The sequence below is a fragment of the Diabrotica virgifera genome, chromosome 6, assembly GCF_917563875.1.
Source record: "Diabrotica virgifera virgifera chromosome 6, PGI_DIABVI_V3a".
NCBI classification, from domain to species: domain Eukaryota; kingdom Metazoa; phylum Arthropoda; class Insecta; order Coleoptera; family Chrysomelidae; genus Diabrotica; species Diabrotica virgifera.
In genome coordinates, this window is record NC_065448.1 from 237332428 (window position 1) to 237454837 (window position 122410).

A 122410-nucleotide genomic window follows, 5' to 3' on the forward strand; every position below is an offset into this window, starting at 1 on the left:
ATTTGTCAACCCCTTCCATTTCCCCCATCCCTTATTTTTAAATAGGGAATAGGGGTCGTGTGCGACCTAATTTGAAAGGTTATTTAATTCTCTATTCAGCAATATTAACATTGACATAATTGTTTATACAGGGTGTCCAAGAAAAATTATTTTGAATTAAATTAATTGACACAAAAAGAAGGATGTATGCAATTTAGTTAACTCAAAATACATTCTACTTGTGAAAGAAAACAGAAAAATGTTTATTTGACAAATAAATATTGTTTTTCGCTTAAATTCAATATTCAACCTACCAAGAGGCAGATGGATGGCAGCTTGAACATTGAAATTAAGCGAAAAACAATGTTTATTTATCAAAAAACATTTTTTTCTGTTTTGTGACAGCGGTAGAATGTATTTTGAATTAAATAAATTACATACATTCTTCGTTTTGTGTCAATTAATTTAATTAAAATATTTTTTTCTTCGACACCCTGTATAAATAATTATATTAATGTTTATATTACTGAATAGAGAATTGAATAACCTTTTAAATTAGCTAGCACACGACCCCTATTCCCTATTTAAAAATAAGGGGTGGGGAAGTGGAAGGGAGGGGGTTGACAAATGTATGTACCGTAAAAATGTGTCCCCTTAGATCAAAAATCGACCTATTTCGTCATTTCCTTAAAATCCAATAAATACTGTCAAATATCGAGGTGGACTGTTTTCTTTGGCCCACTCTGTATATATACATAGATTAAAAGTGTTTGGCTTCGTAACATCGAAAGTGAACCCCCTAGTTTAATTGTCTCAATGACTACACCATCTTCTCCTGGAACTCTATTATTTTTGATATTTTTGGGGGCATGTTGAATTCCCTCCCGTGATACATCTGGTGTATACTTCATTCTGTACCTTTTGTATTGGTTATTCGATAAGTTTTGGAATAAGTTGACTTTAAAATAATATTTCAATTATGTTTTAATAAAAAACCTTCTTAAGAAGTTAAAAAAAACACATTGTATTAATTTAATTATATTCACGTAGATCTTAAGAAAATTACATATGAACTGGTCCTGCTTTCACTTGTTACCACCTTTTGTATTTGATACAGAACTGAATGCTTAGGAATGATGTTGTGTAAAGTGCTTATACGCCATGTCTTCCAAATGGGCTGCGGTCGCATCTCCAGTTTGCTGCACTAGATCATAGAATTTTCCACGCTTAAGTATAAGTCGATATGGATGATCACATTCCACTAAATATCCGTTGTCCATAAGTAATACTTTATCGGTCTGCATGATTGTTTGTAGCCGATGGGCTATGGTAATAAGGGTAAAGTTGGCAAACCTCATCTTGAGAGTGCGCTGAATTAGTTCATCGGTTCTAAAAAAAAATAGATAAACATATCATTTTTGAAAGTTTTTGGTCATCTAAATGTGGATTAGTATAAATATCGAGGCATCACACTATATAGCTACGGAAAGCTCGAAACAGAAGTGGAAGGTCAAGTGAATAGAGAAAACCGAGCCGCAGGTTACCCGAATGAAACAATATGGAGAAATAAATATGTCTGAAAAGAAATGAAAGGCAGAATTTATAAAATAGTCATCAGATCAATAATGACATACGTGATAGAAACACGACCTGACACAGAGAGAACAAAAAGATTGCTACAAACAGCAGATACTAAAAACCCTTCGAAAAATCGGTGGTAAGACACTATGGAACACAGTTAGAAGTACAAATATACGAAAAAGAACATTGTCATGTCACACAAAAAGAAGATGAATTATGGATTTTTAAGCAGCTTCTAATATCTCATTCACGGTGAATTTATAGCACCGACTTTCTCTCTCTCCCCCCCCTCTCTGTCTCTCTCTCTCTCTCTTACCTTTGATCTACGTTAGCTGTAGCTTCATCTAATATTGCTAGCTCATTTTTTCTTAGTATTGCTCTGGCCAAACATATTAGTTGTTTCTCTCCTGTACTAAAATTGTTTCCACCTGACGTCACCACTGAGTCCAAGGATGTTATGCAGTCCTTTAATTCTACCTTAAAAAAATTGATTATTTCAAATGGGAGTTCTTTGTCACTAGTTTGTGTAATTTTAAACAAAAGTTAAGTTTTGGGCAACGGTCATATTTAGCGTTTTTCTTGTAGTTAGACCTTATGTCAAAAAATGCTAAGTAAATTACATAAGAGTATCAGTCATTGTCTTATACGTTTAGTATCTTACAATACATCTAGTTCAGAATTTTTTTCTTGTCATTAGAAAACAACTAGATAACTTAGCAAGAGAAAAGAAAATTAAGAGAATATACCGATTTTATACCAATAACTCACAAAAAAAGAATGTGTGTGTACTTTGTACGCACGTAAGAAGTTATACTTCTATTCATGGACGTATAAACACATTCTGTGTTTATACGTCCATGCTTCTATTATATGATTTCTTAAAAATAAATATACTTTAAACAGTTTGTTTTAATTTTTTTTAAACACCAAACTAATTTTGTGCTTACCGCTTTCAAAAAAATAAAAAAAAGTATAGGATTGCTCCGGATTCGAACTCAAGACCTCTCGATCTCTGGCCGAATGCTATACGCTCTGAGCTTCGCTGGTGGCGCTCCTAGCGGATTACTAATTAAACTTTCACCGGTAATTTTTAAAGGACCAGGCAACACTCCTTATGGAAAAGTGGTCCCGGTCAAATTTGATGAAAGTTTGGTCAATGATACTTCTTGAAGTGTAGATTAAAAAAGTCCATGGCACCTGGGTCTGAATAACTACTATTCTCGAGTTACAGCCTTCTGAAGTTATTGGATTCGAGTGCTCGTTTACGTTAAGTGCACTAATTTACGTCAAGGTAACGAAAATATTTATTATTAGAAGAACAGAAACTCATGTTCTCCATACATACTTGCGTGTTGTATATGAATTCGTGGTCAAAAATAGTTGGATCGTATTTTAGTCTTCAGAAAACCTCCGAAAAGTCTTCAGAAAACTAAAGAAGTGCGGTATAAAAGGTGCTGCTAGATCGATATAAGCATTATCATGTTTTCATGAATGCTTCTCAGTTATGGAATACCAGCAAAACTACAGTTCCGCCTTATCTTTAGAAAACTACTGAACAGTGGCGGATCTAGGGGGGATGTGGGTAATTCCACTCGTAACATGTTCCAGAATAATTAAAGAAAAAATTGTTGAAACATAAAAAATACATTAGTTGACATGAAACTTGTGCCGCATATCAGATATAAGACAGGTAGGGAACATGGACTTGATTTCAATACAAAAAAAAACAAAGTAAATGGTAGTTTGTAAATGCTAAATATTAATTACAATTGTCTATGGAAAAATCGGGTTTAAATCATCTTCGACTATTCGTATGTTAACATTTTGCTGATTTCGGTTAGATGCATCATACGTCGTGTTAACTAACAACCTATCAGGATACTTAACATTGGGTTGATGTTTTGAAAAGCATAAAAACCATAACACACTGGTGATATGAGCACAAGTACCTACAGTTCTCGCACCAGATTGACAGGTACAGTAGTACCCGTTAATCGGTTCTTCTACAGGCTCATCTTCATCATTATCTTCATCAACCGTATAGGAAATGAATACTTTTTGTTTTGTAGCTTGCCGAAACCTAGAAAATATTCGAACTCTTATGAATCCCGGTTCATCCATATTCTCATCAATTTGAAACTCTTCCTCATTTTCTCTTATTATTTTATCTTGTATTTAAGATGGTGCCAGTTTAATTTGATATATCCCAATCGTAAGGTCTTTTAGGTAGTCTAAGTCGAAAACAGGAAAGTTAGCAAAATCATGATTATGAAGCCTTCTCCATTGACCATTTCTTCTATATGATTATACCTAAGTATGAATATTATAGTTGTTATAAAAATAACGCTACAAAATTATTCTCCATAATATTTTGTATTAAAAAGCTCATCATCATTGGCTGTAGAACCCCTGGTGGACCTCGGTCTCTTCGAGAATCAGCTTCCATTCCATTCTATCCTCCGCCTTGGTTTTCCAATTTCGTACTCTTAACACCCGTAACTCATCATATCTGGTCCTTAAATCGTACTCTGGGCCATGGGCGCCCATACCCATGGGCAGGGAGCCGTAACCCCCCTGGCTTTTCGGGTGCTTTGAATTATATATGGTTATTCAAAGTATACAAAATATAATGTGCAACATCTTCACGTTTGCCACCCCCCTAAAAATTTTTATATGGGCGCCCGTGCTCTGGGCTTACGTCTTTTCGTCACACTATCCGCTCTTTGGTTATAAATGTGTTTTGATGGCTCCATCTCGTCCATTTTCGTTAAATAAAGTTATTTCATTAAATCTGGAACATGTTACCGGTGGAATTACCCCTATCCCCCCTGGATCCGCTACTGTTCAGTAGTTTTCTAAAGATAAAATTTCTTACTTTGGATACTTTCACAATTATCGTGTAGATGGCGCTAAGATTTTTATATTAAATTATAATTACATATTACGGAACATTAAAAAAACTTAAATTCAGTATTTAAAACGTAAGTATATTTAAGGTAAAAATATATACCACAGCTTTGACCACCTAATATTTTTTATAATTAATGTTTTTAATTTTAATTTTAAATTAATCACTTTGACATTTATGTCAAATTTCCGGTAAACGTTTACAGACTTGCCACTACTTGCGCTCGAGAATTTGTAAATATCCCCTCTACGTACGAGCTCACAGCGTATACAAACACGCTACGAGGACTGTGTCTGTATCGGTTCGGGCGTACCTAATGACAATTCACGGTATCAAACAAGCAAGGTGAAGTATAATAAATATACAATGAAATATTTTAATAATACTCATCTTACTCCTGAGGAAGACAAATCCAAAGACACGAAAATTATAATAAATATATTTACTAAAAACACTAATATATTCTTTTCACACCTTTTCTTGCACTGATATATTTATACATAACTTGAAACGCCATACTGTCTGTGTGCGCATGCGCGCATTATTATGAAATTTTACTCTCAATCGCGCCTAAAGGAGTATAACTTCAAAAAATTGAGAACACTAGCTAAATAAAAAATCAAATCTCAATATCAATACGGAAAAGAGATTTGGGAAAGAATTTTCCAAGAAAAAGAAAGGAGACAAATTAGAAAAGTAGGATTTCAGAGCAGATTAAGAAAAATAATATGAAAAAAGAAATACCGTTTCAGTATGCTTAAATAATGCTCTTAATCCGGTATAGTATAAAAAAAAAAGTTTATATGCTAACTTTACCCAGTACCGGCGCTAGGTTATCAGATGCCCGCCTGCAAAACTAGCAGAGGCGTCCCCCCCTCCCACACATATATACTTATACAATCGCAGCCTCGGGGGATATGTGTGTTCTAATAGAACATTGGATATGTCTAAAAATCAAACTGGTCGCACTCCGTAATGGAATGATACCTATCTGACCCCCAAGCTATACCACCACCCCTCCCCATCGCAGCACATAACGAGTGAGGAGGCTTTGTACTGAACGTTAACTTGGATGCCCAGGATCATGGGACATCCTCTGTGTTACTTTATGTGGTTAAGCCACCTGATTTTAGGGATAGCTAGAACTTCTTTTCTCCCTATTAATGACTTGACTGGACTTGTGTCCTACAAATGTGTGTCCCACACTGTGTGTGTCTCGATGTCTGGACTGTGTGTGCTCGGTCACTCAACCGTCGAATTGGCAAAATAAATTTTGTTCTCCTCGACGGCTGAGCGCCCGAAAGGTGTGGCCATTGAGCTCACGTTTATCGGTACGTCATTTTGATGCTCAACTTCCGCGAGTATGGTCCATTTGACCTACCTGAAGGGTATTTAGTGTCTAAAAGGCGACTGTTTGCTGTTGTGATGTAAATGGTTTAAAAAATTATTCTCCTTGTTTTAACCATCATCATTGGGCAAAACAACATCACTTTTAACTTTTTTCAGAAACTGCCTAAGAGAACCAGATTGCTTTTTGCAATTTCTTCTTTTTCGGCTTGTGTTTTTATATTTTGCTCCCCAGATAACTTTTTTGGATTCCATTTTTATTTAGTCAACGAAAAAAAAATAATTTACTTATTTTAAATTATTTTTAAAAAGTAAAAATAATAATTTCTCAAAATTACGCCCCTGCAGTAATAATAGTATTGAATACTTAACACTGACACTTAACACTGATAATGTTCATTTTAGTGCGCAGTAAATTGACAAACTATTATGTATTTCTATTCACATAGAATACCTAATACTAAATTGAAAGAGCTTTGAACTAAATTTTATGCACACTGTTTATTTTAAATATTATGCTTATATGGGATTAATACTTAACTCGATAAATTATTAGTAGGTAATACATAATATGTACTTCAATTAGACGGGCCCCAAGAAAACTGTTTCAGAACCTTGTTTATTTTACTACAAATCAAACATTTTCTCTCGTAACTGCTGATCTGATACAAAATTTATAAACATTTGAATAAAATAAACAAAGCGTGAGTAATAAGTGTGGTATAGTTATTTGCAAGTTATTTGGTTTTTTGAAATATAATATCTTTGACGGCTGTGCTTTGACCAATAAAATATATTACTATTTACATGGTAGTCTATGGTTGTATATTTTTTGTATATTTACCTGTGTGATATGCAAAAATAACAGACACACATTAGTATTATAAGGAATTTAAATCACATTTAAAAAATTAATTTCTCTATTTTAGTATTTTTGACAACAGGAAAAAGCTCATTTTGGCGCCCCCCAAACAAGGGCGCCCGCCTGCAATGCATCCCTTGCAGGCCCGTTATCGCCGGCTCTGACTTTACCTTCTTTATACTTATATGTTTATTTATTTTATTTTTAACCTGTGTTTTACTGGGTCTGTTGTCATGAAAGAAATACCCGTCACACCGTTATCCAAGAACATTCAAAAGCCATCCCTAAGTTAATGACATATGGCAATGTCATTGTTACCTATTTTCCATACCAGTGAGAATTTTACTACATGTAATTTTGCCGTGAAAAAAAAAACAGAAAGAGTAGGGATAGCCTTAAAATATTTGCGCCTACGCTCTTAAATATCCTGTCATTAGAAACTTATTCTATATAGGGGAGTGCAATTAGAACGAAAACATGCATTGTTTCGGAATAATTCAAACAAGCTTATATTTTTTTAAAACTTTTTTTGTTAATTTATATACATGTTAAAGTAAAAAGTTCTACTCGAAGATTTGGCCGCTAATTGTTTATTAATTGTTTAAACAATAACAATTGTTTTGTATAAATAATTTTAAAAATATCATTGAATTCATCATTTTACTTTGATCAAATATGTTTCTATTTTGTTTCTGGTTATGCTGAATCCGAATATGGCATTATAATTTGAAAATTCTTATACAGGAGCTTTTATAGGGTATGTCTGTGTAGCTAGGAACCATATGGGAAACTTTTTTTATTGTCAATTTTAAGAAAAAAGTTATTTTTATAAAATACTTTGGATAGTCAAAAATCTAAAACTCAACCACCAGATATCAAATTTTATCAATTTTATACGAGTTATGTCAAAAATATGAATTTCTTTAAAGAGCAAAGTACCTTTTTATTCCAGAATATTAAAAAATGCTATTATGAAAAGTTGTTTGAAATTAAAAACTACGTTTTAATATACAATTACATTATTCTAATCGAAATAAAATTTTCGATTTTTTCTCAAATTACGGATAACCATCATCATTTTATTACAATTATTTATAGTACTATGTACTAATTTTATTATCAATTTTACGAAAAAAACTTATTCTTCATAAAATGCTCTACCTGGTCTAAAATATATGATACAATCGTCAGATATCAAATTTTTTCAATTTTATACGAGGTATGTAAAAAATATGAATTTTTCTTAAGTGCCTTTTTATTTACAATATTTGAATTAGAAGGACGTAGTTGAATACTGAAACATATTTTTTAATTCCAAACAACTTTTCTTTATAACAATTTTCGATATTGTGAAATATAAAGGTACTTTACTCTTGAGTGAAATTCATATTTTTTGACATACCTCGTATAAAATTAATAAAAATTTTTATTTGATGGTTGCATTTTACATTATATACGATGCAGAGTATTTTATAAAGAATAACTTTTTTTCGTAAGACTGATAATAAAAAAGTTATCAACAGGTTCCAAGTTACGCAGACATACTGTATAAGAGCTAAAAAAAAATTTTTTTTGTTGAACATTTATTATTATTGAAGCTTATTATTAATTGTATTTTAGATAAGTTTTACAGAAAAAAGTTTTGATCACTTTGCATAAACATTTTGTTAGCTGGTAATTTTCGGTTTTTGTATTACAATTTTGTTATCTTTCTTAATTTTCTCAAAAAGAAATAGCTTATTTAATTTCTAAAGAAAAATAGTTTAGTGCATTTTAAAGACTACATCCTAAGCTTTAAAAAGCACCTATAAAACTGTAATAGATCTGTTGAAAATTGAGTAATACTGTCTTAAAATGGTGTTAATTCTGTAAAACTATAAAGTTTTCAAAAATTACATTTTTTGAGACGTCGTATCATTTGAATTAAATTTTTGAGATTTTTTTTGAATGAAACATCGTTTAGTAAGATGATTGAAAGGTAAGTTGTGCAGAATTGAGGGTTTTATAAGAAAAATTGTATTAGTTACACATTTTTAAATCATTTTTAAACAAAATTCATGTAAGTCTCACTTTCAGCCCACACCGTACTTATGCCCATACATTTTGTTTCTTTTTATTATAACTCTAAGATAGCTTAATTATTCTTCTTTCATGTTCAATTTTGTAAAATTTCATTTGATCGATTAGTTAAAGAATTACATTAACATAACTCAACCGTGCACTTCGCCGTACGCTAGTTTACAGTGCGCCAATGTTTGTGAGAAGGATGACTTTAGCGTTATAAATAAAAAATTATAGAAGTTACAGATTTAATTTTAGAAAAAATTTTATATAAGGTTTTTTTTGTAAAATTTTCTGAATTTTTCATTGGCTAAGTCAGTTTTTTTCCAAAATTTATATTTTCGGAGGTATTTAAAAAACATCTATTTTCGCAGTTCATTTGTTTAATAAAAATTGAAGCACCCACTTCTCGAGTAGAACTTTTTGATATGTTGTTTATTAAACATTTCTTAATGAAATTACAAAAAGTTCTATCTTGTTTGATTTTTTCCGAAGTGAAAATCTATATGCACTCCCCTAATATACCTGTTTAATGACTGTCCATAAATTATCATCTGTGAACTCCCCAAACGGATCTAAATTATACCTCACAGTATTGGTAAATAAAACAGGATCCTGTGGTATTATTGATACCCGTTTTCTTAATATTTCCAATGGCATCGTCTTTGTATCCACTCCATTGATTTGTACTGAGCCACTAAATTCGGAAAGTCGAAGTAGAACGTTAATCAAAGAAGATTTGCCAGCTCCTGTCCTTCCAACAACTCCCACCTAAAACAGTAGATTTTTTTTTGTAAGTTACTAGCAAATACGAAGTATGTATATTGGATATAAATTTATTCTAAACTGTCTTTTCTTAAAAAAAATCACAAAATCGAAATACAAAATTTATGAGCATATTTAAAACGGAAAGAAATAACGAGAATCTCCTCATAAACGGAAGCAATGTCGAACTAGTAGACCAATATGTAGTCTTGGAACAATGATCAACTCCACAAATGATTACCCTCAGGAAATTAAAATTAGAATAGAAAAGTCTAGAGCTAATTTTAACAAAATGAAAAAGTGCTCTAAAGAAACTCTATAAACATTTTGGATATATCCCGTATGCACACCAATGGTGAATATAAAATTCTTAATTGTATGCCAAAAAATGCGAAATAACTTTAAAACTCTATAAACATTTTAGATATACCTATCCCGTATGCACGCCAATGGTGAATATAAAATTCTTAATTGTATGCCAAAAAATGCGAAATAACTTCCTCTTAAAATCCACCAAATTTCATTTGCATATCACAAACCGTTTCAGAGCAATAAATAAATCGTCAGTTTGTAAGAACAATTTCAACACCCCCTATCTCGGAAACGAAGCATTTGCGGGCATACGTTTATAAAACAAACTGTCATTATTTTATCATGCAGAATTACCCCTTAAAGTTTGCCGTACTTATTTAAAAGCACCCTGTATTGACGAAAAACAGGGGTAGTTATTAAAGTGCCTAACTTTTTTACTATCCAACATAGGCGAATGAATAAAAAAACAGAATGTTAAGAAAACCTGAGGCTACAGTTGGGTTTTAATTTCAGTATTTTATAAAAGCTAGAACATTCCACAGGGTGTTTCAAAGTTTGAGAAAAAAACACAGTTTGATTCGTACACTCTGTATATAATGACAATGTACCTGTCTAGCAACAATATTATTACAGCGATAAAGAATAAGGCTATAACGTATTAAAAAATTACTTAAATCGGACATCAGGTTTAGGAAATACAAGATATTAAAAATGACACATTTTTTGGGGTGCCCGTTTTTTGTGCCGGTGAGTGTATATACAATATTTTATTTTTATAACTAACACTTCACTGAACACAAACATAATTTATTGCTTACCTTCTCTCCTGAAGCTATACTAACATTTATGCCGTTTAAAACTAAAGATCCTTTGTTGTAAAACATCGACACATTTTTAAATACAACCTCAGCTCCGGAATAACCCGGTTGAAAGTTATATACACCATTTTTTTTGGTTTCAGAAAATTCTTCAGGTTCAATTTTACTAAATTCTATCATTCTTTCTATACTCATGAGATACTGTACGAAGTCCAAGGACTTTTGTGTAGCAAACTGAAGGGCACCCATTAGCTGAAATACTTGTAAAATGGCCAGACCTGCGACACCTGGAGTAATTTTGTGATCTGAAATTAAAAAGAATTTGAAATTGTATAAAATTTTCTATTTTTTTTTAATTCAAATATCAAAGTTAGAAAAAAGTAACCTTTTAAATTTGTTCAAATTAATTCTCGCACTAGTCTTTTGTGATTGTTCTGATTAGAAAGATAGAAAAAACAGCCACAATGAAAGTAAAACATTTAAAGGAGAGGTAAAACAACATAAAAAGGCATTCAATTTCACGGAAAAAAGAAAAATGAGCTGAATATGTTCAAAAACTCCTGAAAATCCAAATTTCACTAAAGAAACCGCTGAAAACCATGAACATGGTGGAAACAACGAAAAATGAGTATCACACGGATGAATTAAAAATACTCCCACCAAACCTAGAGGAAATTAGAAATGCTATTTCTAATAAGTATATAAAAACACTTAAAAATGATAAATCCCCTTTTTTGATCGGGAGAATATTGATGCCGAGTTCATTAAAAAACGCGGTCATCAACTTATAAGTAAAATCCATCAATTAATAGTAAAGGCCTGGCTAATCGCTAGGGAAAAATACACAAGAAAAAAGAATGGAATCATGTATGAACTATAGAGGAACTTCACGAATCAATTCTACGTTTAAAATATTGACTTCGGTATTACTAAAAAGATCTACCTACCGAAGAAATAGTTGGTGATTACAAATAATGTGCTTTCAGGCCTGGAAGATCGACTATTGATCAAATATTTTTTTCTTCTTTTTGGTCTTTGGAAACTGCGCCTATTTAGCCAGCAAAACTTCTTCAAATCAAATCCAATCGAACAATCAAGGGTAGGGAAGGGGAAAAAAACTTTTAGCACCCATGTCGTTCAGGGTGACTAATCACAGACTAATTAGGGATACGGGGTATTATTAATTTACACGATTAATTTTATGATCTAAAGTTTCAATTTACACGACTTAACATAATCTAGAAGAATCCTAAAGATTGACGGTTTGTTCAAAGCTAGTAAGATCACATCAGATTATACAGGGTGAGTCATGAGGAACTGTACTCCTACCTCGTATAGAGACCCCTATGGGGATTAACAAATAACCATTAAAAAGTGTCTGCTCCCATTGTTTAATAATATACAGGGCGAGTTTCGCATTTTGACAGAAATTTGTATTAGTCATAATTTTTGAACGGTCAGATCGATGTGTCTCTTATTTTGGTCTATCGTTACACTCTTACCACCTAATCAACTGATTTATTCAAACTAAAAAAAATCAGGTCCGGCTTTAAAAAATTAGTTTGTTTGGGTCTTAGAAAAAATTTCACCCTGTATACGCTTTTTGAAAACTCTAATATGAATTTTACAAATTAGACAAATAGGCAATTAAAATGGCATATTTATTTTTTCCCCACACGATTACTTAATTTTTTATTAAAAAATCAAATTTGTCAAAATCGAAGTTTTACCATAAAAAAAAATTAAACAACGTTTTTCTTAAAATTAAAAGTTTCACCATTTTTTTTTTCTATAACACGTCTAGATCTAAAACTCCCCACAACACTTCTCTTTGGACTCCATAGTTTACCATAGACGTGATCAAATAGATAAATTTTAAATTTTTTCACTTAATTTTTGTTATTAATCTTTGCAACTCACGAATCTGCACCTATTATTTTTAAAAATTCATAACTTTTACGAGAAGAAGACTGAAAGTCTACAACAATTTTCGTAGTCTTCACAATGGTAAGAGATATGTGCTGTAAAAATTTCAGAAAAAAAATATTAAAATTGGACAGAGTTGTAGCGAGTTAAACCGTGATTTTATTTTTTTTTTCATTTTTAGGTTAAAATTCCAATTTTGACAAATTTGATTTTTTAATAAAAAATTAAGTAATCGCGTGGGGAAAAAATAAATATGCCATTTTAATTGCCTATTTGTCTAATTTGTAAAATTCGTATTAGAGTTTTCAAAAAGCGTATACAGAGTGACATTTTTTCTAAGGCCCAAACGAACTAATTTTTTAAAGCCGTACCTGATTTTTTTCTAATTTGAATAAATCAGTTGATTGGGTGGTAACATAAATTAAATATTTGTTTAAAAAAATTAATTTTTTTAATAAAAGTTAATTTTTTTAAATCTATGGTTCACTTTACCAAACTTTTAATTGATAGTCAAATTTGATTTTTTTATAAAAAATTAAGTAATGGTGTGGGGAAAAATAAATATGCCATTTTAACTGCCTATTTGTCTAATTTGTAAAATTCATATTAGAGTTTTCAAAAAGCGTATACAGGGTGAAATTTTTTCTAAGACCCAAACGAACTAATTTTTTAAAGCTGGACCTGATTTTTTTTTAGTTTGAAAAAATCAGTTGATTAGGTGGTAATAACGATTGACCAAAATAAGAGACACATCGATCTGACCGTTCAAAAATTATGACGAATACAAATTTCTGTCAAAATGCGAAACTCGCCCTGTATATTATTAAACAATGGGAGCAGACACTTTTTATTGGTCATTTGTTATTCCCCATAGGAGCCTCTGTACAAGGTAGGAGTATGTACAGTTCCTCATGACTCACCCTGTATGGGGGATAAACGTTTTCTTGCAATAGCTGCATATTCAATTCAATTGATTTCTTTTTGTCACATATTTGTCACATGCAAAAATATATATGATCCAAGTCACTTATTGTATTGCAATTTTCGCACAAATCCGACTGTATTACATTGATTTTATATAGATGTGCAGGATAATAGGCATGCCCAAATTTTAGTCGAGAGATAGTAACAATAACGTGTCTTGAAAAATCTAAATTTTTATGCCAATAAACTGTCGGGATTTTTGACAAATATCAAATTGTTACTATCAGAGAGATGCTTAAAAAGTAACTATTGGAAGTATAATCAAGATGCACATTACTTAAACACCTAATGAAGTCAAAACTTCTCTCACGAGGTGCAAAAATCCAGACAAATAAGACTATACTACGACAAGCAGTCATGTATAGAAGCGAAACATGGATGCTAACAAAAATAGAAGTAAATAAATTGCTAGCGTGGGAACGTAAAATCCTTATTTAATTACTTACCATATTCGTTGAGAAGAATAAGTGCAAATATCACTCCAAATAAAAAGAATGCACAAACTGTATCCACAATTACAGAAAATGCAGCGCCACATAGAACATTTAAACGAAGAACACTTGTGTGGTTATTCTAAAACAAATAGGTTTTGATCTATAAATTTTTATACCTGTTAAAATACATATTTTAACCGGCTGGCATACAAAATAATGATTTTGGACGCTCCCTCGTACAACAACCCCAAGTTACTTAAGCCACAGACTCTACCAGCGTGAATAAGAACTATATTTTTGCGGGAAGTGTTCCTTCCTTTCGATAAGGGTTGCTTTCCTTCACTTCAGTCTACAATCTTGACAACACGTCTACTTCTCATCTACGCTTTTCCGCGTCGTCCACGTGGAAAATTTACCGGCTTTACTAAGCAAAAAAGACTATCGTATATGTAAACAGTGCGTGCGTGTGTGTTTTTAAATAGTTCCCGTATATTTCCTTTCATGCGCCTAGCAGCGGCTTTACAAAAATATGTGGCCAGATACAAGACCAAAGAACCAGAAGAAAATACAAACAGGGGCAAAGTATATTTATTCATCGAAAAGCATCGTCACTGATGTTCTATCCGGCTCGAAGGACCACACTAATTACTATGTTGAAAGTCTTCTTCTTAAAGTTCCATCTTCTATCGAAGGTTGGAAATCATCATGGCAATGCGGACCCTGTTGACTGCCGCTCTAAATAGCTCTACACTACTGCATTCGAACCATTCCCGTAAGTTTTTAAGCCAGGATGTTCTTCGTCTTCCCACATTTCGCTTTCCTCGGATTTTGCCTTGAATAATAAGTTGTAATAATGAGTATTTTTGCCCTCTCATCACATGTCCCAAGTACTCAAGTTTTCGTCTTTTGATAGTTAGTATTATTTCCGGTTGATTTCCTATCCTTCTAGTTACTTCCACGTTCGACATTCTTTGAATCCATGATATTCGTAGTATTCTTCTGTAACACCAAAATTCAAAGGGGCCAACTTATTCAAATGGACTTGTTTTAATGTCCACGCTTCCAAGCCATAAAGAAGAGTAGAGAACACGTAACATCGAAGCATCCTTAGGCGTAGTTCTAAACCTTATAACCCTTTTAAGTTTAATGAATTGTGCACGTGCTATTTCAATACGTGTCTTAATTTCTTTGGTTTGGTCTACATTTGATGTTATCCATGTTCCTAAGTATTTGCAGTTATCCACACTCTCAATTACAGTATATTCAATAGTTAATTGGATATTTGCGTATGCTGATTTAGCTATGATCATGCATTTAGTTTTCTTTAAATTTATCTTCAGTCCGTACTCATGACATTGTTGTTATCCGTAATTATTACTGTATCGTCTGCAAAACGTAAGTTGTTCAAAACTTCTCCATTGATAGACATACCTTCTATTGAATCTGAGAGCGCTTCTTGAAATACCGCTTCACTGTAGAAATTGAAAAGTAGTGGAGACAGCACGCAACCCTGACGGACTCCTCTTTGTATTTTGATGTCTTGGGTGTCCTGGATGTCAACTCTTACCTTGGCAGTTTGATTCCAATATATATTAGATATAATTTTCATACCACGACTGTCAATATTTTTGCTTTTTAATATATCTACAAGCTTTTTATGTTGAAGTTTATCAAATGCCTTTTCAAAGTCTACAAAACATAAGTACGAATGTCCATGCATCTCTAGGCCAGCACATTCAAGCCAAACAAAGCATCTCGTGTGCTCATACCATTCCTAAAGCCACATTGTGTGTCACTGATTTCCTATTCGAGAGTTTTAACAATTCTGCTGTGTAGTCTTTTCAAAAATGTTTTAATTGTGTGACTAATTAAAGATATTGTTCTGTGATCCGAGCAGGTTGTTGCACTTGGCTTTTTGGGAATTGCTACAAAGGTCGATTGCAGCCATTGTCTGGAGATTGTGGCAGTCTGATATATTAGATTAAAGAGTTCAACCATTACATCAATACCATCTTCATCAATAAGTTTTAATAATTCGATGGGCACATCATCTGGTCCAGTAGCTTTACCCTCTTTCGTGTTTTTAATGGCATAGATGACTTCTCTTAATATTGTTGGTCCGGTATCCTCTTTGATTTCTAATGACAGTTCTCCTCTTTCATCATTAAATAGTTGTTGGATGTAATTGGTCTAGTGACACAATCTCTCCTTTACATCAGTAATAATATCCCCTTTATATCATTTTTAAGGGTACTCGTTCTTGTGCTTTTTCTAGAACCTGTCATTTCTTTGATTTTTTTGTGTAAATTAAAGCTGTTATACTTTTTATCCAGGTCTTCTATTTCTTTGCATCTGTCGGAGAGCCACCTCTCTTTTGCCTCTCGAATTTTCTTTCTGATGTTTCTCTGAATTTCTTTGTATTTATTCGGTCTTTTGTTTTATGTTTACTTCGTTCTTCCATAAGTTCAAGAATTTCTGCTGTCATCCAAGGTTTTGTTGTTTCTCCAAGTGGTTTGAGGGGTTCTTTTCCAACTGACACTAAGGCATGTTGAATTTTTCCCCATTTTTGGTCAACAGTCAGAGTTTCAGCACTATCTTCTTTAACTTTCCTTAAGTTCTCGTTTGAAATGTTGAAATACCACACAATTAATTAGAGAGAATAATGAAATTAGTCTCGGACAAGTATTTCTTAGGCTTAACTGGTTCACTTAAAAAAAAAAGGATAGTTTGTAGACGCGCGCAATATGCAATAAGCGTAGTCTTTTTCTCCCGGTTAAAGTTTGTACACGTTGAATGATAAGTACTGGTAGAAAAAAAACTCACCCTGTTCTGTATTTTCTTCTGGGATCTTTGGTCTTCTACCTGGCCAGATATTCTTGTGAAGCTGCTACTAGGCGCATGAAAGAAAATATGCGGGAACTATTTAAAAACACACACAAGCACTGTTTACATATGGGTCAATTTCAAAAAAAGATGAAAACCTACAATTTTATGCCTGTAATTAGTTTTTTTTAATGTTTATGCTTATATTTATTTTTAAACTATGTATTTATCGTTAATCTAAATGTACAAACTACAATTTGCAAAATAAATATTATCATAAAATTTTAAGAAAAAATAAAGAGAAAAAAAAACATTACCATGTCCCGGTCGTGTGATAGATTTGTAGTAAACAGCTGATACAGCATGATTAAAAGTTTTATTTCAATAAACAATTAGTATAGCTCAATGCTTTTATACATAAAACAACCTTTTTTGATATTTAACATCATTCAAACTTTTGGTCTTCCCATTTTATATTTGGTTTTATATTGTAACCAAGAGATATGCTCATTACCGTGTCACCAACATTTTATTATGATCTGGCAATATCTAAAACTATTTGGTTAACCTTCACCGGGTGGAACTACTCCCCCACCAACACTTATGAACCCAGAAAAGGAAATTCTCCAGGCAGTTGCTAATTAGATGCGAAATAGGTGAGTCATTCGACTATTTGATGAAGTGTAACCAGTTTGACGACATTACCGTGACCTTCAGATATTTTTGTGCTGTTGCAAACGAAGTTTTGTAAATACCTTGATTATTTGGAGCTATTTTACTGCAAGGTAGGATTAATTTGACTTTTGTATTATTGTACAATACTTAAACAATATTTGATATTTTGCTCATTACCATGTCAGAAATGCTTGACATTACCATGCCTTTTAAATGACATGGTAATGTTGTTATGACACGGTAATGTTTAAGGTAGTCATTATAACGACTAAATCATCGTCGTGGATGGGAAGAGAGCTAACCCACATTTGCATAAAGATGAACTAACTACAGTGTCGCAATCAAAAAGAAAGATTTCATATTGCAGTGAAGAGATCTAAGTGAATATGTAACTTACTCACTTAGATTTCTTTACTACAATATGAAATATTTCTTTCTTATTGCGATACTGTAATTAGCTCATCTTTATTATGCAAATGTGGGTATAGACATTTTATTTATTTCAGATGACCAAGCAAACCGCCGAACAATCTAGGAAAGATATGTTGAGTAAGAAAAAAGAAAGAGAACGTGCAAGAAGACAGAAAATTAAGAACAATCCGGAAGAATATGAAAAGCAAAGACAGAAAGAAAAGGAGCGTTACCAGAAAAGGAAAAGCGAAGGCAAAATTAAACTTATTGGCGATTTAAGTGACAGAGATAAAAGAAAAAAACGAAAAACATGGATACATCATAATAGAATATACAGGAAAAAAAAGAAAGTTAACTGATATTGAGAACGAAGCTCTTTGTAATACTCCTACACCATCAGTGGTTGACATTTTTGAAGACCAAATTGTAGAGAATGCTTTGCCACAAACTGAAATTAATTTGAGAAGGAAAATATCCCGTCTAAAGATGAGGGTACACCGGGAAAGACTTCGACAAAAGCAAGAAATAGAAAGGCTTAAAAATGAGAATAGGAAGCTAAGATCCAGGGCATTGAAAGAAAAAATTGCAGCACAATATAGAAGTCCCAATGACAAAACGAATACGGAAGAATGTCCTTGCCAGATTTGACTCCCAATACAAAAATCAACGTTACTCTTGAAAAGGCTGGAGTTGTAGTTCCCAACAGTGTCAAAAAGGAGTTAGTTTTTGGAGAGTGTCTAAAGCAGCAGTTAAATGCAAATTTCAAGAGTATTAAAGGTCATCGTTCAAAACAAGTATTTGCTGAAGTAGTGGGAGGAGGCATTCTTAAAAAATATGGAGTAACATGTAAGCTTAATATGTCGCAATATCTAAGCACGTCATTGCCAAGCCGCAAAAAAAAGAGAACTGATGTAAAGATAAATTCTGTGAAAAGAGATGTTATACAATTTTTCGAAAATGATGATAACAGTCGTCTGTGTGCGGGAAAGAAAGAGTGTATTACATACAAAAAAGTTAAAAAGCAAAAACGCTATATGAATTACTCACTTAAGTCTTTGCATCAGAAATATTTAAAAGAAAAAGGATGTAAAATATCTTACACTACATTTTGCCGTCTTAGACCCTTTTGGGTAGTGGTACCAAGACTTGGCTCCCGGGACACTTGCTTATGCATAACGCATGAAAATTTTCGTTTGATCGTTTCCAGATTACACTTTGAAAAAATTATAAATTTGAAAACTCCCGAGGAAGTTATTAGTGCTGTTACGTGTACCCCCCATAATGAAGAATGTTTAAGTCGACAATGTAAAACTTGCAAGGAAATTCAAGTTCCAGTTAATGAATTTAATGCCAACAGCCAATGTCAATATCAGAAGTGGTGTACTAAAAAAGAATCCCGAGTTAGTAGTAAGACTGGTAAGACGATTATTGTGCAGATAACTTTGAAAGAAGATATTACAATATCTCACTACAATCTTGTCCAGGAGGTGTTCTTGCTTCTTCCAAAATACATGCTACACGTCAGAAATATCTACCATCAGCACAGAACATTATCAACAATCAAAAAGTCACTTAATGAGTCCGAATTGCTTCTTCATATTGACTTTTCGGAAAACTATTCATGCAAATACTCCTCCGAAGCACAGTCGGTTCATTTTGGCGCATCAAGGCAGCAAATTACATTGCATACAGGTGTTGCTTACAGCAAGGATCGGGTAAGCTCATTTTGCACTATATCTCCGAGTCTTAGGCATGATGCCAAAGCAATTGCTGCTCACTTGATTCCGATTTTAGAACGTTTTTCTACGCCTTTGATAAATACCATATATTTTCTTTCGGATAGCCCTAGTACACAATACCGCAACAGGACGATGTTTAATATCATTGGGTATTATTTGCCAACCAAATTTAGAAATATAAACAAGATTTCTTGGTCATACAGTGAGGCTGGGCATGGGAAAGGTGCCCCGGACGGAATTGGGGCAACTTTAAAACGTACAGCGGACCGATTGGTAGCGGAAAATACAGACATACCCTGTTACGAAAAATTTGTGAACGTAGTTAAGAAAAATGTATCTAACATACATATTAATACAGTGAGCGATTTGGATATACAAACCGTAGATAACGAAATGACCGAAAGTTTTGGCACGTTTAAAGGTACAATGCTAGTGCATAATGTAACATGGTGCACATTAAAGGAAGAACTACACTTTAACACATTGACTTGTTTATCTTGCGATATTGGCAAATCTTGTACCCATTACGACCTTGGACATATAAAATTACAAATTGATCCATTGGAGCATCAACATATTGAAGAAATTAATGAAGCAACCAATACTGAAATTACCGAGAGTTCCATACCAGACGATAAATTTTTAAGCGTCACTTATAAACCTGATCCTGATATTCCTGAAGAGGACAAAGATAATCAATCACACATTAAACCTAATGAATGGGTGGCTGTTCTGTTTAATGATTTCTGGTATCCGGGAGTAGTTTTATCTCTGAAGCGTAAGTGTTTGGAAATTCAATTTATGGACAGAAAAGATGGGGATTTTTTTTGGCCAAAAAAGCGTGACATCCAATTTATTCCATGTACTGAAATTTTGTGTAAACTGTCCAAGCCACCTGTGCAACGCTCTGCCCGACTATTTGTTGTTCCGGAGTCTAAAATTATAGACGAATTGGTTTAATTTTATTCTACATATTTAGTGTGTTTCATGTGCTTTTTATAATTCATTTAATTTTCGTTATTCGTTAATTATTTATAGTGCGTTTTATAATTTTTATTTTTAAGTATTTGATTGAATTATGATTTTTAGTTTTTTTTTGTATAAATAAACAGCACACTTGTGTTGATATGTTTGTAGTTTTTGTGACTTAGTGAAAAAAATACTGCTAATAATATTGAAAAACAAAAATCAGTTCTTAAAGGGCAAAGAATTGCACATTTCCAAATTTTATTATCTTTGGACATTACCATGACACCAATTTAACATTACCATGTCATCTGTACATTACCGTGTTTGACAAATCTCATTACCGTGTCATTTTTTAATTTTTTTTTGAAAAATATGAGGGGTACATAATTTTTTTTTAATAATTTTAATATAATTTGTATATTTGCACCAAAATAAATTATAAAAGTAATTTATTTGTAAACTTTCCAATATAATACTCAGTTTTCGTTATTTTTTGAGAATGACCCATATACGATAGTCTTTTTGGCTTAGTAAAGCCGGTAAATTTTCCACATGGACGACTCGGAAACCACAGATGAAAAGTAGACTTGTTGTCTCGTCAAGATTGGAGACGGAAGTGAAAGAAACCCTTATCGGAAGGAAGGAACACTTCCCGCAAAAAAATAGTTCTTATTCACGTCGGTAGGGTCTGTGGCTTAAGTAACTTGGCCTTGTTGTACGAGGGAGCGTCCGAAATTATTATTTTGGACGCCGGTTAAAATATGTACCTATTTTAACAATAGCTTTGATAAAAAAACTGAAAACACGTGGTTTTAATGTATTCTTAAAATATTTTCCAAAAATGTATCGGATCATACCAAACATGAACTGAACCCCCTGGGAGAGGTTACTTTTATTCGAGACATTTTTTCAATTTATTGACAGATGGCGCAAAAAACTATTTATTGTGATACGAAACCAAAATAAAAGAACATGTGCTTAATATTTTTAAAAAATCTATCAAATAACACCAAACACGAGCTGAATATCTCCGCTGTTTTTTAAATTTTCGACAAAAATCTTAGACAATAAAGTGTCGTAAATCAAAATTTTTGTAGGAAAATTGTTTTTAGTTGTTATTTTCTTTTAACAAATATTTTTCTTTTGTTCTCCCCTAAAATTTTAATATTTTGACTACGGTTTAGAACGGTATGTGCGATATCTAGAATAACACTAATCTATAATTTCTCTAGTATAAATCCATATTCAATTAGTATAACTGATCTACATCTGTATATAATTTGAAACTTAACCAACTATTAAAACTTCTAAATGCTGGTCCTTTAAAACTAATTTAGAAACACCAGACCCTTTCCCACAATTCAGATTCGAAATCCTGACCACTTAGTGCATAGACCCTTTATATCTAAACTATTTACGGATCCTCTTGAAGATACTTCCAATACAATTGTATGCTTAACTTGAAAGGATCATTTTGCGTCCCTTCAATGAAAGCGACGGAATATTAATGCAAATATTGAATATTATTTTGATGCAGACACGTAGGTATTAATCCTCAAAGATTTTTTAATGTGTTCACTTCTTTTTTAACTATAAAACACACACTAGAGAAACACACACTTGAAACCGAAAGATAAAAACTCCTTTATTGCAGGATAAATTAATAAAGGACAAATGCAGGACATGTCTAAAAGATTGGGAACCTATTTTAAGGAATCTTTTATTTTTATATACCTAGTCTGTATTAAGGCTACATCAAACTTTCTTCTTACAATATTCATCGTCATCCAGCCTTAAAAGTCCACTGCTGAACATAGGCCTCTTCCTCGTGTTTTCAACCCCCCGTCCCTCTTGCGCCGTTCATATTGTGACACAATTATGTCACCTTACTGTTTTCAGCTCCCGGACTAACAGGCGCCGAAAGTGTTTACCAGGAACCTTTTTTTTATACAATGATGTGGTCGATTGATTTATGAGGGACACTAATTTAAAGAAAGATCTTGACAGTTGTTTTATACCTTTTTCTAATAATTGTTCTTTTGTTATTGTACTAGAAAATTAGATTTTACGTGCTTTAAGTTATTATGTAAATACTCGTTTATTCTGGATCATTCTTTTACATTCGAGATGATTAAGCATTGTATAAATAAGAGGGATTTGGAAATGAGCGGTAAGTTGTGAATTTGAATACGTCGGTGTACGTGATATGTATTGAACGCGATATTTTTGAACTTGTAATTATGTAAATAAATTAATAGATTTGGTGTAATACATAAATTAGATATCGTAGTTTGTAAAATAAAAGATATAAATTCAGTGTTTTTCATTTGTTTAGAAGTAAGTTATTAAAAATAAATAAAGTCAACTAAAATCAAACTTAGTGTCTAAAACATAAATAATAAAATAGTAAAGTCAACCGCGTAAAGTCAGTTTTGTAACAATATCAAGTTTTTATTTAGCCTTTGTAACAATGGGCCTCTCAGCGGATTACCGGCAAGGTACCGAGTGCGCATCGATTCCAACACTCTACCACTAGACTCCCTCCACTACCGATGGATGCCAGGTGATGGGCTGTCGAAATGGTATTTAAGAAGAGAGCCGAGGAAAAGCAGTCAGTCTTGACGCGTTAAGCTCTAGTTTCCCAGGCTAACTAGTGTACTGAACTGGAAAGCCAATCTGGGCGAAGGAACTCCGTAGTGAAGAAGCGCTTCACTCATAATTTAACAAAATCCGTGTAACCGTGTGGTGAACGGTTGCTTTTATCTCCGGCCTGGAGTCGTAAGGGTATCTGTGTGTGTAGTCGTTGATTCTAGGTTGCCTGTATGGTTATACCGGACTGAGGTGTAACATTTGCTAGATTGTGTGCGTATAAAGTGGCTGTGAGTCCGTGCGTGATTGCGTGATTGAAATAGGAGAGTGAGAAAGAGGACCAAAGTAACAGATGTCATAGAAAACATTGTACAAGCCAAATGGAGATGAGCTAGACATGTAGCATGTTTAACAAGAGATTGAGGAATGATGATGATGATGATGATGATGATGATGATGATGATGATGATGATGATGATGATAATGAATAAGAAACATTGTGATAAAAGATGTGAAGTTAAACTTTAAGATCCTTTTGATACTTAACAAAGACTAAAACAAGAGGATCCCCTGGATACAACTCTCTTCAATATAGCCACGGTAACGAGATAGAAATCCTGGCAAGATTCAGGCACCTATTAAGAAGAATATACTGCTTTATTTAGAATTCATTTTCACTTCGCAGATCGTTCTCACAATACAAATTAACACTAAAATTAAAGCTTATATTAAAATGTATACAAAGAAAACATACCTACCAATAATATAATAAATTCTTTTTGTAGTTTTTCTTGATTTTTGGTTGCTCTTATTGTAGTTATTCCACTTAAAGTGTTGTTAATGTAAGTATATATTGGAGATTTGGCTAAAAAATCAATGGCATAAGTTATGTTACTTATATTGCTAATGGATCGAAAAAATTGATGGGTTGATTTTTACATCAAACACAAAAAATATAAGTAATAAGAATACAAAAGCAATAACGAGGATGCTCTAAATGGAAGGAATATTAAATGAATGGATACATATGCATATGTTGAAAAAATGTTTAACTCAGAATCCAAATCAGAAAATGCTAGTAGGGGAGTGCAATTAGAACGAAAACATGCATTGTTTCGGAAAAATTCAAACAAGCTTATATTTTTCTAAAACTTTTTTTGTTAGTTTATATAAATGTTAAAGTAAAAAGTTCTACTAGCAGATTTGGCCGCTAATTGTTTATTAATTGTTTAAACAATAACAATTGTTTTGTATAAATAATTTTAAAAATATCGATAAATTCATTATTTTACTTTGATCAAATATGTCTCTATTTTGTTTTTGATTATGCTGAATTCGAATATGGCATTGCAATTTGAAAATTCTTATACAGAAGCTCTTATACAGTGGTGTGTCTGCTTAGCTAGGAACCACATGGAAAACTTTTCGTTTATAAATTTGCAAAAGTCTGTGTGTTATTGCGTTGCCGCTCCTGCAATACTTAGAGCAGGTGTATCGATGGATTCTTATGTAGTTTTGCCTTCTGAATCCAAATCTGAAAACGGCATTTCGATATATCTAACCGTCTTCGAGATAATCGACCTCAAAGTCTAAAATGTGACGTCACAATCCGGTTATCTCCTACAGACGCACTAAACGTCAGCTCAAATGGTTGATTAGGAAGTAGGCTACTTTTTTTTTAAATCTCGATTTGCCAAGCATAGGTTATTTACAATTGAGTTTGACACTTCGTGAATGTCAAACTAAATTTTAAATTAAGTATTAATAAAACATCAATGACATTTGATAGTGAATTTAATTATTATATAAAATAAATAAGATGTTCAAAAATACAATTTGAGTATAAATATTTTAAAAGCAATAATTTATTAACAGTTTTAAAAAGGTTTATACCAGTATAAATATGGTCTCCCCTTTATGATAAATGGACTGTTCCATTTGCTATAAAATTAAAATATTATGTATACCTAGTCGTTCCCTAAACTCGACACAACTGGATAGTGATTGTAGAAGGTAATTTTTTTGTTTTTTGAGAATTTTGCCTAAATTGGCAAAATTACTAATTATTTAGTAATAATTATTAACTATTTAGAAATTATTTTTTTGTCGAATTGGCAAAATTATTGACTAAAATCACTAGCCAGTATTGTGTCTGTACATCCTTCTAATGGAAAAAAATATTTGAAGATTTTTCTGAAATTATGGATACCAAGAACATTTTTATTTATAACTCTTTTATTTTTAATTTGACAAATAAAAGTTATTCTTCATAAAAAGCTCTTCTTGTTCTAAGATTTCTGATGCAACCGTGTCCCAAAAGTAGGGGAACGGTCGAATACTTCGCGAACTAAACATCGGATGGAAAAACTGAAAAATACGTGTTCAATCATTTTCAAAAATCTATCCAATGACACCAAACACCAACTCCCACTACACCCCGTGGAGGTGGGGTGGAGGGTAACTTTAAAATCTTAAATGGAAGCCCCTAGTTTTTCTTGCAGATTTGCATTCGTTACGTAAAAGTAAGCAACTTTTATGCAAGACATTTTTTCGAACTGTGGATAGATGGCGCTATAATTGGGAAAAACGATTTATCCTGATACCATAGGTAAATTATAGAAAGGTCTAATATCTCGAGAAATACACTTCCAAAGAAGAAACCAAAAAACAGGTTTTTAATATTTTTTGAAAACCTATCGATAAACACTAAACATGACCCTCCAACCCACCCCCTGGAGGTGGGGTGGGGGGTAACTATAAAATCTTAAATAGCAACCCCCACTTTTTATTGCAGATTCGAATGCGTCATGAAAAACTAAGCAACATTTATTCGAAACATTTTTTAAAAATGCTGATAGATGGCGCTAATAAATCGTATTTTTCCAATTAAAGCGCCATCTATCAACAATTCTAAAAAATGTTTCGAATAAATGTTGCTTAGTTTTTCATGACAAATCCGAATCTGTAATAAAAAGTGGGGGTTGCTATTTAATATTTTAAAGTTACCCCCCACCCCACCTCCAGGGGGGTGGGTTGGAGGGTCATGTTTAGTGTTATTCGATAGATTTTCGAAAAGTATTAAAAAAATTTGTTTGGTTTCTCATTTGGAAGTGTATTTCTCGAGATATTAGACCGTTTCTATAATTTACCCATGGTATCAGGATAAATCGTTTTTCCCAATTATAGCGCCATCTATCCACAGTTTGAAAAAATGTCTTGAATAAAAGTTGCTTACTTTTACGTAACGAATCCAAATTTGTAAGAAAATCTAGGGGTTTCCATTTGAGATTTTAAAGTTACCCCCCACCCCACCTCCAGGGGGTGTAGTGGAGGTTGGTGTTTGGTGCCATTGTATAGATTTTTGAAAATGATTGAACACGTATTTTTCAGTTTTTCGATCCGATGTGCAGTTCGCGAAATATTCGACCGTTCCTCTACTTTTGGGATACCTTGTATAAAATTATATTAATTTTATACGTAGTCCGTTCTTTAACGGTAAAATATTGCAAATCCTCTAAATTTTAAAGAACCGCTTGTATTGACATGAAATTTGGCATACACATAGCTAACAAGTCAAAGAAAAAAAGTGATATTGTGCCGATATGTGCTTTTGCCCTGGGGATGGTTTTCACCCCCTCTTGGGGGTGAAAAAATATTCGTCCAAAGAAAGTCAGGAAATGGATAAACTGGCTAATTTTGAGTAACTTTTGTTCTATAGAGTTTTTTCACTAAGTCAATACTTTTCGAGTTATTTGACAGTGAATATGTTCATTTTTTCAACAAAATAACCACGATTTTAGACGGTTTCTCGCAAATAACTCAAATAGTATGTATTTTGTCGAAAAAACATTCTTAGCAAAAATATAGACTGTAAAAAATTTAAAAAAATGGTGTATATATCACGTCTCTACACCTAGTAGAAGCAGAGTTATAGCTAATGAAAAATAGGTTCATATTCGTCAAATTCCAAATGGAATACTTTAACGTGAAATAACCAAAAATTAAGCACATTTCGGGGAAAACTCATTACAACTTATTTAAAGTGTTTAAAAAAAGCTTCATTTTTGTTTTATAAAAAAAATTTCTAGCATCAAAATTAAACAAGTTACGCTCAAAATAAAGTTAGTCCCTTTTGGTTTTGGTAAAAAATCGAGAAAATCACCCCCTAATTAGTATCTTAAATGAACTTAATCGTTACGACTTCACAAGTTTCTTGACTCGTGTATATATTGTTTATATGATCTGTAAGTTTCATCGGTTCAAAGTCCTTATTATTGAAAGGGCTGTAGTTAAAAGGGGTTGAACGAGTCACTGATCACGAATATATGCAAATTTAGAAACACCAAATCTAAATCAATTTTTGTCCGCCAGAAAAACAAAAGAATACATGATATTCAGAAAAGTAAATCTGACTTTTTTTGTTTTTCGAGATTTTTGGTATCTCTAACAATTTTTAAGTTATTTTGAAAAAAAGCATATTTTTCAAAATTTAAATTTTTAAAAATTTTATTTTCAAACCAAATTTTTTCAAAAATAAGCACTTTGAATCGATCAAACTTACAGATCATATAAACACAACATAAGCAAAATAATTTGTGGAGCGGTAACGATTAATTTAATTTAAGTTGCTAATTAGGGGGTGGTCTTCCTGATTTCTTTTTTGCAAATACAAAAGAGACCAACTTTATTTTGAGCGTAACTTGCTTAAATTTAATGCTAGAAACTTTTTGTAAAAACAGAAATAAAGCTTTTTTTAAACACTTTAAAAAAGTTATTATTGGTTTTCCCCAAAAAGTGCTTAATTTTTTGGATATTTCACGTCGAAATATTCTATTTGAAATTTGGTGAATATGAATCTATTTTTCATTGGCTATAACTCTGGTTCTACGAGATCCAGAGACCTAGCGCGTACACCATTTTTTTACTTTTTTATAGGCTATATTTTTGCTAAGAACGGTTTTTTCGACAAAGTACTTACATTTTGAGTTATTTGCGAAAAACCGTCTAAAAATGTGGTTATTTTGTTGAAAAATGAACATATTCACTTGCAAATAACTCGAAAAGTGTTGACTTGGCGAAAAAGCTCTATAGAACAAAAGTTACTTAAAATTAGTTAGTTTACCCATTTCCGGACTTAGTTTGGACATATATTTTTTCACCCCCAACAGGGGGTGAAAGTCACCCCCAGGGCAAAAGCACACATCGGCACAATATCACTTTTTTCTTTGACATGTAAGCTATTATATGTATGCCAAATTTCATGTCAATCCAAGCGGTTCTTTAAAATTTAGAGCAAAAACCGTGAAAGAATGGACTAACGAGGTATATAAAAAAATATGAATTTCGATCAAGAGTAAACTACCTTTATAGTTCATAACATTTAAATTAGAATGATATAATTGCACATTAAAACATAATTATTAATTCTAAACTACTTTTCATAATAGAAATTTTCCATATTATGAATTAAAATACGTAAATATACAAAGTTTTCGTTATGACAATGCTCGCATTTTCAGCTTGTTTATGATCAATTTTACGGAAAAAAAGTTATTCTCAATAAAATGCTCTGGATAGTCAAAAATCTAAAACTCAACCATCCGATATCAAATTTTATCAATTTTATACGAGTTATGTCAAAAATATGAATTTCGTTAAAGAGTAAAGTACCTTTATATTCCAGAATATCAAAAAATGCTATAATGAAAAGTAGTTTGAAATTAGAAACTATGTATAAATCTATATATACAATTACATCATTCTAATCGAAAAAAAAAAATCAATTTTTTCTTAAATTACGGATACCTATCATCATTTTATTACAATTATGATAACTATTTTATTATCACTTTTACGAAAAAAAGTTATTCTTCATAAAATGCTCTCCCTGGTCTAAAATCTAAGATACAATCATCAGATATCAAACTTTTTTAATTTTATACGAGGTATGTAAAAAATATGAATTTTTCTTAAGTGCCTTTATTATTCACAATATTTTAATTAGAAGGATGTAATTGAACACTAAAACAATTTTTTTAATTCCAAACAACTTTTCTTAATAACAATTTTCGATATTGTGAAATGTAAAGGTACTTTACTCTTGAGCGAAATTCATATTTTTGACATACCTCGTATAACAATAATTAAATTTGATATTTGATGATTTTATCTTAGATTATATACGATGCAGAGCATTTTATAAAGAATAACTTTTTTTCGTAAAACTGATAATAAAAAAGTTATCAATAGGTTACAAGTTACGCAGACACACTGTATAAGAGCTAAAAAAATTTTTTGCTGAACATTTATTATTGTTGAAGCTTATTATTAAATGTATTTTAGGTAAGTTTTACAGAAAAAAGTTTTGATCACTTTGTATAAACATTTTTTTAGCTGGTAACTTTCGGTTTTTGTATTACATTTTTGTTATCTTTCTTAATTTTCTTAAAACGAAATAGTTTATTGCATTTATAAAGTAAAATAATTTAGTGCATTTTAAAGATTACATCCTAAGCTTTAAAAAATCACTTATAAAACTATAACAGATCTGTTCAAACTTGAGTAATATCGTCTTAAAGTGGTGGTAATTCTATAAAACTACGAAGATTTCAAAAATTACATTTTTTGAGACGTCATATCATTTAAATTAAATTTTTGAAATTTTTTTTGAATAAAACATCATTTAGTAAGATGCTTGAAAGGTAAGTTGTGCAAAATTGAGAGTTTTATAAGAAAAATTGTATTAGTTACACAGTTTTAAATCATTTTTAAACAAAATTCATGTAAGGCTCATTTTCCGCCCACACCGTACTTATGCCCATACATTTTATTTCTTTCTATTATAACAATGAGATAGGTTAATTATTCTTCTTTCATGTTCAATTTGTAAAATTTTATTTGATCAATTAGTTAAAGAATTACATTAAAATAATTCAACCGTGCACTTCGCCGTATGTTAGTTTACAGTGCGCCAATGTTTGTGAGAAGGGTGACTTTAGCGTTATAAATAAAAAAATATAGAAGATACAGATTTAATTTTAGAAAATTCTTTATATAAGGTTTTTTTGTAAAATTTTCTGAATTTTCAGTGGTCAAGTCAGTTTTTTTCTAAAATTTATATTTTCGGGGTTAGTTAAAAAAACATCTAATTTCGTAGTTCATTTTTGTTTAATAAAAAATGAAGCACCCACTTCTCGAGTAGAACTTTTTGATATGTTGCTTATTAAACATTTCTTAATGAAATTAGAAAAAGTTCTATATTGTTTGATTTTTTTCGAAGCGAAAATCTATATGCACTCTCCTATAGACAAAAATTTCAACAATATGAGAATAGTTCTCTGCAGAAGACATTTGAAATTATTGGAGCTAAAAGTTAGGTTGGCTAGGTGCTACGTTTTCTCGACTTTGTTTTATGGAATGGAAGCTTGGACTTTGAATGCGGCATCAATGAAAAAACTGTAATCATTCGAGTTGTGGATGTACAGACTAATTCTGCAAATATCGTGGACATAACACGTCTCGAACATTAGAGGTTCTGAGAGGGATAAATAAAGACATGCAAATCTTGAAACCAGTCAAAACAAGACAATTGGAGTATCTCGGACACATTACACTTGGAGAAAGATCCTAGGAAGAATAGGCATAGGGAGACGTAGAATATCATGCTGCGCAACTTGAGACAATAGTAAGGATGTACATCAAATGAACTTTTCAGAGCAGATGTCTCTAAAGTCCGAATAGCTATAATGATTGCCGACCTCCATCGTGGAGATGGCACTTGTAGAAGAAGAAATTTAATTTATTAATATATTATATTACATTCTATGGTTGCATAAAATGCTCTGTTTAGTAAATTGTCCGTTTTATATTATTTGTTAGTATTTTGAATGAAATTTTTGAAATGTTAGTAGTAACAGAAATGGACTTCTGGAGAAGAGCAACAGGCAAATGAAGAAGAGATCGGATAGCAAATGAGAGAATACGAGAAATGATTGGGAGTCACACATACAATAATTGATGACTATGACATAAAACAAAACAACTAATATGATAGGCCATACACAGAGTACAGATAGTACAGATAGTAGTAGTAGTATTTTGAACAATAAAAAAGTTAAAAACTATTAAACATTACTTGCTCACCTGTTATTTCCAAGTGTTTTAATTCACTTCCAATATATTGATACCATTTTAAAAGCTTGGCATAAATGAAAACAATCAAAACGAAAAAAGACATATAATAATCCGAAACTATTACTAGAATAATTGATCCTATACCCATAAAATATACCTAAAAATAATATTTTATTACTTATTTTATACAGTGAGGACGTTTGAGTTGGAATAAATTCATTATCTCGAGGATATGCGAATTTGGACAGAAATCCTGAGACAGGTCGATTTTTATTTTTAAATTATGACTTTTGGGCATATATATCATTCTAGTGACGTCATACATCTGTGCGTAATGACGTAATCGATGATTTTTTTTAAATACGAGTAGGGTTTGTGTGAGAGCTGATAGTTCATTTGAAAGATGATTTAATTCTCTATTTAGTAATATAAACGTTAATATAATTATTTATACAGGGTGACCAAAAAGTTCATTTTGAATTAAATTAATTGAGACAAAAAGAAGAATGTATGTAATTCATTTAATTCCAAAAACAGAAAGAAATGTTTATTTGACAAATAAATATTGTTTTCGCTTAAATTTAATGTTAAAGCTGTCACCCACCTGTCTCTTAGCAGTTTGATAATTGAATTTAAGCGGAAAGCAATGTTTATATGTGAAATAAACATTTTTACCTGTTTTCTGACAGCAGTCAAATGTATTTTGAATTAAATAAATTGCTTACATTCTTCTCTTTGTGTCAATTAATTTAAACAAAAAAATATTTTTTGACCACCCTGTATGAATAATTAGCTTATTGTTTATATTTCCAAATAGAGAATTGAAAAACCTTTCAAATAAGCTATCACACAATGCCTACTCTCATTTAAAAAAATCATCGATTACGCCATCACGCCCAGATGGATGACGTCACTAGTATGATATAGACGTCAAACAGTCATAATTTAAAACTTAAAATATATCCGTCTCAGGATTTCTCTCCAAATTTACCCATTCTCGAGATAATGAATTTATTCCAACTCAAACGTCCTCACTGTATATCATGGCTATATTATATGTAGAGTGTGTCACTTTGAAAAGGTGCCACCATCTATAATTTGGTTCCTATAAAAAATCTAAAAATATGCAAAAACACGTCAACTTTATTTATGAGGGGGACATTTTGTAGACCAGTTTTCAACTAACTTATGTCAACCCTCTAGCGGGGGCGGACACATCCCCCAAAATCTTTAATGGAAAGAGGGTTGAGTGATACCTCATTTTAAAAGTCGTTCAACTACCTTTTTAAAAATACCACTTACATTAATTATATTTCTTTTCAGTACATTTGTAAAAATCTTGGACTCAGTACTCCAAAAAATTTTTGGAGTTCTGAACTCGATACTCAATATCTTTACGGTTTTATTTGATTTTTACAAAAATACTCCAAAAATACTCAAAATAGTCCAATACTCCAAAAAATAATCAACTATTTTCAATGATAGTGGTAAAATAGCCACAATTTTACAAAAAAAAAAAAGATTTTATTAACGTTTCGACGCCTAAGTCATAAAGAAACGTTAATAAAATCATTTTTTGGGTAAAATTGTGACTTATTTCCCATTGAAAATAGTTGATTATAATAATGCCACAAGGAAATAGCTTCTGAACAACTCCCAAAAATATTCAATTTGGAGTTCAACACCCAAAAAATTTTAGATTTTTCAACTCGATATTTAATATCTGCACATTCTTACTTGATTTTTCCAAAAGTACAAAAAAGAAATATAATGTATGTGGTATTTTTGAAAAGGTTTTTGACCGACCTTTAAAGGAGGTATCACTCAACCCCCATTTCTGTTAAAGATTTTGGGGGTTGTGTTCACTCTCGCTAGAGGGTTGATTTACTCGTAATTTAGTTGAAAACTGGTCTACAAAATGTCCCTTCACAAATAAATTTGACGTGTTTTTGGATATTTTTAGATTTTTATAGGGACCAAATTATGGGTGGCACCTTTTCAAATTGACACACTGTATATTTATTGAGACGTGCACCGGAACAACGATTTGTTACATGTTGCCAATATGTAACATAAATCGTTGTTCCGGTGCACGCCTCAATTTTGTATATTAAAATGAGTAATGTAAAAATATATTAAAGTGGCGCACCCTGTATTCTGATTTTACAAATCATAACACCTTTTAGCATATTACCGAGTGATTTTCGATTCAGTATTGTGAAGGAGAATATTATTTTTACCGTATTAATATACAGTTACTATTTTGCCGGTTCTTCCTCACTTTGTTTAGTTTTGGTCCCTCAATTTGTGTAGTTACAAAATAAGATATCGCACCTCCGATCAAACAATGTCACAATTAATAAAAAAATTATCTGTCTCAAACAGTGTTACGTCTATGGTTCAAGTATTTGTCGTTAGATGACACTGATGACACTATGAAAAAAATAGCGTCATTGCACCGAACATAAACAGTGCCTCATATCCGCTTGCCAGATAGCAATAATGATATTATTTATTATGTACTGCTAAAACCACTTTTAATAAATAATATTTCGTGAATGTTTTGTTATTTTATCTGTATAGTGTCACAACTCGAATTTTTTTTAAATAATATTTTTAGTACACTTAATACGCTATTTTTTAGAGCTTCAAAAATCTCTGTAACTTGCTAAAAATAGTTAGGTATTATTCTACTTTTAATAGTTTTTGAACTAAACCCGGAAAAGTTCTAGAACAGATTTTGAACGTCGTTTTCTTGATACTTTGCTCTTTTGACTTATGACTGTTTGAGAGGAGGTGCGATATGAAAGATGTAAAAATAATTAAAAAACTCATACAGAAGTAAAAACTTCAGATTGTATTCTGGTATAAAATCGTTTATTAAAACTATCTAAAAAGTCATCTAAATGGATGGCAAAACGTTTTCTTTCTAATTCAGAACATACTCAGTGCCTAGAATAAAGTATTTGCACGTTAGATTAAAGCAAAAAGTTAAAATTGTGACTGTTAGAAAGAAAAAACATGTGGGAATACTTACATTCTGCAGAGTAGTTTGAAACTAGCACACTATTTAAAGTGGTAACCCCATAATATATGGTTTATATATTATATATTAATAGAATATGTTGACTACAAGTCGATGTTGTTAGATATAATAGAATACATGCCTAAAGGGCAACATGCTTCCCTGCTCGAAAATGCTAGGTACTTGCCAGTTCAATGGGCACAGATCAACTGAGAAAATAGGAAATGGACATTCAATATGACAAGAGTGACATGAGATGACAAGATAAAGCCAATTTTTGATTAAAGCACAAAAAGTGTAGTTTGATTTTGGATTTTTTAGTAAAATGTAAAGGTTTTTAATAAAAATCTGAAAATGCAATTTAAATTATTAAATATTATAATCTATTGTAAAGTCTCAATTAGCAACTCTCTATTCCAGAAAAACTTATGGATTTTATAGATTTAATGAAGGTATATTTCATGGTTCAAAGTGTGACGTAATCGAATGTGAACGTCACACTTTGAACTATGAAATATACCTACATTAAATCTATAAAGTCCATATCTGGAATAGAGAGTTGCTAATTGAGACTTTACAATAGATTATAATATTTAAATAATTTAAATTGCATCTTCAGATTTTTATTAACAATCTTAACATTTTACTAAAAAATCCAAAATCAAACTACACTTTTTAAGCTTTAACCAAAAATTGGCTTTATCTTGTCATGTCATGTCACTCTTGTCATATTGAATGTCCATTTCCTATTTTCTCAGTTAGTCTGTGCCCATTGAACTGGCAAGTACCTAGCATTTTCGAGCAGGGAAGCATGTTGCCCTTTAGGCATGTATTCTATTATATCTAACAACATCGACTTGTAGTCAACATATTCTATAAATATATAATATGTAAACCATATATTATGGGGTTACCACTTTAAATAGTGTGCTAGTTTCAAACTAATCTGCAGAATGTAAGTATTCCCACATGTTTTTTCTTTCTAACAGTCACAATTTTAACTTTTTGCTTTAATCTAACGTGGAAATACTTCATTCTAGGCACTGAAGATGTTCTGAATTAGAACGAAAACGTTTTGCAATCCATTTGGATGACTTTTTAGATAGTTTTAATAAACGATTTTATACCAGGATACAATTTGTTTTACAAGTTTTTACTTCTGTATGAGTTTTTTAAACTATGGTTTACAGCCAACTATTGGGATTTTCCCATTGATTTTATAAACATAATTAATTTAAAGCTTAAATACTATTTAAATAATTATAAAAAATACCTGAGAAATATCTTTAAGATTGTCTGCAAATCTCACATCGACTGCTGTAGTATCTGAAGAAAATCGATTCAAAATTCTCCCACTTGGATGAGTATAAAAGAAGCTCAAAGGAGCGCTGATAACTGCTTTGTACATGTTTTTGTACATATTTTTGGATGCCGTATTAAAAAACTTTGTTAATAAAATATTAGACAATATTAACATCAAGAATGCGCTCGATACGATGGAACAATATATAGTAAAATTAGTATTGAATTCTGTAGTCCACTGAATATCTCTCATATGATGAACATTGGAGTTTTCTGTTACATTTTTTGATTCAGCGTGTGTGGAATAAGATTGTTTTGTCCTAAAATATGTGTAAGCAAACTAATAATTTATTAAACAGATTAAAACAAAATAAAATTAGATAATAAATTTTATTAAAAAACAAAATTTATACGGAATTCAAGGTATTTCTTTGAATTGGTTCCAATCTTACATACTTGGATAATAGAAAATAACTGGTTTGAGCAAATGATACTGACTAGATACTGACTCAAAAACATTGTATATGGGATATCACAAGCTTCAGTATTGGGTTCTCTACTTCTCCTTATCTTTATAAATGACATCACTAATTTAAAAGTTAATGGTAAAATTTTATGATACCGGTATCACTTGGAGCAACTCTAATATTGCAACTCTTCATGCAACTATAACTTCTAATTTACTCTTTTTCTATCTTTCTATCTTCGAGCCTTTTTCCATCCATGTTTGGACACAGACCTCCCCTTCTCTTTTCCACTGGTTTCTATCCAGAGCTGTGGTCATCCATCTGGATCCGGCATACTTTTTGAGGTCGTCGTTCCATCTCATCTGAGACCTTGCCCTTCCTCTCTTATGTTCCCGCGGTTGCCGGTAGATTATTTGCTTGTTCCATCTTTCATCTGCTTTTTGGATGGTGTAACCTGCAAACTATGTGAGTTTTGCCACCTGTTCCTTAACGTCTTTCACTTTGGTTACTCCTCTGATTAAGACGTTTCTTTTGCGATTTTTAAGTTTTATATGCAGCATCTGTCTTTCCATCGATCTTTGCGCTTTTGCCACTTTATCGATATTCTCCTTTGTAAGTGTCCAAACTTACTCAAACTTACTTACAGGAAGAAACCAGGAAGTATACATTGGTTAAAAATTTACTCTCTTATAACGTGGATAAAACAGTACCATCATCATTTAGAGGAGATCTTCAATTTTTGCCTCTTGGAAACAGCCTGATCAGTACCGTCGATTCTGTAAAATTTGCTGGTATTTTTTAGACAGTAACCCTAGATGATCCCTTCATATCGATTTGTTAAGCAAAAAACTAGCGTTAGCTTGTTACGCAATAAGATCTGTTTCGAAGAAAGTTAATTTAGCATCTTCCAAAATAACATATTTTTCTTTGTTCGAGTCTCATCTTCGATATGGTCTCAATTTTTGGGGTTCTAGTCTCTCTCTTCAATCCTGACCCCCCGGAGGGAGTGTAGTGGTCGACGTGATGTCGTGTATTGTCCGTCTCCAAAGATATCTGTCTTTGGTCATTTCTTTTAACTCATGCATAGGTCTTTTGCATATTCCTGTAATCTGATCGATCCATCTTGTTGGGGATCTTCCTCGTGATCTTCGGCCTTTCACCTTTCCTTGTATAATGAGTCTTTCCATGTTTTCTGTGTTGGCTCTCATAACACGTCCAAAGTATTTTAATTGTTGGAGATGGACTTTACTGGAGAGCCGTTGGCTAACTTTTAGCTCTCTTAAAATCGAATTATTTGTTCTATGGTCGGTCCAAGGAATTCGTAGCATTCGTCTCCAACAGAACATTTCAGTGGCGTCTATCTTTCTTCTTTCCGAATTTCTCAGGGTCCAAGATTCACATCCGTAAGTCAGTATTGGGAATATTAAGCAGTTGATCAACCTCATCTTTAACGCTATTGAAATTTGACAATCCTTCCATATTGTGGTCATTTTTGCTGTGACGACTTTTGCTAGATCACATCTACGTTTTATTTCTTCCTGTAGTGACCCTGTGTTTGTGATTAATGATCCCAGATATAAGTATGAGCTCACAACCTCAAACCGATCAATTGTGGTTATATGTGGATGATTATGTGGTTATGTAGTCTATCCACTATCATGATCTTTGTCTTTGATATGTTTAATTGCAGACCAAATATTTGACTTTCGTTTTCAACCAGTCGTGTAAGATCAATCAGCTCTGCTTGACTATTTGCAAGAAGGGCTGTGTCATCTGCGAAACGTAGGTTGTTTATTTTATGACCATTAATTGAGATGCCTTTTTCCCATCCTTCAAGTGCTCTTCTCATAATATGCTCTCCATATATGTTGAATAATTGTGGAGAGAGTATACGTCCCTGTCTGACACCCCGTTCTGGATGAAATTCGTTTGAAAGTGTGTCAAGCACTTTAACTGATCCAGTAGTGTGTTCGTATAGTTCAGTTATAAGCGAAATAAGGTGTTGGGGTACGCCCACTTCTTTTAGAATTTGCCATAAGTGTCTCCACTTGACCCTGTCGAACGCCTTACGATAATCTATAAAGCATATGTACAGTGGGGTTCTAGTACAGAGCTGTCCAATCCGATGTTATTTTAAATTACAAAAATGAGTAATACGGTATCTGTTTCACCTTAGATGAACAACACATTGCAGAAGCTACTTCAAAGATCACGGACTTTAAACACTTCCCTATCCAAACCACAGAATAACTAACAGAATAACTAACCACACAGAAGCGAATCTGACTGTCGTTTCCATTGATTTTGTGGGGACCGAAATATTTGACGTTGTGCACCAATTACAGAATAGAACTTGATGTTCTAAGGAATAGACCATTCCAAATGATGTGATATTTTTGGCAAGTAGTTATTAATTAAATATGAAATATGAAATTTAACCATATAATATAAACAAACTATAAAATAAAACATATATAAATATAAAATTTAACTAAAAACAACTGTCACTGTCAGTCACAAAAGTGAGGTTACACCAGTTACGTGACGCATGAGCATGAAAATTGTGTTAACGTTTTCGGCCTGAGTTTCGCTTCTGCGTGGTTAGTTATTCTGTGTCCAAACTGACATATGCATCTACTGTATGGAAACACACGTGAAGTACCAATAAGAAGAACATAAAATCAGCCCACAACACATCTTTGAGGCAAGCTAAAGGAGATCCATTTAAGTGGCTGAACGTTTGCCATTCAGAGGCACTAAAAAAATCAAGGTACTAGATACTATGGAAGAGAAAGCAAAAGTGTTAAAATCGTTGAACATATTCTGTAAGAGATAGTAGAGTATAATGTCTTTCACCAAGGTTTGAGAGTACAGAAGACCAAAACAGCAATGTTATTAAACAACCAAAATATTAAAATTATGAACAAATTCTTACCAATATAACAACCAATAATCAGTCAATCCTAAGAGAAGTTGTGCACTGAATACAGTTAAAAATAGGGGAATAATGCAAGAACCAGACTTAATGTATTCAAACAGTGCTCTCCTTGGAGTTATTTTTGTTCTATTTTCATTACAAACATAGTTCAATTTCTGGTCTGATTCATCTTTAAGGTTCTAAAACAAAAAAGTGTTCTGCATAAGTCAAACTTATCTTTTATAACTAGGTTTAATATTTTAAAAGCCTCTATGAAAACTCTATTTCAAATATTTTTTATAGTTTCTCCGGTAGATGAAAGTTGTTCACCCACTTAAATTAATATTCCATGATATAATAGTAAAGTTTGATTTATAGTTTGACGTAGCGTAGACGTAGACGCAACGGGGACGTAAGAAACGGACAATTTATAAATCGACGTAGCGGAATTTTTGCGCATGAGTAGAAAGAGTAAACAATGACTTAATTCTAATTCAACAACATAGCCTATAAATTATACGAACAGTAAACAAACTTTGTGTTTATTTATTTATACTTATACTATTATTTATTATAATATTTATCTGTTTTGTGTGTTACATGAATTAGGAAATAAACGAAGGTATGCTCCTTGGTGCCGCATGCCGTGGGATTTCCAACTATTTTGTTTCATTTCCTGGTTTTTAAAATGTTTATTGTACTTACCTATCGTATAATATGTGTGGATATCCCCGAATTAGGCTAATAAACAACTCATATTTATCTGAAATATTGAAATGAATATTCAAGCATGCGAAATGCGATATTTACGTGCGGTATCCGGTGTGACCAGACGTGATCGTATAAGAAATGAAGACATACGTGAAAGGTGCGGTATTGGAAGGACCTTAGACAGACTTGAAACGAAACAGTTTTCGTGGTTTGGACATATGGCGAGAATGGGTGAAGGTAGAACTGTAAAAAGGGTATGGAAAGCGGCATCCGACAACAAACGAAGAAGAAGCAGGCCAGCAAAACGTGGAAAGGCTTGCGTAAAAAGGAATATTGGGTGGAGAGAAGCAGAAAGACTAGCTACTGACCGAAAGGCATGGAGACATCTGATTTCTCCACTTACCTCGACACCGTAAGGTACAAGAAGACGGCTTAAGTAAGTAAGTATTGAAATGACTCTATGATATACTTTTATTAAATTAATAACTTAACATCCATTGTATTAACAAATAATTAACAAAATTCGAATATGTTGATAAACAACTTTAACTTTACAAAATTGATGAGGGCGTGTCCACTTTGGATGACAGAACAAAATTCTTCCTTTTGATTAACCAGACGTAAGAAACGCACTGTAAAAGATGAAAGTTGGTGAACTCTTCCGTTCCGTTACGTTTCTCTTACGTTCCATCAGGCGCTTGCGTTCATTTATAAACACGAGTACACAAAATTCGGTGTTTATCTTTTCCAGTGCGTCTCCGTTGCGTCTACGTCTACGCTACGTCAAACTATAAATCCAACTTAACGCGACAGCCCGTAACGCAACAAATAGTAATGGCCAATTCGTAACGGCGACATATAGTATTTTTTAGCAAATTTAGCATTAGTGGATGTAGACAAAAATGAATTTTGCATGCTTTGTATAGTTTTCTACACTAGCCTGTAAAAAAATGGCCGCCCATTAGGGCTGCCAGTTGTTAAAAACGCGAGGTATCAGAGATAAAGTGAAAGAAAGCTAGCGCGTAACGCCACTGGTTTGACAAGATGACTACTTTTACAACTCGCATTCGCCATCAAACATTGTCAACCTTGACAAACCAGTGGCATTGCGCCTTAGCTTTCTCTCATTTTATCTCTAATATACCCTATTCCACGAACATACGCCTGTTTTGGATTACTTCGACAACGGATATTTTACTGTGCAAAATAAGAAGAACGAAAGTAAATTGCAAATTACATTGTTGTTTATTGGAATAATTATTAGCGCCATTTACTTTCGTACTTCTTATGTTGCACAGTAAAATATTCGTTGTCGAAGTAATCCAAAACAGGCGTATGTTCGTGGAATGGCCCATACTTCGCGTTTATCATTCATAAACTAACACAACCTAAATTAACGTGTATAGATAACTAATAAAATAACATTTATCAAAAGATACATACATTTTTTGATACATACCAATTTTGACGTCACAGTAGTTTCCTTTGTTTCATCGGCTTTATTTAATTTTTGTATCCATTCAAAAATTTCAGGTTTTTTAAATTTTATCTCTGACAAACTATCAAATGATTCTAAATTGCCCTAAACCAAAGTGAAATATCTATTAGATTTTAAAACAGTTTTTCTTTATTTTATAATGTTTGCGTAACGAACTTCAACGAGGCCATTAGAGAGCCACCATCGATGACTTTAACTTTGAGCGCGTTAAATAATTTAAGTATTTTGGAACAACAATAATTGAAGACATAACGGATGATAAGAAATAAACAATAGGATACAGGCAGGCAATAGATGTCTTTTTGCCCTCCAAAACCTTATAAAATCGAAACAACTAACAAGACCTACGAAGATCTTCTTCTTAAAGTTCCCTCTCCTATCGAAGGTTGGATATCATAATGGCTATGGTCACTTTGTTGGCTGCTGCTCTGAATAGTTGTAATGAACTATAGTTAAACCATTCTCTAAGGTTCCTCAGCCAGGAGATGCGTCTTCTTCCTATGCTTCTTCTTCCTTGGATCCTTCCTTGCATAATAATTCTCAGCAACTCATATTTTTCTCCTCTGGTAATGTGACCCAAATATTCCAGTTTTCTAGTTTTTATACTTTTCATACCTACGAAGATACAAGTCTATAAAACAATCATACGACCCGTTGTGATGTATCGCAGCGAAACGTGGACGATAACAAAGGCAAACGAAAAGAGACTACGTGTTTGGGAAAGAAAAATCCTAAGGAAGATGTTTGGGTCTTTGCAGGATAAAGCATTCGGACAATATAGGATAAGAACTAACAAAGAGCTCGAAGAAAGGCGAAGTTTTCAACCTAATATAAACGTTAATAATATTGAAAAATATTAAAAATATTAATAAAAGATTTTTAATTGAAAAATTATTGGTCCATTTGCCTGGTAACACCTCCATGGCTTCTAAAAATTGCAAGCCAGATGGATGCTGTAGTGAAGACAAGAGGGAATTCTAAAAAGTTGCAATTCACAACCCCGTCTACAGCTTGGTAAAGTTGCAACGGAAAAATGGATCTAGTTACTTTATAGGAGTAATACTAATAATATAAAAATGTATATTGTCCTTTTCATGAGCATTTTTCAGTGCGTAACAAATGATAGTAAAAAGGGTAAGTCACGTACACATTTATGACATTTATTCTAACATGACATTTTAGTTAAATCTGACAGTTGTCACATTTTACTTTCAATTTGGAATAAAAACAAATCAAATGTGTTTCTTGCATTTATAAAATGGTATTTTCTTTGATTTGTATAGTCTTATAAATTATACAGATTATATTTGTAATATTATTATCTAATTAAAAAAAAATTATTTTTTTTATTATGGTGCCATTTATCGACAACTAGAATAACTAGAATAAATGTTGTAAATGTCTGTAATCACGGACCTGCCTTTTTTTCTGTCACATACAATTTAATGCGTTAGAAAGAAATCGGAAAACTGTGACGCACTGAAAGATGATCATGAGAAGAAGAATATCATTTTTATTCAGTTGCAATGTGAAGACAAAACTGTCTGATTTTTCACTTAGAACAGGGAGCGCAAACCATCACTCTGAATCGACGACTTTCGACTCTTTTTGGAGTCATCTGCTGGAGTCTCAAGTTTTTGTTGGAATTTTGCCACGATGCATAAGCAGGAAGTGAGGTGCAAATTGTAGAGCTGCCGTGTCTTCTTTAATGCATCATTCGCTTGGTTTGCAAGTAACTAATAGAAACTATGAAGGCGTAACCAGGAATTTGGTGTCATTAGAGGTTTTATTTGTCCGGAAATAAAACTTGGAACTGAACTAAATTTAAATTTATTTCGTTTAAACTCTTTGTGAAAAATATAATCGAAATTCCGAAAATTAGAAACGAAATTAACTAGTTTTGATGGGAAAATAAGCCACAATTTTACTAAAAACTGATTTTATATTTAAAAATGAACAATTTGATAGATCGCAAATATGTCAACACGCATGGGATAATGAACATAGAGTTCAGTGGAGAGATTCAAGTATAGTCCTGAAAGAAACAGATAGTAAAAAGAGAAAAATGAAAGAAGCGGCTTTAATTATGCCAAATGAAACCAATTGTGTCACAAATTCCTTGGTAGAATGCAGTAGGATTTGGTTACCCATACTAAAAGAGGAAGTCAATAGAAAGAAAATTCCACGATTAGTAAGTCAATGACATATCGAGTTAATACATATTTTATATTTTGGTATTGTTTATATATCTATGTATTATTAATATTATTTATAATTTAAAATAATATGTACATATTAATATTAAGGTCAGAGTTTGGTATAGTTTTGAGAGTAAACTAAAGTGAGACTTAATACTTATGATGTCGGGATAGTACCACGAGGTTTTTTTCCTGGTTTTCCCTCGTGACTTACTATGGAATCTCTAGTGCGAGAATTTTACTGTCACTATTGCATGTGGTTGTCTTTTTAAAGACAGATCACATGCTATGATTTCTTTGTGACGGATATTCTTGAGTCTGGGGTTGATTTCATGTAATCGAATGAACTATATATCAGTAAAGTCTTCCCAGGAACGCAACTCATAAATATTGGCAATATCATTTTAAAGTCTTCTACTTTAAAATGTATACTATATGTCTGAATTGCCGATATAAATGAGCCAGATTAAATAAATTATTAGAAGAATTTTTTTTTACTAAGCAACAACATTTTTATTTAGTTCATTAATATTTTATGTATTTTGACAACGACACCCGATTTGGGCGTCGAAACGTTAATAAAATCATTTTTTTAGTAAAATTGTGGCTTATTTCCCATCAAAACTATATAATTGCAAAAAATGCCACAAGAAAATAGCTTCAGAACAACATTGGAAGGGAAATGGTAAAATTATCAAACAAACAGTAGAAATTAAATATTTTCGATGGGAAATAAGCCACAATTTTTCCAAAAACATGATTTTGTTAACGTTTCGACGCCCAAGTCGGGTGTCGTTGTCAAAATACAAAATAATACTAAATAAACAAAAATGTTGTTGCTTAGTAAAAAATTCTTCTAATAATTTATTTATTCTGACTCACTTATATCGGTAATTCAGGCATGTATTATACATTTTAAAGTAGAAGACTTTAAAATGATATTGCCAATATTGATGAGTTGCGTTCCTGGGACGACTTTACTAAAAGATAGTTCATTCGATTACATGAAATCAACCCCAACTCAAGAATATCCGCCACAAAAAATCATAGCATGTGATCTGTCTTTAAAAAGACAACCAAATGCAACGATGGCAGTAAAATTCTCGCGCTAGAGATTTCTTAGTAAATCACGAGGGAAAACCAGGAAAAAAACCTCGTGATACTATCCCGACATCGTAAGTATTTGGGCTTACATTTAGTTTACTCTCAAAACTAATACCAAATTCTGACTTTAATGTATATATGCTATTTTAAATTATAAATAATATTAATAATACATAGATATTATATAAATAATACTAAAATATAAAATATGTACTAACTCGATATGTTAATGACTTGCTAATCGTGGTATTTTCTTCCTATTGACTTCCTCTTTTAGTATGGGTAACCACATCCTACTGCATTCTACCGAGGAATTTGCGACATAATTGTTTTCATTTAACATAATTAGAATAATAATTTTTTCCCTGGTTTTCCCTCGTGATTTACTATGGAATCTCTAGAGCGAGAATTTTACTGCCATCGTTGCATTTGGTTGTCTTTTTAAAGACAGATCACATGCTATGATTTTTTGTGGCGGATATTCTTGAGTTGGGGTTGATTTCATGTAATCGAATGAACTATCTTTTAGTAAAATCGTCCCAGGAACGCAACTCATCAATATTGGCAATATCATTTTAAAGTCTTCTACTATGCCTGAATTGCCGATATAAATGAGTCAGATTAAATAAATTATTAGAAGAATTTTTTACTAGGCAACAACATTTTTGTTTATTTAGTCATGCCCCGCGCACTATAATAAAAAACATGTAATCGTATTTATTTTCCTTCCATTTTGTCAGAGGCGCTGATGCAAGCATTGTGATTGGTGGAACATGACTTTTGACAAATCCTGCGCTATCTGTGAATCTGTGTTCAGTGTTCGTGTTCGTTCGTTCGTTGTCGTTCAGTTATTTTATATGGTCGGTTATGTGATGTGTTTGTGTCACCATAAAAAGTTGAAATTTTTGTTATTTTGTAATCGAGTACCTTTTTAAAGGTAAGTTTTTCTGATTGTAAGGTAGAGATTTTCTGATTGTAGGTACTGTTTATCCAACAGTTTTAAAATACACACTTTATTTCGCGTTTTGTTGTTAGATCTAATGGCTCCGTTCAGCTGTTGTGTGCAGACGGTGGAAAAATTCAACAAGTAAACATTTATTTAATCCAAATTAAATACTCAAATTTCTATGTAAAATGTTACATTATTGTATAAATAAATAAGTAAGAAACAAAAGTTGTTTGTGTTTTACCTTTATTGTCCACTTGAATAAAATATTAAATATTGGAAGTACCGTATGGAGGCTATGTACCTAGCATGGAGGCTAGATTATGGTACCCTTCCTATCCAATCAACAACAAGAACGTTTAAAATTTCACACCTATCATGTCGAAGCTACAGACCACTTATGTGGAGGCCAGATTTGTAGTATCCTTCCAATTAACCAGGTGCTGACATACGTGACATATTTTTTGAAGGGTAAGATCGCATTCTACCCAATCACACAACACTTTTTTCTATGTATTTAGTATTATTTTGTATTTTGACAACGACACTCGACTTGGGCGTCGAAACGTTAATAAATTCATTTTTTTGGTAAAATTGTGGCTTATTTCCCATCGAAAATACTTAATTATAAAAATGCCACAAGGAAATAGCTTCAGAACAACATTAAACAGTAGAAAGTGACTTTCAAAATTAAAATATTTAGTCAGTACATATTTTCTTACACTTTTTATTTGATTTGAGCTGTGAGTATAATGTTGTGGAAGATATTACAAAAATGTAATGCGCTGGAAAGATCATTAAGCCAGATATGATGATAACAGGTGGACACGGAGAATCCTAGACTGCAGACCAAGGAGGACAACAAGAAGCATGGGAAAACCTCAAAAGAGATGCTTTGTTGACATAAGAGCAGTGGCAGGCAAACATTAGATTAGTATGGCGCAAAATAGAGAAAAATGGAAGCACTTGGACAATACCTACATTCAAGAAAGGAAGGAAAATGGTTGACGCAGAAGACGAATAAGAATTATTTACATATTTAACTTCAATGATAAATTAAAAAAAATTACCTTGTCTACAATAATAATTTGATCAGCTTCTTGTAAATACTGCAAGTGGTGTGTTACTAATAATCTAGTTTTGTCTCTTAAATAACTTTTTACACATTCATCGAAAATTCTTTTTCCTACTTCAGAATCCACAGCAGACAACGGGTCATCCAAAAGGTAAATATCAGCATCTCTATACACCGCTCTTGCTAGATTTATCCGAGCTTTTTGTCCCCCACTCAATAGAACACCTTGTTCACCTACACAAGACAGGTCCCCATTTCTTAGCTGGTCAAAATCAGGCAATAAACTACAAGCAGAGACTACTTGTTGGTACTTATTATAATCATAATCATTGCCAAAGAGAATGTTGTTTTTAAGTGAAGAGGTAAATAACCAAGATTCTTGTCCACTGTAAGACACTGAACCATTCATCTGTATGTTACCAGAAGATAGCTTAAGCTCTCCTAGAAGTAACTGCAATAGAGTGGATTTTCCAGAACCTACAGGTCCAATGATTACGGTAAGCGATCTTGATGGTATGTTTATGTTATTGGATGATATAACAAATGATGACTTTGTAGACCAAGATGCTTTGATTTGATCCAACTGAATACCAGACACATCTGCATTAATTTTGCTATCGATATCAACTTCATTCATAAGTAACAACTCTGAAATTCTAACAAACACATTAGTAATTTCAAACTGTAGTAGCATTGCTTGGGGCATAAATGCCAAGACTCCTTTTTTCAATATCACCAGAAATTGAATGCAAGAGAATATTATTTCGGGGAATAGGATTCCATTGACATACAACATTGTTAGGACTGAAATTGCACTGGCTAGTTTTAAAACAGCGAAGTGGTAATAGCCTATTTGAAACAATAAATATTTAGTTATATTTCTAAGTTCTTCTTTTCTATAATCGTTGATGATTTTGGTGAATGAGAGTTCCCATACATACATTTTGATAGCTTTGATTCCAGATATTATTTCTTTCATCATGTTTACCCTGCTATCTGCAATTTTTGATGCTTTAAGACGATAAACTGAAGAGATTTTACTTCCTAAAACTAAAGAAGATTTTTATATAATATTATGTAGTTTGTAAGTTTTTTATACTAAAATAAAATACTGACATCTAGATCTAATCAGACATGATATATTGGATTTATAACATTGTAGTAAAACCAAACTATATATTTATATACATTAGTGGTATGGTGACATAAATCCATGAAGATCAACAAAGCATCCGCGCCGGAGAACATACCAGCAGCAGCAGAACATCTAAAACACGGAACACCAAAACTAATAAGGTATCTTAACGTGCTATTCAAAAGATACTTAAATGGGAAAGAAATCCCGAAGAGTTGGAAATAATCATAGACTACTCCAACTCAAAAAAAGGTCCAAAAGATATTTGAGGAAACTATAGGTGTATCTCGGTCACTATTACATTTAGCAGTCTTTGGTAAAATCTTAAAAAAATGATTGAGCAAGAATGCAAGCCTCCTGAAACTAAACAGCAAGCTGGTTTTAGAGCTGGGAGATCTTTCGTAGACCACATATTTACCCCAACACAACTTTTTGAACAGAAAGTTGCAAGAAGCCAGGAAATACATCTTTTATTTGTGGATCTCACAAAAGCGTGTGACACGATTCCTGTGAGAATGGTGTGGCATTCTCTTGACCGATTATCGTTCAATAGCATGGTCATCGCCGGCTTCAAACAATTATACAAGAAAGCAAAATCAAAAACCAAACTAAGTAACACCTTATTAGAAGAATTTCCAGTAACAAAAGGATTACGAAATGGATGCTGCTTCTCTCCAATACTATTAAAGATGTATTTAAATGAAGCACTAAAACACTGGAGAAGTTCTTCTTCAGGGATGGGAATCCAACTTGAGGACGATAAAACACTGTATACTTTACATTTTGCGGATGACCAAGTCATAGTATCAGCAGACAAGGAAGATTTAGAATTCATGACGAGACGGTTATTTCAAACATACGAAGAGTGGGGCCTTTCTGTAAATAGAAACTAATAGTTAACGAATAGTAACAAACAGTAACGAACAGTAATAAAGTAGAAGATCCAATAGTTAACGAACATGAAACAATAAAGAACTTTGAGGAATATATATTTATATATTTGGGAACAACAATCAACAAGAGTGGGCGCACCGAAAACAAGATAGAGAAAAGCATCGTGAAAGGAAAAAGGGTGATTGGCTGCCTAAATCCGATGTTATTTTCGAAAAAACTATCTAATCAAAGAAAACATCTCAGCTTTAACTCCGTCTATAAAAGTATAATGCTCTATGGATGCGATACATGGCAACTTACTAAATCCCTGGAGACTTCTGGAGAAGATCGGCTAGAAAATCAAGGCTTGAAAGAATACAAAATAACCAAATCAGAAGTATAATGTCAAGTCAATCATCATAGACGAAATTCAAAGGAGACAACTGATCTGGTATGGTCATGTAGAAAGAATGAACGACGACAGACTGCCAAAACAAATTCTAAAATGGACGTCAAGGGAAAGAAGGAAGAGGGAAGGGCCGAAACACACCTGGCTAGGCGGCATTCAGAAGGCAATGACGGAAAGGAGTCTTCACCCTGGCGAATGGAATGACCGACGAAGCTAAAAACTGGGAACCGGAAGGCGAAGAACGCTATAAATAACCGGGATAATAATAAAAAATAACGTTAAAATATTCATTTGTCTACTTACCCATGATTGGTAACAGGATAGTAAAGAATAAGGCACCACTAAATGCCGCTGTACCCAGTAAATACCACATACTCGCATATAATGTTAGGATTTGTAGTGGTGTCAATATCAGATATCCCAAATATGTTGTGTACTGAACAATCCTATCTAAATCATCAGCTAAAATATTTATGATCTTTCCTACGGTTGCTTCTTCCATTGACTGAAGATGCAAAACCAAGAGCTGAAATTAATTATTGATGTATATTTTGCAAGAACTTGCAGATAAGCAAATTAAAAAAATAGGTAAAAAAAATTTTGATTTCTAAACGTAATAAATAATCAACTAAAATATTCGACTTTTGCGACTATGTGCTATCAAAGATCGTCGAAGTACTGATCAAACTATACAAATTGAGTTAGTAGAAGCTATGGAACATGACTAATAATTCAAACTATACGTAATCGTCTTCATGAATATAGGTTGAATGCAAGAAGGCCAGATAGAGTGCCTCCTTTGACCCCTGCACATCGTAAAGCATGACGCTTGTTTGCAGAAGAACACATGAATTGGACCATGGCACAATGGAGTAACGTGATGTTCGCTGACAAGTCCTTTAAAAAATCATGTCGATGGACATGTTGAAAGTCTGGAAAAGACCAGGCGAAAGCTTTTGGATTCCACAATTCAGAAAACCTAGCTTTTAGCTGAGATTCACTTATAGTTTGGGGTGGGATAACTTTAAATGGCATCCCTGACCTATAGTATGGTATAGTTAGACCCCAGGGGCGTAACAGAGGCCCTCGCAACATGAAGCTTGCGGGAGGCCCCAATATGTCAGGGGCCCCATCTTGTCGTCTATGTAAAAATCTGTTATTGTTATATTATCTTGCGCATACATACGCAACGTTTTTTAAGCATTGTAGTATTGAAAATAAAGTTGCCCATCAGATAGATACAATGTATCGTATGTATGTATTGTATGTATTAATAAAATTGTAGATACTATATTCGCTGATAGTACTGCACGAAGAAAGTTGTTCATCTCATACAATAATACGATGTAATAATGTAGTCGTTTATTAATTTTCTTTCTATTTTATTCTGTACCAATAAAGATGAAAAGTGTAAGTTGTCATAAACAGTGCATGAATACACTAATAGTAAATGATCGTTTTGGACTGTAATTATCGGCGTCACGACGTATTTGCTGGGTAATTTGGAATTGGCTTTTACTTATCCTCAACTTCAAAATTGGAGTGGTGCCGGTGGTTGCTTTAACTTGAGGGGTTAAAGTCACCCCTTCTCGGGGTGAAAATATACGTTTAAAATAAGTCAAAAAATGGATTTTTGTTCTATATAGAGCTTATTTATCTATGTCAATACTTTTAAAGTGACATGCGAGTGAAAATGTATTCTTTAACAATAAAACCACGTATTCAGTCGGTTTTTCGCAAATAACTCAAAAAATAAGTATTTTATCTATCGAATTAGATATTATCGAAAAATTACCGAAAAAATATTTTTAGCAAAAATGTAGCCTATAAAAAACAAAAAAAAATGGTGTACATTTGTATATTCATGATGTCTATCAACACAGTAAAATTAAAGTTATAACTCATGAAAAATTGTTCTTATTCGTTTAATTTCAAATCTAATATTTCAACGTAAAATAACCAAAAAATGAAGCACTTTTCGGGGAAAACTCATTGAAACTTTTTTTTTAATGTTTAAAAAAAAGCTTTCTTTTTATTTTTTATAGCGTTTTATAGCAAGCTTCTAACATCAAAATGGGAGATCTAACACATGTCATATTAGAATGTCATTTAAACATAAATAACATAAACGACCTTTATAAGGAATTAAAAGATTTAAAATGTTTTTTCCCAATAAACCTAAATACTTTAATATTTACAAATGATATGGAAATTCATCTCATTTATAAACATGTTAAATTATGTAAATACAAGTTGTAAACGTAATATGTAATAAATAGGCATAATTTGTTAATGTGGTTTGAAAAAATAAAAAAAAAATAAAAAAAATAATATTAAAAAAAACACAAAATAAAATAATAACAAAAAAAAAATAATAAACAAAAAAAAAGAAAATAAAAGGAACAAAAATAAAAAAGAATAAAAAAAAGAAGTAAAAAAAAGTGTTTCGCACAAATTAAAATATATATTAAAAAAAACAGTAAAATAATTAAAAAAAAAACAAAATAAAAAAGCTGCACAATGTACCAATGTATCTACAAAAATAAAATTGTAGAATGTACTTATGTTATAAGAAATTTATGACTATGAATCTGCAATCAATCAGAATCAAGTCTGGCTAATTGGCTCTGCCAAAGCCATTTTTCAAAAAAAAAAAAAAAACATCAAAACCAAGCGAGTTACGCTCAAAATAAAGTGAAAATCTCTCCCTAAGTTGGATCGGTTCGAAGTTCTTATTTTTGAAAAAAAATTATTTTTATAGTAAAAAAAAGGTTTTTATTTTACAAAATGCCTTTTTTTTCAAAATAATTTAAAAAGTATTAGCAAGGGCAGATCCAGAGAGCCCCCTTCGAGAATTTAAAATAATATAAATTTAAATATTTGCAGTTCAAATGTTTTTAGTTTCAAACCCATATCCCGCTTGCTACGAGAAATTTTTTTAGCTTTGTGCTGAACGGTAGTGTAAAGGTTGTGCTGAACGAGGTAAAGTGTGAGGTAACGTAAGCTATGCATGTATGTATCATAAAAAAAGTTCATGCCCTCCCCCCAAAATCGCTCTTGGATCCGCCTAAAGAAATGTAGGTTTTGATTTTATAAATATTTTGGATTTATTTTGTTTTTCTGTAAAACCAAAATTGGTTAAAATATGGCTGTTCAAAATTTGCATACACTCGCAATTAGTGACTCGTTAAAACCCATTCAAATTAAACTCATTCAAAAATAAGCACTTTGAATTGGTGAAACTTACAGGTCATATAAAAAAAGTTAAGTAGGTAATTTTTAAAGCGGTAATGCTTAGTTTCATTTGGGGTGCTAAATAGTAGGAGATATTCACAATTTTTTTTACCAAAAAATGCTTTAACTGTGTTTTGAGCGTAACTCGCTTAGTTTTGATGATAGAAATTTTTATAAAAAGTAAAAATACCTACAACTTTTTGTATACACTTTAAAAAAGTTTTAATGAGTTTTCTCCCAAAGATTGTTTAATTTTTTGGTTATTTCACGTTGAAATATTTGATTTGGAATTTGATGAATAAAAAAAAATTTTCATGAGCTACAAATTTGCATTTACTTGGTCGATAGACTTCATTTTTATATAAGCTACATTTTTGCTACTTACTTACGAATACTTACTTTTGAGTTATATGCGAAAAACCGCCTGAAAACGTCTTTTTTTTGTTGAACAATGTTGAACATTTTCATTCGTAAATAACTCGAAAAGTATTGACTGGACCACTTCGGTGGTGACATTGAAAATTACACGGTATCACCGTATTTCACGTTTATTTACTGGGCTATAACACATATAAGTTTTTGTTACACATGTCGCATTTAGTAATTTTTTAAAGTAAGCCCCATTTCCAATTCTGCAGGGGGGCCCCGACGGAATTTGTTACGCCACTGTTAGACCCAAACCCAGACATCCAAAGTGAAAGTTATCCTCCAACACCAAATTGTTCTATATGGTCCACATAATGTTCAGAAAAAAGTCACACCATTTTGAGCGTCGGGTCTGGGGGGCAGAGGGGGGAGAAATCAGCAAATTCGTAGTTTTTTACGTTTTTCGTCAATATTTCTAAAACTAAGCGGTTTAGCATGAACAACCCTCTACACAAAATTGTTCTACATTAAATTTGAAATAAAAAAGGCCCTATGCATAACCCTTCTAAAATGAACGGTTCCAAAGTTACGGAGGTAGTATAGTATAATTCGGAGGAGTATAATAAGTCCAAAAAAAGGCCTAACCCAGACATCCAAAGTAAAAGTTTTCCTTCAACACCAAATTGTTCTATATGGTCCACATATTGTTCAGTAAAAAGTTACACCATTTTGAGCGTCCGGTTTGAGGGGGAGATGGGGGAGAAGTCGGTAAATTAGTAGTCTTTTTACGTTTTTTCGTCAATATTTCTAAAACTATGCTTTAGCGTAAGGAATGTTCTATAGAAAAATGTTCTACATACAATTTAAAACAAAAAAGGGTCTATAGATAATTGTTATAAAATCAACGGTTCCAGAGTTACGGAGGGTGAAAATTGGAGGTTTTCGATACTTTTTCTATTTACCAATTTCTCCACCCTCTCCCCCCCAAACCCGACGCTCAAAATGATGTGACTTTTTCCTGAACATTATGTGGACCATATAGAACAATTTGGTGTTGAAGGAGAACTTTCACTTTGGATGTCTGGGTTATGCCATCTTTTGGATCAACTATACTATACTACTAGTAGTTATTCGGCGAGGGGCGATGATGGCAGAGAGGTACATTAACGAAGTTCTTGAATCACGTGTCCCGTTTGCTGAAAATACGGGTCCAGAATTTATCCTTCAGCAAGATAATGTGAGGCATCACGTGGCCAGAATAGTGCAAGATTATTTTTGAACTACCCACAATATTCAGGTTACGGATTAGCCAGTCAGGAGTCCAAATTTAAATCTCATTGAACACATTTAAGATACACTCAGGATAAAGTTGAAGGATCGTCAGCCACTAAGGAACCTATAACATGTCGAGAAAGTTCTCGTTGAAGAATGGGAACAACTAGATCAAGAAACTATTCGAAATGTGATTGAAAGCATACCTGGATGTTGTGCAGAAGTTTGGTGAATTAAAAGAGCCCACACACGCTATTAATTTTGATTGAAAGTACAAGCCGACAAGCCAGTGCTGGCGCGTGACCTTGAGCGAAAATACACAGCGACAAATGCAGAATACGAGAAGGTCAGCCGCCACCACTCGCTTGTCGCACTGTAATTCTTAGCAACGCTGTTATTAAAAAAAAAAAAAAAAATAAATTGAATTTTTCACATTTGTCACTTTCTATTATTTTTGAAGTTATACTTCTTTATGCGCGATTGGGAAAATTGTTGAGAGTGAATTTCTATAAAAACGAGAGTATGAAGTTAGCGCTTAGAACAAATTGAGGTTAGTTGCTAACACTTTTAATTTACGTACGTATCAGTGGAAATAACGTGTGCAAAAAATATATTGGTATTTTTAGTAAATATATTTATTATAGTTTTTGTGTATTTGGATTCGTCTTTGGAAATAGAATAATTAGTAGATGTTAACATAGAATGAAGAGAAGATTAAAAATCAATCTTAATTATAGGTCTGGATTCGCGTATGAAAAAAAAGTTGCTTAACAGCAAGCTGAAAATTTGTTAATAGCTTAAGGGTGTCTAGTTGGACAAACTTTAATATATGGGAACACTGGAACAGGGGAAGTTTTAATTGTGGAACAGGTTAAAAATTTGGAACGGTCAGACCACGAAAACGTCACATGTATTTTGTCCGACAGAACTTCCAATTGATTTGTTACCCTTTCATTAAACTCTCATGCAAAAATCAGACTGCTATTTATCACCTGTCATAATTCCTGTCATTTGACATATTCTACGTGTTCCACTCATTATAATTCCCATTTGGTGATAAATAGCAGCCTGATTTTTGCATGAGAGTTTAATGAATTTGAACATGAATTTGCTTTGTAACAAATCAATTGGAAGTTCTGTCGGACAAAATACATGTGACGTTTTCGTGGTCTGACCGTTCCAAATTTTTAACCTGTTTCACAATTAAAACTTCCCCTGTTCCAGTGTTCCTATATATCAAAGTTTGTCCGACTAGACACCCTTAAGCTATTAACAAATTTTCAGCTTGCTATTAATCAACTTTTTTTTCATACGCGGGATCCAGACCTATTATCATTTCTACAACCTGTCAAGTTGAGAAAGTTCACAAAATAACATATTTGGGAACTGTGATAACGGACCAACTAGATCCAGACATAGAAATAAAAAGTAGAAAAGCAATGACTAAAACTACTTTTATGAAAATGAAATAAATTCTTTGCAATAATCATCTCAGTTTAGAACTAAGACAAAGAATGGTTAAGTGCTATGTTTGGTCCGTACTTTTGTATAGTGCAGAAGTATGGACGCTAAAAGTATCGATCATGAACATAACTGAAGCATTGGAAATGTGGATTCATAGACGGATGCTGAAGATACCTTGGACAGCAAGAAAAACTAATGAAGAAGTACTAAGGAGGGCCAACAAAGATAGAGAACTGCTAAAGACTGTTAAACATCAAAAAATGCCTTAACTGGGACATATAGTGAGGGGAAGTCGATATAAAATATTACAACGGATCCTTAAAGGCAAAATAGAGGGCTGTAGAGGTGTAGGCAGAAAACAAGTTTCTTGGTTAAAAACATTCGTGAATGGACTCAGATATCAAATGCAGGACAACTATTCCATATTGCAGAAGATCGAGAAGCCTTCGCAATGGTGATCGCCAACGTCGGATAATTCTGATTAGTGTTGCCCAAATGCAAGACCAAGACGAGACTTAGATAGTCTTGGTCTTGGTCTTGCGCCAGTACACCTGGTCTTGGTCTTGGTATTGCGCTCCCGGTCTTGGTCTTGGTCTTGCAGCAAGAGTCTTGCAAGTCTCGCAGTTGCCTATTAGTCTATTGCATATCTTAGAACAACGTAACAGAGAGGTACATTTTAAGCTTGAATATCATAGCCATAGTAAAGACTAGCCAAAATATCATAGCCATAGTAAAGACTAGCCAAATTAATAAATATCTAAACAACTGACACCGGGTGGGGTTTGAACCCACCGTCGCTGTCCATGTTCTAACTAACTTAAGTTAAAACTACCTCTTAAAACCCACAAAATTTCATTTGCATATCTCAACCGATTTTAGAGCAATAAATAAATCGTCAGTTTGTAAGAAAAATTTCAACCCCTCCCTATTTGGTAAACAAAGCATTTATAAAGTAAGAAAAACAGTTTGATTGGTACACCCGGTATACACTGACAATAATTGACCTGTCTACCAACAATATATATTATTACTGCGATATTTATAAAGAATAGAATAAGACAAAATATTTAAAAAAATCACTTAAATTTAAATAACAACAGGCTTAGGAAATTTGAGACATTAAAAATGCCCCGTTTTTAAGGTGGTATGGTGCCATGGACGTATAAATAAAGATGGGTGGTGCGTTAATTTCTTGGAGAAATATAAGTGCTAAGGTGACATATTTTTAAAAAGTTTGGATACGATATTCGATATTACTGTAGGCGTCGCAACGCAGGAATGTTGTGTTATATGAATATGATTAGAAGACGACTATTCTCAAAACCAGGACAATTAATAATTTCAGAGCAAAGAAGTGGGCTGCTGAGCAAAGGCGTAGCTACCGCCGCGCCGTATCAATTATACGGGGCCCCGGCGCTGCATGTCGAAACAAAACTTCCATTTAAAAAATTGAACAAAATATTCTACAATTTCCCTAATAAAACGCTTTGAAACAGTGAATTGTTTGGATTTCGACCTTTTCGTGTAATGGATTCTTTATCTATAATATTTGCCGCCGTATTCCATAACAACAAAGTAGCTTTGTTTTTGGTTTCAAGTTACTTTTCATTGTTCATTCACTGTTGGCGGTGACACACTGTAAAATGGGCAAATTGCAATTTTTGTTATCGCTTAATCTTTGACGATTTGGAAAAGTGTGTATATTGTTTTGGGTATATTTTCGTGTACTTAATCTATTTATTGTTTAGCCCATTTTTTCATTGTCCAGTCACCCTTGGCTTATATAATATAACAAGAACAAGTGTTGTTGAAAAAACTGAATCTGTTTTCAAATCTATTTTTTGAGTTTGGTTTATTAGGTTTATTAGGTTCAATTTGTGCAGTCGATTCAGAAAGTTTAAATTTTAAATTCTGAAAATATTGTGAAGTGAAAAAAATGAGTGAAATAAAAAGAGAGTAGCTGAGTGGAGCGATGAAAAGAAAAATGAAACAAAAAAAGGAAGAAGTTCTGAAGAAGATACCCAAAATTTCTTCATTTTTCCATCAACCAGATTCTCAAAGTGATTTAGAATGGTAAGTAGATACTAGATCTCTATCTGCTAATGAAACAATAATTCTTATCTAATTGTCGTCTGTAACAGGGGTAGCCAAGGTCCTTGATATTCTTTGATAGAAATTTGAATTTTTTTAGAAGCCGTCATTAAATGCGTATTAAAAAGTTATGCAAAAAAGAGGTGTTGAAAAATTTTTTACAGAGTTTTTTTACTTCTTTTGATAATTCTTTAAATCGTAATGAATAAATGGTGACAGCACTTTTTAGTAATTCTTTCAGATGCTGGTTAGTTCGTACTGATGAGTATTTGAATTTCCGGAATTTTAAAGTGGAATAAAATTATTCACACATGTCTTCTTCTTCATGTGCCGTGCTCGATTATCGAGTGTTGGCTATCAAAATTGGCTATAGTAATTTTTTTGGCGGCAGCTCGGAAAATGGAAGCTGGAGTTTCTCAAACCACTCTCTTAGGTTTCTAAGCCATGACGCTTTTCTTCGACCTGGCCCTTTTCTTCCGTCTCCTTTGCCTTTTATTATTAAATGGAGTATATTATAACTCTCTGGGTGGCGCATTCTTCTCTAGGTGCCGTCTCCGCTTCGAAGGTTGGCAATTATCAAAGCGATTTTTACTTTTGAGAGTGCGGCTCTAAATAATTCGTTGTTACTACATCCAAACCATACCCTAAGATTCTTCAGTCATGAGTTAAATCAGCTATCAGCTTCCTATAAATCTTTTTCCTGGATTTTCCTTACATAATGAACTGGAGTATTAGATATTTATCTCCTCCCATTACATGTCCCATATATCTCAGTTTTCTTCTCTTAATTGTTAGAATTACTTCTCTTTCCTTATGCATACGTCTGTCTGATTACGTCTACGTTGGTTATTCTATTTATCCATGAGATCTTCAGCAGTCTTCGGTACATCCATATCTCGAATGTCTCTGGTCTTCTCACGTCAATTTTCTTCAGTGTCCACGCTTCCATCCCGTAGTATAATACGGATAGCACATAGCACCTCATAACATGGCCAAAAAAATATTCAAATTTGCGAGTTTTTACTGCTCTGATGACTTCACGTAATTTTTCCTCTCCGATGTATAACAACTTTACGAACTCTATCCACCCAACTTATTCGTAGGATCCTCCGATACGCCAAGGTTTCAAAGGCTTCCAGCTTTTTGAGAAGGGTATCCGTTAAAGTCTAACCTTCGACACCATACAAAAGAGTACACATTCACATAAGTACGGTGTTCCGTTGAACATTTTCTAGCACTACCTTATATCAGTTCTTGAAAAGGGTGAAAATCTTTTATACGGGGCCCCTGTGGGGCTAGCTACGCCACTGCTGCTTAGAAAGAATGTATAACTAAAAAATTTTAATTTTTGCATTATAATAATGACCTCTCAATACATGTCAAATGTGTCGAGTGTTGTTTTAATGGATATTTTGATTCGCTATGTATGTTTATGGTATTGTTCGTAATGCGCATAAGTCCAATTTTCAAAATTTTTGTTACAATTTTTTTTGTTTCTCATATAGTATCTAAGAATATAGCCGAACTTATATACTCCCTAAAACGACCCTCAGTTCTAACTGCAAGACGCAAGAGTCTCACAGGCTTAGTCTTGTTCTTGCTCAGTAAAGTTCTTGCACGGTAAGTCTTGGTCTTGGTCTTGCTAAAATTAGGCGGCCTTGGTCTTGCGAAAACGCAAGAACAAGACCAAGACTGCAAGACCAAGACCGATTTTGGGCAACACTAATTCTGATATGGTACTTAAGAAGAAGACAACCTGTCAAAATAATTCATTTTTGTATCAATTTTACGGCCATATCACACTGATTGCATCGGTTATCGCCCGATAACCATAGTCAACCAGTGTCGAGCGAGGTTAATCTTTGGATTGGGGATCGCTTGCAAACAGTTGGCTTTTCTTCTTCAACCTGTTCGTCCACTGCTGGACAAAGACCTCTTGCATTTGCTTCCATCGCATTCCTTGACTTACTTTTTTTAATTTTTGATATTATTTTAAAAGTTTCTAAAAAGAATTTGTAACCTACCTTGTTATATATTAAAGAAGACAAACCTGCCTTCATCCTAATTGCAATTTTTCGTAGCTGGTAGTGGAAAATATAATCTGAATAATAGTTAATTACGACAAGGACAACAACCATGCCTCCTAACATTATTCTTTCTCTAAATCGGTACTCTTCTGTAAAGGTTCGGTTCAAAATTGTTAATAATACACATGTAATTACCCTAAAATTTATACCAAGACGCCTAATTAGAAATACAATTAAGCTAGAAATATATTATATAAGAACAGAGAATAGCAAGGATTCAGAAAAGGCAGGTCGTCAACGGACGCAATATTTGTCATGAAACAAGTGAAAGAAAAGCTGATATAATATAACAAACCCGCATACATTTGCTTCGTAGCCGTAACAAAGGCACTTCACAGAGTCAGACTTAGCGATACATTACAGAAAATTAAGCAAAAAAGGATACCCGCAAACATTCGGGAAGTCATAAAACCGCATAAGATAAGCAATAACAACACGACAAAAACCAAAATAAACCACAGCACTACGGCCAACATAGCAACACCAGGGGGAATCAGGCAAGGGGACAGCCTCAGCCCATTTCTATCAGAATATGAAAATATAACTCTTTAGAAGGAGATTAGATGTTTCACCAACTCTCTACGATTTTTTTTCATAAAGTTATAGCCTTCGACATTTGACCTCTTGTGATAAACAATTTATAATATCTAAGCAACAAATTCGTTAATCTGGCTTTACAATTTTTTTTATGTTTGGAATTGAAAGATATTTATTTTAAAACTTTAAAAAATAAAAAAAATTATTTGTACAATAAATAATGCAATTGTAAAAAACGGCCATTTTGGACCTTTCGCAGGCTGTTTTGCAATAACCAATTAACCAAATTAAACCGTACCTCAATTTGTAGGTTTTTTAATTTACTACAACTTTCTATTCTCTAAAATCAATATCCTAAGCTACAAAATTAAAAATTAATAAAAATTGCAAATTTAACAAATGAAAATCGCAATTAAAAAAAAAGCGCACAATATTTTTGGTTACATTTTAGTAGAAGTTATTCCTGGCATCGTCCTTTACAACACCTGATAGGTTTCAAAAATTCCTGAATTATATCACGTTTTTTCACCCACAGCCTGGGGTAAAAATGAGATTTTTGCGCCATCTGATTAATATTTATGGTACGCATGCACAGCAAGACAAAAAAGTTCAAAAAAGTCAATAGATGTCGCTAGAACCACAAAAAAGAATTCTACCCAACTTCACGGCGTTGGGTGAATCACATGAAACTTGCCAAAGTCCATCATTGTCATTGAGGTTAGATGTACCTTGGCTGTCCTGCTGTGTTATATCTTCAAGAAACGTATTATAAGCTAACATATCTTCATGGAAATAGTGTAAACTTATTGAAGGTAAGTTCAATTTGATCATATTATTATAATTTTTGTGTTAACTACATTTAAGTAGCATTATTATCCTTAAAACCCCACATTTGTTTTTCTTGTGGGACTTAAGCATTTTCCACAGTTTATTTTTGGCGATTTTTATGGAATTACGCATATTTCTTCATGATTTTCGTTATTAAATGTGCCTAACTCCAAAATTGCTCCTTATTTCAAAAATTAAAGTTGCCTAACTCCATTTTTAAAGTAATAATATTTTAAAAATAGATCTATCTTTATGAGAAGGCTGACGGACACTATTCTAAGTAACTGTGTCAAATAAGATAAAGTTTTAAGTCAAAATCATTCTTTAAATAAGTTTTTTTCGTCTCCTGTAAAATTTGTTAATTTGGACTTAGGCACTTTTCATATGAGGCCGACGATATGTAGACAACTATTAAACGTGTAAATGCCTTCACATATCTGGGCACAGAAATCAATCAGAAGAATTCCGTAAGTAGCGAAATTCATGCACGTATTTCCAGCGAGAATCGTACATACTCTGCTAATAAAAGATTGATGACATCGAAATTATTAGACAAAAGAACCAAAATGACTTTTTCCTCTAAACGTGCCCTATCAAGTCCCCTTGACGTTGGCGATTAACATAGCGAAACTGTCTCTGTCTCGAGCTATTCTAAATAGTTGTTCTGCTTTTTGTATTCCTGATTCCTGTCCACTCCCTGATATTCTTCAACCAAGAGGCCTGCTTTCTACCAATTCCTCTGCGTCCTTCGATTTTACCCATCATAGTAAGTTGAAGAATATTATACCGGTCTCCCCTTACTACGTGTCCAAAATAGACCATCTTTCTATTTGATGTTATCAAGCAGCTCGCGGGTAGCATTTGCTCTCTTAAGGACTGCCACATTTGTCAGCATAGCCGTCCATGGTATTTTCAGTGTACGTCAATATACGGTCAATATACGGTGGATATTTTTAATGTCCATGCTTCGACACCATACAAGAGGACTGACCAAATGTAACATTTAATCATGCGCTTTCGAAGTTGAAGTTGCAAGTTATTATTACAGAAGAATGACCTCATTTTTAAAAATGTGCAAGCTATCTCGATTTTACATTTTATCTCTTTATCTGGATCTAGTTGTTCAGTAATATGGCAACCAAGATATTTAAAACTGGGTACTCTTTGAATTATATGACTATCAACATATAACTGTGAATCTTGATGGGCCAAACGGTTAAATACCATGTATTTTGTTTTTGAACAGTTTATGTTTAGGCCAAACTCTCTTCCCACTGTGTCAATGGCATTTAAAAGGTGTTGTAATACATTCATATCATCACTTAAAATAGCTGTGTCGTCTGCATATCTGATTGTATTTATCAGAATTCCATTAACTTTTACACGCCATTCCAAATTAGGCAGAGCGCTTCCTTAAATATTCTATCTGAATATAAATTGAACAAAAGTGGGGACAGCATACAAACCTGTCTGGCACCTCTTTGTATTTTGCATATTTCTGTTGATTTTCTATTTACGCAAGCTGTCGCTGTTTGACGCCAGTATAATTTTTCTATGATTCGTACACCTTGACTATCAACTCCGTTTTCATTTAATATTTTAATTAATTTGTGATGTTGTACTCGATCAAAGGCCTTCTCATAGTCAATAAATACAGCAAAGACGTCTTTCCTTTGATTTCGGCATTTCTGCAATAATACATTTAGTGCAAAGAGTGCGTCCCGGGTTCCCAGTCCATTTCTGAAGCCAAATTGTGTTTCATCTTGATCTTCTTCACATTTATCTCTGATTCTACTGTGGATGATACGTAGAAAGATTTTCAAAGTGTGGCTCATAAGGTTTATCATTCTATAATCGCTACAGTTTTTCGGACGTTGTTTTTTTGGTAGGGTTATGAATTAGGACTTTAACCAATTTTCAGGGATATCACCAGCCGAATAAACATCATTGAAAAGTTTGACCAGTATTCCAATGTTTTCATCATTTATGAGCTTTAACATTTCTGTAGGTATGTTGTCAGGACCAACAGCTTTCTTGTTTTTTGCCAATTTTATAGCATGTACCAAATGTTTTAAAACACATTATAGCCCAAGTGACTCTACAGAAAATTGATTACACCCGTAGTAACCTATGGTTGTGAAATGTGGGTAATGACGAAAAAAGATGAAGCCCAACTCAGGACATTCGAGAGAAAGATACTGAGATAAGTAAAAGTATATAGCCCGGCGCAAGAGAAAGACGGCACAGGGAGAATCAGGAGAAACGACGACGTTAATGAACTGAATGAAGGGTATGATATTGTAAGATTTGTGAAATGTCAAAGACTGTCATGGCTGGGACAAGAAGATACAAAAAACAACAGAAAAATGATTACAATGGAAGCCGGTAGGAAGGGGAAAAAAGAAAGGCCCAGAACGAGATTGATGGATGAAAAGGAGAAGGGCACAATAGAGATCTGAATGGAAGGACATAGCCAGACAGGCAAAGATCCATCCAGGGTTAAGCTACCAAAAGAAGAAGAAGAACTAAATACTTTTCCAAATACTTACCTCAAAATAACAAAGTTGACTCCCGTGAATGTGTAAATTATTGCTAACTGTTTCCGAAAAATTCCCATTACAACTTTCTTTAAATTCGGCTTTTCTTTGTTTTCTTTTGATCTTTTCACTTCTGCAGCCCATTTTTCCTCCAACTGCTTTAAAAGAATTTTGGCATCATCCTCAGCATTAACAGCAAAATAAGAAAGTTTCAATGTACCATTAAGGATTTTTCTAAAAAATGGAATAGTCCATCTAAAATAAAAAAAAAAAACATAAGAAAATTAATTTTACGTACTTAAAATTTTGAACTTGTTTATATATGTATATGTTTATATAGTTATTTTTGATATTTTTTAAGAATCAAAGCTTCTTACTGTATTTATTATCAATCCGGTTTCGAGGCTTCATATTGTTTCTTTGAGCAGTATTAGTTGTTACGATTGGTAGGTTTCTAACCCTGCCAATCTCCCTCCATATTTTATCCGGGCTTGGGACCGACTGTGGTAATCACAGAGTTACGCGATCTACCCCGCAATTACCCCAGGCAGTATTAGGAAGTTAGTGGGAAGACCACGAAAACTATGGAATGACAACTTACTGGAGGCTCATTGAAAAAGAGACGGAGTCATGTCAAGAGTTTTGTCATGACAAAAAGAAGAAGAAAAAGTGCTTCTTATCAAAATTGTCTATAAAATTAAAATAATATATCTTATTTGCTCTTATAATTAATACCGAAAATAAATTCCGATCATAACTTTGTTACATGACGATGCATTTTTAATTGTTGTTTTCATCATTTTTATTGTTTTCATCATTTTCTTCACTAAAATTTTGGATATTTAGTAATTCTTCAAAATATTCAGCCCATCTCTCTATTATTTTGTTTTCGGCAGCGAGCATTTCCTCATTTTTGTCTCTTACTGATTCCATAGAGTCAGGGGTCACCAATCAGATTTCCTGAGGGTCCGTTTCGAAAACCTATGACACTTCCGGGGTCCGGATTTAATGCTACCTGTGTCTGGTTGTTCTAATTCGGTTTATAATTCTTGTTAAAAATTATCCCCTATAAACAAGTCAGAAGGGTGCAAAATTTTAGGGCAGAAATTGTTTAACATTTTTTTTAATAAATCCAAAACATCACCTTTTTTCCACGAAAATATGTCTTTAGCATTTTTGGGTAATCCTAAAAAAAAAGATCTTGTCACTTGGGCATATACTAGTTCGCTCCGGCGGCCAGATTTTGAATACCATACAGAAAAGGAGCATAGGTAAATTCGCTCCGGCCATATATTTCTTTGAAAAGATAGTTTAAAAATGCCCTTACTGGGTACACAATGAATAATAATTAATAGCCAGGGTCGTCGTATATAGACAATGTTTCCTTCATAAAGCAGGTACTTTAATACATTTTATTAATAAAAAATTTAATAAATATATCTCAAACTTGTTTTTACCTAAATATAAAACTACTTCTTACTTAAAATTATATTAAAATTATAACCATATTATCACTAAAGAATTATGATGTTAGAGCTCATATTCCCTTGTTCAATATTTGATTGGGTTTTTACGTATAAGAAATTGCAAGTGATATTTATTTGTTTGAAAAGGTTGGTAATTAGTAGTCACCTGAAATTTTATGATAAGATAGAGGGGTGGTGCAAATCTCATCATTATTACTTTAGTTACGGTTTGAATGTCTTTAGTTCATGATGGAGAAATCTGAAAGTCTATGTTATTTATTGACAATTACAAGTATAACTTCCATAAAATGCTTGCTAATAATATTAAAGGTTGACAGTGTGTAGAAAGAAGTTGCAAAGCATTTGTTAAAACTTTAAATATTTGTAACAGTATAGTTGAATATAGTGATAACCACACCCATGAAAGTTTATCAAAAACAGCGTTAAACCAGCAAAAACTACAAGTAATGGTGTTAAGCGGAAGGCAATGGACGATTTGTGTGAAAAACCATTGTAATTGATACACAGCGAAATTAATCAAGCTGCATTTTTGCTAAGCACATTATTTTTTTAAACAAAATACTTATTTATTCAGTTATTTGAGAAAACGTGTTTTTCTTTTGTCGAAAAATAAACATTTTTACTCGCTAATAACTCGAAAAGTAATAACTTAGTTAAAAAGACTCTCTAAAAACAAAAGTTGCTTAGAATTTGCCAATTTATCCATTTTTGGAATAATTTCAAAAGTCTTTTTTCTCACCCATGAGACCCTTGGGGGTCTCTCACCCCTTTCACCCCCCAAGTAAAAGCAACCAACGGCACAAGTCCAACTTTAAAGTAAAGGGTAAGCAGAACATAAAACGAAATTTTCAAACAAATTCGTCGTAACGCAGAAAATTACACTCCAAAACGGTCATTTATTGGGCTAAATCTTAATAATCTAATTCCACTGTCTACATAAATATGTAACAACCAATATTCTATACAATTTCTATATAAAATACAAAAATCACAGTACCAGTTTAGTTTTGCCGATATTAATTTTCCTAGAACTTAATAGATAATTACTTAATCCGCTTAACAATGGGAGCGAACTAGGTTATGGTTTTCGGAGCGAACTAGTATGTAATTAAGAGGGTTTTTTGACCTTGGGAGCGAACTAGTGTGCTCCGTGTCACTTTGCTCAAAACTTGACAGATTTCGAGTTTTAAGCGATTTAAAATCTGAAAAATCGAAGCTTGAAAACTCATGTGTAAATTATTATTTTTGCGGTTGTCAAGTGCCTAAATTGAAGTTTAACATTCAATTTCAAGATTCTGATGAGTAATCGGGGCTTATTTCAATTGAGACCGTTGTTTTGATTGGCTTATTTATTTAGCACATTGACAATAATTAATTGAATAAATAAATAAATTATTAAAAAAACTATGTTAGTAATAAATTATAAAATATTAACGTCAACTATTTGTTGGGAATTTTATGCATCAGTACTTATAATATGTATAAGAGCGACAGAGACGCACCATAAAAACAACGGTCTATATTGAAATAAGCCCCGACTACGCATAAGAATCTTGAAATTGAATGTATAAACTTCAATTTAGGTACTTTACAACCTGAAATCTAATAATTTACATATTTATGAGTTTTCAAGCCTCGAAAATGCGTATTTTCGCATTTTTCAGATTTTAAATCGCTTATAACTCGAAAACTATCATCTTTTGAGAAAAATGACAAGAGACCTTTTCTGTTTAAAAACACCTAAAAAAACCTAAAAACACGGTAATTTTTCGGGCCAAAAAGGTAATTTTGAATTTGTTTAAAGGGGACACTTCTGACTTGTTTAAAGGGGACACTTTTGAACAGGAGTCCGCAAAGAAACCGAATCAGAAAATTTTTTATTCGGGAGCGGTCTCACATCATATCATATGGAAAGGAAAACTAATAATATCTCATGGTTTTTTGACCACTGTAAAGTTGAATACTTTCCTGGTATAGTAAATAATACGTAAATTCATTGTGTATTGTTTTGATGTTATTATCAGTAACACAGAAATATAGTAAATTTTTACTGAGAATATTTTAAATTTTAAAATATTTAAAAACTCAAGTTTTTAGATATTTTCAGTTTTATACATACATAGTTATTAACTTTCTTTAAATCCAGTTATTGATACTCAGAAATTTAAAATAAATAATCATATTTAGTACAAAATGGTAATTAACATGTATCTTTTCTACATTAGTTTCAATGGAAGCTGTTTGTTGCAGAATTATTAAATCTGAAAACTAGGTATTTTAATTAAATGCACAGCTGAAAAGTACTCCCACTTAACAAATATAGTAGAGAGGAAATGAATATAAAAAACGCACATGACAATTTTCTATTATAGTTTACTTAAATTCAAAATTAATGATTAAGTATTAAGTATAACACTAAGGGGAAAACTCTTAAATTATCAGTGAGAAAAATCACATTAGTTATTATGTACATCCTGTCAAGTGTGGAGCGAGTAACTGATTCTCATTAGGGAGTTGAGATATTCATCTGTTAGCTGGGATCTGTACCGATTTTTAAAAAAGTTCTTCTTGATAAAGCGGCTTCGCACACATAAGTTGAGCCAAACATAATATTAAATTTCATGGTCAAACATTTTCAAAGTTGGCAAACACTTTATCCTGAATTTAATGGCGGTCCGCTCAAAACTAGCCCACGGTCCGGATGCGGACCGCGGTCCGTTAATTGGTGACCCTTGCCATAGAGTATAGAGGCACCAGAAACAAGATCCGATACAGCCATACTACTAGAGAGCGGAATATATGCAAAGTGCATATAGATGCATATATTGCATATTTTGAGACAACAAACACAACATTGCGTATTTAAGCTAAACACGATTTATTTTGCATATTTTAAAAATAAATTATATAAAAGTTTAAAATTTTCCTCTCTTAGTTGGAATTCTATAACTTCGATATGAACGAGCTCGTTATTTATCTATCTATCACTCATTATTATCTATCTGGACTTTCCCATTACTACCTGAATTTAACAATTATGGGTGTTCCCAGAAAACTATTATTTTATTAGGGTAGCAAGTCGTAGGTACCTACCTGCTTTTAAGGGTCTAATATTTATTTTGTCAGTTTCCGGCCAACATTTGTTTAAAGTAAACGTTGTATCGTATTTAGTGTTTTGGAAGTGATTGGTATATATTAAATTTAAATATGTCTACCATTCAAAAAAGTGCTTGGATAAAGTGGTTTCCCGAGTTAAAGCTAAGTGGAGACAAAGTATTTTGCAAGGCCTGTTCCAAAATCGTAAGTTACATTCATTTTCATTAGTTTTTTACCAGATCTAATAAAGTCATTAGAACAAAGGAATTTACAATTAAGTGATTCGGTTAATTTTGTTAACACTTTTTCTGCTCATTGTCAAAAAATTCCGGAAGTACAGGGATTACAATTAGAAATAAATTAAAAAATGTTTTAGAAAAAAATGAGGGCTTCGATTGTTTGAGGAAAGTTGTACGTATTTCTGAAGGCAACTTTTCTGAAGATCTTACGACTTGGCAAATTAGTTTACTGCCTAAATTAAAATATTGTCCTATAACATCAGTAGATGTAGAACGAACATTTTCTGTGTCCAAACACGTTTTTAGTGATAGAAGGCAAAAGTTGCTAGTTGAAAATTTTGAAAAATATTTGATTATAAATTCATACTATAATTTAGATTTTTAATTTAATTATAATATCAGTTTTTGTGTGTCATTTCATTTGTTTTTATGTGAAAAATAAATATGTATTAAACATAAATGTTTATATTTAATACATTGTTTTATTTTTGAGTATTTTTAATATGCATTTGCATATTTAGACAAATTTAGAAAAAATACCTGCATATTTGTAGTAAAAGTAATGTATTGGTAATGTTGTGTTGCACATATTCCGCTCTCTACATACTACAAAGACTACTGGAAACGGTAGAGATGAGAGTATTCAGAAGAATTACAGGAAATACGCTGAGAGATCGAAAGAGGAGCGAAGATATTATAAGAAAATGTGACGTATAGTGTATAGACGAATGGGCACTAAACAGAGAAAATATAAACGAATAGCCACGTAAGCAAAATGGGTGAGACCCATGGGGTCAAAATAGCAAAAGATAAATTACCAATTGGCAGCAGAAGTACCTATCAGATGACGCGCCAAAATATGGAATGACAACCTTCCATATAGTTATGAATGCGCCAATAAACAAGCAGAAAAAAAACCCATGCAACCAAAAAGTAAACAAATTTTTATTTATTTATTGTTCATACATATGACCTGGCCTCTAGTGACTAATCCAGGTCATTTTTTTCCTGATGGGATTACAGATATTCTTTTTTATATTTTTACGTTTTTTACTAAACTACTAAATCTATTTTTACAATTAATAATTTGCCATAATCTATTAATTACATTAAACAAATTTAAAGCAACAATATATATTTGTTAAAATATTTTTGGTACTATCAACTCCCTTCTAAGTTATAAAGACAGTCCCTCTATTTTCAGAAGAGAGTTGGTAGCTTTTTTTTTTTAATTTAATGAATTATTTATTGAATTATTATTTTTATTTATTTATTTTATATTGAATTATTATTATTATAATTGTGAATATCTATTTTTGAATTTATATTTTATTTTATTTATTTTAACTTTATCTTACTCAACTTCATCAGGGTTGGATTATTTGTTGTCTTCTTCTATTATTATAAATTTCTTGTTGTTTTTTAGGTATTATTTCTGTTAGATTGTTTAATATTCCAAAATATTCTTCATTTTGTAACATATCTCTTATTTCAATTCTTTCTAATCTTCTTCTCATTTCTCTATGTTCTTCATTTTCTATAGTATTTTCACAATGTAACACTATATGTTCTGGTGTACCTAGTTCTCCACATTCACAATATGCATCATCTTTTAAGTTAAATCTTTCCAAATATGTTGGGTACGGTCCATGTCCTGTTAAAAAGTGTACTAAACCTTGTTTTGGATTAAAATAATTTGGAATGTTTTCTAATATTGGTATAAAATTGTATAAACGTCTAGATTTTGTTGAATTTTCCCATTCATTTTGTCTTTTTCTATTTATTATTTCTTTTAATTCTCTTTTATTTCTTATATCTAATCCTATTATTTGTATTATTTTTCATATTTTTCTTTTTTAGCCAATAATTACATGCTCTTTTTTGTGTTTCTAAATGCATTGGCATTACTCCAGTTAAAACTGTGAGTGCCTGTGTTACAGTTGTTCCAAATGCTCCCGTCATTCTTACAAAAAATCCTCTCTGAGCTCTATTTAATTTTTCTGAATTTTTTTTATTTATTAATATATGTGCCCATACACTTGAACCGTACCCTATAATTGATGCAAGTATTGTAAACAAATATCAAAAACTGCTTGAGCCACCAAAAAAATGAATAAAACAAAACGTTTTGCTAATACCTATCGCTAAATATCGATATTTTAAATGGCCGAAAAAATACGTGAATACCCATTAAAAATAAGATAACACTTAATTGTAACAGTTGTTTTACTTAGAAATAACAGTTTCATTTTTTTTCAGTTTGAATTAGCCAATTATTTAAAAATGGTAACTTATTAACCTGTGTTGCATTTTACCTGGTAGTCCAGCCGTGAGATTCTCTATCTCTAAAAACGAGGAAAACAAGCTGAATTTTGCGAATAATCTTGTCAGCTAGTCTGCAATGACTAGTCCACAGATTTAACATAAGAGCAAAATAATTTCTTTATAATCTGATCTCAAAAAACTAAAACAATAGTAATCAGTATAGAACCAATCAGATGTAAAATAGGAATTGATGGCATCAGTGTTGAATAAATAATGGAAATAAAACTGTCCAGCTATGGAGACTTGGACAAAGAAATGAGAGATCAAGTACAAAAAGCAAAGTGACTGACAGGATGCATATATGGCGAAAAAGCAGAAGGGATGGTAATTAATCTGCCTCTTTGGTCCTTTATTAAATAAAGCTGTATTTCGGTTCAGATAACATTATATTTAGAGGGACCGCAGACTTTCGGATACAATTAGCATCTCTTTGCAAAGACAATGACGCCGACTCTGCAAAGTAACAAGACACTTACTCAACAACTTAAGACACTTACTCAACTTGCTCGGAATTTTCATAAATTTCAAAATTTATGCTTAACTTCTGAGTGGCATTTTCCTTCTGCGGACGTGGACTATAATTTCAACGATTTTATAGAAAAGCTTGTCTCTATCTTCAATAAGGCATTTCCTTTAATTTCAATTAAGCCAAAACATCACAAACCCTGGGCTACAAAAGGTATTCGCATATCAGCCAAAAATATGCGCTCACTATTGTATATCAAGAAATTTGCTACCAACGTCTCTGTCACTCAATATATCACCAAGTACAGGGTAACCTATCTAAAACTCATCAAATCAGCTAAAAAAGCATACTATCAAAATCGTATGGAAAGCTCTAAAAGTGTTGCAAAAGAAACTTGGTCCATAATAAACGATCTTCGAAATAGAACTCACGCAGTTCAAACATTTGCCCTTCCAGACCCGGAAAATATAAACGAATATTTCGTTAATGTGAGTAAAAATATAACTTCTACTATTTTGCCACAAAAAGATCCCATTTCCTATCTCCCCAATTCAGGAGTGTTCTCGAATTCATTCTTTTTAAGACCAATCGATATATCTGAACTGATCCAAACTATCAATAGTATCAAAAGCAAATCATCCCGTAGTACTGATGGACTATCCATAAAAATCTTCTCAAATCTCACAGAAAATGTGTTGGAAAACTTCGTCTCACTAATTAATGATTCCTTTGAAAGAGGCAAATTCCCAGAGTGCCTAAAGATAGCCATTATTATTCCCCTTCATAAGGGTGGTGAAAAATCTAATGCTTGCAACTATAGACCTATTGCCTTACTACCGGTACTTTCAAAAATTATTGAGAGACTCATAAAAACCCGTCTTATGTCCTTTCTCATTGATAACAACATCTTATCCCAAAATCAGTTCGGCCTTTTAACTAATAAATGTACCACTGATGCCTTGTTTTCTGTGTTTCATGAGGTTTACCAAGCACTAAACAATAATCTTTATACTGCCACTGTTTTCTGTGACTATGCCAAAGCTTTTGATTGTGTAAATCACGACATTTTGATTAAAAAACTAAATTTCTATGGGATTCGAGGTATTTCTTTGAATTGGTTCCAATCTTACTTGAATAATAGGAAACAACTAGTTAGAGCAAATGATACTGACTCTAGTCTCAAAAACATTGTATGTGGAGTACCGCAAGGTTCAGTATTGGGTCCTCTACTGTTCCTTATCTTTATAAATGACATCACTAACTTAAAAATCGATGGAAAAATTTTTCTTTTTGCTGATGATACCAGTATCACTTGGAGCAACTCAACTATTGCATCTCTTCATGCAACTATAACTTTTTATACTCTCTTTATATACTCTCTTTTAACGTGGATAAGACAGTAGCATTATCCTATGAAAGTGCTCTTCAACCCCTGCTTGTTAATAACAGCCAGATCTCTACCGTTGATTCTGTAAAATTTCTTGGTATTTTTTTAGACAGCAACCTCAAATGGTCCCTTCATATCGATGTGTTAAGTAAGAAACTCGCCTCAGCCTGCTATGCTATAAGATCTGTTTCGAAAGAACTCAATTTAGCATCTTCTAAACTAACATATTTTTCTTTGTTCGAGTCTCATCTTCGATATGGTCTTCCTTTTTGGGGTTCTAGTACAGCTGCCCAATTAGATGTTATTTTTAAATTACAAAAAAGAGCAATAAGGTATCTGTTTGGCCTCAGAAGAACAACACATTGCAGAAGTTACTTCAAAGATCACGGCATTTTAACCCTTACATCTTTATATATTTTAGAAACTGTTTGCTTAATTCGTAAACACATGCATGTCTTTCCAGCAAGGCCTCGTCATGACTACTCCACCAGAAATTCAAATTTTGATGTCTATTTACCGATCCCGTCCTCTGAGTTAGTAAAGAAATCTATATTATATTCTGCAAAAAAACTATACAACCATCTTCCTTTACAACTCAAATCTGCAACATCTTTCCCCAAGTTCCGTAAAATGACAAAAGCTCATCTATCTAAAAGACCATATTATTCAGTAGAAGAGTTTCTTAATGACTAACTAAGAAATTACAGTAATGTACAAGTAACCAAACTTATCTATATTTGGGTGTCACATGCAGCAGCTTAAACTTATTAGTTCCTATGTCTATAAATAGTTTACTTTGTCGTATATTCACTTTGCAATTTCTATAAATTGTTGCAATATATCGATTTTGTTTTTTTTCTTTACTTTATTAACTTATATTTTGTATTTATGTATATTTTTTTTTATATTGACGATTTATCAAATTTCAAAAAATTGTATTTGTTATTGTTATTGTTAGATATTTTTTATTTATTTTTTCTGATTTTAATTAAGCTTTGTTCATAAAATTTGTATTTTCAGTGACAATAAAGCATATTTCTATTCTATTCTATTATAACACATACACTACACATGACACTAGGTACCAACTGCAAAAATTCACCGTACCTACCATGCCAATGGCCATTAGTTGTCGAGGCATTAGCTAAATAAAAAAAAACATTATATTTACATATCACATACGGTGTCGAAACACAGCCGTTAACAATTACATTACTGATTTAACACAGTACTTCGAAATACCCATGTCTAATAATAATAAACGAATCATCCATGTCTTTGCACCAAGTGTGCATTTATACACCACGAACTTTATCAATAACACGTATGGCTCAATGTCATGTTTGCTTATTGTTTGTGGTATTTTAAGGTTATTATACGAGGAATAACACTGATACAATTATTCAAAAATAAGATGTAAAATTATCCACACACTAAGTTGGTCTGTTCCCATTGAACTGGCAAGTACCTAGCATTTTCGAGCAGGGAACCATGTTGCCCTTTGAGCATGTGTTCTATTATCTAACAACATCGACGTGTAGCCACCATGTTCTATTAAAATAAGATATTTAAACCATATATTATGGGGTTACCACTTTAAATAGTGTGCTAGTTTCAAACTACTCAGCAGAATGCACTGAAGATGTTCTGAATTAAAACGAAAACGTTTTGCAATCCATTTGGATGACTTTTTAGATAGTTTTTTAATAAACGATTTTATACCAGAATACAAGTTGAAGATTTTACTTCTGTATGAGTTTTTATGTAAAATTATATTAATTATATTATAAAGATAAATAGACTAGGGCTAAGAATATACTACAGTCAGAGGCGGATTTGAAGATTTCCGCTCCTGGGCTATCCACAATTTGCCGCCCTCCCCCACGGCATTTTTCACTTTTTTGCCAAAATTTGCCTCCCCCTGAATTCTGCCGACCTGACTACAATGACTACACTGAGATGAGGTCAAGAATTTATCAAGCTAGTGTAAGATCAATAATGATATGTTATGTATCAGAACAAAAGACCCGACACATCAACAATACAAAGACTTGATAGACTACTGGAAATGGGAGAGATGAGAGTACCAGTACTGAGAAAGGTTTTATAAAGAACTATACACCTCAAAGAAAGACGCAAACCTCAACATTCAGGAATATATCAAGAAAACAATCACGAATGTAAACTCAGAAACATTACCAAAAGTAGAAAATTATGAAATATAAGCAGCAATATCACAATTAAAGAACAGCAAAGCACCGGGACCAGATGGAATTCTTGCTGAAATGTTGAAAGAAGGGAAAGAAGAAATCTTACAAACATTAAGAAATCTAGTTAATCAGTGTGTACATAAAGAAGAAATACCCGACGAATGGAACGAAAGTCTTACAAACCTGCTATTTAAAAAAGGCGACAGAAAGGACATAAAAAAATTACAGATCTATATCACTGCTGTCGCAAATGTATACACTATTCATGAGGATTATCAACAACAGGTTAACACACAAATTTGACTCATATCAACCAGTAGAGCAGGAAGGATTCCGAAAGGGATATAGCACCACTGACCATCTTCTAACAATTAGGACACTAATAGAGAAAGCTAACGAATACCATATAGATCTGCGTTCGTTGACTACGAAAAAGCATTTGACAACTTGGAAATGTGGGTAATAGAAAAAGCTATAAACAACTGTAGAATAGATTCCAGATACAGAATGCTAATACATAATATATATAAGAAAGCAACAATGACAGTACAATTGGAAGAAACCACAAAACCCATACCAATTAACAGAGGAGTGCGACAGGGAGATGTTATTTCTTCTAAACTATTTACATTAGCACTGGAAGATGTTTTCAAAACAATGGAATGGACAAACATGGGAATAAACATAGAAAAGAAACTGAACCACCTAAGATATGCAGACGATGTAGTAGTAATAGCATCAAGTTTTGAAGAACTACAAACCATGCTAACCGAGCTAGCAAATGAATCCGAACAAATAGGTTTAAAGATGAATTTTGCCAAAACAAAAACAATGACAAACACACAAGATAATAGAAACGTAATAATAAACGACACCACAATAGAAGCGGTTAATTGAACCACCTAATGATTATATAGGTATATGGTATATATACCTATAAAGTATAGGTAAATACACCTATGATTATATAGGTATATTTGGGAGAGAAAATTAAAGTAAATAAGGAAAACCAAAAAGCGGAGGTAAAAAGAAGGGTCAGATTAGCCTGGGTAGGATTTGGGAAATTAAATTGGGTCCAAAAGAATAAAAAAATACAACAATACTTAAAAACAAGAGTGTTTGACCAGTGCATACTCCCAATTCTCACATACGCGTGGCAAACATGGACCTTGACCAAGGAAAACATGGATAAAATAATGAAGACACAAAGAGCCGTGGAGAGATCAATGTTAGGAGCAAAATTAACAGACAAAAAGCAAAACAACTGGGTAAAAAATAAAACAAAAGTCAAAGACGCAAGACAACGTGTAGCCAGGCTAAAATGGAGTTTTGCAGGTCATAACACCAGACAAACGGAGAATAGGTGGAATACCACGATACAACAATGGAGACCATGGACAATAAAGAGAGCAAAAGGACGACCACAGATGAGATGGGGAGACGATATTAAAAAGATAGGAGGAACGCACTGGAAACAGAAGGCACTAAACAGAAGCGAATGGAGGAAACTGGGGGAAGCCTATGTTCAAAATTGGATGAATTAAAGGGCAAAAGAAGAACAAGAAGAAGAAGAGAGTACCTACTGAGAAGAATTACAAGAAATACGTTCAGAGATCGAAACAGGAGTGCCGGCATTAGATAAAATGTAAGGTACAATGTACAAAGACAAAAACATGTATAATATTATACACACAGAAATAAGGAGAAAGATCAGAGAGGCAAAGGAAAGATGGTATAGTGACAGATGCGCAGAGATTGAACAGTTGGTAGAGAAACATGATAACTTAAACCTTCATAAGAAAATTAGTGAAATAACAGGCACTAATATTAAGAAAAAATCAAACATACTGCTGGATAAAAACGGAAAAATAATTATAGACGTCGGTGAAAGGCTTAAAAGATGGCAGGAATATATTCAAGAGCTATTTAAAGACGAACGGACTGAAATAGTACTAGAGCAAGAAAAGTTCGACAACGGCCCAGACATAACAGAAGATGAGGTACTAGAGGCGATAAAGCGAACAAAGAACAACAAGGCAACAGGTCCTGACCAAATACCTGTAGACATAATACGGTTAATAGAGGACCAGCAAATTGGAATATTGGTCGACTTATTTAATACAATATACAGTACAGGAATCATTCCCAGAGATTGGCTGCTGTCAACGTTCATAACACTGCCAAAAAAACCAAATGCAAAAGAATGCCAAGACCACCGGATAATAAGTTTAATGAGTCATACACTCAAAATATTTTTAAAAATTATACACCGGAGAATACATAACAAACTTGAGCAGGACATAAGCGACACGCAATTTGGATTTAGAAATGCAATGGGAACGAGGGAAGCCCTGTTCGCTGTAAATGTACTTGTGCAAAGGTGCATGGATGTTAATCAGCCAGTATATATGTGTTTCTTGGATTACAACAAAGCCTTCTATAAGGTCAGACATAACCACCTTATCGAATTACTTGAAAAGAAAAACTTAGATATGAGGGACATCAGGATCATTAGTGCTATCTATTATAATCAGATCGCTGTGGTAAAAGAGAACAACGCCTTTTCAAATGAAATACGTATTGAGAGGGGCGTCAGACAGGGCTGTGTCCTGTCTCCTACTTTGTTCAATTTGTATTCAGAGGAAATAATCCAGGAAGCACTAGAAGACCTAACCACGGGAATAAAAGTAAATGGTCGACCAATCAATAATATACGGTTTGCCGACGACACTATTTTATTAGCCGAATGTCTTGAGGATTTACAACAAATGGTTGACAGAGTGGTAGAAGTCAGCCAAGAAAACGGACTGTCCCTAAACACAAAAAAGACACAATTTATGGTAATCACAAAAGTTCAACAGCGCCAAGAAAGCATAACAATACATGGAGAACAAATTAAAAAGGTTGAAAAATATAAATATTTGGGTACAATAATTAATGAAACTAATGAGTACACAGAAGAGATTAAAGCAAGAATAGGACAGGCAAGAAATGCTTTCAACAAACTAAAAAAAGTACTCTGTAGCAGGGACATTACAATTTCTTTAAAGATAAGACTTCTGAGATGCTACGTGTTCTCCGTATTATTCTATGGGTTGGAGGCTTGGACATTAAAGAAGGATGTTTCGGACAGATTAGAAGCCTTCGAGTTATGGGCCTACAGAAGAATATTAAGAATAAGTTGGGTGGATAGAGTCACGAATATCGAGGTGTTGAGAAGAATGGGAAAAGATAAAGAGGTTTTAAATACAATTAAAGTCAGAAAACTGCAATATCTGGGACATGTTATGAGGGGCGAGCGTTATAACTTGTTACAATTGATAATGCAAGGAAGAATACAGGGTAGAAGGAGTCGCGGAAGAAGACGCATCTCCTGGTTAAACAATTTGAGAGCTTGGTTTAATTGCACTTCTGCTGATCTCTTTAGAGCAGCGGTATCGAAAGTGCGAATTGCCGTGATGGTTGCCAACCTTCTTAGAGGAGATGGCACATGAAGAAGAAGAAGAAGGTACAATGTATAAACGAATTGACACTAAATAGAAAAAAAGAATGGAATAACCACAAAAGCAAATCGGGGGAGATTTGCCCGTGTGATGAAAATAGCAAGAAATAAATCCCCCATCGGCAGAAGTGTCGGACGACTGCGCAAAAGATAGGGTTCCATAGATGTATCAATCCGCCGGTGAACAAAAAGAATTACTGATAAAGAGGAAGAAGAATTATAAATATAAAATTTAATAGTATATTAATCAACGAGCATGTAATGATGGCTATTACTCACGATGATGAAGTTTGCGACATGAGCCGTAGGCGAGTGTCGTAATTCATCAGAGTGAGTAATAGCCATTACATGCGAGTAGAATACTATACTTTTTCTACGACCTTTTTTTATTTTAATTAGTAAAAAATTTAATTATCAACTACTCGAGATTTAAATTATAATAATTTAAAAAATACCTAAATGCTATTTACACCTATTACGTGGCTGAATAATTAGTTGCCTACTATTACTAAATTCTTATTTATTTTAAAAATACAACTAGAAATAGTCAATATGTATAAGTTCTATTCGTTTCCGAAAAATTATAAGCTTAAATTTGTACCTACTGTCACTGAATCTAATAAATACGAAATGGCTGTCGGTGGACTTATTTCATATATAGTTATAATGTATATTTACATCTAACTAGGTATATATTATAATATAATAATATAACTATACATATGTTGTAACATAGTTAACACAATATTAGTTATAAATTCCAATTAACATAAACAAAATGCGCTAATGTCACTGTCACTAAATTAAATGATAAATGTCAAAATTTTTAGTAAACAAGATATAAACGCAAAAAATATACTGACATTGTTACAGTTAAAATTCCTTTAAAAATTTTTCGAAGTTAATTATTGGTATAAATTACAATAATTATTGTATTAAATAAACAAGTTTAAGTAATTTTATTTGCAGTTTATATACAGTGATGAGCGCGCTGATAACCGGCAAAATAGCTCAAAAGATGGAAAATGTATTAAGTTGTAAGATAAAAAGAAATGAAACTACTGGAGGTGGGATTTTATCGGTATTAACTTATAATTTACATTACCATTATGGATAGTTTCCACCTTTATAACTTTAAACGTCAGCTAGTTTACCTCGGTCATAATTCTAATTCTACGTATGACGTTTCTTCAAACTCAGATTTATCAGGTTATGTACCTCTTCTTCTTTTTGGTTTATTGGCCTCTACCTGCATGGGTATTTTGGCCAGCTCATTCTCTCAGAATAAAGAAAAAATCCCTTAATAATCTACATCTACATTTATAGTTAATATCGGACAAATACAACAAAGTTAAAAACTTTTCTCGCTCAGGAATAACTACCGACTATTACATAATCTGCTTCTACTTCTTCTTCACCTTCTTTGATTAATTGGCAATTTTAGGTTGTTATGGCACAAATAAAACAGAGGTAAAAACTTTCATCTGACACAAATAGACGTCAAACCGAAATTTAATTTCAAACTAAAACTGTCGATTATTCCAAACTAAAATAATAAAACACACAAGAAGCATCAGGTCCTAAAACTAAACATTTCCAAATTCACAAATACCTATAACGAAACCATTTGACTGAGTGCCAATTAACTAAGTATAAAATAAATAATATTAAATTCCATAAACTGCCACATGAAAATGCTGCACTGATTCTTAGAAGCATTTCCCGAACTTCTAATCTGATTCTCCTCCATACAACTACTGAAGTGGGCTCTAGTGAACGTTAAATTAAACTATAACACTTCGAGTTCGAGAAGTGGTTTTCTACGGTAAACAGAAACTTTTTGCTGAAAAAACAATTCGTGGAAATCATGGTTTTAACGGTAGAAGAAAAAGTGCAAATTGTTGTCTGGCATGCTAATGGATTACCAGAGAACATGATCAGACAACAATTTAGAGATATGTACCCAAATAGGCCAACACCAACACGATCGACAATTCAGTCTATTGTACGTAATTTTTTAAATTATGGATCCGTGTTTACTCCAAGAGGAATTCGTAGACGACGAGAGGTAAACCCAGATTTAGAACTAAGGGACACTTTGATTTGTGCAAGTATTGAACAAAATCCTACTCAATCAACATCTTTTCTCGGAGAACAGTTTGGACTTTCAAGATTTACAGTAGGTAAAATTTTGAAAAAGCATGGATACCGTCCCTACAAGTTACATAAATCCAACGAACAATTCCCTGGAGATCAATATCGACGTTTAGAATTCTGTCAAAATGCAATGGAAATGTCACATCAAGATGAACATTTTTTACAGAATGTTTTGTTTACCGATGAATGTACGTTTTCACTGCATGGACGTCACAATTCAATGAACACTCGGTATTGGTCTCGAAGAAATCCTCGTCAGATTTATGTCGCTCGTACTCAGCGTCCTCGAAAAGTAAATGTTTGGGGAGGCATAATAGGGAATCATGTCATAGGTCCATTTTTTATAGACGGTATGTTGACTGGGCGGAAATACTTGGAACTTCTGCAAAATCAAATTGTCCCGGCCCTTCGTAATTTACCAATACCTTTCGATTCCATATGGTTTCAACAAGATGGTTGCCCTGCACATAATTCTCGCATCGTCAGGGAATATCTCAGTGCTACTTTTCCTAATAGATTGATTAGTGGCCACGGAGATATTTTCTGGCCTGCAAGATCACCTGATCTTTCACCTTGTGATTTTTTTATGTGGGGGTATATAAAGTCCAAACTATATGGAATTGAGGACGGTAGGCCTAATACTCTCCAAGAATTACGGGAAAAGATCTCTGATACAATGAGAGGTATTAGTCCAGAAACATTATCTAATGTTAGACGGAATTTTTACAATAGGCTGGGTTATTGTTCCGCTGCTTATGGTGGCTTATTTGAACATTTTTTGTAAACAGATTCATTTAGGACTTTTTTTTTTATTTTTGTAGAATTTTTTATTTTCGAAAGTATGACATTGTTTTTTCAGTAAGCGTTTCATGTTTTACTTTAAACTACTTCAGTGCTGCAGATATACAACGGAGATGTAAGGTGGACAACATTAATAACTGGGTGAAAAACAGAAGAATATAATGGAACGACCACATAAGCCGAATGACAACAAATAGAGTAGTCAGGACAGCGAGAGACGGTTCCCCAATAGGAAGACGATCAGTGGGAAGACCACGAAAAAGATGGAACGACAACTTCGGTAGGCACATTGAAAAACAGACAGAGTCATGTCTACATAAAATGAAGAAGAAGACTTTAAACATTTCTAATAAAGACTAACACAAATGTTAAGTAATTCAAAGCAAACAATATCTGCATAATTTCAAATTTTAATATTTAATTATTGCAATAAAGTCATAAATGTGGGATTTGAAACAACCTTCGACAATTCTGAAGTGACAGGAGTGAATCCGAGACGTCTAAAATCATGGTAAATAGAAATTAAGTTAATTTTAGAATAAAAAAATTACTATGAATTAAACTGTTTTTATTTACATTTGCTTTATAGGGCTTTTCATCGATTGTCATTTGTTTCGAGCTTTTGTATAATCTGTGTATAATATTAATATACAGAGATTATACGACATATGACAGCTAGAAACAAATGACTGTGAATGAAAAGCCCTATTGTCTTCAATTGATTTTTGCTTTATGCGAAAAAAAAATGTCGTATTAACGTCAAACGTAGTTATGAGGAAAGCAAAATATTGGAAATGAAATTGATAAAATAATAAATAATTTGAACAATATGTCAAAAATTACGTACGACTAGATAATTCAGTGTTGCTGTATGGGTGGAGGCCTGGACCTTAAAGAAAGACATAAGCGATCGACTTAAAGCATTCGAGATGTGGACCTGGCGAAGAATATTAAAAATAAGTTGGGTAGATAGAATAACAAATGTTGAGGTCATCAGAAAGATGAAAAAGGATAAGGAAACCGAGGCCACATTACGGAATCTTGTAATGATCGGCAGTTGCCCCTGAGCTAGAAACATTTTTGCCTTTGTTGTATTTGTCCCATTATAATTCAAAATTGCCAATTAACTAAAGAACGAGAAGAAGAAGTAGAGGCAGATTGTGTAATGGTCGACAGTTATCCCTGAACGAGAAAAGTTTTTACCTTTGTTGTATTTGTCCGATACCAACTCTAAATTGTAGGTGAATAAGGGATTTTTTCTTTATGCCAAAACGATGGACTAGCCAAATACTCATGCAGGTAGAGGCCAATAAACCAAAGAAGAAGAAGACGTACATAACCTATTGAAACTAGGTTTGAAAGAACGTCATACTATGTAGAATTATGACCGAAGTTAACTAGCTGACGTTTAAAGGTATAAAGGTGGAAACTATCCATAATGGTAATGTAAATTATAAGTTAATACCGGTAAAATCCCACCTCCAGTAGTTTCATTCCTTTTTATCTTACAACTTAATACATTTTCCATCTTTTGAGCTATTTTGCCGGTTATTAGCGCGCTCATCACTGTATATGATTAATATTAAAAGTGGCATGCGCTACTTGAATCTAACTTCAGCCCGTGAGTAATGACCCGTGAGTAACTTCAGCCCGTGAGTAATGAATTATTACTCACGGGTACAGTAAGGGGTGCTATTATCTATGAAAAAATAGCGAATAATGAGCATGTTATTAAACGGTCGTAGAAAAATAAATTTATATTTCATGCAGAGGAGAATTTAATCAACCAATTGAAATAATTTATTTATCGTATACAATTAAGTATCTAAAAACATAATGTTTCGTTTTATATTTGTATAATATAAAAATTAAATAAGAGAAGAGTTTGAACCTTCATATCGTTAACATCGTATCGAAGACGAGCTAGGTAGTTATTAAAAAGCAATTAGCAGAAAATTTATCGTTTCAACAAGTAAATATAAATAATAAAAGTTTATTTATATAAGTTAAGTTTTTGTGAAAGTGGTACATACAAAAAAGCAGTAAGTGATATACGGCATATTATCTACTTTTCACGTAAATTTTTGAAATAATAAATATTTTATTGTATTATAATATACAATTGTATACAGTGCGTCCATAAAGTAACGCATAAATTCATTATTTCGTAAACCGGCGATTTTGACAAAAAATCCCGAAAGAGGTCGATCTTTATTTTTAAATTACGATTTTTTGGCATATATATCATACTAGTGACGTCATCCATCTGGGCGTGATGACGTAATCTATGATTTTTTAAATGAGAATAGTGGTGATGTGATAGCTCATTTGAAAGGATATTCAATTCTTCTCTATTCAAAAATATAAACATTAACATAATTATTTATACAGAGTGTTCAAACACATTTTTTTAAATTAAATTATTTGAGACAAAAAGAAGAATAATTGTAATTTATTTAATTCAAAATTCGTTTTCCTGTTTCCGGAAAACTGGAAAAAATGTTTATTTGACAAATAAATGTTCTTTTTTACTTAAATTCAATGATCAAGCTGCCACCCACCTGCCGCATAGCAGTTTGAACATATTCGTTTAAGCGAAAATTAATGTTTATTTTTCAAATAAACATTTTTTTCCAATTTTCTGACAACAGGAAAACGTATTTTGAATTAAATAAATTACATGTAGGTATTCTTCTTTTTGTCTCAAATAATTTAATTAAAAAAATTTTTTTTGAACACCCTGTATAAATAATTATGTTAATGTTTATACTTTTGAATAGATAATTGAATACCCTTTCAAATGAGCTATCACATGACCCTTATTCCTATTTAAAAAATCATCGATTACGTCATCACGCCCAGATTGATGACGTCACTAGTATGATATATATGCCAAAAAGTCGCAATTTAAAAATAAAAATCGACCTGTTTCAGGATTTTTCCTCAAAGTCCTCAAATTTATGCGTTACTTTATGGACGCACTGTATACCAGTAAAATTTTTAAACACATTTTCAATTTTATTGCGATTTATACTGACAAAACTGGAGTCGGTTCCCAATAGGGGGACAGGGCCGCACTCACTCTTGCGGGTGATACCTGTTCTTCTAAAATGATCTCCACCGAAGCAAGCATGGATCAACAATCTCAACAAAACCAAATTTCACCGAAAAGCTACTCAGCAGTGACAAATCAATTTAAATTTCCTTTAAAAGACCAAGCACTAGTCTTTAGTGCAATCGAAAATACTCCACTTCATGACTACCTAATCCCTCTTGGTAATATTATTCAACCTAAAAATATCATTTTCGCCTCCCGCCTTTCCAACAACCAAGTTTGCATGTACCTTGCGAACAAAAATATCCTGGATGAGTTTTTAGATAACTATGGCCAAATAACTATCCGAGGAGAACTTTTAAAGGCTAGACAACTTATAACACCTGCTGAAAGAATTGTTATGTCAAATGTATGCCCGTCCATTCCACATCATGTTCTTGAAAAAGAACTGCAAAAAATCGGTCAACATCTTATATCTCCCATAACATTTCTAAAAATCGGCGCAAATCTTCCCGAGTACAGCCATATCCTAAGCTTTCGACGGCAAGTGTATGTTAGCCCTCACAATTTAACTATCCCAAGAGCCATAACATTAGCATTCGAAAACACAAACTACACAATATTCTTTTCTCAAGATGGAAACGTCTGCTTCAAATGCAAAAATCCAGGACACGTGGCAGCAACCTGCACTGAACCTACAAATATATTTTCGACTCAACAAAGTCCACTAAGTTCTACAACTTCAAATACTACAACTGTAGCCGATTCGGCTGCAGAAACAGCAACAACATCGATTCCTACGCAAACCCTTACCAGTACGACTAACCAACCTGAAACGTCCCAATCTAATAAAGCTCCAACCACATCATCACAACAAAGCACCTTTTCACAACATACTGAGTCAAAATTACCAAATGTAAATACAGAAGTAACCGAAAACCAAGAAACTCATTTAAAACGCTCTATAAGTGAAGTCGCCTCTCCAGACACCCACATTGCTCTTCAAGAAAACCCATTTGTAGTACCAAAACCTACAGCAACTCGAGAGAAGCCAATGACATCTAAACTCGAAGAAACAACGCATTCGAATGTATCCATTTCATCCATGATAAATCCTGCCAAAACCTTCATAGAAAATCACGAACCACCTTTTCCGCTGAACAAGAATCAATTAGTCCTCTTCCTAGACAGCATAGCTGGCTTATCAAACCCCATAATCATAATCAATGACTTCACTTCTGATTTGAGAGGTCTCAGTGACATGTTAAAGGAAATCCGTCCCTACTTAAAAGAAAGATCAATAAAAACAAGGCTGACCAACTTGAATAAAATAAATACTTGCTCATCTTGGAGAGGTGGGCTCCGGATTAGAAAGTGATGCATCACAGTCACATAGATTAGCAGCTGGTTTCTATCTATTGTTACATTCTCCTTTTTTACAACGCGCCCTAAAACATGCAAACCTCTCAAATATCCCTGTTTTTCACCGACTCGCCCAAGTCTCTCCTTCAAATGCAGCATCTGTATCATAAAAATCTTTTAAGAGAAAGTAATAAAAACTGAATTACAAATTGACCAAGAAAACAGCACGACTCCGAAATTTACATGGATCCCATCACATATAGGATGGGATGAAGAGGCAGACAGAAGTTCTCGTAACTTCTGTCGAGGCAGCAACAAGTGCGGAATCTGAATTAGTGCGCGAGTGTGTATGTAATTATCTCAAAACTTTTTTTTTCAAAAAGTGATTGGTCAGTGGCAACGCGAATGGTGTCTGTCGAAATCTAAACTAAGATCGGTAAAACCAGATACACGACAGTGGAAAACAAGTGCTAGTTCACGGTTTATTCAAACGGTTCAAACGCGCCTACTTATAAGACACACCAAGGTTACACACTCGTATTTACTTTCGGCTAGTGAACGTTCCAGGTGAGACCTATGTACTACCTTCACCCATCTGTTAATTGAGTGTCCAAAATATCAAAGTGAACATTCAATAAACAATCTACCAAGCACTCTACCAGCTTTATCAGGAGAAAACTGTCCAGTAAAAGACTTACTATCTAATCTAAATCAATATTTTTGTACCAAATCTAGTTGTTATTTGTTAAAAATCATTGTTAACCTTTTGTTTATCAAGTAATGCCGCTAATAACCTGTTGGTGGATGCGGTAACTTTTCTTTAATAAAAAAAAAATAATTAAATAACTTTCTTACTTACAAAAAGAATATACGTGATAATAAACATGCTTCATACTCGGGGCTAATTTCTTTTGTTTCAGTTGCTACGTCCATTACTTTAAAGTTATTTACACACTTTAAAACTGTGGTAATGTTTTGATAATAAAGCTAATTACTTATTGTAAATTACTAAAAAAGTATAATGGTACCAAACATGGTGTCACATTACAAATGAAAAAAAATATTGTTTGTATTTACGTGTACGTGACAAAATATTCTAATTTTCTCGTTTTGATAGTATTATTCATTTCTCATTATAGTCCAGGGCGCATCTGTTTTGAGATGGACGTTGAGGGATGACTATTATTTTTTTTTGCAGAAATTGCTTGGAATTAACTCATATAATAATAATTGCTTGGAATTAACTCATATAATAATAATTGAGTTATCCTTCCACTCAAAAAGGTCCACTCAAAATGTTAAAAAGTTAATGAAAAATTCGATTTTTTTCTTTGTTTTTCGATTATAACTTTAAAATATATTCACTTCCGAGAAAAGTTGCACCGGCATAGAAGTTGCGTAATTAAATTTACTACAATATAGGATTAGTTAACAATTTAAAAAATTGTCAACCTTGTGACAAAATTGCCAAAAAACAAAAAAAAAAAATAAGTATTCGCATTTTATGTTTTTCAACCATTTGTGTTACATTTAGGACCTTCATATTTCACTCAGAAAAACTTTTTGACATAATAAAAAAACACTATACCGGGTGGTGAATTGGAAAACGGGCCATAGGAAACTCAATGTAAAATTCTAAACTGTTGAATTCCTGCTTCCCTAATTATTTTACATCAAAAGTCATAAGAAACTATTTGTAGAGAATTAAAATCTGTATTGAAAACAACTGTTAATTTTGTTCTACAAACAATAATTATGTAAAATTTTGTAAAAATATAATACAATTTTCAGAGTAATACGCCAAAGTGAGACAACACACAGTGCAATAATGTGTATAAGGTTGCATTTGGTGACAACGAAGTTATTATATTAACAATTTGAACTGTCAGTTTTTTTATTTATTTCATCATTTATTGTTTAAAACGCAATAAAGTTGATAAGATACCCTCAGTTAATGAGAAAGTATTAATAATAAAGATATTTTCTTTAGTCAATAGTGTGCTCACTGTCAGTTAAATAGTAACGTGCGACCTAACATGCCCACACATACCTACTGCGGTAAATACATTATATTTTTCAAAATTTTGGACTCTGTTTAAATCGTAGAACAATTGTAACTTCTGTTTTTAATACAGATTTCAATCCTCTACAAATAACTTCTCATGACTTTTGATGTAACATAATTAGGGAAGCAGGAATTCAACATTTTAGAATTTTACATTGAGTTTCCTATGGCCCGTTCTCCGATTCACCACCCTGTATATTCCATTAGAATCTGATTAATAGATTATGCAAAATAAATTTTGAAATACAGCTTTCACAAAAAATTCATTTTTTCAAAATGTTGCAGGACTGCAATTAAAGCAGACAGCAAATTGATTTTTTTTACATATAGAAGAATACTGTGCCTTTCATTTTCAATTTTCAAAATTAAAATCGGTTAACTACCACGGCGCGCGTCAGGAATTTTTTTAAATAAACATTAATTTTTGGTGCTACGCGCAAGACAGCGGTGTTCGATTGACACAAGTTTATTTCCACCAAAATTTAATATTTATCTAATATATTATTTTCTTAATCTATATTTTGTTGTATTTTAATATTTTAATTCCACAAAAATCAAACTAATTTGGTTATTGTTTATGAAACATTGTTTAAACAATTGCATATGTTTAAAAATAATAAACTTTTATTTTCTAATTAAAAATATACGAACAAAGAAAGTTTTTGCTAAAAAAAGTGTTATTTCAAAGGACGGAGTATGTGTTTCTATTTTGCAATAAACAAATTTATTTCTTTATATGGAAATGTACTTAAAATTAAAATTATCAATTATTATCAAAGGTCATGGGAATGCCCAATCGGAGCAAACGTATCCATTGTCCTGCGCGTAGCACCAAAAATTGACTGACGCCGTGATAGTTAACCCATTTAAATTTTGCAAATTGAAAATGAAAGGTACAGTATTCTTCTATAAGTAAAAAAAAATCAACTTGCTGTATGCTTTAATTTCAGTCTTGCAACATTTTAAAAAAATGATTTTTTTTGCAAAAGCTGGATTGCAAAAATTATTTTGCAAAATCTATTAATCCGATCTTAATGAAATGTACAGCATTGTGTTATTATATCATAAAGTTTTTATGGGTGAAATATGAAGGTCCTAAGTGTAGCATAAATGGTTGGAATACGTAAAATGCGAATACTTGTTTTTTATGGTTTTTAACAATTATTGCTATTTTGCAACAAGGGTGACAATTTTTAAAATTTTTAACTAACCCTGTATTATAGGAAATTTAATTATGCAACTTTTAAGTCAGTGCAAGTTTCCTCGGAAATGAACAGTTTTAAAGTTATAATCAATAAAACGAAGAAAAAATCGAATTTTCCTTCATTTTTTGGCATTTTGATCATTTAAACAATAAACCATGAAATCTTTTATAAAAGGTATATTTGTCAAAATCCCTATACAGGGCTACATCACAGAACAGAACTAGTTGTCAATCGGTTGACCGATCATCAGTGTTTCCCTAAAATGTGTATAACCTGATAAAATGATGCAAAGTATTTAAAATTTTGACTACGATTTTAAAAAGTTATAGGTTATACTCTCTTGAATCTAACATGCTAACCACCAAAGTAATAGCTATTTGTATAACAAGGGAGGAAAGTGCTACTTTTCCTCCCGAGAATGAAGTTTACTGCCCGACGCGTAGCGGAGGGCAGTAATCATTCAAGGGAGGAAAAGGCACTTTACTCCCATGTTATACATATGGTTTTTCCACCTTCCTCAAATAACAAGTCATTTTTTTATTTTTACTTAATTTATTTATGTAACTAACCAACAAAATTTATTAGAACTAAAACTAGCAAGTAGGTACAATATAACTGTCAACTGTCAAATATAAGTCAAATTATTAATGTAAACATTGTTAAATCAAAATAACAATTTACTGTTTTTTACCATTCTGCAAAATAATTCTGTTTTATAAATAAACGTTAAATGTATAGATACTTACGTAATAGAAAATAGATATTGTACAGGGCGTCAATAAGTTATATTTCATGAATGACGTCACTTTTACTTTTCCTCCCTAGGGAGGAAAAATATTTTCCTCCCTAGGGAGGAAAAGTACAACTTTGCTCCCTACAATCAGGTCCGGAAAAGTATACTTTCGGTAGAGGTAGGTGGAAAAAAATATTTGGGTAAAAGTCCTGTATAATTAATCCGTCATAGGAACAAAGTAAAAAATATTTGGGTAAAAACCCTTTATAATTAATCCGTCATAGGAACATATTTTTTAATTTGGTGGTAAGCATGTTAGATTCAAGTGAGTATAACCTATAACTTTTTAAAATCATAGTCAAAATTTTAAATATATTTAGTTTAAATTTTAAAGTTATAATCTATAACTTTTTAAAATCGTAGTCAAAATTTTAAATACTTTTATCATCATTTTATCAGGTTATACACATTTTAGGAAAACACTGATGATGATCGGTCAACCGATTAAAAACTAGTTCTGTTCTGTGATGTAGCCCTGTATAGGGATTTTAACAAATATACCTTTTATAAAGGATTTTATGGTTTTTTGTAATAAATGGTATACAGCCAACTACAGGAAATTTTTTCCTCGTGGATTTATTTAAACAATATTCCGGACCTTCTTGAGTGGGAGGATAACTTAAATATTATTATATGACTTATTTTCAAGCAATTTTTGAAAAAAAATATGAGTCACCTCTCAACATCCAAATGTACTAATATTTTTACAGATGCGCCCTGGTCTATTAACCAATAATAATTGATGGTATTCACAGTAAGACTAATAATGGAAAAATGATGGGAGTTTGATCGTGCGTTTTATCAGCTGTTCATAGATTTTAAACAGGAATTTGATACAGTATGCAGGACTGCACTGTGGAAAGCAATGCATGAACTTGGCTTTCCTAAAAAAGTAGTCAATTTGATACGGATGTGTATGGCACGGTTACGATGTAAGTTCAGATTTGCACAACAATACTCGGAGACATTTCTTTTCTTTTTCTGCTTCTTTTTGTATAGACATGACTGTCTGTTTTTTCAATGTGCCTCTAGTAAGTTGTCGTTTTCCATCGTTTTCGTGGTCTTCCCACTGATCGTCTTCCTATTGGGGAACCGTCTCTCGCTGTCCTTACTACTCTATTTGTTGTCATTCGGCTTATGCGGTCATTCCATTCTATTCTTCTGTTTCTTACCCAGTTATTAATGTTATACACCTTGCATCTCCGTCGTATATATGTACTTCTAGCCCTGTCCCATATAGTATTACCATCGATTTTTCGAATGGTTTTCATCTCCGCTGTTTCGAGCAATCTTTTTCTTCTCTATGTGTCGGGTCGTGTTTCTGCCGCGTATGTCATTATTGGTCTGATGACTGTTTTGTAAATTCTGCCTTTCATTTCTTTTCCGATATTTTTATTTCTCCATATTGTGTCATTCAGGCAACCTGCGGCTCTGTTTGCTCTATTCACTTGATCTTCCACTTCTGTTTCGAGCCTTCCGTAGCTACACATAGATAGTGTGATGCCTAGGTATTTAAACTCCATCACTTGTTCTATTATCTGACCTTCCAGCTCCAATTTACATCTTATTGGATCTGCTGTTATAACCATGCATTTTGTCTTTTGTGAGGAAATTAACATGTTAAATTTTCTGGCGATTGTGTTGAATTGGTGCAGCATACGTTGTAAATCATCTTCACTTTGAGAGATTAGTATTGCATCGTCCGCATAGCAGATTATTTTAAGTTGTTTTTCTCCCATTTGGTATCCTTTTTTAGTTCTTCCTTTTTTTATTATTTCGACCATGATCAGGTTGAACAATAAAGGACTCAAGGAATCCCCCTGTCTTATCCCATTGCTGGCTTCAATTGGGTCAGTTAATTCACCGTCCACTTTTACTTTTATTTTTGTTGTTCTGGTAGATGTTTTCGATCGTTTAAATTATTCCTAGAGGTACCTTTCTCGAGTATAACAAATGGATAACGTCCTTTAATGTGACCCTGTCATATGCTTTCTTAAGGTCCACGAAACATAAATATGCCGGTTTGTTGTATTCCAACGATTTCTCTTGAACTTGCCTCATTATAAATATAGCGTCAGTGCATGACCTTCCCTAACTAAAACCTTGTTGTTCTTCTGCTAATGTTATAATTTCATTCAATTGTTTGTTATCACTTTGGTTGTTAATTTTAATGTTGTGTTTAATAAGTTAATTCCTCTGTAATTCTCCGGGTCCGATTTGTCTCCTTTTTTGAAGAGAGGTATTAGGATGTTTGATCTCCATTCTTGTGGTATTCTGTTTTGTTCTATAATTTTTTGTATTAGTTTTAATAGTTGTTTAGTTAGATACATTTGAAATAAACAAAGGACTAAAACAGCTAGATGCACTTTCACCACCACTCTTCAAATAAGCTCTGGAACACATATTCAGAAGTACAAGAATTTAACAACCGACAATGGTATTTCATCGAGAAGGACCAAACTTACTGTTGACGTTTGCAGACTATATCGAAGATACCAAGAGACGAAGAAAATAAAAAGAGGATATATGAAACTTTAGTGAAAAGTATTAGCTGTGTAGTACAGCTACAGCTGTGAGGTGTGGCCACTGAAAGAAAGAACACTGGCAACGCTGCGAGCAACGGAAATGCGTTTTTAGAAGAGCAGTAGGAAGATTTAGAAGAGAAAGGATTACTAACGAACGCATTAGACAAATAATGGAATCAAACGAAAAATCACAGATAACTTATCAACAAAACAACTTATCTGGTTCGAACATATATAAAAAACGAATACCAAACGAAATACTAAAATGGCAACCAGCAGGAAAGAGAAACCGAGGTAGACCGAGAAAAAAGTTGGAGCGAAGGAATAGACTAAGGCCCGGCGCAAATTGAACCTAAGCCAGACACAACCTGCGCCGGCCGGACGGGTGACCCGTACATTTATTTTTCTAGCGTGTTGCATATTGAACACAACCCAACCCGACCGTTGGCTATCGACGTGGCGAATAGAGATGGGCAAAATCAGTGCGGACATGTAACGGTTACTTTTGATACCGGTTCTCAGTGGTACTGAGTACAAATACTAATTAAAAAATACTGATGTATCTGATCCTTGTACTGAATTGAGTAGGAAACTTAAAATCGGTATTTCCGTACTTGTAACTAGTAACGTTTTAAAAATATCTTACACGTCCCTAGTGGTCGTAGCGGTATGACTTTCGAAAACATCAAATTTGATCATAAGCGGGTGCATAAAACGATATCTTACACTGAGTATTTTATTTCTGCACATAATACCTAAATATTTAAAATAATCTCTTCCCTACTGCTCGGTCATAACTCATATTCCTTAATTTACTGCTCGAATCACAATCATTTACAATTACTGCAGGTTATAATTCATAATCCCTCCGCTACTGAACGGTCATAAAAATAACACTATCTGTAATAAACAAAAATGTAATATGCGGACAAGTTGAATTTGAGGGTAATACGATATTTTCATCGATCCCGGTTTTCAGTAACATGAATATTTTCTAATAATGTGTTTTTGTAAAGGCATAACTTTGATTATTAATTTCGTATAGCCGCTTATTTAGTCTACCAAAAGTTATCAGAATTTAATGACAAAGACAACGCAGTTTTCACTCAGGGTGTTGGCTATGCTAATATTTTTATTTATAATAAATTGTACTTAGGTATTGTACCCTCGGAGATCCGTGGAAAAAATTTACACCCAAAATAACAAAATTCAGTTTGGCAACACTGTGTGAATGTTGATAGACAGACAAATTAATATATTTTTGTGCCAACAAAAATGAGACTTTTTAACCAAATAATGTTTCACATATGATGTGCAAAATAATTTTGAATTGGTTTCTGCTAATGAGCTTGCTTTTTTTGTCATTAAAGTAGAAAAAACGTTAAAATTTATTCTTTATAATAATTATTGTCCAGTTCTCCTCTTATTATTTTCACTGCACTAATATCCCTCGGCTCATTTACAATGATTAATGCGATAATTAAAACATTTTATCGTTAGCGGCTTCTGGAGTGTCTGAGACATATCTTACTTCATTGATAAAATGCACAGTCCCACCGATTTCCACTTGAACCATACTAGTCCAGGGCGCATCTGTTTTGAGATGGACGTTGAGAGGTGACTCAAATTTTTTTGCAGAAATTGCTTGAAAATAAATCAGATAATAATATTTGAGTTATCCTCCCTCTCAAAAAGGTCCGGAACATTGTTTAAATAATCAAAATGTCAAAAAATTAAGGAAAAATTCGATTTTTGTCTTCGTTTTTTGATTATAACTTTAAAAGTATTCATTTTCGAGAAAAGTTGTACTAACATAAAAGTTGCGTAATTAAATTTCCTACAATATAAAATTATTTAAAAATTTAAAAAATAGTCACCCTAGTTGCAAAATAGCAATAGTTGCGAAAAAACCATACAAAAACAAGTATTCACATTTTACTTTTTTCAACCATTTGTGCTGCACTTAGGACCTTCACATTTCACTCAGAAAAACTTTATGATACAGGTAAACAATACTATAAATTTCATTAAGATCGGTTCAATAAATTTTGCAAAATAAATTTTGCAATCCAGCTTTCGCAAAAAAATTCATTTTTTCAAAATGTTACAGGACTGAAAATAAAGCAGATAGCAAGTTGAAATTTTTTTTGCTTATAGAAGTGTACTGTACCTTTCATTTGCAATTTACAAAATTAAAACCGATTAATTACCACGGCATCAGGAAATTTTTTAAATAAACAGTAGTTTTTGGTGCTACGCGCAGGACAGCTGTGTTCGATTCACACAAATTGATTTCCACCAAAATTTCTTCCAATCTTTATCTAATATATTATTTTCTTACTCTATATTTTGTTGTATTTTAATATTTTAATTCCACAAAAATCAAACTAATTTTATTATTGTTTGTGAAATATTGTTGAAACAATTGCATATTATGTTTAAAAATAATAAACTTTTATTCTCTTAGTTAAAATATATGAACAAAGAAAGTTTTTGCTAATTAAAGTGTTATTTCAAAGGATGGAGTATGTGTTTTTATTTTGCAATAAACAAATTTATTTATTTATATCGAAATGTAATAAAAATTAAAATGTATCAATCATTATCAAAGGTCATTGGAATGTCCAATCAGAGCAAACTATCCGCTGTCCTGCGCGTAGCACCAATATTTAATGTTTATTTAAAAAAATTCCCGACACCGTGGTCTTATTCGATTTAAATTTTGCAAAATTGCAGATGAAAGGTACAGTACACTTCTATAAGCAGAAAAAAAATTTAAATTGGCTATCTGCTTTATTTTCAGTCCTGTAACATTTTGAAAAAATGAATTTTTCTTGCGAAAGCTGGATTGTAAAATTTATTTTGCAAAATTTATGAAATCGATCTTAACGAAATTTACAATATTGTTTTACTGTATCATAAAGTTTTTCTGGGTGAAATATGAAGGTCCTAAGTGTAAATAAATGGTTGAAAAACGTAAAATGCGAATACTTGTTTTTGTATGGTTTTTTCGCAATTATTGCTATTTTGCAACAAGGGTGACTATTTTTAAAATTTTTAACCAACTCTATATTGTAGGAAATTTAATTACGCAACTTTTATGTTAGTACAACTTTTCTCGGAAATGAATACTTTTAAAGTTATAATCAAAAAACAAAGAAAAAATCGAATTTTTCCTTCATTTTTTGACATTTTGATTATTTAAACAATGTTCCGGACCTTTTTGAGAGGGAGGATAACTCAAATATTATTATTTGATTTATTTTCAAGCAATTTCTGCAAAAAAATTTGAGTCACCTCTCAACGTCCAAATGTACTAATATTTTTACAGATGCGCCCTGGTCTATACCATCCGTATTCATTTCAGATACGTCCACCTCGCAAACAAAAACAAGTAAAAATAAACATCTGGCGGTGAATCACGCGTCCCACGACCCAAGAAAACTGTACGCCAATGACAAACGTTCCCAGGCTAGACCTGCGAACGAATGAACTGCGTAGACAGTTCTGCGCATCCTACTATCAGTTGTGTCTGGCTTAGGTTAAATTTGCGCCGGGCCTAAGAGCTGGGAGAAAGAAACATAGAAGATGACCTATGGAACAACCGGACGAAGTGGCGATTGGAAGTCAGAAATTGGCGGAGAACGTTATAAACCGGCATGTAGTAATAGTATAGGAAATACCAGATACGCCAGCAGTGGTAGAAAACAGAACTACTACTACTATCGGTATATGCCTCCTCTACACATCGGCAGACGCGTCCGCACATCCGATAGTTTTCGGTTTTTCCAGCACAGATCAAAGGATTTCAGTGCCACATACTGAACGACCTTTAGATGTGTGGTCAGCTTGTTATGATACATCCGCGGAGGTGTTTGCCGATGTGTAGAGGAGGCATTACAGCGTTCTCCGATGCCTTCCGACTCCTAACTGCCATTCTTCTCTGTTTAGCCATAGACCTGGAGGGATTTCTCTTTCCACTAGCTCTTTTTCAATTCCCTCCATCCAACTTCTTCTCGACCTTCTTCTTTTCCTTCTCCCTTGTGGTGTCCACGCCAAAATCTGTTTAGGGATCCTGTCATCTGGCATTCTCTGTATATGGCCGTACCATACGAGTTGCTTTATTTTTATGTCATCAATTATTGTAAGTGTACTCCCATCATTTCTCGTATTCTCTCATTTGGTATCCGATCTCTGCCTGATTTGCCTGCAGCTCTTCTCCAGAAGTCCATTTCTGTTACTAGTAACATTTTCTCTGTTCTTTGTTTCAGTGGCCAAACTTCACTGCCATTATGTGATTACACTTTAAGTATGGTATTGTATATGAGCTGTTTGTTCGCTTTAGATATTGTTTGGTCCCACAGAAATGCCGTTCATTATGGATATGACTTTTCTACCTTGTATGTTTCTGTCTTTTATAAAGCATTGAGTGTTCCATCTTGATTTATCTTCATGCCCAGGTACTTGTATTCATCACAGTGTTTAATTTCCATCCCATGGTCTAGTGTAATAGACTGCTTTGTCCCTCCAATACACATGGCTTCAGTTTTTTTAATGTTGACTTCGAAAGCCCATTTGTTATTTTCTTTCATTATCTTCCGCGTCATATAACTCAATCGTCATGATCATGGGCAATCAGAATTTGGTCATCAGTGAAACATAAAGTGTAGTGCTGTTTCGTCATTGAGAGGGATTACCATGCCATTACATTTTCTTTTCTACAGCTTGAGTGCTTGTTCCAGATACATTTTAAAAAGGGGAGGTGAAATACAGCAACTCTGCTTCAATCCTTTCGTGACCTTATATCCCTCAGACATCCTTGATCCAGTTTTAATTTTTAATTTTAATTAGGTAAAATAAATAAATTAAAATAAAATAAAAAATTAAATAAATTAAAACTATAGAGAACAGAACAGAAGGTCTTGGAATGACAAATGACAATTTGAATAAAAGAAATAATAATAAATCAAAGAGAAAAGAGGCAAGTCCAGAAGAATCGAGTCAATATTTGTTTAGAATTGATAAAAAATCCTCTGCCAAATTTTGTTATCCAAGTATACAGCATAAAGTAATAGGTCTGGATCCCGCGTATGAAAAAAAAGTTGATTAATAGCAAGCTGAAAATTTGTTGATAGCTTAAGGGTGGTTAGTCGGATAAACTTTGATATATGGGAACACTGGAACAGGGGCAGTTTTAATTGTGGAACAGGTTAAAAATTTGAAACGGTCAGACCACGAAAACGGAACATTTATTTTGTCCGACAGAACAGACTTAAACTCTCCGAAGAGAGATTAAACTCTCATGCAAAAATCAGACTGCTATTTATCACCTGTCATAATTCCTCTCATTTGACATATTCTACATGTTCCACTCATTAAAACGCCCATTTGGTGATAAATAGCAGTCTGATTTTTGCATGAGAGTTTAATCTCTGTTCGGAGAGTTTAACTCTGTTCTGTCGGACAAAATAAATGTGCCGTTTTCGTGGTGTGACCATTCCAAATTTTTAACCTGTTCCACAATTAAAACTGCCCCTGTTCCAGTGTTCCCATATATCAAAGTTAATCCAACTAGACACCCTTAAGCTATTAACAAATTTTCAGCTTGCTAAATCAACTTTTTTTTCATACGCGGGATCCAGATCTATAAATAAGGTTAGCAATATATTCCAATTAAATGCTTGTGGCTGAAATCATTATATTGTACCCAAATGGCTCGTAAAATAAATTTCAAGTAACGCTTTAACTTTGATAATTTATTGAAACCTATATATTTTCATCCTTATATATACATTTATGTATACTGCCGTGCTAAGTCCAAAGGCGGTAACTGTTTTTTTTTATCGAAAATGGGATTTTTCTATTTCTATATACAGGGTGTTTGGTAAGAATGGGCCATAACTTAACATTGGATTCCTGAGGTTAAAATAGGTCGATTTAAGCTAACTTACCTTAGTACGAAAGTTGATAATAACCGAAATGCAGGGAGTCCAATTTAAACTTTTATTTTATTTATTCTTTAATATTTCCTAACAGGCATGGAATAATAACACAAAATTTAGTAAATGGGGGTTTTTTGGGACGAGAAATCTAAATTCGCTACCAAAAATAATGTATTACCCAGAGGGCGCTACATACGACTTTCAGCGCTCATTTAATATGTTCAATTTTTTTTATTACCCATTCTACATACTTTTTGAATCAAAACTTTTATTCTCTTAATATTTTTAATTAAAAAAGGTATATTACATCCATCTTGCTAAACTGAACCGTTGCGTTGTCGAGATAATAAACGCATTTTAAATCTGCGAGGCAACATAATTTTTTGCATATCATTGTAGTTACACCCGAAAAATAACTTAAAACCAAACAAATTTACAAAAATGTATCGCAAATTTCTTCAAATGGAATTTGCGATGCAATAACATAAATATGAGAACTGGCACAGTTATTATGGTTTCGAGTTTATTTTTCGGGTCTAACTACAATGATATTATGCAAAAAATTATGTTGTATCGCAGATTTAAAATACGTTTATCTCGAAAACAGTTGAAATGAATGTAGTATATCGTTTTTAAGTAAAAATATTAAAAGAATAAAAGTTTTGATTTAAAAAGTATGTAGAGTGGGGGACAAAAAATGGAACGTATTAAATGAGCGCTGAAAGACGTACCCACATAACAATGATGTTCGTGTCATTATCTAACCATATACTACCAACATTCGTCGGAGTATATTCTTTTTAGTACAAGCATAGTATGTACAGCCGGTTCCTAAAAAAACTGATACGACTCTTAGTAAGATTTGATCATGTTGAGCAGTGTATTTGATTGATCTGACATTATATTTATTATGACACACAAATAATAAAATAAACAAACAACAAACAACTGATTACATATTATATTAATTCATAAATTGTACTAATTATTAAGGTCTAAATGTTTATATTATTTTAAATCTATCTTAACTTTTATATTAACTATCTAAATGATAGTTTTTACATCAAATAGATCACATAATTATTGTAAACGTGGATTATACAACAAAATAAATTAATATTCAATTCAGCCCTGTAACTTATTAAAATAAATATTATAGAAGTTTTCAGGGACTTTCAGCCCTCGGTAATAATGTAGTCTTTCATTCTGAGTTTAAATTTTTCAAAAATATTTATTAGTTTTCTCAGGATTCGAAGAAAATGAATACAATTAAAATACATTGAGAATTTTGACATGCGTCACAATTTTGCATTAACTCAATGTAAAATTCTAAACTGTTAAATTCCAGCTTCCCTAATTATTTGACATCAAAAGACATTAGAAACTATTTGTAGAGGATTGAAATCTGTATTGAAAACAACTGTTAAAATTGGTCTACGTAATTAAACATATTCCAAAATTTTGTAAAAATGTAATACATTTCAGTTTTCAGCCCAAACTTAGGCCACACACAATGCAATAATGTTCACATTTTTGAACTGTCAATATTTTTATTTTATCATCTATTGTTTAAAAACAATACAGTTGATAAGATACTCTCAGTTGCGGAGAAAGTATTAATAATAAAGATTAATAATAAAGTCTAATAACCGTGGAACAGAATAAGCTATCTGACAAATTTTAAGATTTGGCAGTGACATTGACAGTATGTAAATATTAAGTATTTATCCTTCAAAATACACTGCTCAATTTTCTACAAAATACGCTTCAAGAGTCGTATCAGTTTTTTTTGGAACCAGGTGTACCTTAAAAAACATTCTAAATTTCATGTTCTTTGCATATACTTTAAAGTATATTCTCGTACCGAATAAACTGAGTACATTCGTGTACGTAGTAACTCGGAATATTCGTAAAAGTTTATTCTTAGAATATAACTTTATCGAATATTCTTAGCACATACTTATAAGTACATTCTTAACACATACTTATAAGTAGATACTTTTAAAATATCTTAAAAATAATATGTATATATAGGAAGTATAATATTAGCCTTACAGATTATCAACTTCGTTATATTTTAGAATAATTAATAAAATTTATGTATGTAGGTAGTATTGGACGAATTTCATTTCAAAATTGTTGTATGGTAAAAAAGTTTAAATATTAATTGTATTAACGTTTATTATTAAAAATTCGTTTTCATAATTGAAATAACTTTACCATTTCGAGTTTATCACGAGTATTTTTACATCGTTGGAATTTGAATTTAGGTAGATTCAATTCAATACGGGAGGCTGTGATACGGGCCATTCCAGAACCAAAGCATGCCAAAACCCACAACCAATAAAGGCTTTGGTGTTGCCAACCATCGAGTAAACTTTTTCCGTCAACCTTAAAAATTCCCACTTTTATAAAAAAATTCCCTCCTGTTTACAAAATCTGAGAAGATATGTTTAATTATTTTCAAATATTTTGATTTTTTTTAATATGTAATAATTTGGACTGGAACAAAAATTCCCTTTTGAGTTAACTTTTCCTTTTATCGCCTTTTATATTAAAAATTCCCGCAAAAAGTGAAATTTCCCTCCGTTTGGCAACACGCACCGGTGCACCGTTGTTATTCCACTTTCACAATACATATCCCCCTAACCCCGTCTTGTCTTATTCTTACCATTTCTTACCTAAATGGATCAGGGTAGGAAATAACGGTAAAATCTTAAATCGAAAATATGTATCTATGCAGATGTATATGCAGTGTGGCAGTGTTAAGGATGAAGACGAATGATAATAAAGTACTAGTAATAATCTATTTTGGTAACTCAATATTATTTAATAAATACATATAAGTAAGGACATATAAGTATATAAATTTTAGTTACTCATACATAGTTTAGTTTAGCTAAATATTATAATATAATAGTTTATATAGATAACTAAAATTTATAAATATGTACTTACTTTTTAAGTAATATTGCAGAATGTAGGTACTAACTACATTCACATTTGCCATTAAAATATGTAAATATAATAGGTATTTGGTAGAACCAGTAGAACCTAAGATGAGATTAGGTGATGCTAAAAACATACTTCTGAGCAATATAGCACTTGATAGCACTTAGAATATCCTTAAAAATATATTCTTCTAATACAAAGATGTGCAGTAGTACGTTCTAAGTATATAAATAGAAGGTTTATAGCACTTCCTTGGAATATTCTAAAAAGTACGTTCTTAGTATAAACTAAAAAGATGTGCGGTAGTACGTTCTAAGTATATAAATAGAAGGTTTATAGCACGTCCTTGGAATGTTCTAAAAAGTATATTCTTAGTATATACTGAAAAGAAGTGCGGTAGTACATTCTCAGTATATGCATAGAACGTTTAAGTACTGTAATGTAGTATATACTCAGTATGTGCTCTGCACATTCGCAATGGTAATTACGCATATTCTTAGTATATACTTTTTCTGAAAAGTATGTTCTATGAATCTACTAAGAACATGAAATTGTTATGTGGGTATGTGGTGCCCTCTGGGTAATACATCATTTTTTTGTGGCGAATTTAGATTTCTCATCTCAAAAAACCCTCGCTTACAAAATTTCTTGTTGTTATCCCATGCCTGTCAGGAAATATTCAAGAATAAATAAAATAAAGTTTAACTTTGACAACCTGTATTTCGGTTATTATTAACTTTCGTACTAAGGTAAGTTAGCTTAAATCGATATATTTTAACCTCAGGAATCTAAGGTTAAGCTATGGCCCATTCTTTACCAAACACCCTGTATAGAACAGAGAATTTAAAATCTATTTACAAAGTTTTTAGAGCTGTGTATATGTATATAAAATGTTTATTTGAAATAAAACTGCAATTTTGTTAGCGGGTCTACACTTTTAAATGTTCAAAACTGCAATTTTCAATTAAAATACTATTCCCATTTGGCGGCAGATCTCAACTACTATTGGGTTTTGATGGTATCTGCTACAGTTGCCGTCAATATACTGTAGCACAATGTACTAGGTGCATTCGTAAAATATTGGATCAGCGTCATAGGATCCCCTACACGTCGCTGAGAATGAATGCGGCGTGCTGGGAGAAATCTGGCAACACTGCATTACACAACAACTTTCCCTCTCTCTTACTCCACCACTTTCGTTACGCTGCATTGCTCAGTGTCGGCCTCCAGCATCCTTCGAAGATGGAGGTCCACGTCACTGTTACCGCAAATGTGAAAATCATGCTGTGATACGTTCTTAAGATGCAAAATAACCTATTGATATTCATCGTTAGTCAATCGAAGTTTATGGGTAAAAGTACATATCTTTTCAACATGTTTGGAAATGGTGTAGAGAATTCAGTGAAGGACGAACGGAAATTCACGATGAATCGGAAGTTCTTCCTCTCGGTCTACACTGAATTCTCTACACCATTTGGGGGCTTGTTTAACAGATACGCACTTTTAACCATAAACTTGCCATGCAACTGACGATGCATGTCAATAGGTGAAAGCCATTTTGTATTTAAAAAAACGTATCACAGCCTGAATTTCACATTGGCGTAACAGCGACCGGCACCTTCATCTTCGAAGGTTGTTAAGCGCTGGTTTCCTCGAAAGCGGTGCCGACAACCTGCGATCGTAACACTGCGATGAATGACGTCATAAAAAACTGTACCACGCAAAATAATAGCGGTGGTTTCCAAAGATGCGTTGGAAGCCACCGCTTGCTGAGTTTGCACATTCCATTGCTGACCTTGAATTTTTCACCGTAATCTGACGTAATTCATCGCAGTGCTACGGTCGCAGGTTGTTCGCACCGCTTTAGAGGACAACACTGAGCAATGCACAATATATACCAGGGGTGGCCAAGCTCCTTGATAGTCAGAGCCACTTTTCACAAGTTAAAATTTTTTGCGAGACGCAATTAAAAACGTATTCAAAAAGTATGTAAAGAGGGTATGTACAATGTTTTTTAAAATAACTCTTATTTATTATTGAAAACAGAAATAAAATTACGAAATATTAAAACTTAATTACATTTTTTTCATAGTTCTTCTTCTCGTTGTCATTATGCCCAATAAGAAAGTCGAACTTGCTATAACTTATCACCTATCCATCTTTTACCCATTTCGTCCACGCCTTCCGGTCTCCTGCCATGTTCTTCACCTGTTGCGCTGTTTTGCCGTCTCTTGGTCCCGATTTCCTGGATTTGTTCCATCCACCTCTTTCTAGGTCTGCTCCTTCTTCTTTTCCCCTGTCTCTTGGCATCTGTCACCTTCTTTACTAGTCTGCTCTCGTTCATTCTAGTTATATGTCCAAACCAATTCAAGTTTCTTTTTTCAATTTTTTTCTCTATTGGTCCCTGTCTTAGCACGTTTGTAATGTTTTCGTTCCTTTCCCTATCCAACATTTGTTTTCCTTGTTTTGGTAATTATTTAAAATTTGGTGAATAATTTGTGGTAGCACTTCTCAGTAATTCTTTCGGTGTTAGGATTTCACGAATTTTAAAATGGAATTAAATGGTTCATACAAGTACGTTGTTCCTAATATGGAAATAATTCGACCAATCATCCTTTTTTAATTTAGGGTATGAGCTTCGATTTTGGTACAAATTTCCAAAATTAGGTAATCGGCGTCGACTTATAGTTTTATTTTCGAGCTTGATGTTTTTACGTCTCTATTAATTTTAATTCTCCAAATGTTATTTGGGTCATATATTGGTAATAAAAAAGTCACCTTTTGGACTATGTCATAGTCACCTTTACTTAACAAGCCATGAAGTTGAAACTTGGCAACATCTGTTGGTAGACCGGGTTAGTCTGTCTCTGTCAGTTCTCATTTGTTTGTATACAATATATTCACCATATTTACAAATAAACTGAAAAATTTTACAATATTTCGTGCTACAAATTATAAAGAGCTTTAAAAGGTATTGAAAGACTGATAGGTTTTGTACACACTTGAAATGAATGAAAGAAGTGAAAGAAGTATATTAAAGTGTGTAAATGTATTTTAATTTCCTTAGCTAAGCGCTTTCGACATAAAAGTCATCTTCAGAGCTAATGGTCAATATATAAAAAGTACCGGCTACTTAGGAATGTATTTTCTTGCATCGCATTAAGAAATTTTTAATTCTGGTCCACTGTACAACTCCGGCTGATGAAAGCTAGTTTTAATTTTTAATTTTTCAATGGTAAAACAATAAGAACAACCACTGGGACGATACATACATATAAAATTTTTGGCATGGTACAGGTTTTACCCAACCATTTTGAAGTGATATGAGAGTCGCCAGCTCATATCACTTCAAAATGGTTGGGTAAAACCTGTACCATGCCAAAAATTTTATATGTATGTATCGTCCCAGTGGTTGTTCTTATTGTTTTACCATTGAAAAATTAAAAATTAAAACTAGCTTTCATCAGCCGGAGTTGTACAGTGGACCAGAATTAAAAATTTCTTAATGCGATGCAAGAAAATACATTCCTAAGTAGCCGGTACTTTTTATATATTGACCATTAGCTCTGAAGATGACTTTTATGTCGAAAGCGCTTAGCTAAGGAAATTAAAATACATTTACACACTTTAATATACTTCTTTCACTTCTTTCATTTAAAAGGTATGCTATTAAGATGATTCTAGTTCAAACAGCTTGTTTTTTGCAGTAAAGGAGAGACAACTGGAGCAGATTACTATGATTATTTGCAAAGGGATGGTTTGTACTTAGCAACGGATTCAGTAAAATTTATTTATTATCATTTTTGTTCAACATTTGAATTTATTATTAACAATCCCAATCTTAAAAAATTATGTTTGCAAAACAATTATTGTCACCTGATGTTATTATGATCTTTTGTAATGAAAAGTTTACAACGGCATAAAGGATTTCACTTAAATTTTGAATTTTAGTGTGAATGTGGGGCAAATATCTTCAAAGTTTATTCTGCTATTATAAAAATTATGTGTAATATTGTTTTAGATAATTATACAAAAATAGCAGCCATCAAAGTAATGAATCTTCAAAAAAGTATAAAAAGAAAAATAACGATAAGGGCGATAACAAAAACGAAAGTTATCTACTCTAAACTCCAACAATGCACATCAAACATTGTTAGCAATAATTGTCTTTATAGTTATTTCTAGCTATATTTTGTATATATTTTAAAATAAGATATTATTTATTTAAAATAAAGTATTTTACACATATTCTTGTCATTGTTGGTTTTTTTGTATAATAAACGTTACTTACAAGGAATTACTTTTAATTTGATTTTGTAAAAGCTTCTAATTAATATATTTTATTGTTCGACTCAAAAAATGCTATAAATTTTACTTGAATTTGTACTTTAAAATCGTGGTTTCGAAAGCGGTAGTGCGAAAGTCAGACTACCGACGTCATCAATTGCAACGTTGCCTTTTTCTCTTCATGGCTTGTAAAGTAAAGGTGGCTGTGACTATGTTTATTTTAAATGAATTCAGAAAAAAATGAAGAGATGATTTAAAATATTTCAAGTCTTGAAATCAATTTTGGAGTTCGGTTAATATTTCTTCTGGCTTTCTTATTTACTCGTACTCGTTAAGATTTTCTAGTTTAATATTGTAAGAAATTTTTTTAAGACGAGTAAAATGACTAAATATGTATACAAATCGGTCTGGAGTGAGTTGAATACTAACTTTTGTGTCTCGCCTTTCTTAATGTTCTTTCGCGTAGTTTTCGATGTGTCGTATCACTCTTAGTTTGGATGGAAATGAAATTTGTTACAAAGTTGCATTTGTTCTTTCATTTGTTGTCAGTAATTGAAAAGACATTCTGAAACACATACGGAACAATAATAATTTTTTTAAATGATAACACAGAATTGAAAAGGATGTCGGGTACATTTATCGAGAGCCACAAGTAATTCTTCAAAGAGCCGCATGTGGCTCGCGAGCCGCAGTTTGGGCACCCCTGATATATACGTTACTGGTTGTGTTTGTGATCATTTATGTGAAAAACAAATTTCATTTTAAACTAAATTTTTGAGCGACAGTTACTTAAGGGGATCGGTACAAAATTTAGGCTCCTTTGCTATTTATATGCATTCATTTTTTTCGAATCATAGGAAAACTAATAGGTAGTTTTGAAAAATTCAAACGCAGAATGAAAGACTACGTTCTTACCGACGGCCGAAAGTCAATGGAAACTTCTATAATGTTTATTTTAATAAGTTAAAGGGGTGAGAAACAAGAAATAAATTAGTGTGGTTTTTAATTTAAAATATTTCATTCAAAAGAAATTTTTTGTTTATTCTAAGGGACTGTTGGCCCTCGGTAATGATGTAATCTTTGGTTTTGCGTTTAAACTTTCCAAAAATATTTATTAGTTTTTCCAGGATTTGAAAAAAATGAACAACATGTCCGAGGTGATATTTTCCAAAAATAGAACATTCGCTATCTTTGTCATACAACGCACTCAGTGGAACATAATGTACTGACAAGACAGTGACAATTTTAAATATTTGACACGGCTTCAGGAAAATTTTGAGTTGTTTATTCAATAATATGGATAGTGTATTTGATAAGTAATTGATTTAAGACATGAAATTAATAAAAAGTTATTTATTGTTTATTATTTATAGAAGATCCAAGCAGAGAATACACCAGGATATATTCTGCGAACCAAGTATTTTGTTGTTAAAGATGTTCAAATTTTATATAAGCGTTCCATGGTAACAATATATTATTAAAAAATCACTTTATCACTTTTCGTCTTTTCTGGATGAAGTATTAGTTTTTATTGTATAGCATATAACTCATTATAATTCAATACGTAGTTAGTGAATAAATAATACTATAATTTAAGCGATTACACAAGTAACGGTTATAAGAGAAAGTAGTGATATCTCCGTAAAATATTTGCGCCTACACTCTTAATATTTTAGTAAAATATCATTTAAGTTAATTATTTTTGGTCGCAAAAGTTCGAAAAATGAAATATCACTTTCAGGCAAGTTGTTTTTGAAATGTATTTTGTTAGGTAATGTGTTTATAGTCAGCGAAGGCGTTTAGTTTATATAATAAATAAATCATTGAAAGACAGCTTATGTTTAATTTCGGGCCAGAGATAATCAATTATCCCCATCTTACGTAGGTTTCATTCTCACTAAAGATATTCAGAAGGGCTATAATAATATGACCTGATCAGAGCTAGGGGTCTACAAGACAAGAATTCTTGTCTTGACAACAACTTCTTGTCTTGTATTGAGAAAAAATCAAGAAATTTAAAAAAATCTTGTCTTGACGTTTTCTTGATATTTTATATCTTGTCTTGACTCAAGAAATTTTAATATTTTGAAATTTCTTGATGACTTGGTCCGGTGATTCCCCGGCGACCTTTTTATTGCGTTGCGTGCTAACACGGCTAACTGGTGCTAGAGAATGTGTTCTGATCAGTAAATTTTGTCAGTGTCTGAGAAGCTTTAAAACACTGTCTTCAATACTCGAAGGCTCGAAGGGGAAAATATTGCACGCTCCCATTGGTGGTAATTGGAGTAAACTTACTTTTAGACAAACTGGAAATATTGGGCTCATCAACTTGATTATTAATTGGATGAGCAGAAAATTGGATATTAAACCAACGACAGCAGAACAGAATTCAGGCAGCAGAGATGAAATACCTCAGAAGAACGATCGGAGTAAAAAGAACTGATAGAATCAGAAATGAAGAAATAAGAGAAAGACTCAAAATAAAACTGATACTCGACTCAATCAAGGAGAAAAAATTGGCATGGCTCGGACATCTAACCCGGATGGACAATAATAGACAAGTAAAAAGAGTGTGGAACGCCAAACCAATAGGGAAGAAGAGAAGAGGAAGACCCATTAAAGAATGGAACAGTGACATCTCGCAGATACTGCAGAGTAAGGGTAAGACTTGGCAGGAAGCAACACAGATGGAATCCAATAGGAAGGAATGGAGAGAGTTCGTTAAGAGCTAGGACACCTCAGAAGATTGTAAAATATTGTAATTAATGAATTGTATTATAAACTGCCCAACACCGAAAGGTACAAATGGGTCTACTGATTAAGTAAGTAAGTAACTTGATAATTAAGTTGATAGAGACACTACTGACGAGTAATTAATTTACTTCATTCAAGCTGCGACAGATCAAATACTGAAACACTATAACAAAACTAATTGCATATACGATATAGTTCTTATTTTGGATCCTCGGCATAAAGTAGAGACATTTTCCTCTTCATCTTGGAGACAGCTTCTACAATCAGAGGCAGTACAAAAATTTGAAGAAATATTTAAAGCTTACTATTTCAACAAATCCCAGAATGATCTACAGAATCCAATACCAGAGCATCACTTAGTCTGAAAAAAGAAGATAACGAATTTCATTGCGGTATTACTTACCTATTTAAAAACGCAGAGAATGATAACTTACAATCTTGGAAGTATAAAATTAAAAAATACATAAATGAGCCTAGGTCAGAATATACTGGTCTGAGAATATACTTGAGTGGTGGAGAAGACACGAAAATATCTACCCATCATTATCGAAAATGGCCAAGGACTTTCTCGGAACGCCAGAAACATCTGTAGGGGAAAGGCGGGCAAAATGGGGTACTTAAGGTTGAAAGATCAGTACAAAAAAATGTGTATATTTACAATAACATCATATGATTTTATTAATAAAAGCATATTTGGACATCCAAAAAAAACATAAATTATTCCTAGCAAAAAACAAATACAACATGAAAACAATAAAAAATTAAGAAAAGTCCTTTTACCCCGTTTTGCCCGTCAGGTAGGGTAAAATGGGGTAGGATCAAAATAAGGCATAATAACCCAATAAACACGTAATCTACCTATTTGCAGAGTTCACAAACAAAAATCTCTTCGTCATCTTCTTCAATCCCAGCGCATGACATATGCGCCCAACGAATGCACCTGGGACATGAAGCCCATCCTTCAGAGGATGTAGAATAAAGATCTCCACAATAAAGGCACTCTGCGTCACTAGCACATGATTCACTATCACTTGAAGAATCACACTTTTTAGAAACTTTTACTTTTTTCGTGATAGTTTTCCCTTTAATACCCTCGGTTTGTTTGATGGTTCCTATTTTTCTTTTTACTACCCCAAGCATTGGCATTCTTTTCGGCTTATTTTTTTCTAAAACACATTCCAGCTCTTTCTTGTAAGGAGTAGAAGTCAAAATAGCAGTTCTTCCCTTTCTGTGTGAACTCCGTTTAGTTGCAGCACTAGCTTGCGGAATAGGCATAAAAACGGTTGGTGATACTATCGGAAAAGCTGAATCATTGGAACTAGAGGTACCTGGCTTCGCATTGCTGATTGGTGTTGTATTCTTTTCAGGGGTTCTTTCGCCGAATGGAACAGTAGCTCTTGATGTGTCTGGTTGTGGGCTAACGGTGGGTATCGTTTTCTTTCTTGGTGTTATTTCTTCGAATTGAGTAATAGCTTTTGAAGTTGATGGCACTACATCAGAAAACGTCGGATTATTATTTGTTTGCTGGTTTGGCTTACTACTAGTTCGATAGACCTCACAATTTTGTTCAGGAGTTCTCTCTCTTTTTTCAATCTCAGTTGTTGCAGATGGCAAAAAATCTGCGTCAGAAAAAACACCTAAATCTACAGACCACACCCCAGTTTTTTTAAACCCATTTATAGTAGTTGTCATTGTAGCCGCCCTTATAAAAGCAGCACTAAATAATGATGAGAGTTGGTGAAATGTCACTACTCTACCTGAATTTGTTCTCAGCCATTTTCTCACTTCGACATCGTAATAAGTGCTTAGCGGCTTCATGAATGAGACGTCAAGAGCTTGCAGCCGATGAGTTGTGTGAGGAGGGTAACATAAGAGAATTACACCGTTATCTCTTGCATAATTTATTAATTCCAAATTCTTTGTATGGGAAAAGTGTCCGTCCAATAAAAGAAGCACCGGTGCTTCTTTTGACGCTTTAGAAAATTTTACGAATTTCTTAAACCATTTAAAAAAGAGTTCCATATCTATCCACCCTTTTTGATTCAACTCCACCCAACCACCAGGCATCAGTCCATCCATGAACCCTTGCTGCATTTTTTTGCGAGGAAAAATCAACATAGGAGGCATGTAAGCACCTGCTGCTGAAAAACATATCTCCGCAGTTACTAACTCTCCGCGTTCTCCGGATGTTAAGTTACCCACCTGCCGTTTACCCTTCGTAGCCATAACTTTGGAACTTCCCTTTGGATTCACTGTAATTCCGGTTTCGTCAAAGTTATATATTTTTTCGGCTGAAAAATTATACTTTACAACTACTTCTACCAGTAGTGTAAAAAACTGTGAAACAGCAAATTTATTGAACCCTCTAGCTCTCATTCCAGACGTAGCCTCAGGTTTTCTTATCGACAGCTCCGCATGTCTCTTTAAGAAGCTTTGCATCCAAGCTTTTCCAGCCATTCGAGTTCTTTTGTTGAATGGATGATCAACACCATTTAATTCAGCTAACTGAAAGGCGAGACCTCTGCAAACTTCCATCGTAAACCCAAATAATTGTTCTTCCATATTTTTTAGGTAACCAGCGATTTTCTGTTCCTGCGTCTGTATAAAAACTGGCTTGTAATTTCCCATAGTTTTTGAAATAGGCACATCTGGATCATTTTTTCGTTTTTTCACATAACGTTCGAGTGTGGTTTGTGGGACATTAAACTGAACCGATGGACGGTAATGTCCCATTTCGCTGTTGATTAAAGCTCTGACCGCCCCTTCCATAGACTGTGTAGACCAGCTCTGCCTCTGGGTGACACGTTTGTATTTAAACACCATCTGAAAGAAAGTACCTAATTTAAGGAAGGGCAAAATGGGGTACCCCATTTTACCCTACCCTATTCTACCCCGTTTAGCCCGCTTTGCACTACTTTTAGGTGAAGTGTTAAAAAATTCCTAAAACATTGTTTATTTGAAAAACCGCTACGACATATTACGCTCAAAATAGTACATGTTTAGCTGAAATGAAAAAAAAATGTGCAAATAACCTAACAGTACTAACCTTAGTTTAAATCGCTCTTAACAATTACAACTACTACTCGTTTGTTAGTCACACAATACACTTCAGTCGCCTACAACGGTATTGTTTGCACTACCAGTTTAAAACTCGATCAAATTACAGAGGCTCGTCTCCTACAAGTACCCGTGACGGTACAAAGTGGATAGAGTTGGGGGTTTCGTTCTCAATCGCGGTACCCCGTCTTGCCCGTCCACCCCGTTGTGCCCGCCCTTCCCCTACCTGCGGAAATGCTTTTTTCAAGAGCAGCTTTATAACAAAGCCAAGAAATCTACTAGGTGTTGACTCCATGAGAAGTGTGAAGTGTTATCTGCCTCAATTCAAGGCTTATCAATTCCGATTTAAAAATGTGCTTAATTTGTTATTTAAAATAAAATCTAGTTTGCAGTTTTATTTTCAACAGGATTAGTTAAGTTTCATTATTTATTATTTTTAATTTACATTTTTGTAAATCGTTTTAGCAAAAAAAGTATTCAATAAATTAAAGTATGTTAAAAATAATGTTATCTTTTCACAAATGAATACGTTTTAGAGTTTTCATTATTAGTCAAGATATTTCAAGATTTCTTGTTTTCTTGACAAGAAATCTTGGTATTGACATAAAATTTCTTGTCTTGTCTTGAAATCTAAAATTACTTCTTGTCTTGATCTTGTCTTGAAATCAAGACAAGATCAAGACAAGATCTTGAAATTTTCAAGAAGTTGGCGAACCCTAATCAGAGCGTCAGACTGATTTGTCCAAATTGCTATTTCTTCTTAGGGCCAATTTCTCATATCGAATTCAACTCCAGTTTAACCTGAACTTCTAGTAAACGTCAGTTTAAAGTCAAAATCGTCTTTCTCAATTCCCGTTCAACCGATGGCAGTTTAAACTTGAACGATGCTTGAACGGTGGAATTTGGCCGTTCAAAGATTTCAGAACTCAGATCAGATGATTTCATGGACTACGCATGCGTTGTATTAACACGAAACGCTGTCATAATATAAATATAACATATTTTATTATATTAAGCCTAACGATAAACGATACCATTATTTGTGGTTTTATAATATTACTTATAATTATTAAAATGACTATTTGACTATAAATACTTAAATTTAACTTTATTCAAAAACAGCATAAAAAGGTAGTTCAAAATGGCGACAGTTTTTACCTTTTGCCATCTATTGGCATTTCTCGAAAGCTGTAGAACGAGCACTGACATGAACGCGCAATGAGAAATGCATTCCAAACAGAACCGGAGATCACCCGTGAACCCGGTTCAACTGAACCATAGATTAACGCAGGTATGAGAAATCGACCCTTAGAGATCATCGTATATTTTGTTTTCTTACTTACAAAATGACAATTTTAGTAAAAGTCCATATTTTGACTTACTTCTGTGATTCTATTCATAAACTCCTGGAGGGCATCAGAACTGTTAGCGAATACCACCGTGTCGTCTGCGTATTTTATGTTATTGATACATCTTCCGTTAATTAGAATTTAGACTTCAACATCACCTACTGCTTCTTGAAAGATTTCCTTAGAGCATATCTTGAACAGCAATGGTGATAGTTAGACTTAGACAAATATGCAAATAAAAAAGTATGAAATATGCGCATAAATATGCAGTATTTTATGCAAAAATATGCAGTATTTTATGCAAAATTTTTTATCTAGAAAAATTATTTATCTAGAAAATATGCATGTAATAAAAACTATTTACAATATTTTTTTATTTACAAAAATACTTACAATATTATAAACACATAACATAATATACATTTATTTTAACATATAAATAATATTTTGAATTGTGGTAAAAACAGATGATCAAATGATGTTCAAAATTTACTAATAAAAACTTATGGCTTCTATCTGAATACATATATTTGTAAATAGAAAAACTTCTTTCGACATCAAATTCGACATTTTTTAAATTTACTGGTTAGATGGTTCTAAATTAAGTGGTTCGGAAAATGTCCCAGCTAGTACTTGAACCACTTCAGAAAGAACCTGGTAACCACTATTTTTTTCCACGGTTACTTTAAATTATTGAAAAATTTCCTTTCCAATAGTACCTTTAACGTTTTGACACAATGACTCAAATTCTTTTATTAAAACTGTACTCTCTAACAATGATAATTTGGAGGATTCTAATTGAGTTATAGTTTTCTGGAAAAAACTATAATTTGATTTTATGAATGACAGTTGCTGTTGGAGGATTTTATTTTGAAGGCTTGCTTAGCTTCCAATAAAGATTGACTGAAAGCACTTGGACACCGAAGGTTGATATTTTTCACTTGATGTGGTTTTTACTTTTTTAGTAGCTAAATATTTCGCGGTTCTGGTATGCTGATCTATTTGATTTTTTTTTTCAGATGAAATCTAAAAAAGAATATAAATATTCTATAGTTCTACCCATTTTTAAAATCTAAGATTGCAGAAATAAACTAAAAATGAACCGTTTTTGCATAAGAATTAAAATATTTAAATTAAATCAAATAAAAATCGGTGTAGTAATCTTGAACATATCAAGAAATGACTGTGCAAGAAGGAAGAACCCCCAAATATTTACAAGAGGCTCTTGGTCTTTTCTGTTTACATTTAAAGAAAAAATACTGTGAGCATAAATTAAAAGCACTTAATTAATTAAGTCCAATATATGATATGTTTTTGTTTTTAGCAAAATTAAAGCAAACTATCCTATTGTTAAAAAAAATGTTAGCGACCTTTCAGTAGACTATTGAAGGATTTTAATTTTAAATAGGTATCCTATTTTTATCGCAAGGAGTTTAAAAATGCTTGAAAAAAGAAAAAATACATCGATTTATTGCGAACTAGCCTTGTGTCGGTACTTTTCTTAAACATAATCTCCAATTTTAAAATCTTTGTTTGTACCACCTTGTAAATTTTTAAAATAAAATAAAAAATAATACGTATGTACTTACGGTTCTGCACAACATGAGCAATAAACTTTATCCATATCCATAGATCCTGTGTAAGGTTTTATCCAAGTCGAAACATTGCATATTTTCGGTATTTTCAAAGCACAATAATTATTCACAATTAGAAATACACGTTGTTTACGCCTCCAATTTTACAACAAAAGTGAAACGACGTGAAACTAATCGTCAAAATAAAAAATTTTACCTAGAGACATAAACTGGCAAACACAAACCCTTAATTCCAGGACAAAACGTGACAAAACTATAAGCCGATGTCTTTTATTAGTTACTATACCAAGAATTTGAATACCAAGTGATTATAAAACAAAATTAAAAATTGGCATTTTCATGCTATCTGTAAGTTTGAATATAAAAATATATAGTTAACACCAAATTTTCAAATTATATGCACTTTATGCTCAGTTTTAAAAAAATATGCAAAATTTGACATTTTTGCATTTTTTATGCATTATATGCAAAATATGCAATTTGCATATTTGCCTAAGTCTAGTGATAGTATATATCCCTGTCGGACCCTACATTTGATTTTGATATCGTCGGGTTTTCCTGCGTCGGTCCGGATATCCGATGTTTGATTCCAGTAAAGATTGCTAATAATTCTTAGATCACAAAAATTTATTCCAATATTGGTTAATATCTCCATCACCTTGTCGTGCTTTACTGCATCGAACGCTTTATGGTAATTAATGAAAACATTTGCTGCTGTACCATTTTTCTTTTGCATCCCGGATCTTCCTTCTGATTTCTTGATTGATCTTGGTGACTGCCGTTCCTAGAATTACTTTAATTATTTTATTTGCAAACGTACAACTGTATTTTTGAAGGACACCCTGTTGTTTGATAATATTATAATTTACTTGTTATCTTTTATTAAGGCATAAATGAACAAAAAAACATAAATATGAATATGTATTCAGACTAAATTATTTTGCAAAATCCATAAAAGTTCTCATTAGAAAAATTGTGTATTTAGTGGCTTACTAATTATGCAATTTTAACATTACACTTAAAAATGGACGCATTCGTATATAGTTATTTAATGAACTTATTTAAGCGGCTTTTAAGCTTATGGTGAATCACAGATATGCGTATGTGCCAATATTCATACTGTACTTATTACAGATTAAAAAGAATGGTTTATTTAAACGAAAACTATATATTATAAGTACACATTTTATTTACTAACCAATTTTATTTTAATTTTTGTTTTAAAACCACATAACACACAAAATATGGCTTGCTTAAAACGAAAAGAAAAATTTTAAAAGCCTGATTTACACCCAAAAGATTTCTAAAATAGTTTTGAATAGGTTAGTTCTAGTTTCTATATACAGTTGAGTCCGCGAGTCTTTACCCGTGCGTCATCATAGAGCTTTTCATTCACAGTCATTTGTTTCGAGCTTCTGTCAAATGTCGTATAATCCGTGTATATTAATATTACACATAGATTATACAACATATGACAGAAGCTCGAATCAAATGACAATCGATGAAAAGCCCTATTTAAAGCATACGAAATAAGTCGGAAATTTACTGAACGCAACGGCAAATGGATATTATTCCGATCACGGGTTATTATAAAATTTGACGTTATGAAATAAATAGAATGTCAAATTTAGGTTTTCCTTTAAAATTTTGGTGCATCATTACAGCTACATTTAAAGTAGCTTAATAAATTATTTTATTATCATTGATTAATAAATAAATAAACAATTTATAAAAGAATTCAATAACATATTTTCTTTTTGATATTTTATTCACTTTGGCGGAACCTTAAACACAAGCATTCAACTGTGTCAACAATGAGGTTAGCTTTGTACGTCGTCAAAATTTATCTTAAAATAACAAATTTACCACAAAATTTCTAACTCCGATATAAAATTAGTTGTGAAAACAACTGTTTGTATACTATAAAAAACTTAAAAATGCAAAAACTCGACAAAATAACAGCAAAAAATTCAACAAACTGACAGCCACAAAAGTAAACAAACCAAAACGTCAGAAATTGTACTTAAAATATGTGAAGACATCCCCAATCGTCTTTCGTTGTACCTATCTCTTTTCAATACACTGAGTCTTAATCGTTCATAAAAATAACATGTGTTTTTACTTAAATAACAGGCGGCAGCTGGTTTGTCATTAATTTCATGCGTGCAAGAGAATGATGCTAAATAAAATCTCACCAGGTATTAATGACGCACGGGTAAAGACTCGCGGACTCAACTGTAGGTCAGTTGGCCATTGAATTTCAATATGTGAGGTTTTAATCCTCAAAAAAATTCCAACCACGTGGGAAGAGTCCTGTGTTGCCCTGGGTAATATCCAGGCATATCTCCAACATCTTTAAACTTTTGTATTAATATGTAACATAACAAAACTGTTTATAGGTCTGGATCCCGCGTATGAAAAAAAAGTTGATTAATAGCAAGCTGAAAATTTGTTAATAGATTAAGGGTGTCTAGTCGGACAAACTTTGATACATGGGAACACTGAAACAGGGGAAGTTTTAATTATGGAACAGGTTAAAAATTTGGAACGGTCAGACCACGAAAACGGCACATGTATTTTGTCCGACAGAACAGACTTAAATTCTCCGAACAGAGATTAAACTCTCATGCAAAAATCAGACTGCTATTTTTCACCTGTCATAATTCCTGTCATTTGACATATTCGACATGTTTCACTCATTAAAACGTCCATTTGGTGATAAATAGCAGTCTGATTTTTGCATGAGAGTTTAATCTCTGTTCGGAGAGTTTAAGGCTGTTCTGTCGGACAAAATACATGTGCCGTTTTCGTGGTCTGACCGTTCCAAATTTTTAACCTGTTCCACAATTAAAACTTCCCCTCTTTCAGTGTTCCCATATATCAAAGTTTGTCCGACTAGACACCCTTAATCTATTAACAAATTTTCAGCTTGCTATTAATCAACTTTTTTTTCATACGCGGGATCCAGACCTATTATATTTAAAGGGTTTTTACCCAAAACATTTTGGTGGCTCAGGATTTGGGTATTTTAAATATACCTTTTACAACAATTCTAGTGTTTTTATTTCTAAAAATCTTGCCAGATTCTTCTTTTTTCGATAAAATACATTAAAAAAATATAACAGATTAGGAATTTTAGGGCAGTCAATGAGAGTATTTGGCTCCGAATTCCATCCTACTACATCGATTTACTTGATATTTTCACAGTAAGTAGGGAATCGCTTAAGAAACAAAGTCTACCCTATGCCAATGTGTGCTATTATTTTGTGGGTGGTTTCCGCCCCTTCTCGGGGAGAAATTTTTTTTGGTTAAAATAGCCACGGAAGAGGCTAGAGAACCTAATTCTAAGCACAAACTGTTCTATAATTATTTTTCGAAAACTTAATACTTTTTGAGTTATTCGTAGTTGAAATAGGGCCATTTTCATTGAAAAATGTCACCTTTTCGGACGGATTTTTGCGAATACCTTAAAAACTATGCATCTAACAAAAAAACTACATAAAATATTTTTGTAGCTTATAAAAAAACAAAGAGATTCGTTCCTTCATAAATCTTCTAGTTATAATACAAAAGGGGACATGATAGGTGAGAAGAGTTTGTTTGTTTGGTGCATGCTCAAATCGGTGCATTCAACTTGAAATAACAGAGAAACTGTGGATTTTAGGTATATAATGATACTAATAATTTTTGTAGTGCTTAAGGAGGCCTTTAAAACGAGCAATATTAAATGTTGATTACATTTAAACTAAGCGAGATATGCTGCAACAAAATTTATTACTAATGTATTTTCAAAAAAAAATGAGAAGTATATTTAAGCCCTCATCCATCAGAATTTAAAGACATCGTTTTCCTTCTAAAATACTTTTTATTATAGTGCTATTTGTATGTTCAAAAAGTTGGACTGGTTTAAAATGAATGGTTATGGAAAAAAATAAGATCAAATTATAGAGCACATTTTGAAATTTTCTTAAAAATTTTCTTTTTCTCCATGTAACTCGAAAATAATAAGAGATACGAAAAAAGATACTCCACAAACATGTATGGTTTTTTTAGATAAAAATTTCGTTTTCATTTTTAATTACTGTATCTCTTATCATTTTTAAGTTACATGGAGAAAAAGAAGATTTTTAAGAAAATTGAAAAATGCGCTCTATAATTTGATCTTATTTTTTTTTAAAAACAATTTCTTTTAATCCCGTCCAACTTTTTGAACATAGAAAGAACACTATAATAAAAGGTAATGTAGAAGTAAAACGATGTATTTACATTCGGGTGGATGGGGGTTAAAATTACTTCTCTCATTTTTTCTTAACATCAGTTATCAATTTTGTTTGCACCATATCTCGCTTAGTTTGAATGTAATCGACATTTACTATTGCTCATTTTAAAGGTTTTTTCAAGCACTATTAAAGGTATTCGTTGCATTATACACATAAAATCGACCGTTTCTCTGTTATTTCAAGTTGAATACACCAATTTAAGCATGGACCAAAAAAATAAACTCTTTTCACCTACCATATCTCTTTGTGTATTATAAGTAGAAGATTTATGAAGGCAAGTGTCTCTTTGTCTTTTTACATCCTACAAAAATGTTTTATATAGCTTTCTTAGTTAGATGCATAGTTTTTAAGGTATTCGCAAAAAACCGTACGAAAAGGTGTTATGTTTCAATGGAATTGGACTATTTTCAAGCACGAATAACTCAAAAAGCATTGAGTTTTCAAAAAAAAAATTGTAGAACAGTTTTTGCTTAGAATTTGGATCTCTAACGAATTTTATAGTTATTTCAACCAAAAATTTTCTACCCCTGATTAGGGGTTGGAACCACCCCCAAGATAAAAGCACAAATCGGTATAGGACTTTGAATTGTGAGATAAGTAGAGGCTATTCCCAAAATTTCATTAAAATCCATGCAGTAGAATAGAATTCGGAGGTAATATCCTATTCTTGCTCCCATTGACTGGAGTATTTAGTAGATAGAAATTTAAAAAAAGTAGCAGAACTAATGAGGATGAGCTAGTAACAGACCTTGCTAAATATTCATGTTAAACAACTAGTGTTGTTTTCCAATTACTCCAGAGAAATAAGGCAAAAATATACCATGTTCGGGACACTTGAGCAGCCAGGTTGCAAATGGGTTTTTTGGGTACTATATACCTAATACATTATACATACAAAAATGCCCGTCACATTTCGGACGAGAAATTTAGTTATTAACAAATAAGTGTCAAAAATGGCAGTTTTTTCGTTTAAATCGCTACGGGTAAAAATAGGGTAATTAAATATCTGATTGATACTGTTATTCTCATAGTAGATGAGCCAAGGTTTAAAATGGCAGTTTTTGAATTTCGGTTCGATCATTTGTTGCTTCAGAAATTGCAAAATAACTTAAAATTTCTAAAATAAAAAAATTGCTATAACTTTTGTTAAAATGACCTTAAGACTTTCATATTGCACGAAAAGTTGAAACAAACAGTCCATATAATGCACAAAAAATTTTAAGACCATTCGTCAATTAGTTTAAATTTTATTCAATTTGTTTATCCCAATGAGCTTTCTTTTCCAATATTATTGTTCAGAAAATAGTAATGTAATAGCAATTCTGTGAAAACCACATGAAAGAAGAGAAGTCATTATTTCAAAGTATTTAAAAAAACAATTAAAAAGTCATTTTTATCAATCCGAAAAAATTTTACTAAAGTAGGGTCATTTTTAGTTCATAAACAATTTGAATAACTTTGTTAGTATTGACTGTAAATTAAAACTACTTTGAGATTTGAAAAGCTGGTATTTTTATACGAATTTTCAAAAAAACACTTTTTACCTAGGTTAATTACAGTCAAAGTTAGCCACTTTTTTTATTTAATTGACAGCTACTTTGTTTATAACAATTAAGCAATCCAACTAGCGCCATTTCGAAGTTGAAGTTATATAGTTTATGTGTAAAAGTTTTAGTAAACTTTAAACTTCAACAGAGTTGTTAATAAAGCTTTAAAAATAACGTTCTAACGAAATCGATTTGTGGTCGGTGGAAATGAATTATTAAAATCCGTGCACTCAAAAAATGAAACTGATTCTTCAAACATATGCTGCGATTAATATTTTCAGAGCTTTTTGACGGATTTTGATCATAATTTTTTAAAATTGTATGTACTCATATTCTTGTAGAGTACGTTATGTACGTAAATCCCCACCTAACATTTCAAAATGTTAGGGGAGTTCCCCTTATCACTCAGGGATATGAAAAATAGATTACAACCGATTCTAAGACCTACCGAATATACATATATAATTTCACAAAAATCGCTCAAGCGGTCTCGGAGGAGTATGACAACTAACACTGTGACAGGAGAATTTTATAGATGTAAATATATAGATGGATATTAACAAATAGGGGTTGGTGATGGAAAAGTGTAAATTAAGGGTTGTATGTATTTTTTAATCCTACATCATATAAAATTAAGATAGACAATTTTGTCCAAAAAAAAAAAAATAAAAAAAATGTCAGGGGGGCAACCCCCCTTATAACTTATAGGTATGAAAAATAGATTAAAACCTATCCTCAGTCCCATAGGATACACTTGTAAAATTTCGTAAAAATCGGCCAAGCCGTTTCGGAGTAGTATGGTAACTAACACTGTTACAGGAGAATTTTATGTATATTGAAGTAACTGAATTAAATAATAAAAGTGGCTAACTTTGACCGTAATTAACATAGGCGAAAAGTTTTTTTTGAAAATTTATGTAAAAATACCAGCTTTTGAAGTTCCAAGGTAAATTTACTCTACAGTCAATATTAACTAAGCTATTCAAATTGTTTTCAAGCCAAAAATGACTCTAGTTTGGTAAAATGTTTTCGTAGTGACAAAAATTACTTTTTAATGATTTTCTTCAATAATTTGAAAACAAGACTATTGTTCTTTCATGTGGTTTTCACAGAATTTCTATACAATTATTATTTTCTGAACAATAATATTATAAAAAAAAGCTCTTTGGGAAAAACAATTGAATAAAGTTTAAACTAATTGACGAATCGTCTTATAATTTTTTGTGCAGTATACGGACTCTTTGACTCAACTTTTTGTGAAATATAAAAGTCGTAAGGTCACTTTCGCGAAAGTTATAGCAAATTTTTTATTTTCGAAATTTTAGTTTTATTTTGCAATTTTTGAAGCAACAAATGATCGGACAAAAATTAAAAAACTGCCGTTTTAAACATTGGCTCATCTACTAAAAGAAGAATACTATAAATAAGATATTTAATTATCCTATTTTTACCTGTAGCGATTTAAACGAAAAAACTGCAATTTTGGAACCTTATTTGTTAATAACTAAAATTCTCGTCCGAACTGTGACGGGCATTTTTGTATGTATAATGTATTAGGTATATTATAGTACCCAAGAAACCCATTTGAAACCTGGCTGCTCAAGTGTCCCGACAAAAACCTTATTTCCCTGGAGTAAATCCTTAGTTTGCAACTGTTACTGCCTTGCATGTCCACTTCGTTTGTTTATTTTCTCTCTTTTATAGCTTTTTTGTCTACATTGCCTCGTCAGCTGCTCCTTGGATGAAATTTTTTCCTTCGTTCCTTTGGTATCCACTGTTTTTGCTCATATCTCGTCTGTTATTCTGTTTACGTGACCAAATCATCGTAATTCTTTCAAATAATTGATTGATTCGACCGTTACTTGATGGAAATTAATTTTATCTAACAATAAAACACTAGAAACTTTTGTTTTCAACATTTCCACAAAACTTATTATAAATTAATGTCTCTACAGCTGTTTCCGCAGAGTGATTTTCTTAAGTGATGTGTTTTTACTATGCGTCTACATAAAGTCTCTAACTGAACAGATTGAGGAGTGGGGAGCTGTTTATTTCAAGTTGGTCATTCAGGATTATATCTGTATTTATTAATTTTCGCAAATTCTAATACAGAGAAAGTAAGGCCTTTATTTGGAGTAAGAAGTTTTGATACTGTTCATTAAAAGAATGATCTTGATCCAAAAGATAAAGTGCGTACGTAGAATCTCTTTTTCTATTATTGAAAGCCCTTTTGTGTTTTGCTATACGTTTGTTAAAGGTTTCGCTAGTTTGACCGATGTAAGATTTTGGACAATCACCACATCTCAGTTTGTATACACAACTTTGTAATTGCTTTTTTGGCTTATTTTTCTTATTGTATTTGCCTAAGTTGTTGTTAGATCTAAGAACTGAAGATATTTCTATCTTTTTTATGTGTTAGTCTATTTTTGTTGATGTCTTGCCTGTGATAGATGTGATAGAGCAGAAGGTACTGGGTGTGTGGTAGTGCGATGACTAATTTCAGGACTTTCTTATCCAGTTTTTGGTTTAAAATTTTCTTAATTGTTTGTTCGTTTGTACCCATTGTTTACTCCTGTTTGT

The 122410-nt window shown here is 32.6% G+C and overlaps 1 protein-coding gene across 3 annotated transcripts; it reads right to left on the reverse strand.

The window, feature by feature from the left end:
* Positions 1-1001: 1001 nt before the first annotated feature.
* LOC126887347 (ATP-binding cassette sub-family C member 4-like) lies at positions 1002-86515 on the reverse strand. 3 transcript variants are annotated; one of them, XM_050654798.1, is made up of 15 exons: positions 86339-86515; positions 63405-63647; positions 59428-59626; positions 49280-49502; positions 46555-47609; positions 41198-41320; positions 39046-39227; positions 35615-35963; positions 31326-31473; positions 23942-24048; positions 13990-14116; positions 10634-10938; positions 9264-9509; positions 1877-2037; positions 1002-1368 (listed from the first exon to the last, which is right to left on the reverse strand). In XM_050654798.1, the coding sequence occupies exons 1-15, from the start codon at positions 86410-86412 to the stop codon at positions 1107-1109; spliced, it is 3804 nt and encodes a 1267-aa protein (XP_050510755.1). In that variant the 5' UTR covers positions 86413-86515; the 3' UTR covers positions 1002-1106. The 3 variants fall into 3 exon arrangements, with proteins under 3 accessions (XP_050510755.1, XP_050510756.1, XP_050510757.1); XM_050654799.1 differs by lacking the exon at positions 59428-59626; XM_050654800.1 differs by lacking the exon at positions 1002-1368 and having other exon boundaries at positions 1899-2033.
* Between the last annotated feature and the right edge of the window lie 35895 nt (positions 86516-122410).

What these genes read in the sequence shown, in the direction of transcription:
- LOC126887347 (XM_050654798.1), bottom strand. Translation starts at nt 86,412, where the DNA reads ATGGACGTAGCAACTGAAACAAAAGAAATTAGCCCCGAGTATGAAGCA. An exon ending in AAAACACTTGGAAATAACAG is followed by an intron (nt 24,049 to 31,325) that starts GTGAGCAAGTAA and finishes TTGATTTTTTAG; the next exon opens with CCAAATCTCCAATATATACT. An exon ending in GTATAGCTTCAGGAGAGAAG is followed by an intron (nt 9,510 to 10,633) that starts GTAAGCAATAAA and finishes CTACTGTTTTAG; the next exon opens with GTGGGAGTTGTTGGAAGGAC.